General features: G+C 36.8%; 6 protein-coding genes across 13 annotated transcripts in view; 5 read left to right on the top strand and 1 right to left on the bottom strand.

Annotated features, from left to right (window-relative positions):
• Positions 1–2192: 2192 nt before the first annotated feature.
• psmd2 (proteasome 26S subunit ubiquitin receptor, non-ATPase 2) lies at positions 2193–15530 on the top strand. Its single transcript, XM_067364987.1, has 21 exons — positions 2193–2374; positions 2738–2794; positions 4417–4581; positions 4688–4809; positions 5032–5256; positions 5338–5496; positions 5643–5787; positions 7403–7463; positions 7539–7685; positions 7775–7881; positions 7981–8108; positions 8420–8507; positions 8593–8755; positions 9828–9929; positions 10014–10156; positions 10247–10330; positions 11477–11645; positions 11765–11859; positions 13534–13660; positions 13758–13876; positions 15119–15530. Exons 1-21 carry the CDS (start codon positions 2270–2272, stop codon positions 15299–15301), a joined length of 2694 nt encoding a protein of 897 aa, XP_067221088.1. The 5' UTR covers positions 2193–2269; the 3' UTR covers positions 15302–15530.
• A 464-nt stretch (positions 15531–15994) lies between these two features.
• Positions 15995–66138, top strand: LOC137005266 (eukaryotic translation initiation factor 4 gamma 1-like). 7 transcript variants are annotated; one of them, XM_067366088.1, is made up of 32 exons: positions 17216–17313; positions 19820–20111; positions 25031–25151; positions 25239–25316; positions 27731–27763; positions 28971–28991; positions 29550–29750; positions 31927–32011; positions 36765–36904; positions 40530–40622; positions 42779–43724; positions 44800–44882; positions 45332–45527; positions 46412–46545; positions 46629–46748; positions 49182–49574; positions 49711–49857; positions 50117–50353; positions 50437–50541; positions 52163–52498; positions 52792–52903; positions 52983–53091; positions 58085–58350; positions 59678–59799; positions 59886–60058; positions 60140–60265; positions 60406–60487; positions 61281–61379; positions 61488–61625; positions 64563–64644; positions 64788–64928; positions 65014–66138. In XM_067366088.1, exons 3-32 carry the CDS (start codon positions 25077–25079, stop codon positions 65193–65195), a joined length of 5055 nt encoding a protein of 1684 aa, XP_067222189.1. In that variant the 5' UTR covers positions 17216–17313; positions 19820–20111; positions 25031–25076; the 3' UTR covers positions 65196–66138. The 7 variants fall into 7 exon arrangements, with proteins under 7 accessions (XP_067222187.1, XP_067222186.1, XP_067222190.1 ...); XM_067366086.1 differs by lacking the exons at positions 17216–17313; positions 19820–20111 and adding an exon at positions 15995–16148; XM_067366085.1 differs by lacking the exon at positions 19820–20111 and having other exon boundaries at positions 17177–17313.
• Positions 66139–68102: 1964 nt separating this feature from the next.
• alp3 (alkaline phosphatase 3) lies at positions 68103–78462 on the top strand. Its single transcript, XM_067365390.1, has 11 exons — positions 68103–68169; positions 70181–70297; positions 71511–71626; positions 71796–71970; positions 74611–74783; positions 74866–75006; positions 75675–75744; positions 76232–76366; positions 77502–77693; positions 77865–77981; positions 78055–78462. Exons 1-11 carry the CDS (start codon positions 68103–68105, stop codon positions 78363–78365), a joined length of 1614 nt encoding a protein of 537 aa, XP_067221491.1. The 3' UTR covers positions 78366–78462.
• Positions 78463–103315: 24853 nt separating this feature from the next.
• fam131ab (family with sequence similarity 131 member Ab) lies at positions 103316–120001 on the top strand. The gene is made up of 4 exons (XM_067366224.1): positions 103316–103385; positions 104775–104957; positions 110084–110215; positions 119484–120001. Exons 1-4 carry the CDS (start codon positions 103316–103318, stop codon positions 119999–120001), a joined length of 903 nt encoding a protein of 300 aa, XP_067222325.1.
• Positions 120002–129392: 9391 nt separating this feature from the next.
• Positions 129393–133620, top strand: hspb12 (heat shock protein, alpha-crystallin-related, b12). 2 transcript variants are annotated; one of them, XM_067365480.1, is made up of 4 exons: positions 129393–129662; positions 129740–129847; positions 131250–131397; positions 132432–133620. In XM_067365480.1, the coding sequence occupies exons 1-4, from the start codon at positions 129428–129430 to the stop codon at positions 132508–132510; spliced, it is 570 nt and encodes a 189-aa protein (XP_067221581.1). In that variant the 5' UTR covers positions 129393–129427; the 3' UTR covers positions 132511–133620. The 2 variants fall into 2 exon arrangements, with proteins under 2 accessions (XP_067221581.1, XP_067221580.1); XM_067365479.1 differs by having other exon boundaries at positions 131264–131397; positions 132432–133613.
• Positions 133621–134005: 385 nt separating this feature from the next.
• Positions 134006–144179, bottom strand: part of clcn2b (chloride channel, voltage-sensitive 2b) — a 71595-nt gene continuing 61421 nt past the window's right edge. The window contains exons 21-23 of the mRNA XM_067365477.1: positions 144029–144133; positions 141957–142043; positions 134006–137816 (exon numbers count right to left, since the gene is read on the bottom strand). Of these exons, the coding sequence (XP_067221578.1) occupies positions 137610–137816; positions 141957–142043; positions 144029–144133 (399 nt within the window). The 3' untranslated portion in view covers positions 134006–137609. The remainder of the gene's footprint in view (positions 137817–141956; positions 142044–144028; positions 144134–144179) is intronic.

Genomic DNA, 144179 nt, shown 5'->3' on the forward strand with positions numbered 1-144179 from the left:
CTAAGTTACATCAAGGGTCAAATAAAATAAAAACGGCACATTAAAGTTAAATGTTACAGTTGCATGATGTGTGTGTTTACGTTCATTGTACAGGCCTGATATAAAGTATGTTTTTGCTCGGGTGGCCAAAATATGCGCTCAACAGAGAAAAGTTTTGCTCAACGAGAAAAAAAAATTAGAGGGAATATAGCATATTAATTTCTGCAAGAGCACGGAGAGATTCGTGAGCGCGCAGGACACGTTTGAGCACACAGGAAACAGTTTGAGCGTGCACATGCAATATTTGAGCGAGAGAAGAGGCAGTTCATAAGAGAGCACTGTATATTTGAGAGCGCGCGTCCAGGTTTGCGCGAGCGGACAGATTTGCGCTCGAGCATTACATTGATATGCTCTCGCGTCACAATAATGTGCTCTCGACATTTGACGACAAGGCAACATTGGTCCCTGGTTGATACAGAACATACAATACTGATGAATAAGCATGCAAACTGAATGCACTTTTTGTTTATATCATGTAACGTACACGTATTTATGGACGTAACCACAACAAAACAATACATTAATCAGGCATGCGGCAAAAAGACAAGTTAGCTGCCACCTGATTTGAATTTATGTTGTCAAATCAACGCGGGTTTCAATAAAATATAAAAAAAAAAATATGTTGTGGAACTATCATAAAGTAAAAAACATTAGCGAACTTTTTTCATAGCGATTTTAACAAATCTTTTTTCGGAGATCATAACCGTAAACATGAACACAAGATAAGGCAACATAAAACAAGTGATTATTTATTACTAAAATACTGTTTACCGTAAAAAAAAAAAAATACTTACATTTATGGGTCTCTCTGCTCGCTCGGTCGGCCATGTTAGAAATTTATCATACCCCTTCGTCTGAAGTGTGGTCCCGAAAAATCTTCGTTTGAAGGGCTATCTGGCCCTACCCCTTCCCCTCCAACCATCCCTACCCCTTCACGTGAACGCGCGAAACAAAGGGGAAGGGGAAAGGGGTAGAATTGGGATTGGGCCTTACTCAGCCTCAAGTTGTTCCAAACCTGTATACAACAGCAGAACTAAGAAATGTATACAGGTTTGGAACAACTTGAGGGTGAGTAAATGATGACAGAATTTAAATTTTTTGGATGAACTGTCCCTATACTCACTCTACGCAAGTACCACTTACAAGTACTCCATGTGACTCCAGTTGTTTAACCTGAATTTTATGAAGCAACACGAGTGCTGTGTTTGCACAAAAAAAATAAATAAAAAAAAATACCACTTTACCACTTTATTATCGCAAGAGCACCACAACGCCAGTCACTGGAAAACTCTTTTGAAAAGCTCTGCACAACACATGAGTATTGTGTTTAAGTCTAGACATTATTGCCTGAACACGTTCGATGTTGAATAAAGTGGTAGATACATCACTTCATAAAATAAAGGGTTTGAATGATTAAAATCGACTAACCTGACCAATAGATATGTATTCAATGTTATCAATTGTATTTCTTCTGCAACAACATTGTGAACTTAAACTGAACTGTAAAAATTAACTATTCATGAAATCATATTCATAGTATTTCAATCCAGCAAGTATACTTAAGTCAGGGTTATTATAGTTAACTAAAATATTAAACTTATTTTATTTTAGTTATAGTTTCCAAACTATAGTTTTTAACTTCATGTTCTAAAGTTCTAAAATAAAAAATAAAAAAACTGTAAAATAAAAGTTTATTTAAAAAGTATATAAACATAAACAAATATAAATCAAATAACAAAAACACAACAAAATTACTTTTAAATTTGAATTAAAGTAGAAATATACAATATAAAATAAAAACTCCTAAAAATTTTAATAAAAACTATGAAAGTATCTCAATAATAAAAGTTTATAATGCTGTTGTTTGGCTTTCTGACAAAATTTTGTCATACATTTCCTCAAAAAAATATATTTTTAATTATTATTGTTGACCATAACAATAATTTTAAATATTTTGTAAATTAAAAATTATAAAAATAAAAAATCCATTATATAAAATCAACCTAAAAGAAAATTGTGCGGTATACAGTGCAGTGCTCAGTGCGGCCGGAGGGTGGCGGTAATGTGCTGCAGTATTCAGTGCGGTCAGATGGTGGCGGTAATGTGCTGCAGTACTCAGTGCGGTCAACAGGCGACAGTAGAGCGCGCGGTGCCACACGTATCCGCCGCAGAAGAAGAAACAGCAGCAGCGTTAGTGAGTCGCATTCAGAGAAACAGTAGCAACAAAATCATGGAGGAAACCGCGAAAAAGGAGAAAAAGCAGGACGAAATCAAGGAGGAGAAGGACAAACAGCCGGCGGGGAAAGAGAAGGAGAAGAAAGAGGAGCAGGAGCTGGTGAGAGAGAGAGAGAAACAGCCGCGACTGAATTCCGCCTGAGTCACTCTGCAGGCCAGACTCTCAAAACACTCACACACTACACGAATGTTCATTAATATTCATGATTTATCAATTAATACACACTCCTGTCAGCGCAAAACACCCTAAAACATCATGAATATGATCATAAGACTGATATTTGATCTTTATATCTGTCATATTACTGTACAAACACACAGGGATGTGTGGATATAGTTCATAGATAAGCTTCCCTGAGGATAAATTCACTCGTCTGATTATTAAAATAATGATCTTTAATTGTTTGAAGAGTCCTGATGTTGTAAATGATCGTTTCTCTGATGTGTTTGTGTTGTTTTGCAGTCAGAAGAGGATAAACAGCTTCAGGAGGAGCTGGAGATGCTCGTGGAGAGACTCGCTGTAAGTGGAGTTTGTTTTTGTGGGATTTATTCATTAATCCTGCTGGAAATGTCAATTAAGACCTAAAAATATCCTGAATGCTTGTGATTCATTGTTATAGAGGAAATTGGGTAACAATATACAGTATTTGTTAACATCAGTTAAAATGATCCAATACTTCTACAGCATTTTAATGTTAATTTCAACACTCACTAATATGTTATTAAAATAAAAATATGTATTAACATCAGTGTTAACTTGCATGAACAAATAATGAACAATTGTTTTACTAGTGCTGTCAATCAATTAAAAATGAACTAATTAATCTCATTTTTCCATGATTAATATATTTTTATATTGTAATACGTTCACATTGAACTTCCAAAATAATGTAGAAACAACATAAAGACAGTATATTTTATTTGTTTTATGGCATTGTTTTGGTCAGTTTCACTGATACCAGTACTGGTGTCTCTATTACATGGGTTTTTCCTTAATTTTAGCCATTAATTATAGCCATTCAGTATTACAGTGTAATTGAAAGCTGTCATTTTTAACATTTAATAGGCTTTAAAATATAAAACATTGAACTTAGGAGAACACAAACCCATTATAATGTCACATTTAGCTGCGCCTTTAATATATCAGTGCTCAACACTAGGGCTTTTTTCTACTGGTCCACTCAGACTATTTCAGATTTTATCTGCCCTGCTAAAATGCACAAAAATATTGTTTTTGTTGTTTCTGACCCATGTAACCTTGTAAACCGTGCTTTAGGATTTTCAGGTTGGTCTAACAGATAAAAATATGGGAATTGATTAAAGTTATCAAACACTTTACGTCTTTACACGTTATTCAGTCAAGAGCAGTGATTGATTTGTCTTTTGTTCTTTGATTAACATTAATGACAGGCTTCAGCAGGTTTATTAGGCTGTTGTCACTTTAAGACCTGACGCACATGACGCGGATCTGACATGCATCCCATTTTCTCACAACTCTTTATGTTCATTTGTTTGATTCATTTAAGACTGCTTGCATGGATACTTGACAAAATGTCAATTTTGACACAATTTTGTGTGCTTTTGTCCGCTCAAGTGTGAAAACTCAACGCGGCGGCGGTGTGTTTGTTCACAGACGCACACCTGCACAGATTGTTTTTTCTTTTTGCAGTTTATTGCATCTGATTGGTTTAATAGCAGTTGAATGAATGAAAGCATTATATGAAAGATTATATACTGTAGCACAGCTAAAGGATGACGGAAAAAACATGTTAATTGCATTAAATATTTTTAACATGTTAAACTGAAAAAATGTGTTAACTCGTCCTAATATTTTACTATTATTAATAAAGATTAATCAATGCTTCACAAATATATTGTTCATGTTAGCTAATGCTATCAAATGAGACCTTGTTGTAAAGTGTTACTAGAATTAGTTTTCACAATAAAAGATCGAATTGTATTTCTTTATTTCTGAAATGACAAAAAAAAAATTATCAATAACAAATGCCCTTTTTTTCCCCCCACAATACAATCAAATCCTCATGGATGAAATCACATCCTGGCCTACATGATTTCCAACTGTTAATTTTGTTTCACTCAAAGTTAAATATGATTTGTTTTTGTTTTCTCTCTGTTGCGCAGGAGAAGGACACGTCTCTGTATCGTCCTGCTCTAGAAGAACTGCGTCGTCAGATTCGCTCCTCCACGACCTCGATGACATCGGTGCCCAAACCGCTCAAGTTCCTGCGACCCCATTATGCCAAACTCAAAGAGATCTACCAGAACATGGCGGCCGGAGAGAATAAGGTGTGTTTGCGGCATCAATTATGTGTCTCTTGTTATATAGGATAACTTTATTAGAGCAATCAGCCTGTGTTTGTGTAGAGTGTGACGATGTTTCTCTGTTTGACAGCATTTCTGTGCTGACGTGGTGTCCGTTCTCGCCATGACCATGAGCACCGAGCGGGAGTGTCTGAAGTATCGTCTGCTGGGCTCACAGGAGGAGCTCGCGTCATGGGGTCACGAATACGTCAGGTACGAAAACCAGCACCAGTGCAGCCAGACGACATGCACATTACACTAGTGCTGTTATTGTTAGCTGAAACAATTGAATCATTTTCAGAAGTTGAATTAAATCTTGAAGGTGCAGTAAGTGATTTCTGAGAAACGCTGTTAAAAGTCTGGGAACTTTCTAGCTCTTTCCGTGTAAAAATGCTTTCTGAAACCATCTGAATCAGATCTTGTGTCTGTTTCCAGGCATCTTGCCGGAGAGGTCGCTAAGGAATGGCAGGAGATCGAGGAAGGTGATAAAGCTCAACAGGAAGTTCTGCTAAAGCTGGTCAAAGAGATCGTCCCGTATAACATGGCCCATAATGCCGAGCACGAGGCCTGTGACCTCCTGATGGAAATCGAACGTCTCGACATGCTGGACACGTACATCGATGAAAACGCTTACGCTAAAGTCTGCCTTTACCTGACCAGGTGAGACACATTTACCCACAATGCATCTGAACACGTGTCTTTGAGTGTCTTCCTGTTTTTATCATGTGTTTGTGTCTCCAGCTGTGTGAGTTACGTCCCTGAGCCGGAGAACTCTGCTCTGTTGAAATGCGCTCTCAACATCTTCCGCAAGTTTAACCGTTACCCAGAAGCCCTCAGGCTCGCACTGATGCTTAATGACGTGGAGCTGGTGGAGAACATCTTCACTTCCTGCAAGGACATGTATGACACGCATGCACTTCATTTAGTCATTTACACTCACTCTCACACAGTTTTTCTCCTGAAAACTGAATCTCGAGTTGCATAACAATGATAGTAACGTGTGTGTGTGTGTGTGTGTGTGTGTGTGTGTGTGTGTGTGCGTGCAGTGTGATTCAGAAGCAGATGTCGTTCATGTTGGGTCGTCACGGCATGTTCCTGGAGCTCAATGAAGACGTGGAGGATTATGAAGATTTGACGGAGATCATGTCCAATGTGCAGCTCAACAGCAACTTCCTGGCTCTCGCTCGAGAGGTGCTAACACACACACACACACATGCAGAAAAATATCCAGGTCACGAAATATCTGTGTCATAAGAGAAAATACACAGATTAAACACTGAGTAAAGAAAATTGAGCCTGTTTTCTAAGCCTAAGATCATTTGACTTCATCTCCATGTCCATTTACATCCCTTGTTTATCATTATTACTGTGCAACAAAATATTTCATATTCTTTCAGTTGTAAAGTACAATTGTAAATATGCATCGTGGTTATTCAATTCATTTTATCTATCGATCTGTCTCTTTATCATTCTGTCTATCGTTCAATCTATCGTTCAATTGTTCAATCTATCGTTCAATTGTTCAATCTATCGTTCAATTGTTCAATCTATCGTTCAATTGTTCAATCTACCATTCGTTCAATCTATCTTGACGTTCAATCTGTCGTTCAATCTATCATTCAATTGTTTAATCTACCGTTCGTTCCATCTATTATTCAATCTATCTGTCGTTCAATCTGTCGTTCAATCTACCTTTCGTTCAATCTACCTTTCGTTCAATCTACCGTTCGTTCAATCTACCGTTCGTTCGATCTACCGTTCGTTCGATCTACCGTTCGTTCGATCTACCGTTCGTTCGATCTACCGTTCGTTCAATCTACCGTTCGTTCAATCTACCGTTCGTTCAATCTACCGTTCGTTCAATCTACCGTTCGTTCAATCTACCGTTCGTTCAATCTACCGTTCGTTCAATCGTTCAATCTACTGTTCGTTCAACCTATCGTTCAATCTATATCGTTCAATCTATCGTTCGTTCGTTCTGTTCAGTCGTTCAGTCTATCGTTCAATTGTTCTATCATTCTATCGTTTCTATCCTATCGTTCTCTCTATCATTCTCTATCGTTCAATCTATCAGTCGTTCAGTGGTTCAATTATTCTTTCATTCAATCATTTCTATCTATCCTTCTATCTGTTCTCTCTACCATTCAATCTATATCGTTTAATGGTTCAATCATTCTATCGTTCTATCTATCATTTTATTTAACTATCGTTCTATCGTCCTGTTGATCGTTCTGTCTATCCTTTTATCTATTGTTCTATCATTCTATCGTCCTATCTATTGTTTTCTCTATCGTTCTGTCTATCTAATGGTTCTGTCTATCGTTTTATTTTTATTACTATAATGAGAAATTGCAGTGTAATGTTTTATGAAAGTGTCTCAAGAATACACTTCAAAATATTTTTAAACTTTAAATTGAATTTAGTGAAAATATGATACATTATGATTATTAAATTTGCTATGAAATTTTATATTGGGCTAAATATTCAAATTAAAATAAAGGATGATTTAGATTTAAAAAAACATGAATTTTACATTAACGGAAATATTTGTCTTGTGATTTTTGTTATATATATATATATATAATTTTTTTTTTTTTTACCGAATTTGATTCATGCTAATCTAAATAAATTATATAAGATTTAATGTTACCGTGTCCTTAAAGGATCATTTTGAGGTGAAATGTGACTTATTGTCTTAATATAATATTTTTCTTGTGATTGTGACCTGGACATGTTCACATTTAGATTTACAGTTCTGTAAGGTGTTTCTACATATTTGTTGATGTTCTGTTTTTCTCCTCTGTAGCTCGACATCATGGAGCCTAAAGTTCCAGATGACATTTACAAAACCCACCTGGAGAACAACCGTAAGACCCTTCAGATCTCACGAGGAAGATGATGCTGTTTTGCGTCATGTGTTTTACTAACAGTGTTTCTCTCAGGGTTTGGCGGCAGCGGCTCACAGGTGGACTCGGCTCGCATGAACCTCGCCTCCTCGTTCGTGAATGGTTTCGTTAATGCTGCGTTCGGACAGGACAAACTGCTCACGGAGGACGGAAACAAGTGGCTCTACAAGAACAAGGACCATGGTGAGAACAATCCCATCTCCGGGCAGCATAAATGTGACGTTATTGTGATGATTTTTGTATTAAATGTGTGTTTTGTGTGTCCATTATAGGCATGCTCAGCGCTGCGGCCTCTCTGGGAATGATTCTGCTGTGGGACGTGGACGGCGGTCTGACACAGATTGATAAATATCTTTATTCATCCGAGGATTACATCAAGGTACAGATGCACACAGTAGCTTTGTTTCCATCTAAAGTTGCACGTTTTTTAATATAATTATATTTTAAATGGTTTATTTTACTCATTTATATCTTTCAGTCTGGGGCGCTGTTGGCATGTGGTATCGTGAACTCTGGCGTTCGTAACGAGTGTGATCCCGCTCTGGCTCTGCTGTCCGATTACGTCTTACACAACAGCAACATCATGAGGATTGGAGCCATTTTTGGGTAATTGACAAATTACACTAACCTTTTCTTAAGTTATTTTTCCCCCAATATCAGTTTTAATAGTTTAATTTGAATTTTAATTAGCAATTGTATTGATAACTTTTAATAATCTAATAATTTATTAACATTTTAGCAATAATAGGACCCAATTTTCAGAAAATTCTGTGTTTTATGATTTAATTGACTCACTATTTAATCTTAGAGGTGAATTATAGAATATATCTGTTGAAATATGTTCTCTTAACCCAGTTTAATGTTACAATGAAGTACATTCTGCAGTTCAATAGTAACACAGCTTTGTGTTTGTGTAGGTTGGGTCTGGCGTACGCCGGCTCTAACAGAGAGGATGTTCTCTCTCTGCTGCTTCCTGTAATGGGAGACTCCAAATCCAGCATGGAGGTGCGTGTGTGTGTTTGCAGTGGATGAGCGTTATATCTATGTGTGTTTGTTTCTGTGTTTGATGAATCTGTGTGTGAACGTGCAGGTGGCTGGAGTGACCGCGCTGGCCTGCGGGATGATCGCCGTGGGCTCCTGTAACGGTGATGTCACTTCCACCATCCTCCAGACCATCATGGAGAAGAACGAACAGGAGCTCAAAGACACTTACGCCCGTTGGCTGCCGCTCGGCCTCGGACTCAACCACCTGGGTAAGAACGGCTTCCGTCTCGGCCATATACAGTCAAACCTGATGAGAATTACAAATTAATAATTAATTACTTTCTCAGAGGCATGATTTGAGGAAAAACATGAATTAATTTAAATTAAATTAATTATTTTTATTTTTTAATTAAGATTACGATTTTAAATTTGCTTTAAACAAAAGCTCCAGGTGTGTTGTGCTTTGCATTTTGCATTTTTTGCCCAAAATATTACTATAATATGATAATTATTATTGTTAATTATTATATTATTATTATTATTATTATTATTATTATTAAATAAAAATGGCAGTACATTATTAGTATTTAATATTAGTTATTAGTTATTAATATTAATGGCAGTTGATATTATTAGTATTATTAATAATAATAATAATAATAATAAATAGAAATTGCAGTCAATATAAGATTGTAATATTTCACAGTAAAATAAAAAATGTGCATTTAAGGAAAATATAACAATAATAATTTTATTTTACAGGACAGAACTGTAAAATTACAATACTAATATTTATGGCTGCATTAATTTCTTCATTTTCAAACATTAAAGTCACCATGAAATCAAAATTGACAATTATTAATATTTTGTGGAATATTGCAGTATTTATTATGAATGATTTATCCATGCATATAATTATTTTTTTTTATTTTACATGCCCTTATAATATTAATCATTATTAATATAAAATAGTGATTATTAATATTGTTATTTTTATGATTATTATTATTATTATTAAATAAAAACAAAAACATTTAAATTGAAAGATTTTTAATATTTGCTGTACATAAAATTATTATTTTTCAGCATGATAATTATTACATAAACACTTTAACCAAGAAATCTTACTATTGTAATATCTCACTGTAAAATAAAAAATAGTAATTAAAACAATATAATATCAAATATAATAGTACAACTGTAAAATTACAATAATAATATTATACAGCTTTCTTAATTTCTTCATTTTTAATTTTGATTTATCATGCAGGCCTAATCCTCAGTATAAACAGTTCTGATTGGATTAAGAAAGCATGTTTACATTATTGTGTGTGTGCGCAGGTAAAGGTGAGGCGATCGAAACCACTCTAGCAGCTCTTCAAGTCGTACCCGAACCCTTCCGTAGCTTCGCCAACACGCTGGTGGACGTCTGCGCATACGCAGGTGAGTCAGATCCTCCCTCACACAGGCTGCAGGTCACATGCTTCATGTGAAACACACGTGTGTAACCGTCCGTCTGTCTCTCAGGGTCAGGGAACGTTCTGAAGGTGCAGCAGTTGCTACACATCTGCAGCGAGCACTATGACAACAAGGACAAAGATGATGATAAAGACAAGAAAGACAAAAAAGACAAAGATAAGAAGGAGACGGCAGATATGGGCTCCCATCAGGTGTGTGTGTGTGTGTGTGTGTGTGTGTGTGTGTTTCTCGTCTCGTTTCTGTTAGTCAGTGGTCAGTAAGACTGATTCTGCTCTCTGCAGGGTGTGGCGGTGTTGGGTATCGCTCTCATCGCGATGGGTGAGGAGATCGGCTCAGAAATGGCCCTGCGCACATTTGGTCACCTGGTGAGTCGATGTCAAACACATCAGCTGCTTCACAGAGAAATCACATGTGAAATGACTTTTTGGTGCCAAATAAATAAAATTAATGCATTTATTTTATTTAGTACATAAATTGTAATCATTTCTTAAATTTGATTTAATGTATTTATATACAGATTTAATAATAATTTATATAAATATTATTGTACAATTTTGTACATTTATAATGATTTATTAAATTTAAGGTAAATTTAATATTTGATATATAAAATTATGTAATAAATGTATGTATTCATAATTTATATACATTTATTGAATAAACTACATCATTTATTATAATTCATTAAATTTATTTATGCAATACATGTATTTAATTATAAATATAAATATTTAATCATTTGTATAAAATATTGTATAATTTTGTATATTAAATATAAAATATTGAACACCACATTTAATATTTAAAATATAAAATTATATAATGTATGTTATAAATAAATGCATCTATTATAGTAATTCATTACATTTATTTTATATTTTAATTAACATTTATTTACTTTATATATGAATATAACTATTATATAATTTTTTGTATAATTTATTAAATTCATATTAAGTAATACTACAAATATGAAAATTAATATTATATATAAATGTTATAATTTATTAAATGCTCTTATTTATTAGAAATATGAATATAGATATGTATTATTTATATTGAATGTAATATTTATTATAATCATTTACTAAATTTATATTGCATTTAATTATATTATAATAATTCATTATTTTTTAATATTTTAATTAAACATTTACTTCATATATTAATAAATATACAATTTTATAATATAATTTATTAAATTCATTTTAAATAATATTATGAATATGAAATATGAAAATTATAATATTGTATATAAATAAATGTTGTTGTGTTTATATGTATTAGAAATATGAATATAAATGTATTATAATTTTATATTGAATGTAATATTATAATTTACTAAATGTATATAATATTTAATATATAAATTGCATAAATATTTATATAAATTACTAAATAAAAATTTATATTAAAAAATAAATAAGCATGAAATATTGAACTCTTTACAATAGTTATTTTCCAGAGCTGTCTTGCTAATGCTCTATTTCCTGCTGTCTTCTTCTGTGAAGCTGCGTTACGGTGAGCCCACGTTAAGGAGGGCGGTACCGTTAGCACTCGCTCTGATCTCCGTCTCAAATCCCAGGTTGAACATTCTGGACACGCTCAGCAAGTTCTCACATGACGCCGACCCGGAAGTGTCCCACAACTCCATCTTTGCCATGGGAATGGTGGGCAGCGGTCAGTGTTAATGCTTACACAGCCTCTAGAGGCGCTGCAACATATCAATGACTTCATGAAGTGCCTCTACCAATCAGAGGGTGTGGTTTTCATGGTTACTGTGTTGGTCTCTTCTGCAGGCACCAATAACGCACGTTTGGCAGCCATGCTCAGACAGCTGGCGCAGTATCACGCCAAAGACCCCAACAACCTCTTCATGGTCCGACTCGCTCAGGTGAGCAGCACAGCAGGGTTTGGGAGCTGAAAATATGAGGCTGATAATGTCTGAAGCCAGTTTCCCACTGTCACCTCTCACTGCTTAACAGTCCCATTCTGGACCGAGAACGGGTTGTAATCAAGCTTAAAGGTGCTCTAAGTGATGTCACGCGTTTTTAGGCCAAAACATTTTTTGTCACATACAGCAAACATCTCCTCACTATCCGCTAGCTGCCTGTCTCCACAAGCTCCGAAAACGGCAATAAAAACAAACTGGTGCAGCCTGGACCACGAATCATAATAAACACGCTCCAGCCAATAACCGACAAGAATGATTTTAAATGCGCGTTCATGGCTGTTTCAGGAAGCACAGAGAGGAGGAGGAGGAGGGAGGCTCTAGCTAGCCTCTGTTTTGCTTGACAACACTTCGAACATCAACAGGCAGTTACTCTGCCCAGGATCACTTAGAACACCTTTAAGTGGAATTATAACTGGAAATATTCGTGTAACCATTCGACCCGACAGTGGAAAAGCAGATTCTGATTAACACATTGACATGTGACATGCATTTGTTTTGTTTTACTAACTATATGTATACATTCCTCTTTAGTTCTTGTGTACTTTTTTTGCTCTCATCAGAAACATTCATGCGTTTTATAACACATCAGCTGCTGTTGTTTTGACTGTTAATGAGCTGTTAATGAGCTGTGATCCAGGCCAAAGTTAACACACATCAACTCTAAACGCTAAAAACAAATATAGCGACTTTAGTGAGTGAATGGAGCAGTGGCTTTTTAGGAGTAAAAAACTGTAGCCTGACCCTTGGTCAGTTTTTCCTTTAGTCTTAAAAAAACAAACATGAACAGATTGTATTTTAACTCCAAAATCAAAAGGAAAAAATAAGATAGTATTTTGTGTAAAAAAAAAAAAAAAAAAAAAAAAAAAATCTATATTAAATCATTATTAAGACACATACCGCCATTTTGTATGAATCATATATACATATTTTTGTATTATTTATAAACAATTTTATAGTATTTATTAATATTCTGATTTAATTTGTTTCAGTTTTAGTATGTTTACTTCAGTTGCCCAGGCAACATTTTTCATTTTTTAAAGTTAATATTTATTTTATTTCAGCTTTTCTGTTTAAAAAAAAATATTTTAATAGATAGTTTGTTTTATCAGATAACTCTGATACATGTTAATGAAAATATATTAATTATAAAATAGTGCTGTCAAACGATTAATTGCGATTAATCACATCCAAAATAAAAGTTTGTTTACATAATGTGTGTGTACTGTGTATAATTATGTATATATAAATATACACACATGCATGTATTTAAGAAATTTTTACATGCATACATATTTATATTTAAATATAATTTATATTATGCATAAATATAATATATTTTAGTTAAATATATGCATGCATATATATATATATATATAATATATATATATATAATATACACAGTACACAATTATGTAAACATTTATTTTGGATACAATTAATCGCGATTTATCATTTAACAGCACTATAAAAAAATATACATTATGTAATTGCAGTATTGAAAATGTTTTTCTAGGTTTTTTTGTGGTGAAATATGAGTCGGGCGTGTTTTGTGAGATGGTGATTTTTCAGTTGTCCGGTCACTGAAGTGTGCTGAAGTGTGTGTTTGTGTTTCAGGGTCTCACTCATCTGGGTAAAGGCACACTGACGCTCTGCCCGTACCACAGCGACCGGCAGCTCATGAGTCAGGTGGCCGTCGCTGGACTCCTCACGGTCCTCGTGTCCTTCCTGGACGTCAAGAACAGTAAGAACATCATTTTCATCATCCAGTACCACAGCAAAACTATACCTGTAAGATCTGTCTTGAATTAATCTGTAATTTCTTGTCTCTCTCGCTGCAGTAATCCTGGGAAAGTCTCATTACGTTCTCTATGGGTTGGTGGCGGCGATGCAGCCTCGCATGTTGGTCACATTCGACGAGGAGCTCAGACCTCTGCCGGTGTCTGTCCGAGTGGGACAGGTGTGTGTTTGTGTGACGTTTCATGATTTTGGACCAATGAGATTAAGCTACCTTTCAAAAATCTTCTGCTCAGCAAGACTGCATTTTTTTCTTTTTTATCAAAAATACAGTAAAAATTGTGAAATATTATTACAATTCAAAATATCTGTTTTCTATGTGAATATAAGTTAAAATGTAATTTATTCCAGTGATCAAAGCTGAATTTTCAGCATCATTACTCCAGTCTTCAGTGTCACATGATCCTTCAGAAATCATTCTGATATGATGATTTGCTGCTCAAAATCATCAATGTTCATATTTTTGTGAAAATCATGATGCATTATTTTTTTCAGGACTCTTTAAAGAAAAAATTGTTTAAAAGAATTTGAAATTGAAATCGTTTGTGACATTTATAGATGTCACTTTTAATCAATTTAGTGCATCCCTACTGAATGAAAACTTGAAAATTAAATCAGATTAACATAAACAATCATTTTTAATCACTTTACAGTCTAATTTGCACCTTGTGTGAACACAGTGATAAATTATTCTTCCTCTTTCTGTCTCTCATTGTTCAGTTTTATTTTTAGTGTGTGACAAGAACTGTAGCTTTGTGTTTCCAGAGAGTACAATGAGAAATTGTTCTAAAAAAAAAAAAAAAATAGTGCAAGTCATTTTAACCACGTCACGTACTGCATTTTCTTTTTATTTTGTTTCCTGATGCGCACTTACAATGTTGGCATGATTTTACATCAAAAATGGTCATAATTTAGAAATAAAAGGCCATTTTCTGATTTTTTTTTTTTTTTTTTTTCAAATTTAAAAAAAAAAACTAGATTAATTTTCATTCCTCACTGACAGATATTTTATTGTTTTAAGCATAACCTTGCTTAATTTTGATATAGTTAGTGTTAATATAAGTGAATCTTGCCTTATAATCCAAAATCACATCTATAGTCACCTTCATCATCATCATGTACATGAGTCAGACTCGCTGTTTGATTGACAGCTCCAGCGATTGTAAAGGGAGCATTCTTGCATTTATAATTTAATCACAATTGATATTTTCATGCTACTAAGAGAAACATAATCATGTCATAATGTGACACAATTCTGAGTCATACAATGTTTCAATTAAATCTGTTTTTGGACTTGAGCTCCGAAACTCACAGGATGTTTTTACAGTACAATGACCTCTTAAGGAAATCAAGGAGAATTATACCAGTATCATAATGAAATGATGTGATATCTGTGTGTTTCCAGGCTGTGGATGTGGTCGGTCAGGCCGGTAAACCCAAAGCCATCACGGGCTTCCAGACTCACACCACACCGGTGCTGCTGGCCCACGGCGAGCGCGCCGAACTCGCCACAGAGGAGTTCATCCCCGTCACGCCCATCCTGGAGGGCTTCGTCATCCTGCGCAAAAACCCCAACTACGACGCTTAGACGCGCTGACAGAAGCGCACACTAACTGGGACCTCTGAGCATATTTAAAGGCACCTCGTCCTCCGCTTCTGCTCCTCGGACTGAGGCGTTTCCTTCCTTCTCCTCGCCGTTTTCTCCTCATTTTGTAATTAGAGCAAGAAATGAGTGTGAATTCATCATCCTGCTAAACTTGTTTTGTTGTTTTTGTTACTTGTTCTGTAAAAGGTTGAGATACAAAAATAAAATTGTGATCAAATGTTGCTGTTTCACTGAATATTTTAACACAAAAGCTGATATATATTCATTTTTATTCAACTACACCATAGCTAATTAATATTCATAAGCCAGAGAATGTGCGGTATACTAAAACAATATTTTCAGATGTTATTATCCATAAACCCTCTTTATTAATAACACTGCAGTGTTAGTAAATTTTTAAATGGTCACCAGAGGGCGCTGAAATGAAAGACCACGCCTCTGTGAGCCTCAACCAATCAGCATTTACGAATCCTACTATGGCAAATACTCATGAATATTAATGAATCCGTGCTGACGTTGCAAACTGACCCTTCTACTGGAATTCTCTGGAGTTCATGAATAATAACGAGCTTAACTTATTTGCTTCAGTCCAGTCACGACGCCGAATTAATATTCATGAATTAATACTCGCGACTGCTGTCACGTGGTCGGGATTCCCTATTGTCACCGATCCGGAAGTTCCCGAGTCGCCGGTTTCCGCCGGAAAAGGTTCCGTCCGGTCCAGACGGGTCTGTCTCTCTTTCTGTCTTTTTTTTTCGGTTCGGTACCGCTCAACTGATCCGATACAGAACCGGACCGACACTGACGCTACACGATAAACTCCTGTCAGGTAAGAAACAGCCGTTACCGGCGTTGACGCGTGCGCGTGCGTGTGTGATCCATTGAAAATACCGGACCAAAATGCAAATAACCGTTATTATTATTATTCTAATCACTTAAATCAACATGTTATGTTTTTAACATCAGCTTTAGTCGATATAACAACCCTGTTTCTGTAATTCTGTGTATGATATCAATTACATGGCGGTTTTACACCATATTATGAATGTTTTCTGGCAGTTCTTTTGATTTATTCAGATGATCAGAGATGATAAACCATCAAAACAGGATTTAAACTGATTTTAAATATGATTTTAGGTATTTATTTGTCTTTATACATGAGGTGTGTCTGATAAAACACTTGTATCTGCATAACAATCACCCAAAACAGCTTATAAAACACATTTCAAAATACAAACAGGCCTCATGTTTCCATTAAGATGAGTCTAACAGGTGCTTTGGCTTGTTTGTAGTGTGGTTTGATTTCTTATGTCTCGGTTTATCATCTCTGCTCCTGGTTGGGAACACAGATTAATATTTCACTGACCTACATTTGACAGATTAGACTGTCCTAATGTCTTAGTCATGGATTCACAGCCTGTGTTCATTTGTCAGAAACATAAACACTGCAGTAATGACATCTGTCAGTGTGTCATGAGATGCACATGATGTCTGAAATGCAATTTGGTGTAAATATGGAAAACATTTGGGGTGTCTGACCCCCACAACAGCCAAAGAAACACCTGTATGTTTAATTTTATTATATATAAAACCTGTATATTTAATTATTATTAGCTCTATTTTCATCTGGCTTTGATTGATGGTTTGTGAAAGCGCGTTTTTGAGCCCCGCCCATAGATATTCATAATTACGCGTAATTATTCATGAGATTACGCAACAACGTTCATTAATGTACTTATATAAAGTGTTTAGTTGTGTCGTCTCCTTGTCATTACTACTAATTGAACAGAATCTACTGTAATTAAGTTGAAGTGTTGAATCATGATGAGACACCGGTGCATGCGTGCCTGGAGCGCGTGACTGCGCCTGCGCTTGCGCGCGCGACCCACGTGCTTTGTCCCGGCAGGCGCACGCGCGAGCGAACATGGCGACGCGCTGCATGTCTCGCGTTACCGGACAGTGAGACACAACCGAGAGAGAGAAAAAGAGAAACGGTAAAGAGTCGTGTGCTGTTTGTGTGTCAAATGAGCGATTTTATATGAATGCGCGCTCGCGTGTGTGTGCTTAGTTTATGTGTTCGTGCGTTACGCGCGCGACTACGCAGTAAGTTACTCAATCTGGCCCTGAGAAGTGATCAATAGTGCTGATATATGTGTGTATGTGTGGTGACAGGTGTCTTGTGAGCTGCTTGGGTTTCGTTGAAGCGCGTTCACACCATGTTTTAGAATAAGCAGTGCGTTTTGGATCATCGCAGTTATTTGACATTCATTGGAGATGCCATGATACACGTCATGAATATGGTTATCCAACAACACCATGATATGTTTGGGTATTTGGTTGAGGCATTATAATATAAAGATGTTTTTTTTTTTTTTTACATGTACCATGGTAAATGAATTCCAGTACCATTACTTTACCATGGTAATTTCATGTAATCCTTTCATTTATCTTGGTACATGAATATGTCAATCATTGCATGGTGTATATTAAAGGAACATGGTATTTTCTTGTATTTTGGACATGTAACATGGTAAAACAGTGGGATGCATGTACAGTGCCAGTACCATGGTAATGAAATTTGCATATCATTGGATTTATAAGATGTTAGTACAATGCCATAAGCACCACAAATCATGATTTTACCATGATAAATGTCTGAAAAATATGGTAAAACTGTAGTACTAAGTGCTTAAAATCATGTATTGTTTTAAAAACACCATGATAATATGAAGTTACATGGTTTGTAATCAAAATACCATGGTATTGTAATGTTTGCATGCATGTACTACTAGGGCTGGGTATTGACACAATTTTCATGATTCGATTCGATTATGATTTCGATTCGATATCAGTTATTTTGGATATAGTATATCAGTTGCCATATGGAAAGTTGTACTGTATATTGTAACATACCTTCAGATGTTCATGTTTATTTTGCTGTAACTGATATTAAAGCGGAGGAGAGGATGATCACATGCTTCTCTTTAACTGAGGCGCTAAAGTGATCTGTCACACCACATTAAACAGCGCCAAAACGGTATTTATTTTTGAATCTCATAATAAGATGGACGTCATTTGAAATCTGAGACTTTGCTTCATATCAAAAGTAACAGCACAAAGATTATTGCGATTTATTGGATGGGAGGCGCTGCATATTCTGCTCATTCATCAACTGAAAACAGACTAGACTAATCGATTCTTGGGATTTAAGGATCGATATTGGTTCGTAAAAATGAGAATTGAATATTTTTTACCCAGCCCTATGTACTACTATAGTAGTACACAGCAAAATCTCCAGAGTTAAATAAACTCTGCTCAGAGTACATATGATCCCTCTCTAAATAGTGTTAAAATAACACTGAAGCAGAGTTAAAGTTAATGAGATAATGAAGTGATGATTGTGCATTAGTGATGAACACCTGCTGTTAACAAGCAGAATCACTGAAGAAAAGAGAAACACAAGAACTACAACTGACTTCAGTCACAGCCTTATTAATTGTTTAATTATCTCATTAACTTTAACTCTGCTTCAGTGTTATTTTAACACTATTTAGAGAGGGACCATATGTACTCTGAGCAGAGTAGTTGATTTAACTCTAGGGATTTTACTGTGTATTCTCACTCAATTAATCATTTGTGTTTCTTGTAATTAGTGTAAGAATGATATTTTAATGAAGCCAAGTGTATTTGAAAGACGTTGAGACCGATACCAATTCATTTGTGCTCTTATTATCTGCTTTTAACAGCTTGAGTGTGTAGTTTCTCTTTTAAAAATGAGCTCATATGTCTTTTGAATTATATGACGTGATGGTGGATTTCTCTCGCACTGGCTGGTGTCAAGCTTTTGGGTCAAAGTTCATGGTGAAAGAGCCACGGATCGAGTGTGTGAAGCGTTAGTCACTCGTGCATGACTGTCGCATTACTGAAGCCGTCTCACACTGCAGCTCTGTATCCAATAGCAACACGTTTCAAAGGTCTGGTATGAGTGTGTCATCTTGAAACTCAGAGGAAAGACGGGTTGAGAGTGCGTTTGTGGGAGTTTCTGCACATGTGAATGTTTGTTTCATTAATGCTTCAGTCTGAGCTGATGATGTTCTGAGGTCTGCGGTTTGATGATGTTTGTTGTGGTTAAGTGGAGGATTGCTTGTGAGCGACATTATAGTTGTATAAATAATGCTTGTGCGCACTCAGATCTGATGCTCGGTTGTTTCAAAACATGAATGCCACGTCATCCTGAGCTGTGACGTCACGACAGCAGACAGTGGAAAATCAGGAAAAACATCTGTGTGTAATATAATGAAATGTTTTGGGGGTTTCTTGCATTGCTTTCTAAAAAATACATTTGAATGAACTTCAGTGGAGAAAGATGCTTTTTGCCCCTTTAAAGTCACCATGAAATCAAAATGGACTGTTCTTATTTTTTATGGAATATTGCAGTGTTTATTCATCTGTTCACATCTTTATTGTTTTAAATTCATGTTCTTCATAATCTTGAATCAGAATATCTTCCCCTCCCTCTTGAGCGACATCTCTTCTCTGATGATGAGGGCGGGGCAGCCTGTCACTCACATGAGATCCACCAATAGCAAACCACAACCATCCAATTAGGGTTGCAACAACTCTTCGATAAAATCGATAATAATCGATAAGGAAAATCATCAACAACGATTCTCATTATCGATTAGCTGGCTCCGCCCACCGTGCACAGAAGACAGCACTGAATAACGCATTTCTATGGACCAAAATGCATCTAAAAATAGTGGAGGAAACCGAGTGAGCAGCTGCGGGAAAGGTACGAGATCAAATCTGATCAAAACGTGAGAATTATTTATTTTAAGCTTCAAGCTAATGCATTAGCGTAATGGCTTGCCCTGTCAGGCGCTTTGACAGATGCATGTGCGTCCTAATCGCAAAACGTTCATTCTACGGCTATATCCTTATCTGTAAATGTTACAAATTAGGGGTTTGCACAAATAGATTGAATATTCGACCTGTAATTAATATTTGAAAAATAAAAATACTATTCGAATTTTACTAAGTTGCTTTGCTGGCAGTAAATACAGTGAATCCATGATAAATCCTAAGCACTAAAACTCACAGTTATAACTAAATGCACTGGGTGGCGCTGTGGAGCGTGTTTAACAAGTTTATTGAATTTGATCGTCACATAATATTGTCGTCTGCCTCGCAAAGTTTGGAATTACGTGGGTGAAAATGATCTTACACAATGGAATTACTTTTGATCAAATTAATTAATGAAACCGAGTTATCATATCATAATAATACCGATAATACCGTTATGTATTATCGTTATCTTGTTTCTGCAACGTCTGTCAGCGCGGCTTGTTTTCTCACCCGAGCATGTGGATAATATTATTGTCTTTCTCAACATGGACATGTGAAACAATATGAAAACGATAACCATATACTGACTCGAGAGTATTATGTACGTTTTGTATGATAACTGGCGCTGCTTATTAGCGGTTTTCTAGTTTGCGCTGCTTGAGCTTAAATGCTTTTGTTCTTTATATTCTTTTTTTGTTTGCACAAATTGTTTAATGCTTTCAACTAAAATAAAACCTTAAGATATAATGTAAGCTTGTTGTGTATATTGACTAATCGTATGCTTGTTTAGGTTACAAACTCTTGATGAATTAAAAAAAAATAAAGTCCTTTTTGTTTAAGGTCATTTGAATAAACAAATATTCGAATATTCGTTTTTTACGAGCCCAAATATTCGAATACAATATTTTGGAAAAATGCCCATCCCTATTACAAATTCACACAAGCATTTACATTTTGCATAAAGGCTCATCCTGTCAGTCTGCGTAAACTTAAATCTTTACTGAAGGAGCGCAGGCGCGTGCACCTGCGTCAGCAGAGAGAGAGAGACAATTAATATTCAGTGCAAGAATATTAATTTTGCTGGGATATGTTGTTTAAAGTTAAATTTAGATTTAAAAGTCAACATGTCATTCAAGTATTTTATGATAGTAGTAACTGTAAAGGCATAACATGTAATTGAATATAAATATAAGACGTTTCTTATAGCCTATTTACAGGATAAAGAAATGACAGTAAGAGGTGATTGTCCAGAGTGAAAGTGTGTGTTCCTGCAAAACTTTTATCTTGCCTGTTGGTTAACACTGATTTTGTGTTTTTCTTCATTATCTTTATTGCTATCTTCATTTTTAATGTAAAGTAGAGATTTAAACTATATTCACTATACAGTGCTAAAGTTATTAGACATCTGATACCCAATGCAAGGTTTGTGCCACAGGTCAGGGCAGCCTAAACTATCAGTATTGGTGATTACTAAAATTATTTTTCATGTTTCTGTAATGGTTAATCCACCAGTATGTGTAAGCTCTTTAGTTACAGCAGTATTTCTAAAGCTACAATATATTATAGTTTTACAAGAAAGGCAGGAAAAAGTAAAACACTTCATATATTTTTTTTTCTGATATTATGTGTGAATATCATTTAGAAACTGTTTAGTTGTTTGTTTGTTATTTTCCTAATAAATGGTAATACCATTTTTAGTTTCAAACAAGTTTTTGACAGATTCCTAAAATATGTGTTCTCTCTTTATTATGACAGGTAGTGTAATAAATTACTATGTTTTCATAGCATTCAGCCGGCACATTTGTTTGGAGTACATTGGGCAGAATGTACGATAGTGGTGTGGTGTTTTTTGTGTTTTTTTTGTTTTTTTTTGTGTGTTTTTTTTGACAATAAAATAAAAATAAATAAAATTAGGATTTTTATCCAATTAATTAAAAAAATAGTAGGCCAGATAATCGATTATCAAAATAATTGTTAGTTGCATCCCCAAAATAATTACTACAAGCAACAGCACAAATAAATAGAGCAAAGATACAAGTAAAATAAACAGTGCTTTTCAAGTTTTTCAGGTAGAGATATTAAAGTAATCAAATGCAAAATAGCACTGCATATAATCTTCACTGTATAAATTAAAGACGAATCCTTATTAGACTTAAAAAAATGTATGCAATCAAGAGCAGTGAGTGATTTTCTTTGTCTTTTGCTGTTTGATCTAACATTAAAACACAGACAGCAACAGGAATATTAGGCTGACCGAATGCACGGTCTTGAAGTACACTGATAGATTACACATGCATTGTCTTTCTCAACTGTTCATGTTCACCTATAATGTTTGCTAGGATACGTGGCAAGACAGACATGTTGACAAAAACTTCTCACACCGTGTGCGCAAGTTCTCTTTTGTATCTTGCACTTGGCAAGGCTAAATAACGAGCAAATTATAAACTCTTGTGATGATCATCAGGCGGTATATTTTATGCATTCCCTTTTTTTCCCCCAACAAGCCATATTATAGATGCGTTGTCAGATTAACCGCAGTGCAAGTGCGTGCCGAACCATGTGTGGAGAACGGTACAGTTTGTTGTTTTTTTTTTCTTTTTACCAAGAACCGTTAAACCCCTACTGAGTTTAATACAGAAAGGGATTTTATTTATAAAGAAATACACTGAATCATCTTAAATGTCAGAACTTTAGCCCAGTCATTTTAATTCTTCGACTTGTGGCCTCAAAACCTTTTGAACTTGGCTTTTACACAAGGGGTATTTAAATGTTATATAATGTCACTGCTGAACTCCTTATCTCTCTGTGTGTGTGAGAAGCGTCAGGTCTACTGTATCCTCATGTCCAGTACAGTATGTCTGTGTGTGTGTGTGCCTCTATATTTGGCTCTTGTAAAGATAGCCGTGCGCCTGTAACCCCTCCATATAAACTAGTTTGAGTCTTCAGCTCGTCTCTTGCCGCAGTCCTGATTCATTCACAAAAGCAGCCACACGTCAAATGCACAAAGCCAAGTAATAAATGTGTGCTGCAGTAATTGAAGGTGCAGCTGGAAGTTCAGCCATCATAAAGCATGACTCTTCATTCACGGGTCACCAAGACCTGAACAAGCTACAGATGAGATTCACAAGTATTTTACCAATTCTAGAGCTCCAATTGTAGTACTTTTGAAGAAGCACCAAACAGTTAATTCTTATTATATTTTACTATATATTAGTTTTCTGTTAAAATTAGTGCTGTCAAACGATTAATTGCATGCAAAATAAAAGTTTGTGTTTACATTATATGTGTGTGTACTGTGTATTTTTATTATGTGTACACACACATGCATGTACATATTAAACTAAAATATTTTAACCTTATAAAATATTTATATCTATATTATTTCGGATGTGATTAATCATTTGACAGCACTAGTTTAAATAAAAGCTTGATGGTTTAACATTTGAAAATGAGAAAATTAATACTGCACTCATACTGTGTGAGAAGTAAATACTGTTTAATTTAGGGCTGTCGAAGTTAATAAGACAATAGCTGTGTTACCATTACCATTCAAATTGTGCACATTCAAGTTGCAAATTGAAAATACGGCCAATGGAAACGTGTCAGTTTCACAAAAACTCTCATTTGTTGCAACTCAAACACCTCATACGTGGCCGTCCCCAAGTATAAGGGGCTTTCCTTGCCTTTAATACCTGGATAACATGTCTCTTTCGATGGCCAGTGCAGTGGCTGCAATATACTTAAACCCACTAACATCTGTAGTCATGATTTTTGGAATGACTTATCGCGAGAGGAAAAAAAATTGCATAACACCAGTTAATGGAAACGCCATCATTTCGCAATAATTTTTTATCGACATTTAGAAAATATCGCTAAAGTTTGGAGCAAATCTGTAATGAAACCCGGCTAATAATGTATTATATTAGCGACGTTAAAGCAGGCTCTATTTGATTCTATGACTCGCTCACGGTTCAAGCCAGGGTTGCTAGCTCTGGGTTTTTTCCCTACACCAAACATTATTTGTAGCGCGCCTCCCATCCAATAATCGCAAAAGAGCTTTGTGCAGTCTTTCTTCTGATTAGAAACAAAGTCTCTGCTTTCAAATAGTTTTTATCAGGAAATTCAAACAATAAATGGCGCAACAGACCACTCTTCCACTTTAATACAAGTTATAGCTTGAACAAAAAAAAAGCATGAACATCAGAAGGTATTTTGAAAGATACAGTACATCTTATTGCAGATTTTTCTTCCTATATTGTTCAGCCTAGTGCCAATTTTTTTACGACAAAACTTTTGAAGGTGAAGTGTGTGATTTCTCTGCAATTTCAAGGGTTTTATAGTCAAGGGGCCTGTTTAAAGGGACTTTTGATGCGAGGTTGTCTTCGAGCAGGAGTGTGTTTGTCTCCTGAGAGACCCTGTGGTGAAAACGTGACCCGTGCTGCAGTGTTTGAAGATGCACAGCTGTTATTTTTATTCTTTACTGCGGAGTTCAGGTCTGGATCTCCTGTGTGTTAAAGGTGAAGCGTGTTATTACTGCGCCACTGGCATCACAGAACAGAACTGCAACATTAATGACAGGTTCCAATCCGGCATTCCGAACACTCTTCCCATCAGCCTTTGAGCGGATAATCCCGCACCGCACCAAACTCACCATATTGGAAGAGCCAGTGTAGGGTTGATAGGGGAAATCGCATGTGAAAATCAGACACTTCAGCTTTAACATGTCTGCTGAATCAGTGTGACTCATTTATAGTCAGACATTATAGTCGCTAATTGAATTGAAGCCCTAATTAATGCCTGCATAATAACTTGATTTTGAAGTGACTGTGGCTCAGTCGAATCTCTCTCTCTCTCTCTGTCATTCAGGTTTTGTCAGTAGGTGCTGCGTCTCCATGCAGATGCTCCGGGTGAAATGAATAAGGCACCTCAGCCTCTGTCAGGACCCCCCTCCGCCCCTCTTCCTGCTCCCTCACCGGGCCTGTCCCAGGTAAAACACATCACTCTTTATATTTATTGTGATCTAGTACACAAGTAAGCGTCAAGTCCTGCTCATGTTTTGCATGTGTCTCTTTAGCCCAGTTATCCTGGTCCTCCCCCGGTTGTGTTCGGCACCCCTCCGCCACAGATGAACCCGGCAGCCCAACCCCGACAGGTACGGCACCCCATATACTCCCCACTGTGGGTCTGGTCAGATGAGCTACTGGGTTCTTGATTCAGGAAGTAATTTTTCTCTATTGGCATTTCATTAAGGATGCCCCCTATTACACTGCGTTCCAAATTATTATGCAATTGACATATCAGTAAGATTTCAGTACAATAAACATTCAGATTTAGTTTTTCTAAGAAAGTGTTTGTTTGTTTGTTTATTTATCCATGTCTTTTTAGATAACTGGTATCAATCTCAGACAAAATAATTTGCCAGATCTATGGAAACCCTACTTAGAGACTGTTCCAAATTATTAAGCAAGTCACAGTTCTCATGCAATATGGGAAGAAAGATCTTTCTGAAGATGAAAAGCATGAAATGGTGCAATGATGTGCAAAAGGCATGAAAACAACTAATATTGTGTGAAACTGAATGGAGATTATCAAATTATCATAAGATTTGTGAGTGATTTAGAGCACAGCAGAATTCGGTCAGATAAAGGCTTATTAATGAAAGTTACTATCAAAAAAAATAATTATATTAAAAGGGCAGTTATATAAAAAAGCCAGTGTTGAGCAGCAAACAGGTATATGAAGCTGCTGGTGTCTCTGGAGTCTTGAGAGCCTCACCATGCAGGCTGGCAGTTGTGCGTAAAGATGCATTTTAGACACCACAAACCAAACCTCACAAAGAGAAACATTTACAGTGGGTGTAGAAATACATTTTCAAACAGTTTTATTGCTGTGGTGTTTTTTGCAGCATGGGATAGTGCATAGTGCATTGTACTATGCACTATCCTCCTTTTTATACCATAGCTGAAAATGGCCAGTTATGAACTCCACATATCTTGCAAAAGTCATTTAAATACCCTCCATCTCACTTCCCAGTATTCCAGCCCAAATCATCACCCGCCAGCTCCTTGCTGACATCGCAGTCTTGTTAGAAAGTGGTGGCCATTCACCAACCATCCAGAAATCCATCCATTTAGACCATCCATTGTAGTACGGCATTAGTCAGTGAATAAAACTATTTAAAAATGAGTCTTCATGTATTTCTAAACCCACTGTAAATGTTTCTCTTTGTGAGGTTTGGTTTGGAGTGGCTGAAATGCATCTTTACGCACAACTGCCAGCCTGAATGGAGAGCAAAAAAGTACTAAAACTTACACTAAATGCTCATTATGGTTTAGTATTCTCCTCAGTGTATATTTAAATAATTACATTAATATAACTGTGCGATTAGTTGACTAATGGCTTAAATGAATGACTACCAGTCGTAATAGACTAGAAAAATCTTTAGTCAGGGCAGCCCGACATTTCAGAGAGTTTTTCAATAAAGAGTCAAACCTGCCCACTCTGAGATGAATCACAACATTTTAAGGATTTGTTAATCACATGACAAGCAGGTCAACAAATACCTTATCTCATGTTTTTAGTAAACTATTATTTTCATTATTTTTATGACCAGTGGGGAAAAACAAACTTTGGGAAGCCCTGTCAAAATGCATTGCGAATGATAGAATCAAATCGATCTTGAGTTTTATAAAAACCCTACTGTTCAGTGTTTGTTCAATGTCAATATTTTGAATTAGTTTTCTTTTTTTTTTTTCTTAGTAATTTTGTTGTATTTTTGCATTTTTATTAGTTTTTGTTCTTTATAAAAATAAATATTTCGTTTTTATTGTGTTATTGATTTTTAGAGTTTTAAGTTTTATTGAGTTATAGTACTTAGACTTAAACTAAATGAAAATTAGAACTGAAATAACAAAAGTTTACGTTTTGTATATATATATATATATATATATATATATATATATATATTAATCTGTCTTCAGTATTGTGAATCTTGGAGATTTTGAAAGGGATTTTTGCTCAATGGAGGATCCGTACAGAAACTTTTTGAGATTGATGGGAGTTTTGTCTAAACAATTCATCACCTTGGAATCATAAGGTTCAATCTGAAATTTTTGTCAAAATTGAATTATTCACATAGTCTTATTCTAGAGTTTACATTATGTGATGTTTTCTTAAGTTTTTATGCCTTTTTTGGAAAACAAAAAGGTTCTATTCACAAAAGAGTATGAAATGTAAAAACTTTGAAGCTCAATATCTCAAAATATCTGCTTAGAACGCAGATAGAACCTTATAATTCCAAGGTGGTGAATTGTTGATGTAACTTGTTGAATAACTAGCCTGACATGTTCGGACAAACCAGAAGAATTAGCAGCGAGTTAATATCACACAAACATTTGCAGTTGAGCTCAGAGGTAGCCCTGCATCCTCCTGACCTCTCGTTGTGTGTGAGATTTGTGCGACTGAGGTGCTTCTGGGAAAATGAGGTCTCTTCTCTGCTTTTGTGGCTGGTGTTGCTTCAGTTTCTTGACCTTTGACCTGTGTGTGTGTGTGGCTTTCTCTTTCTAGTTTGCCTCAGGTCCTAGAGCTTTACCACAACAGGTACTAACACAAACACACACACATACATTGAAAAAGACCTGAAACATCAGTGTCACATGGAATGAATTCTGCATGGTATTCTCAAGTGTGTCATAGCATTTATTAATTTTTTATTTTATTTTTTATTATTAGTTTAGGTTTTGTATTCATTTTAAGTTTTAGCATTTATTAATATTTTGAATTAGTTTTAATTTTTATATTCTGTTTTTTTTTTTTTTTATTTTAGTGTAAGTTTTAGTACTTTTGTTGTGTATTTTTGTCATTTTTATTAGTTTAGGATTTTATTCATTTTTAAGTTTTAGTATTTATAAATATTGAGTTTGTTTTAATTTTTAGACTTTCTGTTTTAATTTGAATTGTTAGTGTAAGTAAGTTTTAATAATTTTGTCATGTTTTTTTGTTTTTTATATGACTAGTTTTAATTTAATTTTAGGTTTTAGTATTAATGTTTGGGGTTGTTTTGTCATTTTATTACTTTTTAGGTTTAATGATTAGTTTATTCACTTTTTTAATTTAGGTTTTAGTATTTATTAATGTTTTGAATTTGTTTTTATAGTTTCTGTTTTAAGTTTAATTTTAGTTTAAGTTTTAGTAATTTTGTTTGTCATTTTTGTTAGTTTTGTGGTTTTAAAATATGACCATTTTTTATTAAATTTTAAGTTTTATTACTTTTAGTACCTCAACTTAAACTAAATAAAAATTAGAAATGTTGCACTGACAACAAGAATCTTGGCAGAAGAAAATTTTGCTTAGAAAGTTAGTTAAACTGCAATCATGTTTATATCTAGCTACCTGATTAACAACATATCTGGTTTAATGACAGACATTTGAAGGAAACTCTGTCAGCCGTTCGAGTACTGTGGTTATTACCACGACTGTAACTGAAGAGCGCATCGCTGGCAAGCGTCTCCGTTTGTGCCGCTTGTGTACTTGTTTAGAGTAGGTTTTTGGCCTTTGTTGTGTCATCTCAACACTGCTAAAATGCTTAGTTTATTTGCATGCTGCTCTGTTCCTTTAACTCTCTGTGCCGGTGGGTAACACACACTCTCCATCTCTCTCTCTCTCGCTCTTCTGCTGTGTGTGTGTGTGTGTGTGTGTGTGTGTGTGTGTGTGTGTGTGTGTGTGTGTGTGTGTGTGTGTGTGTGTGTGTGTGTGTGTGTGTGTGTGTGTGTGTGTGTGTGTGTGTGTGTGTTTGGTGCTGCTGAAGGGAGGATTCAGGTCACTGCAGGTAATGCTTACATGTTTTTATTCCCCTTTGCAAAAATTATTCTTTAAAGTCAGTGTGAAACTTTCATAATATGACGTTTCCAAATTAAACTGCTTATTCAACTATATTATCATCAATGAAATGAAAAAATGAAAACTCATTCAGGTTAGATAGGGCTGGAAGACCATTTTTTGCAATATCTATATATTAGTAAATTAGTGATTGCATTACCTGAATTGTCCAGGGGTGTGTTTCCCGAAAGCATCGTTAGCCAACTATGGTCATAAGTCCCATTGAACTCTATTGGTAACAACGGAACTTGTGACCATAGTTCGCTTTGGGAAACGCACCCCAGATTTGCAACCTGACTGTATCAACTAGTTTTTATCATTGCGAACAAAAATTTAAGGACATCAAAATTATTTTATTTACTGCAACACATACTTATTTTTAGTGTCCTAATTTGAATTGTGTGTCCACAAGTAGTGTTATGTGTGACTGGTAGATTTTGATTTGGATTACAATATAATTATGATGAAGTGTTTATTTCTTAATTAGTCAACTTTTCTCTCATTTCAGCCGTATTTTACCAGTCGGCCCACTTTACCGGCCAGTTCTGGGCGTGTTCAGCCAAGCTCCGCCCCTCGGCCCATCCCTCCACCGCACGGAGCCCGCCCCCCTCATGTGTTCCAGACCGGCCCCTCCCAGATGATGATGATTCCCCAGCAACCAATCAGCTTCCCGAATTCACAAGGCACGGCCTACTATATACCTGGCCAGGTAAATCACATGTAAATCCATAACGTAACATCACTGAATAGAGAAAAACAGAGAAAAACGCAATAAAAGCATATATATATATATAAAATGAATAAATGCGTGAAATATATTTCACTTAAATAATTAACAGATTAACAAAACGTAATAAAAAAACTGTGTGACAAGTAGTATATGCTGATTTTCGGTTCATTTTTGTGACATGCTCCACAAACAAGTTCACAGAAAGTAAACCAAGATGGCAGAAAGAGTCATGCTGTTTGTTTTCTTTATTTTACAATAACACATTTTGTTTTTATATAGACACACATTTAGAAATAAATAACAACCCCAAACATTAATTCTAAAAATACTAAAACCTAAAATTAAATTAAAACTAGTCATATAAAAAACAAACAAACATGACAAAATTACCAAAACTTACACTAACAATTCAAATGAAAACAGAAAGTCTAAAAACTAAAACAAAATCAAAATATTCATAAATACTAAAACTTAAAAATGAATTAAATCCTAAACTAATAAAAATTACAAAAATACACAAGTACTAAAACTTACACTAAAATAAAAAAACTGAAAATATAAAAATTAAAACTAATTCAAAATTAATAAATAATAAAACTTGAAAATGAATGAAAACCTAAACTATTAAAAATGACAAAAATACAGAAAAAAAGTACTAAAACTTACACTGAAATTAGGCATAAAATGAAAACAACAAATATAAAAATTAAAACTAATTCAAAAAATTAACACATTTTTTTTTATTGTGAGTTTACACAAATAAAAATGTACCCTTTACAGTTTCGAATGATGTTTTATGACCATAAATGGAGTATTTTAAGTTGTTTCCGCTGTTATAAGGAAACTGTTCAAGTGATTGCACAGGTCGCGCGCAAACACAACATATCAGTTCTAGCATTGCTAACTTGACATGATCGCAGCCTGTTCATTATCAAAATAAATTGCAGTCAATCAAACATGTAACAAGTTACGCTGCTTAATTTTAATAGTCCGTAGTACAATCTGTGCTGTGAACTGGTGTTATGCTGCGCATGTGAAGGATGATGTTTTTTTGTGGTTATTGGAATGCAAGTGAAGTACAAACCCAATAGTTTGTAGGGCTGCACGATATATCGCATGCGACTGTCAAGCGCATTTCGTCAGTAAAGCCGTAGATCACTGATAAGCCACGCAACATCGCGTTCATTATCGAAGGCGATACATCTGCGATATGAACGCGATATTGCGTGGCTTATCAGTGATCTACGGCTCTGTCTATTAAATGCCGCTCCATTTGAAAGCAGGTGATGGTGATTTAGCGGTAATCAGGGAACCGGCTTTACTGACGAAATGCGCGTGACAATCGCATGCGATATATCGTGCAGCCCTAATAGTTTGCATAATAAATAATAGTTATCGCAAACATCACAAATACGGGAACATTTGGATTCGTACCACGTTTCACTTTACATGACTTAGTTTTGGCTTGATGTTTATAGCTTTTATTTTTCATTCTTGTATTCAGAATAATGTTACATTTTTAAAGGATTTGTGTGGAGAATTAAAATAGTCTATAGCTATGTTTATAGTGTTTTTAATGTTTATAAACATTTCACTTTATTTACAGATATTTTACAATAATATAATAATAAAATGCGACTTGTATGCATATGTTTTTTTTCTCTCTCAAAAACCCAATTTTATATGTGTAGCGCATTTTTTTAACCATAACCATATCACTTTTAATATAAACCATTTTAACTATATTATTTTATAGTAACCAAATTACTTTTTTAAACCATTTAACTGATAGTATTACTCAAAATTCTTACTGTCATTTAACGGTTAACCAGTTAATTATGAGCATCCCTATTTTTAGTTGCACAGGACATTCTGCTCAAATGTGTAACACACACACACACACACACACACACACACACTCTTCAGTGTATTGATTCTGCTGACAACTCCTCCCCTTTTTAAACTCTGTCCCAGTCAGCTGACCGTCTGTACCGTTCCTAATTGTGCAACACTAAAAAGGGGGGGATGGTTGTTGGGCAGATAGAAAAATGGTCTGAAATGGGGATTGTCTCACTCTGACCTCAAATGGTGACTGTGTGTGTTTTTGATGAGTCAGTGCAGTAAAACACAAACCCTCTCTCTGTTTCTCTGTCAGTACCGTCCCTCATACGTGACCCCTCAGCAGTATCAGGTGGCCGGTTCTCCTGGTTTCTACCCCGGCACAAGCCCGGCTGATTACGGTATGTACGGAGAGAGGAAGCAGTAAATCCATGTATCACTCCAGGTGTGTGTGTGTGTGTGTGTGTGTGTGTGTGTGTTTGTGACATATCAGGCCACAAATTTGTATAATGACATGGGTATGACATTACTCCATGTCCCCATTTTTCAAAAGGCTTATAAATCATACAGAATGAGTTTTTGTGAGAAAGTAAAAGTGTGCACAGTTTCCTGTGATGGGTAGGTTTAGGTGTAGGGATTGGTGTAGGGCGATAGAAAATACGGTTTGTACAGTATAAAAACCATTATGCATATGGAATGTCCCCACAGTTCACAAAAACAAACGTGTGTTTGTGCTCCTGCTAGTGGGAAAGAATTTTTCAGCATCTTGTGGTTTGAGTCATCACTTTGTGATTATATATTGACTTCATTCATTTTGGTGAGATTCAAAAGGGGCATTTTCCCCATTAAATATTGAACTTATTTTGTTGTTGACTGAAAACAATCTGGTTGTAGTCGTGGTAACTGGCAAATTAGATCCAGAATAGTCATAGTTATGATGTCACAACCCTGAGCACATTAACAAATGGCCGCCCATTTATGCACTAACACTTATTCAGTAGTCAGAGGTCATTTATGTATAGAAGTCTTAAAGGTACAGTTACAAAAATGGCCTGTTTAACCCCTTAGCACTACTGTAAAATTGGCCTAAAACAAATTTTAAAAAAAGAAAGAAAAGGCACACCCAAATGAACTGGTATTCTGTTCTTGAGTATATGCATGGTTTTGGTATGTGTGCCGCAGGCGGTACAGTGAAACGCTAACAGGTTAATTGTAAAGATCTGAGCGAAGCTGACAGTGGTAGATTTTCAGTAGTTGTTTCTCCCTCTCTTCTTTATTTCTTTTTTTGTTTGTCATTCTTCCTCTCATTCTGTTGTTCACATTTCTTTCTTTGTTTTTCTTTCTTTCATGTTCTTTATTTACTGTTCTTTATTCATTTTATTTAGTTTTATTAATGAATTTATTAGTTGTTCTTTCTATTATGTATTTGTTTCTTTCCATTTTTTTATGTTCTTATTCTCTTAGTTTATTTACTTATTTTTTTATTTTAATAATGAATTATTATTTGTTTTTTCTTTATGTATGTATTTAAGTTTCTTTCCACTTCTTTTATTTCATTTGTCATTTCTTTCATGTTCTTTATTTACTGTTTACTGTTTTTGTTTATTTATTTGCTTTTATTTAATTTTATTAATTTATTATTTTTTCTTTATTTACTGTTCTTTTTGTTTTCTTTTTAAATTTTTATCTTTCTTGTTCATTATTTTTATTGTTTATTTTATTTTATTTTATTAATGAATTATTTGATCTTTATTTACTTTTTCATCTCTTTTATTTATTATTTATTTGCTTTTATTTAATTTCTTTAAAAAAACAAGAGAAATGTAATAAAATTCTCATAACAAAATTTTCATGTTCTGTATTTATTTATTTTAATTTCCTTTTATTTAATTATATTAATTAAATTAATATTTGTTCTTTAATGAATTTAAATTTCTTTCCTTTATTCTTTTCCTTTATCTTTCTTTTACAATTTTTCTTTTATTTAAAGCTGCAGTCCGTAACTTTTTTTGGTTATCCAAAATAAATTTTTGAACAAGTACAAAACCAGCCAGTGTTCAAAACTCTCATTATCTTGTCTCGATTCAGAACAGTGAGCTTGTAATAATGTTTTATAATAAGAGTGACATGGTGGATTTCCGCGGGAAATTCAAGCATGCAGCAGTTCCTCTGTGCGTCATTACGTCACGCCCGTAAACAAAGGAAGGAGTCCCGTCCAGGCTAGTCGTTTTATCACGTGAGGATGCTGCTTTTAGCGGATCATTTATAGCCTGTTCTCACAGCAGCTGAAATAATTATACTTATCGTTTTGATGGTGGATTAATCCAGAAAGATCCAAATGACAATAATCAGTGACAACTGAGATTCACCTGTAGTCAAAAAGCAAAAGACTTTGGACTGTGGGGTGGCTACAGAAATTTACATCTACAGGTAACGCTAATATACACATAGTCATAGCGATGCTGATGTTGTTAACATTAACAATTTGAGAACAATATATCAGTAATAATAATTTGCACGGTTTGGCATGATCCGAGCTAAGCGATCGTTAGATTTAATCATCATTGGCAGCGTGATTTATTGTAGGCCTAATGCTTTTTTCCTCAGTTGGTCAGAACAAAAGTGGCAAACATGTTACTTACTTGTTCAGATGATATTTTCCAGGGAAAATTCTTATATTGGTCACACTTTCAAGACGTAGAATCTGTGATTCTGAAGTTCAGTATCCAACGGTGTGGTGACTGACAGCAAAGATTAGATTCATCCGCGCTGACGAGCCGTGCCGACGCACAACACACGTACAGATAACTGTTCCGCATATGACTGCAATTGCAGGTTTCAAACAAGAGATGGCGACAAAGAGGAAAAATCACGGACTGCAGCTTTAATTTTATTTGTTCTTTCATTCCTGTATTTACTTTCTGTTATCTATATTTTATTTCTTTGTTGTTTGTTTATTTATTTATTTATTTATCTCTCCCACCCTCTCTTATCTTTGGTTATAGAGTTATTCTCACATCATCACTCATGTATATCAGACGCTTCCCGTCCTGTGGTTGGCGCTGTCAGAAATGTCAAAAGTGACCTTTTAAATGTATGTCTAGTGTGGTTTTAACAGTGTTTTAAAGTGCGTGGAGCAGCAGTCTATCAGTGCTCGCTCACTCTCTGGTTGTGGAAGTGATGTCTAGTAGGAGCTGGTTGTTATTTTAGTCAAACCCCCACCAGCAGCAGAAGCACGTTCACCGGATCAAATCTCTTTCACGTACACACTCGCCCTCCGTCCATCTTCAGTGTGTCTCTCACGACACCCAGAGGACTCACTGACCTGTGGCGCCACATGCAGACAGGGAACGCAGGTTAGACAAGGGAGGAGTTGAGTTCAGTGTAGACGCACAGAGAGGGGAAAGCATCGAGGCGGACATTCAGAGAGGGGAACATGGGCAACAGAGCGTCCAGCAGCAGCTCTGAGGGTACGTGACTGTGATTTCTCTTGTTCACCCGTCTCAGACTCTCGGTTACAGCCTTGCTGTCTGTCTTTCTGTGGGTTTTGACTATATTTAGTCTCAGCTGGCTCCGGTCAACAATGCTCCCTCAGTAATGCGAGTTGTGCTGGATTTGACATATAGATTGACTGAAGAAAGAAACAACCAATCGGAACACTTTAAAGTGATCTTATGATTAGGTAAGAGGAGTTTGAGGGAGTTTTTCCTCTCTCTTAATTTAATTTAAATAGTAAATTACTACACTTGGCATTTGTTTTTCATAGACAGATTTATATGAAGTTAAAATGTTAATACAAATAATAATAGCCTATAATATACACTAGATTAAAATGGATTTGCATATCACATCAACAAATAGTTATACATCATTGTACCATAAGCCCTGCCTATTGGCGTTCATACGCTTAATGGCTGACATTTGCCTACACTGGATGTGACTCATGTGAGTGTTGCGTCAAAAGCAAATAGAAGTTATTATAATCACTGACGCTGTCTACGCTGATACAGTATACAGATGTGCGTTCGGTTTCTGACATACTCCACACGCTTGAGTCTGTCGACAACAGGACAAATGGAAGAGTGAAAGAACCTTCGCTTTGATGCGTCCACTTTAAACAGCTGGTTTGAGTCTCTGTACAGACTTCAGAAGGATCCCAGCATCGGAAACAAGTGGATGATTTATTTTAATGGCATTCCAGAAGATTATATGTTTGTTCGGAGCATTTTGTTTTGTAAATGAGGCACAGTGTAATAGAGAGTTCACAAAGAAACATTTGATTACTGATGCAGACTGAATTGGATCTTACAGCAGCTGTATCACAAACCGTAAATAAATGACTTCATAATGCTTTGTAAATGATGGTTTATATGGATAGTTTTCGATAGCGAGTGGGTGCTTATACGGTTTCCTATGCAATGATGTTAGCCAATCATAACAATGGCCGTTTACTGACAAGCCTTAAAGGAGCTGCGCCTTAAAAATGAATCATTTCAGACAGAGGCTCAGAATGGGGGTTGAAAATGAACCTCAAGTAACATATTAAAATAATAAAATCCATGTCATGACCCCTTTAATCCTGTAACACCATGTCACCATAGTGTAACACCATGTCTCGATCACTCTGAACTGTTGTGGTGTAGAAAAGAGCTGGTGTATTTAATATCACACAGGGTTGGAATGACAAGAAAGTATGTATATAATGCCAGAATTTTCATTTTTGGCTGGACTGTGCTTTTAAGGACATTAAAATAACTATACAGGCCACCAGCGTTTATGTAGATGAGAGCTGTGGTTGTTTTCTGAGGGTGTGCAGTTCAAATATAAATTTGGCTGTGACAGATTTTGTTTGCTAAAGGAGGGTTGTGTGTGTGTGTGTGTGTGTGTGTGTGTGTGCGTGCATTTACCTGGCTACGAATCGCTGATAATTCAGTGTTTTGTGCTGTTAACTCCTTTCACTTCAACTGACCTAAGAGACTTTTAAAGTGTGCTTCACTTTGCCAGCCACAGTTTTTCTCTTCTACGTGACGTTTAGGATGAGTAAATCTGAATTGGGTGATATTGCAATAACACTGATCTGATATAAACCCATGCACAGGCATTTCGACAAAGTCTGAGACATTTGTAACTTTTCCTCTTGTGTGTTTCTTCCAGCCGGGGCGTATTACCCTGCTCAGCCCCAGTTCACGCCCCCTGTTGCCCCTGCGCCTGTTATCATGAACCCCGCCCCCCAGCCGCAACAGGCCCCTCCCCCTCAACAGCAGCAAGCTCCGCCCAGACGGGAACGTAAGCAGGTAAGACATGAATCGACAGCTACAGCTTCTGTGAATGTTTTTTGGGATTTCTTTATATATTTTTTTTTACTTGCATCTCTTACAGTACCAGATAATATTGCTGTTAAGGTTGTTAATTTGACATTTTTATCAGCAATTTATTTGCAAATTAACAATCATTTTGGTCAGCAATCATTTTATTGAGCCGTATGTCATCTATCCAGATTAATTTGTTAATTTCATGCCTCTTTAATTGCCACAAAGTGATTAAATCAGGTCTGACTGAAATGACTGGCTCTCTGGGTCGATGTGATTTGCGAAGACATTTATGTGCATTAATCAAAGTTTGATAAGATCTTTTCTGTTTGAAATTGTTTGCAAAGATTCACCTGAATTTTGGAGGAAGTTTTCATCATTAACACACAAGCCTGCTGTGCTTGATGCTTGTTTTGAATAAATTTTTAAAAGCTTCTGGTTTGGTTTGTCCCTCTCAGACCTGATGATGCTCGTGTCCTAAATGAAAGCATTGGGATTTTACAAAGCAGCTAAGATAATGTTTTCAAACACAGTGATAGAATTACACGTCAAGGACAGAACCTCCGAATTAGAACTTCTGTTGCTGCGATACCAGATTCATCTCATGGCAACAGTCGGGTTCCATAAATTCCCATTCATTTTCTCCATGGGGAAATCAATGTTGAATACTAACAGACTGTAAAGACAGATCTGCCATAAGCTCTGCTTTATTTAAACTTCTGTCGAAGTCATCAGTCAACGTTATTTCGTCTTCAGTTTTAAAAAAAAATCATGTTTAACAGTGCCATTGCTGGTAAAGAACTGCATTACCCATGAACCTATGTAAAATATATTATTGGATATATATTATATCCAACTTTATCCACATAAATACAGTACACTCAGCGCTCTGATTGCTTATATCACTGCAAAGTGTAAACAATATTTATCACCCAGTACTAATATGATAAATGTGACTTAGGCATGAAGATATTATAAACATTTTTGAAACAATGTGTAATTGTGAAAGTACTATAGAAATAAATTTAACTTGACTTGGTACACAACACATCTGGTTATTTTGCACTAAATTTAAGAAACATTGTTTCTATACTTTAAATCGGCTATTTTATGTTTTTTTGAGCACTTTTTTTATTGCATTGCTCACAGTGCTTTTTGTCATTACAGTTTATTTGGTTATTAAGTTATGTTATGATTCACCTCGTGGTGGGTTAGTTTGGTTTATGGCTAATAACTCTTTAACAGACAGAGGGAAAAAATACTTCTTTAACCAAGACTGCTGAAAAAGTGGACAGATATTAGCATATTTTCTTCCCTATTGTGCTGTATATACGAGTGAAATAGAAGAAGAACAAATGTAGGACAGGGCTTGATTTTGTCTGTGGGGAATTGATTGGATGGTTGTGATTTGCTATTGGTGGATCTCATGTGAGTGACAGGTTGCCCCGCCCTCGTCATCAGAGAAGAGATGCTGCAAGAGGGAGAGGAAGATATTCTGATGCAAGATTACGAGGCACATGAATTTACAAAAAATGTGCACAGATGAATTGAATAAAAAAAAAAAAAAATTGTTTTGATTTCATGGGGACTCTAAGTAGAAGCATCACCACAAAAAAGGCAGCATTGAGCATTCAGCTTGAAATGCATTGTCCCGTTGTTTTGTGTCAAACTGATACACTGCTAAATTTCACAGCCGGTTAAAGGTCATTTCCATCAAAAGACACTGGTGAAGCATCAGCGGTTTAGTATGGGACGTGTTGAGCATGTTTTTGCTGCTGTTATCAGGGTCTCTGTGAGCTCACAGCTGGGAAACTGCAGTGGACTTTGAGTTCTCGGGTCTCGCATTCAGTCCGCCAGTGAGATTACATTTCAGAGGAATAGAAACTGAGCGAAAGTTGTGGAAGGAAGAAAAGAGGCGGAGAAAAGAGAGAGACACTGTTGGCATGACAGAGCGAGAGAGCTGCAACAAACCGTTGTATTATATAATATATGAATGAATGTACTATATAATATAGTTGCAGAAACATTTGCCGTCAATACTGCTGTGAAGGACATGGGAATTTTGTCTTCATGAAATTACAGGTTGGGATATAATTTTGTCATCATGACATGCTTTGAGCCAAAAAATAAATAAAATTATGATTTTTGTGAGATGGTCTGTCCACGTATTTTCCATTAAACTAATTTTGGATTGAGCTTTATTTGCAGTAAATGCTCTTTTATAAGTCACTGAGAATTGTTTTCATTTCTGTTTTATTTTTTGGTATCCTCATAAAGATGAACAGCATTCAGTGATCAAGAATCAGATTTAATAATAAACACACTTAAATCTGAGCTTTGTCATTGATTATCTCTATTTTATTTCTGATATTTTTATATCATTTTTAAATGAAGTTCTAAATGCCCTGCAACTTTCAAATTTAGTAGCCAAATTGGCATTTTAATTTCAAACCCTGCATTCAAAAGTTTTAAAATGTTTTTGAAAGAGTCTCTTCTGTTCACCAAAGCTGCATTTATTTTGATTAAAAATACAGTAAAAAAATGAAATATTATTACAATTCAAAATAGCTGTTTTCTATGTGAATATATCATAAACTGTAATTTATTTCTGTGATCAAAGCTGAATTTTCAGCATCATTACTCCAGGCTTCAGTGTCACATGATCCTTCAGAAATCATTCTAATATGATGATTTGCTGCTCAAGAAACATTTATTATTATCATCAATGTTGAAAACAGTTGTGCTGCTTCATATTTTCGAGTGTATATATATTTTATTTTCATGATTCTTTGAGTAGAAAGTTCAAAAGAACAGCAATTATTTGAAATAGAAATCTTTTGTGGCATTTCTCATGTCAGTTTTGAACTATTTAAAATGGCAAAGTCAGTGAGTTCAGTTCTGGAGCTCCACGTGGCTCTCAGTCTCCACCCCCGTCTCTCTCTCTCCCTCTGTTCAGTGTGGTGGGCGTTCCACATTCCTGTGCACTCGTTTCACAAGGCCAAATTCTCTCTCTCTCTCACTCTGTTTTTCCTTCCCTCCTCTCCTGTACGTGAGAGAGAGTTTGAGGCCCACGTCGGCCCAGGCTGTGTGTGAATGTGCTGCCCCGTTTAGTGTGTCCGAGTTAGGCTCAGTTTAAACTTCAGCCCCAGGATGAGCCGGGCCTAGCAGAGCTCAACCTCTCCGTCCGAGGGGAGGAAGGTAGGGAATGTGCTGTCTCATGCGTGTGTGTGCATGTCTGTTTGTCTGTGTGGGTGTTTGTCTCGTTGACCTGGTGAGCCAATATATAATTCATTGCGATAGTTAAGTTGGGCAAACGTACTGCTTTGAGTTTGTGTGAGTTTTAAGAGACCGTGTGAAAGTTTTCCAGGCTCTTGTGCATTCTCTTCTTTATAAGGTGCTCCACGTTGTGCGTGTGTGTCTGTGTGTTTGCCAGAGACATTCGCAGCATATTTTGTCTCTTACAGCACTGATAAATGCTTCTTGGATTAAATCACTCGCTGTTGTTGTTGTTTTCTTGTTGTTCATAACGTCTTTTCCATGTGGTGCATGTCAACTTGTGTCTGTCTCATGTTCTCATTCTTTGTTACGTGTTTTAAATGCTTCTCTCTAGATCAGGATCAGAGACCCTAATCAGGGAGGTCGTGACATCACAGAAGAGATCATGTCAGGAGGTCGCAGTGGCTTGACACCTACGCCTCCACAGGTAACTCGCACACACCTGAACACCCAAACGTTTTGTCCTTTACACACCCTCATGCCGGTCCAGATGACTTGCCATCAATACTGATGCAAATTTCATTTAACTTCATGAAATTATATATTGGGATATAATTTTGTCATCATGACATGTTTTGGGTCATGATTTACATTATAAATATGCTGACTTCTGTGAAAACACAGCTCATTATTTTATGAATTGACAGCCTGTCCGATAATCTACAACATTAAACATTTATTTTGAAGTGATCTATATTTGGAGTTAACCCTCTAGTGCTGCTCACGTACCAGGAAAAAAATTATTAATGAAATAACTACTATATTTTAGTTTGATAATGATTTTTATTTAATATTTTTGTATTTTTAGAGTATTTTATGGTACTACGTTATATTTATGGAATAGTTGTGATCCATTTATTACCTGTTAACCACTTTTTGTGCATATACCGGAAAATGAAATTTCCATATTTAAACTGTCACAGACTTAAGTTTGTCTCTTTTTAAAGATGACACTTGGCACATTATTGCTTAAGTAAAAAAAAGTTCTAGACGTTTAAGTTTATTATTATTATTATGAAAAATGCATAAATATACTACCAAAGCCATAGATCTGAACAAGTTGTGCTCCAAATTTGAGGTTGATATCTCAAAAACGAGCTTGTAGTAAGATTTTTTTTGGCCGCAATACCAAATATTTTTTCAAACGTTTTTGACTAGTGTGAATCATGTACTTTTTTGTGTGTGTTTGTGTGTGTGTGTTCACATAGCAAGTGCCAAAACCAAGTACACAAACTAAATAACAACAAAACAAAATAAATGCGTGTTTCATATGAGAAGTCACTGAGAATTGTTTTTCTATTTTGTTTTATTTAATGGTATCCTCAAACAATGATTAGCTGTCGTAAAAGCTCAATGTCATTTAAAGGATTAGTTCACCCAAAAATGAAAATGTCATTTATTACTCACCCTCATGCCGTTTCACGATGGCTCAGTGAGGCCTGCATATCCAGCAATGACATTTCCTCTTTCAAGATCCATTAATATACTAAAAACATATTTAAATCAGTTCATGTGAGTACAGTGGTTCAATATTAATATTATAAAGCCACGAGAATATTTTTGGTGCGGCAAAAAAACAAAATAACGACTTATATAGTGATGGCCGATTTCAAAACACTGCTTAATGAAGCTCTGGACCGTTATGAATCAGCGTGTCGAATCATGATTCGGATCGCGTGTCAAACCGCTGAATTCACGTGACTTTGGCGCTTCGAACCATTGATTCGACACACTGATTCATAACGCTCCAAAGCTTCCTGAAGCAGTGTTTTGAAATCAGCCATCACTAAATAAGTCGTTATTTTGTTTTTTGGCGCACCAAAACAGCATGAGGGTGAGTAATAAACGACATTATTTTCATTTTTGGGTGAAATAACCGTTTAATGATTCAGAATCATATTTAATCATAAATATATTTAAAGGCACAATATGTAAGATTTTTGTATTAAATTATCCAAAAACCACTAGAACAGTGTTATATATTTTGTTGACTTGTGTACTTACATTATCCCAAATGTTTCCAGGAATGTTTAAATCCAGAGAAATAAGCAATTTTATGCAGGAATCGGACCATCCATACATCGCCTATCAATGACTTCATACCCGTATTACCCTCGATTTCTGGTTTTATTTTGTAAAAACCATGGAAACACCAAAGACGTTACCCTACATACAGTTGACCAGAAGAAGCAGAAGCGGCGACTTTGGCATAATAAAAGCTCTGTTGCTCTCGAGACATGTCGCGCTCGCCTCTTATTAGCAATCGCTCCAGCGCCCTCGTTCAGCTCCCACAGCACTCGCCCTGCTTTGCTTCATAATACAGTAGCATTAATAATCTCATCCATGAACATGATTTTTGCCCGAGTCCCGTCGGATTGCCGCAAAGACGACATCTCCCATGATTCCATGCTCAATCTTGGCATCATCGAGCTATGCTTTTGTTTTGAATAAGCGACCTCTAGTGGTGTAAAATTAAATATTGTGCCTTTAAATCAAAGCTGTGACTTTAATAATCTGGTTTCTGATATTTCGCACAAATAATGTATAATGAACTTTAATTTTTGCATAAACTATTCCTTAAAGCCCAACGGTGACAACGCCACACCTGCAGTCATCATGACAACAAGGGCGGAGTTTCCCATCCCTCCAGGTGAAAGCCCGATACCCGATGCCCCGCCGACTCCGCCCCCTGTCAGTCCGATAAGTGATACAGTAGATGCTCCACCCCCAGCACCTGTAGACGAAGCCCATGTGACGCCCACTGTGGTGGAACCGCCCCCCTCTAATGGTGCAGAAGCCACACCCACTAAAATCAAAGAGGATGGGCCTGTGACTGTAACACTGCCTGTCCCCGCCCCCCAGGCGGAGACTGCACTGGAATCTCCAATAGTGCAGCCGGAAGAGCTCCAGCTGTTCAATGGAGTCCCAGCAAGAGACATCAGCCCTATTGCTGAGCCGGACATCACTAAAGAAGCACCACCAGTTACCACGGAAATCCCTGATAGGACTGTTCCTCCTCCGGTTGTCAAGGAGACTCCCATTGCGGTTGTTAAGGAAGTGCCAGCTCCTGTTGTTAAGGAGCCTACTCCTCCAGTTGTCAAGGAGCCTATTCCTCCAGTTGTCAAGGAGCCTATTCCTCCGGTTGTCAGGGAGATCTCTGTTCCTGTCGTCAAGGAGACTGCCGCTCCTGTTGTAAAGGAGACCCCCGCTCCTGTTGTCAAGGCAACCATCCCTGTAGTTGCCAAGGAAGCACTTACAGCGGTTGATGTGGAAGCCCTCACGCAGGAAACTGTTGTCAAGGAAATGCCTGATGTCAAGGAGACGCCTACTAAACAAGTCCTGGAAACTCCACCTGTCGTCAAGGAGATACCTTCCCTCGCTGCCAAGGAAATCCCCGAACCACTTTTGAGGGAAGCCACTGCCCCTTCAGAGGTTGTTGCGCATGTTTCTAAAGCCACGCCCCCTCCAACAGAAGAGCGAGAGGACACGCCCACTACACAGACCACGCCCTCTGAGAGTACTTCGCAAGGTGCGTGTCGTAAGGCAGTTCATAACTCATTGGCAGTGTTATCTTAGTATTTGTTTCAATTTTCAATAGTTTTAGTTTAGTTCACAACAATGTGTCGCAAGGCGAGATATAGTAGGCATTAGCATAAACTTCTGCCGTCAGTCATACTGAGCAAGTTTTAAGAGAATGTAGCTGAGCAAGATAATGTCAACATGTTTATATCTAGCTACCTAAAGAATAACACGCCTGGTTTAATATTTGAAGGAAACTCTAGCGCCCCCTTGAGTTCTGAGGTTTGATACCTTCTAGAGATGCACGATTATGGATAAACTGAGAATCACAATTTTTTGTTTCAAATGGAGATCACGATTCTGAACAGACAACTAAATAAAATAACATGTAAATTACTGGAGTTTCTGACAAAATATTAATTGCTGTAGTCTATTCAAAAATGTTTAATTAGAATGATTATTTAAAAAAAAGTTTTGAATGAATGATTCAATGACACTTATAAAGACTTGACTTGTTTCATTACTGGATGAATCTGCATTTTTGAACAAATCCCTTGAGTTAATGATTCAATTACTCACTCATGAAGACTTGTTTCATTACTGCATTAATATGCATTTTTGAACGAATCTTTAGATTGAATGATTCAATGACTCACTCATAAAAACTTCACTTGTTTCATTACTGAAAGAATCATCGTTTTTTTTTTTTTTTTTACAAATCTCCTGAATGAATGATTTAATGACAAATAGATTTTTAATAGTCACTTGTCGCCACCTAGTGGCGCAACAGTGTTATCAGTATAATCGATATTTGAGGTGCCATGTTACTTCCAAAAGAGGATTTGCTATATTTTAATCACTACTGTAGTCATCACTGTTTATATCTGAACTATAAACTTTTAACTCAGTACTTTTGTGATCATTTTAATTATTGTAAGACAGAAACATTACCATTTGTGTACTTGCATAGAGAATGTTTCTGGCCTAAAGCTCTTTCCACTGTCCTCTGTTGGAATTTGATGCAGCCACACTGTTTAGTCAATAGTGCATGTCTTCATACTCAGTGTGTGTTTGTGTATTTGCAGTGGTTTCTGTGCCAAAGAAGAAGAGAAAAATGAAAGACCTGAACAAGAAGGAGGCGGGAGATCTTCTTGATGCCTTCAAAGAGGTGTGTAGAAGAGCGCCAACTGTTTTATGCCCAGAAACTGCTTCTTTGTATTCATTCAACAACAATAGCATAGTTCAAGGCCTGTTCGTTATGTACATTTGGCTGATGCTTTTATGCAACAACTTTCATTTCAGTGAGTAATGTGAATCCCAGACTAAATATTTTTTTAAACATTTACGGGCTTTAATGCAAAAAAAAGTTTTGAAAATACAGATTTCACTCACAGTGCAAAATTCAACCCATCAGAAAAATGTTATAGATTTGTCTTCTAGCATGGAATGATCAATTCTGAATGATAAAGTGATGGAGAAAATGATAATAACAATTGTTTATTATTATTAATATTATTTTGAGCTTGTAACTTATTGGTCGGTATGCATATGGTGCATTTGTGTTTGGTGTGAATAGGCCTTTTTAAGTTAAACTTAACCTGCTGTCTTATTTTAAAGCCCACACCACCTGAGCCAGAGGTCGCACCTGCAGTGAAGGCAGAGCCAGAGAACATTGCTCCAGTGGCTCCGCCCCCTGCTGAAGATGTGGATGAGACGTGGGAGGAGAAAGAAGATAAACTTGATGCTGAAAACATCAAACCGCAGAGTCCGACACCAACCTCACCCACAGAACAGAAATACCAGTATAAAGCAGGTAACGTGGGATAAATAATATGCATCAGATAATTTTATAGTTGATGTACTTATGTAATATAATCATTCAGACATTAGTTGCAAATTAACGCTTAGTGACAAATATATTGACCAAGCCGATTATTATGTGGCTATTCTGTTGCAACTTCACGAAACCAAAAAAGTGCATGGAAAAGACAAAAATGCTTGATGAAAACAAAGAAAAAACCTGCAGCACATGTGGAGGGCAGAAATTAATTAATCAAAACATGAAGCAGGAAGAAATCGTCTTTATTTTGATAAAGATTTTGGTAAATTGAAACGCTGTCATTTCGCAATAATTTTTTATCGACATTTAGAAAATATCACAAAGGTTTTGCGCAAATCTGTAACGGAAATGCGGCTAGACTCCAGTTTGAACAATGTAAAGCTGAACACCGTTACTGACAATCCTCATTTTGGCTGCGTGAGATTCTCCAGCTTTGTTGTTGAGAAACCGAAGCACAAACTTCTAAAGGCCCTCCCTCTTCTGGAAAGGGGGCGGGAGCAGCAGCTCATTTGCATTTAAAGGGACACACACAAAAACTGTGTATTTTTGCCCAAATAGGGGCAGATTTGACAAGCTATAATAAATGATCTGTGGGGTATTTTGAGCTGAAACTTCACAGGCACATTCTGGAGACACTAAAGACTTATATTACATCTTGTGAAAAGAGGCATAATAGGTCCCCTTTAACAAAATGTAACAAAAGTGTGTCAGTTCCAAAATCTACAGGAGTTTTAGCACACTGGGAATGACAAACTTTTTAAAATTGCATTATAGGCATCACCAAGAAATCGACATTGTATGTTGAGAAAAAAGGATCACTGGACTGCTGTTGAAATTGTGTTCATTGTTTCCCACAGAACAATGGAAACCCCTGAACCCAGAGGAGAAGAAGAAATACGACCGAGAGTTTCTGCTCGGCTTTCAGTTCATCAGTGCCAGCATGCACAAACCTGAGGGTCTGCCGCAAATCTCAGACGTAGTGCTGGATAAGGTAACTAAAGCCAGCACACACACTCACACACACAAACTCAGATAAAGTACCTGATGTGTTTACAGTGTGTTCTCTCTCGGCAGGCCAATAAAACTCCCCTAAGGCAGCTGGATCCGAGTCGCTTACCTGGAATGAACTGTGGTCCGGATTTCACGCCTTCGTTTGCCAATCTTGGCCGTCCGTCAGCTGGTGGGCGTGGCCCGGTCAGTTACCATGGCAATGTCACATGAAATGCAAGCTTTTCTGAACGATATTTTACTGGTCTGCACTATTTTTACTGTGAATAGTCTATCGTTCTATCTATACATCTATCATTCTGTCGTTTTATCGCTTTATCTGTTGTTGTATCGTTTTTGTCTGTCGTTCCATCGTTTTGTTTGTTGTTGTAGTGTTATTGTCTGTCGTTCCATCGTTTTGTCATTCTGTCGTTTTGTCTGTCATTCTATCGCTGTTTCGTTTCGTTTTGTCTGTCGTTCTATCTTTTGTCTGTCCTATCTTTTGTCTTGTTCTGTCATTTTGTCTGTTCTTTCATTTTCTATGTCGTTCTATTGTTCTGTCTGTCATTCTATCGTTTTGTCTGTCGTTCTATTGTTCTGTCTGTCGTTCTTTCGTTTTGTCTGTCGTTCTATTGTTCTGTCTGTTGTTCTATCGTTTTGTCTTGTTCTATCATTTTGTCTGTTTCATTTTGTCTGTCGTCGTTTCGTTCTGTCTGTCGTTGTTTAATTTTGTCAATTCTATCATGTTGTCTTGTCATTCTGTCTGTTGTTGTTTCGTTGTCTGTCGTTTTGTTCTGTCTGTCGTTCTATAATTTTGTCTGTGTTTCTATCACTCTGTCTGTCGCTCTATCGTTTCTATCATTTTGTCTGTTCTAACGTTGTTTCGTTCTGTCTGTTGTTTCATTTTGTCTGTTCTTTCATTTTGTCTGTCGTTCTATTGTTCTGTCTGTCGTTCTATTGTTCTGTCTGTCATTCTATCGTTTTGTCTGTCGTTCTATTGTTCTGTCTGTCGTTCTATTGTTCTGTCTGTCGTTCTATTGTTCTGTCTGTCATTCTATCGTTTTGTCTGTCGTTCTATTGTTCTGTCTGTCGTTCTATTGTTCTGTCTGTCATTCTATCGTTTTGTCTGTCGTTCTATTGTTCTGTCTGTTGTTCTTTCGTTTTGTCTGTCGTTCTATTGTTCTGTCTGTCGTTCTATCGTTTTGTCTTGTTCTATCATTTTGTCTGTCGTCGTTTCGTTCTGTCTGTCGTTGTTTCATTTTGTCAGTTCTATCATGTTGTCTGTCATTCTGTCTGTTGTTGTTTCGTTGTCTGTCGTTTTGTTCTGTCTGTCGTTCTATAATTTTGTCTGTGGTTCTATCACTCTGTCTGTCGCTCTATCGTTTCTACCGTTTCTATCATTTTGTCTGTTCTAACGTTGTTGTTTCGTTCTGTCTGTTGTTTCATTTTGTCTGTTCTTTCATTTTGTCTGTCGTTCTATTGTTCTGTCTGTCGTTCTATTGTTCTGTCTGTCGTTCTATTGTTCTGTCTGTCGTTCTATTGTTCTGTCTGTCGTTCTATCGTTTTGTCTTGTTCTGTCATTTTGTCTGATGTATCGTTCTGTCATTTCTTTTTAGTCTGTTCTTTTGTTCTGTCTGTCGCTCTATTGTTTTGTCTGTCGTTCTATTGTTCTACCGTTCTGTCTGTCGTTTCGTTCTGTCTGTCTTTGTTTGGATCTGTCTGTCATTCTATCATTTTGTCTGACGTTTTATTGTTCCATCGTTTCGTTTTGTCTCTTTCATTTTGCCTGTCGTTCTATCGTTGTGTCTGTTTGTTATATCATTATTGTCTGTCGTTCTATCGTTTTGTCATTCTGTTGTTTTGTCTGTTGTATCATTCTGTTGTTTTGTTTTGTCCGACATTCTGTCTGTCGTTGTTTCGTTCAGTCAATCGTTCTATAAGTCCTTCTATTAGTCTGTCTGCCATTGTTTAATTTTGTCTTTCTTCGTTTGTTTGTTTGTCATTCTATCATTTTGTCTGTCATTTTATCGTTATGTCTGTCATTGTTTCGTTGTGTCTGTAGTTTCATTTTGTCAGTTCTATCATTTTGTCTGTCTTTGTTTCGTTCTGCCGGTCGTTCTATCGTTTTGTCTGCCGGTCGTTCTATCGTTTTGTCTGTCATTCTATTTTTTCTGCCGTTCTATCATTTAGTCTGTCGTCGTTTCGTTCTGTCTGTCGTTTTTTCATTTTGTTTGTTCTATCATGTTCTCTGTCATTCTGTCTGTTGTTGTTTCGTTGTCTGTCGTTTTGTTCTGTCTGTCATTCTATAATTTTGTCTGTGGTTCTATCACTCTGTCTGTCGCTCTATCGTTTCTACCGTTTCTATCATTTTGTCTGTTCTAACGTTGTTGTTTCGTTCTGTCTGTTGTTTCATTTTGTCAGTTCTATCATTTTGTCTGTTCTATCGTTTTGTCATTCTATCATTTTGTCTATCATTCTATCTGTCTATCGTTCTGTCTTTATCTTAATCTTCTCATATATCTTTTTATTAATTGCATGACTTTTATTATTGACTTTGTTCTCACCATGAAGAAGCCTTTCTGCTGACATGAAAAATAAAAAGTAGTAAATGAATAAATAATTTTTTCTCTGTCTCATTAGCCGTCCGGTCTGAGCGGCCCTCGACGTTCTGGTCAAGGTCAGCGCGGGAAGGAGCCACGGAAGATCATCGCGAGCGTTTCCCTGACGGAAGACGTCCAGCTGAATAAAGCGGCGAAGGCCTGGAAACCATCAGTGAAGCGCAGCAGCGTGTCAGGTCGCGTCGACGAGGATGACCCCGACTTCATAAAGACGCAGGAGCTGTTCAAGCGCGTCCGCAGTGTGTTGAACAAACTGACGCCGCAGATGTTCCAGCCGCTCATGAAGCAGGTGACTGAACTGACCATTGACACGGAAGAGCGCTTGAAAGGAGTTATCGACCTCATCTTTGAGAAGGCCATCTCAGAGCCCAACTTCTCTGTCGCCTACGCCAACATGTGCCGTTGCCTTATGGGGGTGAGTGTGTGATCAAAATGGTTGTGTTTGAGCTCCAGTGAAGGTCGCAATACTGTGACGTGTGTCTGACCAGTGCAGTGATCGCAAAAGCCAATTCTTCAACTCTAATTGGTGTGTTTTGTCTCTCTTGTTACAGCTGAAAGTTCCCACCACAGATAAACCTGGAGTGTCTGTGAATTTCAGGAAGTTGCTACTGAATCGTTGTCAGAAAGAGTTCGAGAAGGATAAAGATGATGATGAAACATTTGAGAAGAAGCAGAAAGAGTTGGATGCTGCCGCAGGGGTATGAACAAAGAAAAAAACGAATCCCAATTTTGACTGCTTTTTGAAACATATGATTTGGTCCACAATCGTCATGATTTATAGCAGGAAGACAGTATGTGTTCTAAGTAGCATACTAGCATGCCAATCTGACTATTTCTGCAGTATATAGTATGCATACTGCATGGTATGGTACGTTTCTATACAATGTTAGAATTAAAAAATGTTATTTATCATTACAAATAGCATGGTTACTTCACTTCCTGTCTCTGCCCCTTCAGGAAGAGGAGAAGCAAAGGTTGAAGGAGGAGCTTGAAGACGCCAAAGACAAAGCCCGGCGACGATCACTAGGCAACATCAAGTTCATTGGTGAGTTGTTCAAGTTGAAGATGCTGACGGAAACCATCATGCACGACTGCATCGTGAAACTGCTGAAGAACCACGACGAAGAGAGTTTAGAGTGTCTGTGCCGGCTGCTGTCGACCATTGGGAAGGATCTGGATTTTGAGAAGGCGAAGGTGATGCATGCACATTACATCTAGGACCGGCCAAAAGACTCATGTGAATGTTAATATTGAGCTGTGTCTCTTTGTTTTTTCAGCCCCGAATGGATCAATATTTCAACCAGATGGAGAAAATTATTAAGGAGCGGAAAACTTCTTCCAGAATTCGCTTCATGCTACAGGACGTTATTGATTTACGACGGGTAAGAAGCTGTGAGAGTGAGAGTGTGTGAGTAGGGGTGTGCGATATCACGATAAAAATGTCTCCACAATCCTGCTTTTAAAGAAATATCGTAGTATCTTGCTACTATGCACATATCAGTTGAAGTCTTGGCGCCTCCATCCCAACATAGTGAACGACACGATACACATTCACATCACATAACGCATAGGTAGGTTTATTATTAAAAGTTTATTATTTGCATGCGTTTTAAAGCCTTGCGCCTTGTGACACGCGCCTTTCTGAGCGCATACAGCCGAAGCGCGCGCGCACTAAAAGCCTATTAAACAGCGCATGAGTACTGAATGATGTTATCTATCACGTCCTATTGCGCTTAAACTGTCAAATACACACAAGGTTTACATAAACATAGTCAATTATGTCTTAAGTCAACGTAAACAGTTTGGAGAAACCCAGATGTGTGTCTGTATTTCAGATCTGTGCATGAGGTCTTAAAGTGACAGCAGCCTAATAAACCTACCGCCACTTGTTATTAAAGGATTAGTTCACCCAAAAATAAAAATGTCATTTATTACTCACCCTCATTTCGTTCCTCACCTGTAAGACCTTCGTTCATCTTCAGAACACAAATTAAGATATTTTTGACAAAATTCGATGGCTCAGTGAGGCCTGAATTGGCAGCAATAACACTCCCTTTTTCAGTGCACATAAAGCTACTAAAAACATATTTAAAACGGATCATGTGACTACAGTGGTTCAACATTAATATTATAAAGCGTCGAGAATACTTTTTGTGCCTCAAAAATTACAAAATAGCGACTTTATTAAACAATATCTAGTGATGGATGATTTCAAAACACTGCTTCATGAAGCTTTACGAATCTTTTGTTTTGAACGCATTCAAGAATTTTTAAAGTTGTCTTGTAATCAGAATCCAATATTTACTTCATTAATTAATAGTCCTGGTCTGTGGTGAACGGTTCACATTTTCCTGGTGCAGGATAAAACCTTGTGCACAATAAAACCAGGAGCATGAATTAAAGTAAATATTTTTCTGTACAGATATTTCCAGTGTATATTAGAGTGCTGTGGCAGTCGTATCTCTTTCTCTCAGTGTGTGTTCTTAGGAAACTCGCTCCATGTGTGTCTCACACACACACCCTTCCAGATGGTTAACTTGAAGACCGTTTTAAGTTTCATTTCAGTTGAAGCACAACTGAAGTTCAGAAAAGAGGGAGGGAGTAAAAGAGTTACACATTGGGAAGACACATTTGCAGTCTTTTCTTCCCTATTGTGACACATATATCCAAGTGAAACTGCTTCGAGAGCAAAAAAGTGGGGCGGGGCTTGATTTAGTCTGAGAGGAATTGATTGGATGGTTGTGGTTTGCTATTAGTGGATCTCATGTGAGTGACAGGTTGCCCCGCCCTCGTCATCAGAGAAGAGATGCTGCTGCAAGAGGGAGGGGAAGATATTCTGATTCAAGATTACGAGGAACATGAATTTAAAACAATAATGATGAGGATGTTTATAATAAATTCTGCAATTATTCCATAAAAAACTAAACAAGAATTGTCAAATTTTTAAAGCATTTCTGTTTTTGTAGTTCTTCTTTTTGAGTTAATTTTCCCACCGTCTCTCAGAATAACTGGGTTCCGCGTAGAGGAGATCTGGGTCCGAAGACCATCGAGCAGATCCACAAGGAGGCGGAGCTGGAGGAGCACAGAGAGCAGGTCAAAGTTCAACAGCAGCTCATGTCTAAGAAGGAAGGCCGAGGTGGAGGAGGAGGAGGAGGAGGAGGCGGCGGCGGCGGTGGCGGTGGCGGCGGAGGAGGAGGCATGGGTGGCATGGGGCCACGCGGTGGGCCGCACACACCCGGTTCCCGTGGCAACCAGGCACCTGATGATGGTTGGAACACGGTGCCGATTTCCACCAAGAACAGACCCATCGATCCCACCAGACTCAGCAAGATCACCAAGGTCTGATCCACCATCAGTCAAACTTATTATTATTATGATGATGATGGTGAAGCCAACCAAGGTCTGATCCATAATCAATAAATAATCAAATTCTGATTACACTTTAAATACACATTCACGGTTAATAGTCCCATGATGTGCAAATAAAATAAATTTTTATCTTAACTGTTGTATTTTTATTATGATGAAACCATTTTAAATATTATTTGAATTTTACATTTTTATTATTTTAGTTAGTTAAGCTTTTCATCGACTCGTACACTGAACACTAATGATGTTTGTCTGTGATGCAGCCGGGCGCTTTGGACTTCAATAATCAGCTGCTGGCCCCTGGAGGTAAAGGAACGTGGGGTAGTTGGGGCAAAGGCAGCAGCGGAGGCTCTGGAGCCAAACCCAGCGAAAGCAGTGAGTGTGTTTAAATGCACTGGATTTTATTATGCACACGTTTCCGGCCATGATGTAACTCTTATCTGTTCGCTTACAGCCCAAGATTCTGGTCGTACGAGCACTTTGAATCGCTTTTCAGCACTTCAACAACCTTCCTCCTCTTCCTCATCCGCTAGCATGGACTCTGACAGGAGGGTTCCTCACAGGTCAGATTATTACCATTTCATGCAATTCAACAGGTCTTGCGCGCACACACAATATCTCTTCTCTTTGTGCTTTAAAAGTAATGCTTTAAGAACATTGACACTCTTGTAATGCAAATAGTAATTTGTATACAATTACAAATTACTATTTGACACTAAATGACACCTCTTAATGCTACATCTAGTAAAAACTACAATGTTTTTACTAGATGTAGCATTAAGAGGTGTCATTTTTATTTAACGAGTATTGTTGGATATAAGACTTTATGCTCGTTTTAATGCACGTTGCTTATTTTAATATATTTGAGAAAAATCAGATACAGCTTTAGGGTTTATTTCAACTTTTGAAACTCACATTAATATAGGAACACATTTCCACCTTAGGGTAAAAAAGGTGTCCTTGTCAGTGGTGGACAAAGTAAGAGTACAGATACAGTTTTAAAATATTACTCCAGTAAAAATAAAAAGTACAAATTTTCCATTTCACTTTAGTAAAAGTTCAGAAGTACTTGACTTTTAGTGTACTTGAGTATTAAAAGTAAAAAGTACCAATCGATGAACCATGTTTATTATTTAGCCAGCTCTAGTCAGACTCGTTAGTCAGAGATAAGATTAGTGCAGACTATATGATATGTATTGATTTTTTTATTGATTTTATTTTTTTATTTTTTACCATAACTTACACACTATAAAAACATTAAACTTCAGTAAACTACAATATCAGTTTAACTTGCTGATAATACAAGTAAAATAATGTACCATATAATATTTTAAAAATAAGAAAAAACAAAATTTGGGTACATATGTGGCTACAAATAGCCTAGTATGAAAATACAATGTACAGACATCACATGGGTCAAAACATAATAGTTTTATATCATTTGTAACTACTACAACAACAGCGGAGATGCTTGCATTAGTTGGCAGTTTTAGGTAAAATAACGTCTACCCTGTACGGATGTGACGCACAGATGCAGACATGTCCACTTGGGGTTATAACTTTGACTGTTTTTCAAATAGAAGATTTCCTATATCATAAATCAATGAACTTTTGCTTAAAAAACAATGAAAAAGACCATAATTCCTAGTTTTAAAAAAAGGTCATCCTTCCTAGATAAAAAAAAAAACAAAAAATTCGAACAACCATATAACAAATATTACTGCTTATAATTATCACTTTCAGGAACTTTTTAGAACTGTTTTTCTAGAATAATCCAAACCTTTGTATGCATATATAGAAGAGAGGAACTGAGAGAGAGCTTTATGAGCTTTTTTATATTTGTTTCACTGGCAATATATAATGTTGCACAAGATAAGTGATACTACCTTACAGAAGAACAAGGCTATCTGGAGCCATAATCTAGTGACATTTCAGCAATCACATACAAGAAGAGGAAGTTTGCCTTTAGAAGAATCGTCACTAGAAGAAAAGTGCAGAATGCCACTCCAGATGCAAAATATTGGACGGTACCAGTTAATTGGAGCAGAAATCAAAGGAAGAAAGGAGCGAATAATGGAAATTTCCAAAGAAGTCACAAAATTATAGAAGAATTTCCCTTGAAATCCGCTTTCAAACGTTTGCATTTTCAGGCCCCCAAAATGCCATTGTCTTGTAAATGAACGGCCAAAATGCATAACTCATTTCCAGTTTGAGTTGAATGTTTTCTGGTGTAAACCCCCACAGAGGCGGATGTCGATATCTTTAGCTCGAAAGAAAGAGGAATGACATGTTTTTATATCATAAATATATGATATTATGCTTTGGAATGTAGTGAAGTAAAAGTTTCCCAAAATAGAAATACTCTGAAGTACAGATACTTGAAATATGTACTAAAGTACCAAATACTTTCTTACTGTCCACCACTGGTCCTTGATACTTGTTCATTATACATTTAAGGACAAAGTGATATTAATTAACATGTGCTTACTATAGGGTTAGGGTTTGGTTTGCATGTAATTATGCATGATTTACTGACATTACTATAGCAAGTACATGTAATGTGTGACTGTAAAATAAGATGTTATCAAGAAATGTTTCTTGAGCAGCAAATCAGCATATTAGAATGATTTCTGAAGGATCATGTGACACTGAATTCTGCAGTAATGGGATGAAAAGTGGTATCAAGCTACTCTAAGTCAAGTCACCTTTATATAGCGATTTATACAACACAGATTGTTTCTAAGCAGCTTTACAGTGATAACAGGAAAATGATTCAATGATGCAAACAGTTCATTTTGGCTGTACAGCAGCTCTGAAAGAAAATATTGTCTGTTGTAAAGATCATCGGTTATTAAATTAGTTCATTTCATCTATAAAGCTGTTCTGAAGAAAACAGTGATGTCATCATCCAGCTTCAACTTCATTTCTCATGCAATAGTGTCAGTGCTGTCAAATCAATAGTATTGTTGAATATTAAGTGTCCCCATCTATGCAAGCCAGAGGCCACAGTGGCAAGGAACCCAAATTCCTTCAGGTGACAGAATGGAGTCAGTCAGGGGGTCAGTTCTCCTCTGGCCAACGAACGAACACGGTGTTATCATGATTCTGGCTGCATCACAAGTCAGAATCAGGTTATGGATCTGTAGCATTCAAATATTTCATCCAGTTCCTTTTGCTTGAAGATCGAATTCATCACGCCAGTATGAAGACGAGGCTGGTCATAGGTCTGTGCGGAGGACCTGTCTGGTTCTTGTGGTGTTTGCTGAGGATCTGTGCCGAAGGCTGTCGTGTCGATGAGGTCTCCACAGGGGATTGTCTAGTTGACAGGATCTCTGCTGACATTCAGGGCTGCGTTGTGGTCGTGTCTAGATGCAGGTCCACCATCTGATCTGGATACAGACCGGATGCGGCGGACTACGGTAACCTCGGGATAAACAGAGAGACTAATATTAGCGTATATGCCATTCCTCTTATGATGCAACAAATACTTGGGTGTTATGGGAAGTGATCCTGGTTCTGGTTGGCCTAATTTATGCAGCCTAACAATACTTTAATGGATGTGAATTACAGAAATGTGATCGTGTTATGTGTATGCTAGGTTAAAAAGATGTGTTTTTAGTCTGACAGAGTGTGTCTGCTTCCCGAACAATGCTAGGAAGATTGTTCCAGAGTTAAGGTGCTAAATAAAAGAATCTACCACTTGCAGTTTATTTTGATATTCTAGGTTTTATCAGCTGGCCAGAATTTTGAGATTGCAATAGATGTGAAGGACTATAATGCATTAAGAGCTCGCTCAAATTTTGGGGAGCTAAACCATTTAGTGCTTTGTAAGTAATTAGCAAGATTGTAAAATGTATGCAATGTTTAATAGGGAGCCAATGCAGTGTTCGCAGAGCCAGACTAATATGGTCATACTGCATTTGTCATTGAGAGCTTAATTTAGATATATTTTTGAGATGTAAAAATGCGTTTTTACAGATGCTAGAAAATGTGGCTTTCAAATGAAATATTGGTATCAAAGGGCACAACCAGGTTCCTAGCTGATGACGAAGACTTAATAGAGCAGCCATCCAGTATTCTAGGTTATTACGTGAAGAAGTTTTCGGTCCAAAAATGAAAACCTCTGTTTTTTCAGAAGTAGTAGGAAATTATCCAATTTTTTTAAATCAACTATGCATTCTGATAATTTTGTGAATTGGTAAGATTCTTCAGGGTGTGAAGAAATATAGAGCTAAGTATCTTCAGCGTATGTACAGAGTGAAAAGCAACGGTCCTAGTACTAAGCCTTGCAGTACTCCATATTGAACTTGTGATCGATATGACATCTCTTTATTTACTGCTACAAACTGATAACGGTCAGATAAGTATGATTTGAACCATGCCAATGCAGTTCCACTAATGCCAACAGAATTTTCTAAATCCTGACTGGAAATCCTCACAGATACCATTTCTTTCTAAAAAGGAACATAGTTGTGATGAAACTGCCTTTTCTAGTATTTTTGACAGAAAAGGGAGATTTGAAATCGGTCTGTAACTAACTAGTTCTCTAGGATCAAGTTGAGTTTCTTAAATAAGAGGTTTAATACCCATCTTAAAGGTTTTTGCTGTGTATCCTAATGACATTGATGAATTAATATTAAGAAAAGGATCCATGATTTCTGGACGCATCTCATTCAGTAGCTTAGTCTGTCTAGCATACATGTTTTTTTTATTTTGTTGATTTAACAAGTTTAGACAATTCGTCCTCTCCTATAACAAAGAACGAGTGGAATTGTTCCTCAGGGGGTCTATAGCACGATGTCTGATGCAATACTGTAGTATATGGTTGCATGGTTTCTCTCTAATATCAATCTTGCAAGTAAAGAAATTCGTAAAGTCATTACTGCCATGCTGTTTGGAAACATCTGAAGTTGAAGCTTTATTTCTTGTTAATTTAGCAACTGTATCAAATAAACATCTAGGGTTGTATTTGTTAACTTCTAAGAGTCGAAAAATAAGCAGATCTAGCCGTTTTTAAGGCCTTTGTGTATGCAATAACACTTTCTTTCCACAAAATATGAAAAACCTATAGTTTTGTTTTCTTCCAGCTTCACTCCCTTTTTTTGGGATGCTTTCTTGAGGGAGCGAATGTGCTCATTATATCGCGGCATCAGACTATTTTCCTTAATCTTCTTTAAGTGCAAAAGAGCAACTGTGTCTAAAGTGCTGGAAAAGAAAGAGTCAGTAGTTTCTGTTGCAACATCGAGTTCTTCTAAGCTGTCTGGTATGCCGAGGAGTAGAAACTGATCAGGAAGATTACTTATAAAGCAATCATTAGTGGTAGAAGTGATATTTCTACCATATTTGTAGCAGGGAGTTTGGTTTGCGACCTTGGCTAAATGGAGTGTACACGAGACTAGAGTAATGCTGAAAATATTACTTTAAATTACAGCAACATCTCCCCCTTTGCCTTTAAGACGAGGCTCATGTTTATAACCGTAATGGGGGGTAGACTCATTTAAAGTATCTTAATTATATACTTCCATTTATGAGTTTGTCCCCTTGTTTATGTCTCAGGAGTAGTTCCAGTCGGGAACGCAGCGATCGTTTCGACCGGCGCGATGAACGCATGGACCGGGGCGGCGACCGCTACGACCGCCGTGATGACCGCGGATCAGACCGGCTGGACCGGAATCGCCCCGCGGTTGGCAAGCGGAGTTTTAGCCGTGAAAAAGAAGAGAGGAGTCGAGAACGAGAACAGCGCCCCGCCGAAATGGTCCGGCGCGTTTCCAGCATGACGGACGAGCGCGAGAGAGAAAGAGAACGCGGCAGCCGCGAGAATGGTAAGATGAACTGAACATAATAGTTCTGCAAGTTAATATTATATATTATTATTAATATTAATATTGTAATATTATTACTAGTGATGCTGAAATGAAATTTCATTTCAGCATATTCTATTATTTTAACTTGTCTTAATTAATATATGAAGAGTTTGGTTCCAAAACGCGATAAACGCCATTTTCAAAAAAATTGAGTTTCTGCCAAAATCAGTATTGTATCTGGTTGGTATTGAAAAGTCATTTATCAATTTTGCGCAAAATGTGATATCCGTCATGTTATTCTGTCATGTTTTCTCCCGTTCTTTCCAAAACGCGACAAACGCCAGTCTCCTTTTTCTGCAGAACGTGATATATCCGCTCAACCAATCACAGCGCACCATTCCACCCACTGTAAACATTGAAGGCTTTTTTAAAAAGACGTTTTAATACCAATGTACTCGGCAAATGTGTTTATTTAACCGTGCGGTGGCGCCAGATACTCGTTAATCGGTGATGACAAATAATTTATAACATTAACAAGATGACCCATTGAATTCATTTTGGGAACAACGGCTGAATGTATTTTTAGTAAAATGCCTGTATATAAAATAAATATTGGCAAAGTTTAGACTCTGTCATATATGTGAATTAACTTGCTTTGTTGTGTATTTTCAATTTGAAAAATAACTTTTATATTGATGGATTAATTGTATTTTGGAAAAAAAAAAAATGTCATGGATTTATTGCATTTTGGTGAAAAAATAATAAGTTTTTATAATAAACTTTTTAAAATCAAAATGTAGATTTGAATTTTTAATGTTTTTATAACCAAAAGATGCTATGTGAAAGTTTGAAACAGAAAATATTGGTTTTCATCTTGCCACTTTCTTGGTAAAGAAAACACCTTTTTACTCAAATTAATCAAAATGGAGTTATTTCGTTTTGGAACCAAACTCTTCATATGTTTGAATAAATTAGCTTTTTTTTCACAGCCACCATTTCAATTTTTACATTTCAACTTTAAATTGAGGTATCATTTAAAAGTTGATAGAAATGTTAAAATGTTTTTATTTGAGTGTTGATTATCAAATAAATTTGCTTAACTGATTATTAAAAACTTATTTTCAGTTTTGGTTTCCATCTAAATGAAATCATTAATTTGCAAAATTACAGTATTATCAGTTTCTGTTATTGCAGTACAATTGACTTCAGAATTGCATGTTTTATGTAAAGTAAAACGTCACATAAAAATGGATTTCTTTTAATGCAGATGGAACAAAACGCATACTGGTATGGATGAGATTTTTTTATAGGATTTGTTGAATGTGTTTGTTTATTTTTTTTACAGTAAAGAGAGAATCTGTTCCCACTCCTCCACCTGCTTCCTCCAAACCGGCTCTGACGGAGGAGGAACTGGAGAAGAAATCGACTGCCATCATAGAGGAGTACCTGCACATCAATGACCTAAAGGTACATACACTTAAACACTCATGCCAATGTGTTTTGCTTTGTGTTGTTTTTAACCTCACGCTGTTGTTCATCCTGCTGTCCTGAAGGAGGCACTGCAGTGCGTCAGTGAGCTGAACTGCTCGTCCCTGCTCTCCGTGTTCGTCCGGACAGGAATCGAGTCAACGCTGGAGCGCAGCGCCCTTGCTAGAGAGCACTTGGGTTTACTGTTTCACCAGCTGGTCAAAACACAAACACTATCTACACAACAATACTACAAAGGGTGAGAGATGTGTGCATAATATAATCTTTATAGCCAAATGAATTTAAATATATTCTAATATATTCCTAATAATCGTGTCAGGCTGTTGGAGGTGTTGGAGGTTGCAGAAGATATGGCCATTGATATTCCTCATATCTGGCTGTACCTGGCTGAATTGATCTGCCCTATGCTGCTTGAGGGAGGAATTCCCATGGGGCCTCTCTTCAGGTGAGCCTGCAAACTGCTTTACACGATTTCCCTGATGAAGCCACACAACAATCAATAAACAAAGAAAATTGTTAATAAGATACAAGGTTTTAATCTGTTGGAGCTTGGAACGACCTCTGACCCCTGTGCTGTATTTGTAGGGAGGTGTCTAAACCACTGGTGCCTCTTGGGATAGCTGGAGTTTTGCTGGTGGAAATCCTCAACCTGCTCTGTAAAGGAATGGTAGGATGTTTGTGTGAACTGATTAATTCACGTCCTGACACTTGGGCTGCATGATTCATTAAAATAAAATCGATATTGCTTAGCGATGGCTGCGATTGATTTAAATGATGATGATCCGCCGGTGTTTTCAGCGTCAGTAAATGCTGCTCAACACAATCTGATCTGAGCTTTGGTTGCTTATAATGTGCATTTGAAAACACTGTATGCTCAAAACAATCTTCTCAAACTTATAACTTCATGAGAAGCACTTATAAACAAGAATAATTCAAGACAGCCATAAATATAAGTTTTGTAATAATCTTATTTTTTATTTAAAAATGTAAATTACATTATCAATTTTATATTTTGTTTACTAAATTTGTTTAATAATAATCATGATAAAAAATAATAAATATTGTTGTCAACAAAAGAGAAGCTTCTCTGCATTTCTCTAACAAAATTAAAGTGTGATGGATTAACAATTGAAAATGAAATTAAGAGTAATTTTATTGTAATTTCACAGTTGTACTGTAAAATATTATTATTATTATTATATTATTAATTTTCTTTAAAACTCATTTTATTTGAAAGTTAAATATTGAATTAGCAATATTGTTTTGTTTACTATTTCTGTTTAGTACTAATCATAATAAAAAAAATGTATTATATTATTTTTTACATGTTATTCATACATTTATTATTATATTATTATTAGTATGGTTATTTTATAGTCCTCCTCATATATAATCGCACACAGTGCTGTGCCTCGAATCAAGTTCTGAAAGTGTCTGTTCTGAACTGTTTCCTGTCTCAGAGTCATAAGAAGGTGGGAGCGATGTGGAGAGATGCAGGTCTTAGCTGGAAAGACTTCCTGCCTGAAGATGAGGACGTCAATAAGTTTGTCACCGAAAAGGTCAGTGAATTGACTGCAACTGCAGTGCTCTGGAATTATAGTTATGATTCTTGTATAATGTTGCTAAAGCATATGTTTAATAATTTGCTATATAATCTGTGTGTGTAGGGAGTGGAGTTCACTCTGGGTGAGGAGTGTGTCAGGAAGAGCAGTAAATCATCTCTGAGTCCAGAAGACATCACCAGAGAGCTGGAGCGACTCCTGCAGGAGAAAGCCGACAACCAGAGGATGTTTGACTGGGTGGAGGTGTGTGTGGTTTAAAGGATGTTCTGGATTCAGTACTACTGAATCTGCATCTTTATCTTCCAACCACTTAAAAGGGTGAAATAAGGAACTTTACAACAGAGCCCCTAAGGGCACATGTGGTGGGAAATAATATGAGATGATAGGAAAAATTATATTTCATTGATATTTGCATTCACTTGAGAATTGTTTTTTTTTTGTTTTTGTTTTTTTTTTTGCAAGTGAACTCAAAGTTCCTAAGAGGAAAGCAAAAGTTCTGGTGATGGGGAAAAAAATATGAGCTGGAAGGAAAAGTCATATTTCAATGCTTTTGCATTGTCCTGAGGAACTTTTAGTTCTTCCGAGAAACGTTTGCGCTCTCCCGAGAAACGTTTGCGCTCTCCCGAGAAACGTTTGCGCTCTTCCGAGAAACGTTTGCGCTCTTCCGAGAAACGTTTGAGCTCTGCCAAAAAACGTTTGCGCTCTTCCGAGAAACGTTTGCGCTCTTCCGAGAAACATTTGCGCTCTCCCGAGAAACGTTTGAGCTCTTCCGAGAAACGTTTGCGCTTATCTGAGAAATGTTTGCTCTTATCTGAAAAACTTTTGTGTTCCTTCGAGAAACGTTTCCGCGCTCTTCCAGGAAGCTTTTCGTTCTTCCAAGAAATGTTTGTGTTCTTCTGAGAAACGTTTGCGCTCTTCCGAGAAACGTTTGCGCTCTTCCGAGAAATGTTTGCGCTCTCCCGAGAAACGTTTGCGCTCTTCCGAGAAACGTTTGCGCTCTTCCGAGAAATGTTTGCGCTCTCCCGAGAAACGTTTGCGCTCTTCCGAGAAACGTTTGCGCTCTCCCAAAAAACGTTTGCGCTCTTCCGAGAAACATTTAAGCTCTTCCGAGAAACATTTGCGCTCTTCCGAGAAACGTTTAAGCTCTTCCGAGAAACGTTTGCGCTCTTCAGAGAAATGTTTGCGCTCTTCCGAGAAACGTTTGCGCTCTTCCGAGAAACGTTTGCGCTCTTCCGAGAAATGTTTGCGCTCTTCCGAGAAATGTTTGCGCTCTTCCAAAAAACGTTTGCGCTCTTCCGAGAAACGTTTGCGCTCTTCCGAGAAATGTTTGCGCTCTTCCAAAAAACGTTTGCGCTCTTCCGAGAAACGTTTGCGCTCTCCCAAAAAACGTTTGCGCTCTTCCGAGAAACGTTTGCGCTCTCCCAAAAAACGTTTGCGCTCTTCCGAGAAACATTTAAGCTCTTCCGAGAAACATTTGCGCTCTTCCGAGAAACGTTTAAGCTCTTCCGAGAAACGTTTGCGCTCTTCAGAGAAATGTTTGCGCTCTTCCGAGAAACGTTTGCGCTCTTCCGAGAAACGTTTGCGCTCTTCCGAGAAATGTTTGCGCTCTTCCGAGAAATGTTTGCGCTCTTCCGAGAAATGTTTGCGCTCTTCCGAGAAACGTTTGCGCTCTCCCGAGAAACGTTTGCGCTCTCCCAAAAAACGTTTGCGCTCTTCCGAGAAACATTTAAGCTCTTCCGAGAAACATTTGCGCTCTTCCGAGAAACGTTTGCGCTCTTCCGAGAAACGTTTGCGCTCTTCCGAGAAATGTTTGCGCTCTTCCGAGAAATGTTTGCGCTCTTCCGAGAAACGTTTGCGCTCTTCAGAGAAATGTTTGCGCTCTCCCGAGAAACGTTTGCGCTCTCCCGAGAAACGTTTGCGCTCTTCCGAGAAATGTTTGCGCTCTCCCGAGAAACGTTTGCGCTCTTCCGAGAAACGTTTGCGCTCTTCCGAGAAACGTTTGCGCTCTTCAGAGAAATGTTTGCGCTCTCCCGAGAAACGTTTGCGCTCTTCCGAGAAACGTTTGCGCTCTTCCGAGAAACGTTTGCGCTCTTCCGAGAAACGTTTGCGCTCTTCCGAGAAATGTTTGCGCTCTTCCGAGAAACGTTTGCGCTCTTCAGAGAAATGTTTGCGCTCTTCCGAGAAACGTTTGCGCTCTTCAGAGAAATGTTTGCGCTCTTCCGAGAAATGTTTGCGCTCTTCCGAGAAATGTTTGCGCTCTTCCGAGAAACGTTTGCGCTCTTCCGAGAAACGTTTGCGCTCTTCCGAGAAACGTTTGCGCTCTTCAGAGAAACGTTTGCGCTCTTCAGAGAAACGTTTGCGCTCTTCAGAGAAACGTTTGCGCTCTTCAGAGAAACGTTTGTGCTTATCTGAGAAATGTTTGCTCTTATTCGAGAAACTTTTGTGTTCTTCCAAGAAACATTGGCACTCTTCCAAGAAACGTTTGCGCTCTTCCAAGAAACATTGGCACTCTTCCAAGAAACGTTTGCGCTCTTCCAAGAAACATTGGCACTCTTCCAAGAAACGTTTGCGCTCTTCCAGGAAGCTTTTCGTTCTTCCAAGAAATGTTTGCGGTCTTCCGCAAAATGTTGGCATTCTTCCAAGAAGCTTTTCATTCTTCCAAGAAACATTTGTGCTTATCTGAGAAACTTTTGCGTTCTTCCAAGAAATGTTTGCGCTGTCCTGAGAAACTTTTGTGCTTTTCCAATAAACTTTTGCGTTTTTCTGTGAAACTTTTTTGAGAAAACACAGACCTTTTTATAAGCAAAAGTTTCTCAATGGAACGCAAAAGTTCTGTTAATGGGGAAAATATGAGCTGGGAGGAAGAATCGTATTTCAGCACTTCCATTTGCTAGTAAATTTTTGCGCTCCAAAAATAAACTTTGCATTCGCTCACAAACGTTTGTGTTCTGCCAAGAAACTGCGTTCGCTCGCAAAAGTTTCTCAAGAGAACACAAACTACACAAAAGCTTTGAAATTTTTCCTCCCAACTAATATTCTTTCTGTCTCCATGTACCTTTAGGACTTTACAGCTACAAATATGATGGCACAACTCAGTTAGAGATGAATTATAGCTGTTCTGTTCAGCTTTTGCAGCTGTGTTTGTCACCTCAGTGACCTTTGACCTGTCCCTCTGTGCAGGCCAATCTGGACGAGCAGCAAACAACATCTAACATGTTTGTCCGAGCGCTGATGACCGCAGTCTGTCAGGCTGCCATTATCTGTGAGTCACTTTTCTTCTCCTTTCAAAATAACACTGGGAAATAATGTAGGGCGGAGCTTGATTTTAAACATCAGGATTTAATCCAGCACTGGTGAATCATGTCATGTCGGCTTTAATTTTGTTTTCATCCTGTCATTGTCAAGGTGAGAATCCATATAAAGTAGACACTAAAGAAATTACCCAGAGGGCCAAGCTGCTGCAGCGCTACATTAAAGACGAAGAGAAAGAGCTGCAGGCGCTGTACGCGTTACAGGGTCTGATGGTACAAATGGAGCAGCCGCCAAGTAAGTGTGTTCGTATGCGTGTATGCAGCCAGATATCTGTCACTTCTCCTCTTCATCAATGATATCGGCCTCTTTCTCTCTGCAGATTTGCTGCGGATGTTCTTCGACGTCTTTTATGATGAGGATGTCATAAAAGAGGAGGGTTTTTACAGGTGGGAGTCCAGCAAAGACCCCGCCGAGCAGCAAGGCAAAGGCGTCGCCCTCAAATCCGTCACCGCCTTCTTTACCTGGCTGCGTGAAGCTGAGGACGAATCAGACAACAGCTAGGTCTTTGGCCACACCCACTACCGAGATGGATTCATGTGGAGAGCAAGAAAAAAAAAACATTAAATATATTTGGAGATTGAAAAAAACACTTGGGAGATTTTCAACATTTTTTGTTTTTTGTCTTTTTGTTTGCGCAAGAAAAATGCCGTTGAACTGAAACGAAATAAAGTGGTATTGAAAAGTATTAGAGGATGACAAGCCTTATCTGCTCGCCGCAGTTTTAGCCGTTAGAATTGCTACTTCCTGTTTCTTGCTCCTGCTGCCATGGAGACGGACGTTGATGACATCACTTCATTGAATCGTTTGTTTATGATGTCACTCCCTGGTGACAGAAAGCTGCTCAGAGTTCTATTTTCCGTTTTGAATCCCTTTATATTTGTGATCTAGTTTCGCGTGGACCGGCTGACCGTGTGCGTGTTGCTGTAACGGAGGAGGATTGATTGGATTTTGGGATTTTGTTTAGTTCTAGTGGAGTGATTTGAGCTCTTTTTTCTATGTTTTTTATGACAGAAAATCTAATTAAAAATGCAAATTGCATCACCCTGTTTCGGAGCTGCGGTTTTTCAGTTGTTTCGTTGCAGCTCTGGGCGATGAACTTGATAGAAACATTCAACTTTGACCTTTTTGCTGCTGCTGCTGCTGCTGGCCGCCGAGACGCTTCTGCCGGCCCGACCTGACCTGACGTGACATGCGGTTCATCACATCATACTTAATGGAGAAATCATTCAAACTTAAACAAAAAAATATAAAAATTTAAAAAATATGAGGTGGGCAGAGACTTCAGGGTGTCGAGGAGCTCTTGTGGATGTGCTCTTTGCACCTGTAGTGGACTTTACAAAATAAATCACTATTACGACTTGAAAATATATATAGAAATAAAAGTGTTTAAGAGGAGAAAACTACAAAAAAAAAAAAAAAAAAAGCTGGAGAATGAGAGTACGAATACTACATGCCTTTCAGCTCCTTGGAGTGGAGATGCATTTCAGGAGCGCCCTGTAAATACATGTTTTCTTTTTGTTTGTTTTTTTGTTTTGTTTTTTCAATAATAAAAATGCTAACTTTAATGCCATGTATTAATTTGTGGCTTTTGTTTTCATGTATTTAATTTTTTTTCTTTGCGGTTTAACCACACGGCTTGTACAATTATCCTCCTCTAGTTATTGATTATAGTTTAATGAAATTATGTAAATATTTCTTTTCTCTTTTTTTTTTTTGCGCTTTTTTCTTTTTCTTTTTTTGCTTTAAATATTTAATTGAGAGAAATTAATGCCTCTTTTCACATTTGAAACTGGAAAAGATAATAAAGAACATTGCAATGAAAAAAAGGACAAAAGTGTGTCGATGTTCCTTTTCTTGAGGTTTATCTTGCTTGAAGTACGTTTATCATATGCTGAATGCGTTTGGAAAAATATCTGCATTGCGTGCCGTTACAGTCAAGAGTTTTATGGATGAATCTCATGGGTTATTTCATACAGATTAGTTTCATATTGTGCCTCATTTGTGTCTCAATGCAAATGATCATTAATAACGTTTCATTAATAATCAGCCCCGTTTCTGTCTGTAAATGACTGATTTACAACATTTAAATGCGAGTTTATCAGTGTTTTAGAAGTTTTGTGCTCTTTCAGTTGGATTCTATATAGAGCTCTAGGGTTCTTCAGAATCAGAAAGAGCTTTAATGTGTTTGCACACACAAGGAATTTGCTTTAGTGACAGAGGAAGCTCCCAGTACACAGACAACAACAGTACAAACAGTATAAAGATGTGAAAAGACACACATATGTACATAAATAACAAAATAGAGCATTTCAGGTTCTGAGATACGGTGTCTAGGAACCTGAATGACTCCACTGCTGCCACAGTGATGTTCATGATGGTGACTGCGAATAATATGACTTGTCAACTAATTCTGGATTTGCACAAAAGATGAACATGACGACACATGCTAGTGGATGAGTTGAATCAACTCCACAGCAACTACATAAATTTATCCACTAACCATTCAGAAACGTCTAAAAGTTGTAACTTCTTCCTGAGTCTCTCCATCAGTGTCGACTCCGGTTTGAACAATGTAAGGCTGAACAATCCTCATTTTGCCTGCGTGAGATTCTCCAGCTTTGTTGTTGTTGAGCCGTTAAAGCTCCGCCCTCTTCTGGAGCAGCAGCTCATTTGCATTTAAAGGGACACACACAAAAACAGTGTGTTTTTGCTCAAATTTGACAAGCTATAATAAATGATCCGTGGGGGATTTTGAGCTGAAACTTCACATTCTGGAGACACCAGAGACTTATTACAACTTGTAAATGGGGCATAATATGTCCTCTTTAAAGTTCTATATAGAGCCTGTTCTTCTAAGAGTGTTGTTTAGGGCAGTGAAAATAATCATGTAAATATTTTTTATTCAGTCTTTTAAAAGGCTTTCTTTGAGGAAGTGCAGCACTATTTCTTGTTTTATAAAGGCTGAGGCTTTTACACAAGATTGTGTTGTGATTCGATACACATCAGTTTATACTTTGTTCTTTGTCGTCTGTGAGATATGGTCAGTTATTTGTGTGTGTGTGTTATCTGCGTTATATAAGTGAACCTCATCTGTCTGATGTTAATCTGTTGGTTTTTATCTTCGTTTATGGCTCGTTTCATAAATGCTCATAAATATCTTCATATCAGTCACTAATAATCGCTAATAAATCTGGCACTGTTGAGTTACTCATGCACTTCACATTTACAGTCCCTCATGAGAGCGTCTGTCAGTTGTTACAGGTTCTCTGTGTCCATGAACTCTTGACTCGTTTGTGATCTGATTGGTGGAGATGGTGTTTGCATCACAGAAGGGTCAGAGGTCGCACGTCTGAACTAATTAATGCAGTTTCTGTAAGTGTTTCCTGACTGTCCAGCTGCGGTCTCGTCATGTTTGGTGTCCGTGTGTCCGTCCTCTGTTATCTGCTGGCTTTGGCGTCCATAACCTCTGGGACAGGTACGATCACTAGTATTTGTTTTTTCATCTGGGGTTTTTGGACATGTTTTTGTACAGACCATGGTAGTGCCTTCATATGTTTGAATACCAAATTCTTTCATTCATCAAGGATGCATTAAATTGATCAAAAGTGACAGCAAAGACATTTATAATGTTACAAAAGATTTCTATTTCAAATAAATCCTGCTCTTTTGAACTTTCTATTCATCAAAGAATCCTGAAAAATAAAATGTGTATCAGTTTCCACAAAAATATGAAGCATACGAACAACTGTTTTTGGTCATACTGTAGCTGTAGTGTGTCATAATATTCAGACAGACCGCTAGAGAGATAGACGAGTAGTTGTGTAACCATCTCCAGTTTGAGCTGCGGGGTGTGTGAGCGCTTTTCATCTGAAGGGTGTGTGTAGGTTTGAGTTTTGAGCTGTTTTTCTAATCAATGCCCGCGGCTCACTGCCTACAAAGTGAATTAGATCCACTCCAGTCCACATTCAAGAGGATCCACTCCACATCAAAGTCATTTAGAGTCGTTCTGAAGGGTTCCTGCGCTTCTGTCTTCAGACAGCTGCTGTCTTTGATTCTCTGGGCTCGTTTTCCCACAAGAAACATCTGAGAAGCAGTAAGTTTTTGTCCATTTGATCTCACACTGCTGTCTTGGAGAAATTATCGAGAAAATTATCTTTCCTTTTGCATATGAGCACAAACCGCAGAACAAAACAACAAAGTCAATGTGTAAAAACACGTATGTGATGTGCTGTACGTATGGATTAGTCTGTGGTCCTCATAACCCTACGTTATGAGGACAAAATGTCCTAACAAAGATGCCAGTATCCAAAATCCTTGACATTTTTTGGTCCCTGTGAGGAAAACAGCTTGAAAAGCATACTGAATTATGTTTTTTTGAAAGCGTAAAAATGCTGAAAGTTTTCTGTGATGGGTGTGTTTAGGGGTTAGGATTAGGGGATAGTATATACAGTGTGTACAACATAAAAATTATTGTCTATGGAAAATCTCCATAAAACATTGCAACCCAATGTGTGTTTGTTAGTTTTTCCCCCTGTAATTGCAGTAGATGCTGTAGATTATATAATGATGACACTATCTGAAGCTCTACAGGTGATATTCATGCATTAATTTGTTCATTCATTCATGCATGAAATAAAACATATTCCATCTTTTCATCTTAAAAATAAACATTCCAGGTAGAACCGGAAAGGGTTTTATATGCCGATGATATCACTGGAGTTAAAGTCAACCTGAAATTGCATTTGCGAACTATTTTACCTCTATAATAAGCTAAGCTAAATTTGTTTCAGATCAGTGTTATTTCAGTGTTATTAATATACTATTGTAGTAATTATTTAAATTTTGGATCCGCTTTTATTTTTATTTTCTTTTTGGTTTAAGTATTAGTCATTTTGACAAGTGCTTTTGTCATTTTTTTTTTTTTAAATAAGATATATTTTAAACATAAAATGGTTGATAAATTTGTGTTCCCGTGGGTGAATAAATACACCAGGTCGTTTTAGATAAAATCATCTGCTAAATGCATAAGCGTAACATATTTCTATATAGCTATAATTTATTTCTATTTTAGTAATTTTAGTACTTCAACATATTTCAGATAGTTGCCAAAGCAACATTTCTTCTTTTTGTATTTTTTTTTTTTTTTACATTTTATTATATTTTACTTTAAGTTCCACAAATAATTTTCATCCTTTATTTCTTAAAAAAAAAAAAAAAAAAAAAGTTTCTTCTATGACATCACTGTGGAAACCCCTTTTGGTTCTTCCTGGCACCTGAAGAACCCAGAATGAAACATCAAGAACTTCTTTTAATCTTCCAAAATCCATAAAGCAACTAAATGAGGAAAAAACAGTTCTTGATGAGAACCTGACAACTGCTGAAGAATCTTTATCTGTAAAAGTAATGCAAAAGAGAGGTTTATTTTGGTAGTTTTTATGTTTATGTTTTGCACAAAACTGTATAACGTTTGTATGTCCTTCTCTCAGCTGAAGAGGAGAACCCGGAGTTCTGGAGGAGTTCGGCTCAGAACACGCTGCGTTTGGCTCTGGGCAGGACACTCAACACTAATGTGGCCAAAAACATTGTGCTGTTTCTGGGAGACGGTAAGAGGGATTTATGACATTCAACAAAGTGATGCAACTTTTTATTAAAACAAGACACATACACATGAATAATGTAATATCTCATCATACTTCCCCAGTTTATTCATCACAGTACATTAAGACAATTGTGTCGTATTACAAGTTTTCTGAAATGTTATTTAAATATGCAAATGATGCATTTTTTAATAAATATGCACTAATGTACATACATTTCCAGAACAGAAATCTGATCATTCGATAAAGCCAAATTCTTTCAGTTCAGTTTTTTTTTTTTTTTTTTTTTAAGTTAAAAGTTTTTACAGAGGGGGATTTTGGATATTTTTATCACTCCATAAATAAAAAAAAATTTAAAAAGAAGTTTTAATAGTTTTATTTTAACAATTATTTTAGCATTATTTGCATATTTTATCATATTGTATTATTTATAAAAACCTTTTCACAATTATTTAGGAATAAAATGTTAAATATAAACCCTCTGTAAAAACATCAGAGAATAGATAGGGATTTGTAGTAATTATGTGCTTTTTTTAATAAAAAGTTTCAGTTTTAGCACAGTTTTAGTTTATTTCCAGTTAGAAATTTTAGTGCTTCAACTTCACTAACTTTCAGTTAGTTGAAAAAGCAACATTTCTCATTTTTGTTTAGTTTAAGTTTTTCATCCCATATTTATTTTTATTTGACTTCAGCTTTATTTCTAATAAAACATATTTTAATAGTATTAGTTGATTATTTTGGTATTGTTTATTTACTATTATAGTTTGTAGTCATATTTCTCAACAGGAAGAAGAAAAAATAAATGTTCACCATGTTTTTAGAAATGAAATGTTAAATATATATCAGGTGAATGTTATATGAACAAATCCCTCAGTAAAAACCTTCAGTATATAGATAGGAATAAAACTGTAAGTTTTGGTGTATGTAAGTGCTGCTGAAGTGGAGAAAAAACTTTTTAAAGATGTGTATTGAAATTAAAATTTACAGACGCAAATAGATAAAGTGCAATAAAAAACTTAAACGTGTATTTTGGATGTTTTCTTCCCACTAGTCTAAATGTTATACAGACAGAAAATAGACCAAAATCTCCAAATTGACCAATGCATGAAAAAACAGTACACTGTCCTGACCAATCAAAATCAGCCAATCAGATCAGGTGTTGGTGTGCAACATGCAGCTGAGTGTCCTGTGGATCTGATAGTGTGTGTGTTTTGGACAGGTATGGGTGTGACCACCATCACGGCCGCCCGCATCCTAAAGGGTCAGTTACAGAAGCGCTCGGGAGAGGAGACCGTCATGAATATGGACACTTTCCCGTATGTGGGTCTTGCTAAGGTAACACTGTCTTCACACAGGTTTCCTTAAGCCTGTCACTGGCCAGTCAAACAGATAATCCCGTGTTATTTCAATTAAGAACATTTTTTAATAGTTTGTCTTAATGATAATAACTCTGCGTCAATCTGCCAATTGCTCAAAGTGTGTGTTTGTGCTTGTTTGCTTGTAGGTTTACTCAGTGGATTTTCAGATTCCTGACAGTGCAGCGACGGCTACAGCGTATCTGTGTGGAGTCAAAACCAACCTGAACACTGTTGGCGTGAGCGCAGCCGCTCGTAACGGTGTGTGTCGCTCGCAGAAGGGCAACGAGGTCACGTCCATTCTCAAATGGGCTAAAGACGCAGGTACAGAAACACAGGATTTCACTCTTAAAAAAAGCTAATTGTCACTCAAACCCAAAGGTTCCTGTTTCCCAGAAAGATTACGCAGCCAGCATTCTCACTTTATTCCTTCTGCACACAACGACTTATCTGAGTGTGTTTCAGGTGTGAGTTTATCTTCTCTCTTTCCAAATATTATCTTCTATCTTTGTTATTCAAGCCATAAACAGAGCAGTGCTGACACAAACTATCTGTGTGCGTGTTTTCAAACAGTAAATGTTGATGTAAAGCTAACAATTAATTAAAACACAAAATTTACAATTATAAATGTTTTAATTTTATAACATTTATAGAATGTTCATATAGCATTATTAATAACTGAATTGAGCTGAACAAGGATATTATTATGACTTATTTAAATTAGCATCATAACTCCTCCTTTCCTGTTTATTTTTGTGAAGCTGCTTAGAAAGAATTTCTATTTTATAAAGCACTATAAAAATAAAGGTGACTTGACTTTGATATGCATTCTCATAATGTTGAGATAAGCACAGAACGTACTTAATGAACGTTATCATAACATTGAGAGAAAATGTTTTTAGAACATTCCTTATGAAGTTATTGCTATTTGCTGAATGTTAACATTAATATTATCAGAACCTTTTAAATGACATTTTATAAAACAGGACATTTTAACATTTTAAAAACATTTCCACAACGTTTTTAGAACATAATTGTAATAGCTGGGGAGAACCGTGAACATGCAAATGTGCTGTTAAATTATTGACATATTAACTTAAAATCCTCAATTAAATATTTTAGCTCAAATTGGTTCGGCTGGCAAAACAGTTTGAGAATCCCTGCTTGATATCATTATCAGCAGAGAGAGTGTTTTTGCTCATATTTCATGTGTCTTTCCTCCTGTAAGTGTGTCTTTTTGCAGCTGAAGCATCTCTTTCCATCTGAAAATGCTTCAAAAATGAAGCTCATCAATCATCCATTAAATCTAGCCTGCTAAATTAATTCATTTATCTTCTTTCTCATTTCATTCATGATCACACTGAATAATTCAAGATTTTAAAAATAAATTTCATTCATCGTTGGCTGGTTTTCATCATGGAGGTTGTGTTACAAAATGCTCTAATAATCTGCATATCAGATAATTACTAGCAGTCAGTTGCAACAAAGAAAAAACTGATTGATTATTCGGTTTTAATTTTAGTCTAATAATTTAGACAATATTTAATATTTAATTTTAATTTAATCTAACGCTTTGGGTATGAGAAAATTATAATTTATTCTTATTATTAGACTAATTTCAGCCTTTTTTAAAATTCTGTACTTATTGTATCCGTTAGTATTTTTATTATTCTTCATTCTTCAATGTCTACTTCCACTCCAGTCAATTGCAGCCCATAGAACCGCTTGCGGGAAAATGGTGAAAATTGGCACACAGATGGAGGACTGTCTGAACATTAACCACAGCAAATTTGGAGTCTCTAACTCAATCCCTCTAGCACCACCGACTGTCCAAATGTGCACCTAGTTTTATGCTAATAACTTTTGATCCCTAAAGGCTAAACAAATTCTTTTTTCCTCAAAACAACTCATTTCACATTAATTTCCAAACATATTTGACAAAGAGCACTTCCAAATGGATGCGAGGCTATATCTCCACAAAGCTTTAGTGTATTGTGACACATCTTGGTACATGTTATCACAAGCAATGTTATCAACAAGACCTGTGGCTACATGCAGCGTTTTGGCACAGCACCATCAACTGCTCAGAAGATATGAAAAAATACTATTTTTGCTCATAACTTCTGAACAATTTACCCAAAAATCATAAAACTTTTGATTTAGTGCTGCATACCAAGTCGATTGATACCCAATTTTCCAGTGTCGGCCATTTTGAATGTTATTAATAAAAAATGCTGTTTTTACAAATGCAGTGTATTGTTACGAGAAACTCAGTGATGGCCATCAGCACCATGTCCTAAAGTTACTCAGATTTGAAACAGTGCGACCTTTAGGGTCAAAATGTATAATGATATTTTAAAAGTTGCTAATATTCTAATGAAATTTGATAGATTTCTTGAGTCTAGAACAATGTTACCAATTATGCCATATTTGGTCAAATTTGCTGTCTGCCATTTTGAATTTCTTTGAAAACCTACTTTTTCAAACTCCTAGATCATTTGTCCGATTTTCACCAAAATTGGCTCAGATTATCTTCAAACCATTCTAAATAAAAGTTATTAAAAGCTTTTTGATTGTCCAAACTGTTCTTGAATAATGCATCAACAAACTTGATGGCATGATACCAAGCTTATTCTGAGGCTGTGACTCTGCAACACTTTGACACTTGGTAAAAAGTAAGCCATTAAATTGTATTACTAGTGATTGTATTCATGATTTCTCAGCCTTTTTGCCTAAAAAAAAAAAAATAAAATCTAAAACTCTCTCTAAGTACTCCCGGCCATGCTTGCATGACTCATCATGCCTTTTTTTTCATGTTTGGCCCCTTGATTGCTGCCTGCAGCTATATTTATCATTATAGTTATCATCCTTGGTGTGAACGGGCCTTAAATCCAAGCGCTGCTGAGCTCAGGGCAGCTCAATATGTGTTTGTGTCTAAGTAGTGTTTTTTGGGTGTCTCTTAAGGGAAGTCTGTGGGCATAGTGACAACAACACGCGTTCAACACGCCACGCCTGCTGCTACATACGCTCACAGCGCCAGCCGCACGTGGTACGGCGACGCCGACCTGCCGGCTTCTGCCGTCGCCGAAGGCTGCATGGATATCGCCTCACAGCTGCTCCGAAACACAGACATAGACGTGAGTGTGTGAGAGAGATGTCTGACCCTTGGTGCATTCAAATGATAAAATCTCCCGAGCAAACAGATGCCTCTGTGTGCAGGTGATCATCGGAGGAGGTCGGAAGTACATGACACCTAAAGGGTTTCCCGATCCGGAGTATCCTGAAGACCTGAGCGCACAGGGACAGAGAAAAGACAACAGAAACCTCATCGATGAGTGGCTGAGCATGAAGGAGGGAAAGGTAAAGAGAGAGAGAGAAGCATGTGAAGTATTTCCAGGAGAAACATGAAATTTAGCAAGAGAGAAACACAGAAGGCAGGACTTGATTGGATGGATTTCAGAAGTGGAGAAAAATGCTGCATTCTGATAAAGGATTTTCGGAATCATCCATGACACAACCTGAAACATGAATTAAGAAAGTACATTATTTGATTTCATGTCAACTTTATAGAATACAGAAAACATATTCCAGCATCATCTTCACACACAATATATCTTGTGGCCAAATACTTTAGATAAGATTCATATTACTTTGGATGGGAGAAAGTGCAATGTGCAAAATGGTGGAATAATTCCCGCCTTCTAAATAAAAGAACCAGTCACCAATTGGTGAAGGCATCACATGTTCTGAGACGCACGCTTATGACTGCACTGGTCCAGACTGAAAAAAAGGCCGTTTTATTGTCATGATTTGAGCATTTAGACACAATTCATGGGGCAGTTATTGTCAGACAATAGTCAATTTAATCATAAACTTGGTGAAAAGCTTTGGAGAATTTGATGTTTCCCCATTCAGAGAGAGAGGAGCTGTTCTTGCATGACAGAAATAGTTCCCCGAGAGGCGTTTCAAAAATGCTGGCGAGTGAAATTACTTGCCTTAAAGGGATTTGCTTTGACGTGTTTGTGCAGGTTGCGAGATACGTGTGGAATAAGGTGGACTTTGACGCAGTGGATCCTGAAAAGACTGATTATCTGATGGGTACGAGACCTTCATTCACACCAGAGATGCATGATCTCCAAGGGTTTGAGTTTCTGAACCAGAGGAACTGAGCTCATGAGATTTATACCAGACTTATTATATGCTATTATAGATTCTAATATTTAGGATTTTTTTTTTTTTTTTTATGTGCTTTTTTTCATTTTGATTAGCTTTTTAATCTTTTAGATTGTTTTCCATCTAATGTTTATTTTTATTTTTAATGCAGCAAACTTTTGAACAGTAGTGTATTTCCAGGAGATATTTAGCAAGAAAGATTTGATCTGTAACTGACTGAAAACTTTTACATTTTCATAAGGAATTATAACATTCCTTTAGTTCCTTAGTTTTCATCTAATATTTATTTATATTTTTAATATTTAATACATTTATTTATTTTATTTCAGCTTTATTTCAATTAAAATAACCCTAATTATAAAGAAATATTATAATAATAAGTCTATGTAAAGTTCCCTCTCTCTCTCTCTAGCCCTCTTTGAGCCCGGTGATCTGAGGTTTGATGCGGAGAGAGACCACAGCATGGATCCATCTATCTCAGAGACCACAGAGAAAGCTATTCAAATCCTGAGAAGAAATCCCAAAGGATTCTTCCTGCTGGTAGAAGGTAATCAACTGACAACCAACCAATCCATCAAACGATTAACCAATCAATCAACCAAAAAACAACCCAATCATCCATCCATATCATATCATCCACCCATCCATCTATATCCATTCATCGATCTATCCATCCATATTCATCCTTCCATTCATATTCATCCATCCATCCCTCCATATCCAACATCCATATCCATATCCATAAATATTCATCCATCCATATTCATCCATCCATCTGCATTCATCCATCCATATCCATCCATCCATCCATCATCCTTCGATATTCATTCATCCATCATACGTATTCATCCATCCACCCATATCCATCCATCCATCCATCCATCCATCGATATTCATTCATCCATCATCCATATTCATCCATTCACCCATATCCATCCATCCATCTATCCTTCGATGTTCATCCATCCATCCATCCATCCATCCATCCATCCATCCGTATTCATCCATCCACCCATATCCATCCATCAATCCATCATCTATCCATCTGCCCCTCCATCCATATTCATCCATTCATCCATATTCATTCATACATCTGTATACATCCATCCATCCATATTCATCCACCCATATCCATCCATCATCCATATTCATTCATCCATCTGTATTATCCATCCATCCATATTCATCCACCCATATCCATCTATCCATCCATCCATCCATCCACCCATATCCATCCATCAATCCATCATCTATCCATCCACCCATCCATCATCTATCCATCTGCCCATCCATCCATCCATCCATATTCATTCATCCATCTGTATTCATCCATCCATCCATATTCATCCACCCATCCATGCCTCCATCTATCCATCTGCCCATCCATCCATCCATCCATCCATATTCATCCACCCATATCCATCCATCCATCCATCCATCCATCCATCCATCCATCCACCCATCCACCCATATCCATCCATCAATCCATCATCTATCCATCCACCCATCCATCCCTCCATCCATTATTCTATCCATCGATATATATCACCCATATTCATCCATCTATCATCAATCCATATTCATCCATCCATCCGTATTCTTCCACCCATATATTCACCCATCCAACCAATCTGTCCATCCATCCATATTCATCAATCCATGGTGTTCATGTTCTTCCACAGGTGGCCGTATTGATCAGGGACACCACGACAGTCGCGCTTCCATGGCGCTGCATGAGGCGGTTGCTCTTGATGAAGCTGTAGCCCGTGGACTGGAGCTGACCAATGAGGAAGAGACTTTGACAGTCGTCACGGCTGACCACTCCCACGCATTTACCTTTAACGGCTACCCGTTCAGAGGGAACAGCATTCTGGGTATGTTTCTGTTCATGTGTGCATCTGAGATTGATCATTATTACAGCAGTTTTCAAACAGAAAATATTTGTTGTGAGCATAAACTATTTATAAAAACTACAACAGTATCTCAGTGACTGAACTAATCATTCGAATAATCCTCACTTGTCTATCCTCTCTGTTGTTTCTCAGGTAAATCTCCAATCTTTGCCTCAGACTTTTTACCTTACACAACTCTGATGTATGGAAACGGACCGGGACACAAAATCATCAACAACAAGCGTCCAGACATCCGCAACGTCGACACCGGTAAGAAAATCAGCACTTGGCTCACAGAAAACACCAATGTTCTGTGAGTATTTATTCTGGTTCTCTGTCTCAGCCGATAAGGATTATGTTCAGCAGTCGGCCGTCCCGCTGGGGTCTGAGACCCACGGAGGGGAGGATGTGGCGCTGTTGGCCCGCGGCCCCATGGCTCATCTCTTCCAGGGTGTTTATGAGCAGAACTACATCGCACATGCCATGGCTTACGCGGCCTGCGTCGGTGCCAATCAGGAACACTGCGGTGTGACTGCTGAGCCTCCTATTATGGGCTACACAACCAGTGACCCGAGGAGCTCCGCCCCCGACACGCCCCTCTGCGCCATGATGATGGTGATGCTGAGTGCATTGATGAGTGTTTTACTGCACTGAGAGAGACAGCAGCAGATATTCACCAATCAATCACAATTTGAGATTTTGAAATAAACCCTTAAAGGGGCCATGAACTGCATTGTTTTAATTTTTATAATGTTTCCTGGGGTGCACTTATAATGTTAGTATGTATTTTGCAAACAAAAATTGTCATCATTTAGAAATAAAATTTTAGCCTCTGATTTGACGCTCTGTTTTAAGGGGCGTGTCTGCTGTGAGACCTCAGTGTAATCGCCCACTGCTGTGATTGGCTGACATCTTTACAATAATAAATAGCCAAGTATTACTCTCTTGAAAACTTTTAGCACATTTTTACTATAATAGCTTTCAAGGTTTACTAATCGTGAAATGTGTTTATTATAGCATTACATTTAGATCTATGGCATTATATTTAGATTGTGGCATGAAATGTTGCAGTGATGAACATTGTAGCCGATGTTGTTGAGCTCATGAAAGCAGTGATCTCGTCATCGCAACTCAATTTCTGCAAACTAACCAATGCTTTCATTGTAACTTACAGTGCAAACTCAATGTAACTAAGGGATTCATTGAATAAAACCGAAGTTTTGCCGTGAGTCCAGAACTCATTCACTGATAAACTTGCGCTGTTTGATTGACAGCTCCAGCGATTGCAAAGGGAGCGTTTTTTTGATTGTGTTCTATATATAATTTAATCACTGTTTAAATAGTTTATTTTCATCCTACCTAGAGAAACAATGTGAAGTTGAGCGTTTAGTCACTGGTTTGATTTACTGACACACAGACAAAGATCATCTGACTGTACATGAATCAGGCATTAGAATGAACACAGTTACTGACATGTTGCATTACTGTCGAGTTCATATCGTAAAGCCTGCGCCGAAATGCGCTTGATTTACCAAATAATCCACAGTGAAATGTACCGAATACAAATAAATGAAGCTCAACTGAGACATTCACATTGTTGAAAATAAATAACCATATTCCTAGCATTAGCATTGTTACTTTAGTCCTATATCGCTCTTCACTCCTCCTCATCCTCATTAACACGCCAGTGGGTGGAGCTAATGTTGCATTTATGAAGTAGGCGGAGTTTCTTCAGTGGAGGCGGGGTTTCACTTATCTATCATAGATAGGCACATTCCAGGATCAGTCGTTCGATGGGTCTGGTGTCAATAAAAGCTTTTATTGGACTAACAAGGAAGATTTCAGTTCTGAAACGTACAGGATATTCTTATAGTACGATGATCTCTTATATATATCAAAAGCACAAGGAAAAGATAATTTCTCAATTCACAACCCTTTTAAGGTAAGACATTACAGGCAAAAACGTATTTTCTTATGCACTGGTCAGTTTTGAGCTCTATTTTGTTTCAATACCATGTCAGACTAGTGGAAAGAAAACATTTAAAATACAATTTTAAGTGTGTATTTTATCAGCTACACTTGGGTCTGTAAAGTTCTTTCACTCTGATGTCAGTAGAGTAGAAAAGATGATCACAAGTTTTATTCTATACTATAAAAATGTTAATACCGCATCCTAACAGGGAAAGTTTTCTGAACGTTCCGGCAAACATTCTTCCAGTAACGTTTATAGATAATTCGTTCAAAGTTATTCAGTCGTTAAAATGTTCTCAAAACATTAGAACAAAAATGTTTATTTAAACGTCATTCATAGTTGGATGTTCTTCTAACATTTTTAAATGTTACATGTTTTAGAACGTTTAGAGAACATTCAGATGTAACATTCACATAATGTTTTCAAAATTCTAAAATGGAATGTTCCCTTAACATTCACATAACCAAGAGAAAATGTTTCCAAAACATAATAACTGGACAATTTGAATGTTCAAAGAACGTTCAGAAAAAATAAAGTTTTAATGGGAACATTAGAACGTGTTTTTGTTAGTTGGGATGTATGTATTATTAAAAGTTATGTATTTCTGAATGAAACAGAATATATTAGAAATAAATAGAATGGGACTTGACTGTATCAAAATATGATTGGATCATTTGTTTGCTGTGCACTGATTAATCATGAAATGAATTATGAAATGAAACAGAGCATTTTGATTTCATGTTGATTCTTAACTTTAAACTGAATCTGACTGTTATTGATGAAAACATTTCATGAATATCCTATTGACGTCATCTCAGGCAGAGTCTGTAAACGACATGCGTATTTGAGGTGTATTTATTACGTTTGTCACTGTTTGATCTCTCTGATCGGTGTGGCTAATTAAAGACAGGTGGGGGGCGGGGCAGATTTGATGTCATCACACACACGCTCATAAATAATAAATCACAGCCAAAGACTGGTTATTTTTAGCAGCGCGTGAGTCATTAATGTAACAGTTAGAACATCTGCTGTGCTTCTCATCAAACCTGAGAGAGTGTGGCGGTCTTGGTTAAGCGTGTTACGGTGCATTTGCATGGATTTATTACACCTGTCGACAGGTAGACAGGAACAGGCAGATGAAGTTTGCTTTCCACAGGGGAAAAACACAAATCCTCATGGCTCTCAGAACACTTTCTCTCAATGTCATATCAAACATTAATAATGTTTCATCTGTGAATGTTATTTTGAGGACGTTTTATCTTAACATTTACATAATTTTACGTGTTAGCTGGCTAGGGAGCTAGTGTGCCTCAGTATTTCAGTACATCAAACAGGTTTTGTACACTCCTGCTGTTCTAGTAATTATGCTGCTTTAAAATGCCTGAAACCTCTAACAAGAAGTGCGAATAGCAATAAATTATAAATATATATGCATATGTAAGAGCATTAAATAATTAATGGTGCATTTAAGATGCAGATGGTTGACCAGTCACTGCAAATAAGTAACATACTGAAGATGCTGTGAAATGGTTGCTTTTTGTTGATGAAAAAGAAGATATAGAGTGCAAACAGATACAGCACTGAGCAAATTAGTTAAAGTTATACATGCTACCTATATAATGGCACACATGAAAAAAAGCTTTATTGCCTTGGATTGAGATTTGTTACCTCTTTACAGTAAGGTAACACATGTTACTATATTCAGGCTACAGCAAGGCTGTGCGCTTGTACTTGTGCATGTGTTTGTGAACTTGCATAATGTAATTCTGACATTAAAGCTGCAGTCCGTAACTTTTTTTGGTTAAAAATGATCCAAAATCAATTTTTAAGCAAGTACATAACCAGCCAGTGTTCAAAATCACCTCTTTGTCTGATTCACAACGGTAAGCTTGTAATAATGTTTTATAATTCGAGCGGTACTGGTGGGTTTCCACGGGAAATTCGAACGTCCCGCCGTTTGTCTTTGCATCATTACGTCACGTCTGTTTACATCAACAAGGAGTCCCAGCTAGGCTATATCACATGTGATGGATCATTTTTTCACATTTTTAGCCTTTTTTCACAGCAGCTGGAACAATTCAACTCATCATTTTGATGGCGGATTGTATGGTATGACAAATTAACGTTAGAGATTAGACTGTACAGAAATTGAAATCTGCAGGTAACACTAATACACACTAAACACACAGTCACGCAATGCTGATGTTGTTAACATTAACAATTTGAGAACAAAGTATAACAGTAATAATAATTTTCAAGGTTTGATGTGACATGAGTTACGCGATCATTAGATTTAATCACCATAGTGTGATTTATTATAATGCTTTTTTCTCCTCAGAACAAAAGTGGCAGATTTGTTACTTACTTGTTACCTATTTTGGTCACACTTCCAAGATTATTTATCTGTGTTTCTGAAGTATCCACACCAATGCGGTGACTGACAGCAAACATTAGATTAATCCGTGCTGAGGAGTCGTGCCGATGCACAACCCACGTAAAGATGATAATTCCTCAAATAACTGCTATTGCAGGTTTAGAACAGAGATGGCGACAAAGAGGAAAATCTTACAGACTGCAGCTTTAAATCCCTTATGTTCTTTATAGAGAATCTGATGAGCTCAGTGAAAATATTACTCTTCTACACAATATCTGTGTGTGCTGTATATTTTTATGCTTACTAGTCTAGTGTTTCAAATGGATCTCCATTTCAGTTAATATGATAAACAACAAGGCAACATCTTTTCCCCTCTCTCTCTCTCTCTCTGTGGCATTGATGTGCAATCAGGTAGATGAAGAGACTACGCTGACCTACAGGTGGCGCTGTAACACAGCACACTCTTACACTGCAGAGCTGAGAGAGAGAACATGCAGAAAGCATCAAAGAGAATAAAATCGTGTAATCATTAAAAAGTTGAGTGAAAATGTTGCTGCAGATGTATATGTGTACTTCATACAGTACATCCCTCACACTATGTTGATTTAGATCTTCAGAAAAGCTTCTCGTTGTGGTTTTTGAGCAAAAACATATTTTATTCCAAAATCAAATGGATGTATGTGAGATTTATATTTTGTTAATGCATTAAAGAGGAATAGTTCACCCAAAAATGAAAATTCTGTCATCATTTACTCACCCTCAAGTTGTTCCAAACTTGCATAAATGTATTTTTTCTGCTGAACACAAAGGAAGATATTTAGAAGATTTTTTGTAAAAAAAACAGATCTTGCCCCCCATTGACTGCCATTGTATTTTTTTCCTACTATGGTAGTCAATGGGGGCGAGATCTGCTTGATTGCTACATTTTCTGTTCAGCTGTGCACAAAGGAAGATATTTGGAAGAATGTTTGTAACCAAGCAGATCTCGCCCCCCATTGGCTACCATAGTAGGAAAAAAAATACTATGGCAGTCAATGGGGGGCGAGATCTGCTTGGTTACAAACATTCTTCCAAATATCTTCCTTTGTAAGAGCGGAACGGATTGAAATTTCTTGGATTCGCATCGGAAACTGGTTGGATTTATATATTTTTAGTTTTTTGCACGCACTGCACTTCGAACTGAGTGGACCCCAACGTTTAATTGTTGTTTACTGACCGAACTGAGCGTCAGAAAAAAACAGTTCAAAAGAGACGTTGTTTATTGGTTTCTTACGGTTACATAAAGACTGGAGTTCACTGACATCATATGGACATTTATAATTGTATTTACAGTTCATATGACATGCTTTGACGATGTTTGAGATTTGAGTGAATTTATTTTATTTGCTTTTTGAGTGTGGTATTTACCTGGTAACATTAGTGCCACAGAAAAAAACGTTTGTTCAAAAGTTAATTTGATGTAACCTGTAAGAAAAAAAACGTACAAATTAGAAATATTCAAATAACAATTAAGTAATTGTGTGGGAAGACACAAACATAAAATTCTGGTGAAATAAGAAAGAAAACCGGTCTCCTAGAAGGAAATTTCTAAACATTTATTTCAATATATTTTGTATTTTCTGAGATTTATACATTTTCTTTTTCTTTTTTTTCTGCTGTTGAAGGATTTAATTGTTAGGGATTTGAATATTGATATAAAGTATTGTTTAGTTGCATTTGGTACATTTTATCTCTATTTCCCTCAACGTAAATCTATAAATTAATTCTTTCCAAAGTGCTAGTGTGTGTGTTTCTGCCTCCTGCAAAACCTAAATCTTCTGAGGGCCCAGTGAGGTAAACTTATTACTGTATCACACAAGTGTTACACACAGCTGAACAAAGAAATATATACAGGTTTGGAACAACTAGATGGGGAGTAAATGATGACAAAACTATTCCTTTAACCTTATTTTAAAGTGTTGAGCATTTCTCATTTGGTAGCTGTAAAAGCATCAGTGGCTGATGTGATCTGATACGACACAGATGACAAAAAATCTAAGCGTTCACTACAGGAGAAAGTTAATTCTGTAAGCGTCCTCACTCAGACACACGAGTGTGTGTTTGTAACTGAGAATCCGTCCTGAGAACTTTCCCTCTGTCACTGACCTCGTCTTCAGCTCTCAGATTTCTGGATTGGTTTCTTGAAGCCAAACTTCACCTGATGCACGTCCTGATGACGTCAAACCACCTGGTTTTTCCATCAGGATACAAGCAAACCAGTGTTCCTTGTATCATCTACATTACAAATCTAAAAGATGATAAACATGGTTTTAATCAGAGCTATAGGCCTGCGATGAAAGATATTTCCTCCTACGGCATCAATATGTTTGAGGGAAATCTGCGCTCCTGTACGGCCTGCAGTAACTGCAGAGATGAGGTTCAATCCCAGAGAGGCCAAACACGACAGTATCAAAAGAAGAGATGAACACGCGCTTTTATCCCGCTGTAAACAAGCCGTGCATCTGTGATCACCCCAGAGACCCGAGATGAAGATGTTGCACAAGTAAGAGAATTATTGCACTCTCCTCGTGTGTGTGTGTGTGTGTGTGTGTGTGATGGATTGAGGTTAAACTTGCTGACTTGAGAGCAAAATATGACTCTCACAACAGATTTATACAGTATAAATATCTAAATAGAGACTTTTTCCAGCTTTTTGTGCATTTGATAAGATAATTATGGTTAAAAATAATTCTATATATCCTAATTAATATCATTGTTAATATGTAATTCATTTTTCCAGGAGCTCATTGTTTCTACCTTCATTTAAACTGCTAGCAAATAAAGTAGGCAATTAATTTACAATCACTGCTAACTGCATTCTTTAAATTGTAATTTAATGCATGCATTCTCTGTAAAGCTGCTTTGAAACGATACGTATCGTGAAAAGTGCTATACAAATAAATGTGAATTGAAATGAATGTGGAAAATGTATTTTATTTATTAAATAAGCACTATTTAATGTATTAGCATGTATTATTTTAATTTGTCAGCTGAAGGAGTTTTTGGTTTGACAGATTTAATTTCTGGAGACATTTTCAGTTAAAAAAGTATTTTTTTATTATTATTTTTTTATTATATATTTTTACATTTAGTTGCATTTAGCTCACTTAGGAAGAACATTTTTTCCACACATACACACACACACACACACACACACACACACACACACACGCTTGTTTCTCTCTCGTACAGCCACACGGTCCATCATAATCGTTGTGGGCGGGGTCAGAACTGGATCTGTCCAATCAGAGCTCGTTGCGCACCCGGTGGCTCGTTTATAAAGCTTGTTTCTGCATGTGCTTTTCATCCTTTAATGCCTCCAGCTCGAGCGCAGCAGAACGGAGCTGTTCTCTCACGGAGGGCTCTTACCGGTGTGTGTTTGGACTTGACGGGGGTGTGAACGGAACCGAGCCGCGGGAGACGCAAATGCGTGAGAGCTCGAGGAGAGAAGCGCTGTCCATCCGCCCCGCGTCATATAGAGGTGAGATTCACTATACAACACTACAGCAAACCATATACTGTATATGCATGTACACACACACATTATATATATCTCAAATTCTTTGAAAGAGGTGATATCAATAAGCAAAACAGCTGCTTAGTTTCTGTCAAGGGCAATCTATGAAGAACAGCAGAATAGTCTGTACATGTTTGAAGAACAGGGATTTAATTTATATGTATTTATACAGTTTAGTCTGTTTTAAGGAGAACAAGTATGTTTGTGTTTGAAGAACTGCAGTTTTTTTCTGGGTTTTTTTTTTTTTGGAGAAAGGTATAGTTTATGTTGCAATCATCAGTTTAGTCTGGGTTTGAAGAACAACAGTTTGCATTTGAGAGAAAACAACAGTTTTGTTCTTTGGTCTGTATGTGTTTGGGAGATTTCAGGCATATTAGTGTGTGTATGTGTGGAGAAGAGCAGTTTTTAGTGTGTTTTGTGCTAGAGTAGAGTTCATATGTGTGTGGAGAAGGTGTTTGGATTTGAGAGAAACGGTAGTCTGTATGTGTTTGAAGAACAGCAGTTTTGTTTCTAAGTATCCACACATGTGTTGCAAACATTAATTTAGTATGTCTGTGTTTGAAAAACTGCAGTTCAGTCTCTATACATGTGGCAAACAACCGTTTAGTCTTTGCATTTGTGAGAAAAGCTGGTTTTGTTCATGTGTGTGTTGGAGAACAACAGTTTAGTCTGTTTTTGTTCTGAGAAGAGCTTGTTAAGTCTGTATATTTGATGAACAAGTTTGTAGTGTTTGTGATTAAAGAAATGCAGCACTTAAAAATGATAGAATCTTTAACATCCATGGAACCTTTAAATTCCACAAAAGGTTCTCAAGATTTTTAGAATGTCATTCAAAATGGTTCTTTTAAGAACTGATCACTGAAAGGTTCTCTGGGGAACCAAAAACGCCATTGCATTTGTTGCATTGTTTTTAGTCTTTGCATTTGGCAGAAATCCAGGTTTAGTCCGTGTGTGTTTGGGAGAACAGCGACTGACCGGTTTTCCTTCATCCTCCAGCAGCGCAGGACTCGAGTTGAGAAACTAGTGCAGACAGGATGTTTGTGAGAAAGGCAGGAGGAGAGAGAGATGGAGGGAAGGCTACGCGAGCGCTTCTTGGCATTTAAATCAGTTCATGCTTTACATTTTGCCACGTAATAACCTGGAGCATGGGCTGCGTCGCCTCCAGAACACCAGTAGGTGAGAATCGCACCCTCCGTTTTCCTCTGAGCATGAAAAGCAGGCGTGAACGGCTCACATCAGAGCGCGTTTCTGAAACCTGAGCTCGACTGCAGCCCACACACACTTCTGATGGAGAGCGAGAGAGATGTGCACAAACTGCAGGCTTTTTTCTGCCCTCGAGCGCTCGCGAGTGCATGGATGCAGCGTGTACGAGCTGATCGCAGTGTTTGGATGATCGGGCCGGGTTACGGAGGGTTTGCACGCTTCTGCATGCATCTGCATTAAACCTGCATCAGTGCTCGTTCATCACATGGTGGATTCTCGGGTCAGGTTACATTAGAGAAGCTTGTGCTTCATTGTACGTGCGGCAGGAGTGAGGCAGTCATGCTGCATGTACAGTACGCAGTAAACCAGCAGCGTTTGCCCTTGTGCCCTGTCTCTGTTTACAGCATTTCGACGACAATTACAGCCGTTTCATCCGTCAGCTACAGCTCTTATATGTCCTGGAGGTTGATTTGTAATAAAAAATAACAGGCTTCAGGTTTTTGTTTAATTTATGAAGGTCACATTAAAAGTGCATTGGAAACTTTTTACAATCCATTTATGTATTTTTCTTACTTTTCAAATGATTAGGCAATATGTAGCTATAGATTTTACATTTTGACCCAGATTCAAACATAAAAAAATCCATCTTAAAAAATGCATTATTAAAACTTTTGGAGCTATGAGTGTGAATAATCCATTTCAGGATTTCAGTGTCTATTTTTTATATGTCATTGCAATTAAGCACTATATAAAATTCTGTGACATTTTTTTTGCATGACGTTACTGAAAAAAGTTTGACAGAATATAAATCTATATTTGAATATGAATACATGCAACTAGTGCTTGTTCGTTTAATTCTGTCAATCATGATTAATGTCCAGGTCTTTCCCCACATTCCCTACAAGAACTGAGCATGGAAAAAACTAAATCCAACGCCTTTCCACTCTGGGAGTCCCGAACAAATGACCTCAGATTTATTTTCACCATGCAAATCGTTTTTTAATCTTGTGTTGTAATTATTAATGACATATCAGGATACCGGGGCCATTCAAAACCTGCACGCGCCATTACCTCTGTAGCGTGAGAGTTGTCCCGTTAATTGCTGATAAACGTGCCGGTTAAGGTTCGGCATCCTCGCTGTGACAGGAGAGATAACTGATCATGTTACCTGTGAAGAATTATACTACACTTACAGTAAAGGTTCTTTATTGGCATTTTTGGTTCCATCCATTCCACAAAAGGCTCTTTATAATGGAAAAACGTTCTTTAGATTGTAAAATGGTTCTTTTAAAAGGGTTAGTTCACCCAAAAATGAAAATTTTGTCATCACTTACTGACCCTCATGTCGTTTCAAACCCGTAAGATTTTAGTTAATCTTCAAAGACAAATAAAGATATTTTTGGGTCTCATATAGTAGTATTAATTGTGTGAATTATTCATATTTTACACACAGGAGAACTAATTCACAACACGAGCAAACACACTTGAATTTGTTCTTAACCTTGTTCTAATGTTAATATATTTTACACAAGTATTTTACACGTAATTTGCATAAAACACGCCCAAACATGTCCATATAAGGGCTTTCCACAGTTTTTTCCTCCCTTCACTCTTATAAGAATAGGAGGTTACACTTTATTTTAGTGCTGTAGTTACATTGTAATTACTCAAATAGGTACTCAGTACTATTAATTAACTACATTTACTTATTATAGAGTTACAATTAGGGTTAGAGTTTGGTTTAGTATTAGTTACTTGTAATTATGCATAATTTACTGTTATTACTATGGTAAGTACATGTATTAACGTGTAACTACGGCACTAAAATAAAGTGTTAGCGAATAGGATTCTCATGTCTCATTTTATTCCAAAATGTTTGAAATTTTATTAAATTTAAATGCTCTATGAAATTTGATGACATTTAGTCAAGTTCACTTGAATGAATTAGCATGTTTTAGTGCATTGCTAGCATGATTTAACATGTTGTTAACATGAATTAGCGCATTGCTAGCATGATTTAACATGTTGTTAGCATGAATTAGCGCATTGTTAGCATGATTTAACATGTTGTTAGCATGAATTAGCGCATTGTTAGCATGATTTAGCATGTTGCGAGATTGTTTTAAAATTGCTAGCATGAAGTAGTACATTGTTAGCATGATTTAGCATGTTGCTAGCTTGTTTTAAAATTGCTAGCATGAAGTAGTACATTGTTAGCATGATTTAGCATGTTGCGAGATTGTTTTAACATTGCTAGCATGAAGTGGTACATTGTTAGCATAATTCAGCATGTTGTTAGCATGTTTGAGAACCATAGGTGCGTCACAATTCGCATACTTACACTCTATTCTATGACGTTTTTAAGTACAAATAGTGCGAGTTGTGAGTTCACACAGAAAATTCCAAAGAGAAAAAGTGCACTTTAAATACCCGGATGATGCACTAAATTAACGGAAAAAATGTTGGACACTTCATGCACTCAACTGTCACAGCTTTAATTACGTTTAATTGGAGGGCGAGGGGGATTCAGACGCCGTTGTTTAATAAGTACATTATAAGTGCGTCATTTGGGACGCAACTATTGTTAGCATGCATTATCATATTATAAACAAGTTTTAACATGTTGGTAGCATGAAATAGCATGTTGCTAGCATGTTTTAACACATTACTTGCATGAATTAACATGTTACTAACACGTTTAATTAGGGGTGTAACGGTACACAAAACTCACGGTACCTCGGTTTTGAAGTCACAGTTTGGTATGGTTTTCGGTACAGCAGGTAGGGAGAAAACTAAACATAAAATAGTTAAAAACAGGTTTACTGAACAAATTGTGTTTTGTTTTTAATTATATTAAATTAAATTATAACTAAAAGTTTCTTAAGGATACAAAAATGACCTCTGCTAATGCTATAAACTCTGTAGGGAGCCCTTACTTGAACATTATGCTGCTATAATATTAAAGGTTAACAACTGAGCCCAAACTATTAGCCTAAATTCAACTGCTTTTTATTTTTAGATTAAAGGTGCCCTAGAATTAAAAATTGAATTGATCTTGGCATAGTTAAATAACAAGAGTTCAGTACATGGAAAAGACATACAGTGAGTCTCAAACACCATTGTTTCCTCCTCCTAATATAAATCTCATTTGTTTAAAAGACCTCTGAAGAACAGGCGAATCTCAACATAACACTGACTGTTACGCAACAGTTGGGATCATTAATATGCACGCCCCCAATATTTGCATATGCCAGCCCATGTTCAAGCATTAGACAAGGGCAGCCAGTATTAACGTCTGGATCTGTGCACAGCTGAATCATCAGACTAGGTAAGCAAGCAAGAACAATAGCGAAAAATGGCAGATGGAGCAATAATAACTGACATGATCCATGATATCATGATATTTTTAGTGATATTTGTAAATTGTTTTTCTAAATGTTTCGTTAGCATGTTGCTAATGTACTGTTAAAAGTGGTTAAAGTTACCATCATTTCTTACTGTATTCATGGAGACAAGAGCCGTCTTTATTTTCATTTTTAAACACTTGCAGTCTTTATAATTCATAAACACAACTTCATTCTTTATAAATCTCTCCAACAGTGTAGCATTAGCCGTTAGCCACAGAGCATTGCCTCAAACTCATTCAGAATCAAATGTAAACATCCAAATAAAAACAATACTCACATAATCCCATGTATGCATACATGACGAACACTTTGTAAAGATCCATTTGAGGGTTAAATTAGCTGTGTAAACTGTGTTTATGCTGTTCAAGGCAAGCGCGAGCTCCGAGGGAGGGGGAGCGGAGATTTAAAGGGGCCGCAGCCTAAATCGGCTCATATTTAATGATGCCCCAAAATAGGCAGTTAAAAAAATTAATAAAAAAAAAATCTATGGGGTATTTTGAGCTGAAACTTCACAGACACATTCAGGGGACACCTTAGACTTATATTACATCTTTTAAAAAGACGTTCTACGGCACCTTTAAATAATCAACACTCAAATAACCAATTGTATGCAAACATGTAAGCTGCACCTATAAGGCAGTTATTGCATTACCTTCTAAATGTTTTTACTCCAATTCGTTGTTAAAATATAATCATTTCTACACAGTGGCTGTCATTTTCACAACAGATTTATTTAAACATACATTAAATAGCCTAATCAGGACATCACTAAAAGTTTAAGTAAAATATAATGATTATATAGACTAATACAGTGCATATATTAAGCGAAAAAGTTCATTTCTCTAGCAAACTTTGGACACTGAATGGCTTTTCTGAGGTAAATGCTACATGACATATTGTTTACAAGCTTTCATTGAAGCCTTTCCGCCGTTGAAACACTGAGCAATTCACTGAGAGATATGACTGTTTCAGTAAGTTGTACTGTATCTTTCAACATACCTTCAGATGTTCATTCATTTTTATTCAGTAGCTAGTATTAAAGAGGAAGAGATGATCGCGTTCACTCCTGTACAGTGATCTGTCACGCCGCATCAAAGCTCGTCATTTTCTGTTTGAATTTTGTGATTTCATTGACAGAATTTGAAGGATGACACTTTGTTTCTTATTGAAAGTAACAAAACGCAGAGCTTATTGCGATTAGTGGTGGTTAATGGTGGTTAGGCTACAATATTGCAATGTAAAGCTTTGGTACACACGTGCACCGAACCGACAACCCTGTACCGAAACGGTTCGAATACGTGTACCGCTACACCACTAAATTTAACACATTGCTAACACAAATTAGCACATTGCTAGCATGATTTAGCATACTGCTAGCATGTTTAGCACACTGCTAACATGAATTAGCATGTTTACAAGTTTTAATATTGTTACTATAAAATACTGTTGCGAGCATGTTTTAGTATATTGATAACATAAATTAGCATGTTTTTAGCATGTTTTAACACATTGCTAGCATGATTTAGCATTTTGCTAGCATGTTTTAAAATATTGTTACCATGATTTGACATACTGCTAGCATGTTCTAGCAAATTGTTAACATGAATTAGTATGTTAGCAAGTTTTAACATTGCTACCATGAAATAATAGCTGCGTCCAAAATCGCGTATTGTTGAGCAGGTACTAGATTCAGTTCAATTCACATTTATTTGTATAGCGCTTTTCACAATACATATTGTTTCAAAGCAGCTTAACAGAGAATGCATGTCAACATTGCAATATGCAATAAATGCAATAATTTAGGCAATTTAATTTACAATCACTGTTAGCACTGTTACATTTGAATTTGAATTTAAATTTAAATTTATTTCACGACCATTGAAAAAATACGTTCCATATAATTCGGACATACTATATCTGCTATGTTGTTACTGTCCCATGACCTACCAGCATCAGTTACGTCCCTTCAACTCCATTCATATTAGCATATTGATAACATGATTTAGCATGTTTCTAGCATGTTTTAACATATTGTTACCATGATTTAGCATACTGCTAGCATGTTCTAGCACACTGTTGCCATGAATTAGTATGTTAGCAAGTTTTAGCATTGAAATAGCCGTGAAATACTAGCTGCGTCCAAAATCGCGTATTGTTGAGCAGGTACGACATTTAAATTTAAATTTACTTCACGAATGCATGTAGTATGAAAGAATTCGGGCATACTACATCCGATATGTTACTGTCACATAACTTACCAGCATCAGTTACATTGTACATCGTATGCGCACTTTAGAGTCTCACCGGAAGTAGTAAGTCATCTGGGTACAAACTACTCTTTTCGCCTACTGTTTTTCGAATACTATGAATTTGGACATACTACTCTTTTCGCATACTGTTTTTCGAATACTATGAATTTGGACATACTACTCTTTTCGCATACTGTTTTTCGCATACTATATAGTAGAGAAGTATTCGATTTCGGATAGAGCGACTATGTTGCTAGCATGTTTAACACATTGCTAGCATGTCTAGCTAGTTTCTAGGCTTTGCTAGTAATAGATAGTTGGTGAATGAAACTTAAATACTCTGTTAGAGTTATTGTATAAAAGTTTTGACCCCCTCACTGAAAGTTTATGGGATTTTTCATAGTTTTGATCATCCATTTGAAAACCGTGAGTCTGATCAGTTATAAAAGATAGAAAGATAAAAAAGATAAAAGATAGCAACCCGAGTCAGACCGCTCTGAAGCTCTTGGAGGAGATGCTGACTAAATCTAGTCTCAGAAGAAAAAGCAGCTTTTAGTATGTTGGTTTTGTCAAGTTTGATGTAAACTTCATCAAATATGAGTCAAATTCAAATTCTTCTCAATTACAAAATCACTTAGATTCAGATATAAAGCAGTTTTGTCTCAAAAATGAATTGCAGGAATAATGACTTTCAAAGAGGCTTGCTTTGCCTTCCAAAAAGTGTCAAAAGTAGCAGCGGAGTGAGATTACATCAGCTTTGACCTGAGATCGGCCACGCATTATAAGTTCTGCTGTCATTCCGGAGAGGACAAGGACGGAAGACTCGTTTCGGTACTGTTATCAGGACAAGGACGGAGAGTACGCTCATTAAAGCGCTTCACTGTGAAATGTATATATCGAGACTGAGTGAGGTCATCTCTTTCGCCCCAGATGGCTCGGCCGCCGGTGGCCTGGAGTCTGTCCGCGGCCTGGTGTGGGGCGGCAACCAGATGGATTTGATACGGTTTGCTAGAGAGGATCGTGTGTTCGAGGACCAGGGATTTGGAGAATGTTTAGCACTGAAGTGCTCTGAATACTGTACGCAAGAAGGCTGTAGCTTTATTTTTCAGCTCTCAGTCTGGCTCTCATCAGGTGGTGCTTCTGTTTGATTTGTTTGTGGGTCACTCCGCTAGAACTAAGCGTCTGTAAAATCGTGTCGGTGAGTCAGCGAAGCACCCTATCGATTTCATGCAGAGACGCTAAAGTTGGAGTCCTGCTGGTGTTTTTGTAGATAATATTGGCCTCTCTGTTTTCAGCAACAGGTCTGGCAATCAATCTGCCATTAGTTTATCCAGAGAGAGTAACATCTCACGAAAATATCTCTAGGTTAAGTTTCACTTCAAGATCAAAACAAAATAAGAAATTATATATAATTTGCATAATGAAATGTCAGACCGGAGGCCATTTTTTGAATGGATGTCAATGGAGGAAAGGCTTCACTACGTAATCCCATAAACTGCCTTTGAGGGAAAATGGTTTATTTAATGAATCAACAGCCTATTGGCTGATCTTCAACATGTTTGCTCTTAAACACTAGTTTTGGATTGATCTATTTTTATAGTTTATACTGGGGAAAAAATGCAGTTTAATAATGTCACGGACAATTGCGCAACAGGTATGATTCAGTTTACGGCACTTCTCATTTATTTCTATGGCATCCGCAAACAGTGATTGACTGTCACACAACTCTAAGTGAAATTCAGTGACGTCAAGGCTGTAATGGGATTGGTTATCAAGGCACACGTGATCCAAGTTGCCCGTTACTCCCAATATTCCCTCGTATCTCCTAATAATACGACCATATACACACTCACCGGCCATTTTATTAGGTACATCTGTTCAACTACCCATTAATGCAAATATCTAAACAGCCAATCACATGGCAGCAACTCAATGCATTTAGGCATGAGCATCAGAATGGGGAAGAAAGTTGATTTAGGTGACTTTGATTTGGATTTCAGAAACTGCTGATCTACTGGGATTTTCACACACAACCTTCTCTAGGGTTTACAGAAAATGGTCCGAAAAATAGATCCAGTGAGCGGCATTCTGTGGGTGAAAATACCTTAATCCAAGTGTGCCGCACACATCCTGAAAAGTGAAGCCAAAACATTTTGATTGCCCCCTGGTGGCTGGCTGCAGTATAGGTCATAAACCACGCCCTCTCCATGTAATCGAATGGGACACGAGCCAAACTAAAAAATTCAATTACACTTCAAATTATTTTTTTTTTCTGAAGATGGTTTGTGTCATTTTAGGAAGTTATTATTTTTCATAACATCTTTCAGATGTTAGAGTCAGAATTTGGTGTAAACATCATGAAAGCATGGATCAGTCCAGCCTTGTATCAACAGTTCAGGCTGCTGGTGGTGTAATTTTGTGAGGGAGATTTTTTCTTGGCACACTCTGGGCCTCTTAGTACCAATTGAGGATTGTTTAAATGCCACAGCCTTCCTGAGTATTGTTGCTGACCATGTCCATCCCTTTATGACCACAGTGGACCATCTTCTGATGGATACTTCAAGCAGGATAACGCACATGTCACAAAGCTCAAATCATGTCAAACTGACCATGACAATGAGTTCACTAAACTCAAACGGTCTCCACAGTCACCAGATCTCAATCCAGTAGAGCAGCTTTGGGATGTGCTGGAACGGATGTAGAATAAAGTGGCCGGTGAGTGTCTGACCTGGATGTGTTCTTGGCATATTTCATGAGGTTCGGCCATTAAGTTAAATGGTGTTATTGAGAGAAACTAACACCACTGCTGGAGTCCAGGCTGACTGACGGACCGCCACGGTCGCTGACATCCGTCACTGTTATTGTCTGCATGTATTGGGTTTTATTGAAACTCATTAGGGAAGAGGTTTGAAACCAGGTGAAACCCAACCTGATTCGAGGCCGTGGTGTTAACGGGACCGTAGGGGACATGGAAAACCTCAGGGCTTTAACCTCTGACCTTTCCCATTTATCTCTATCGGTCAAATGTGTGTAATGTCTAGTATCAAAGGATCCTCTGGAGTGCATATGTCTGGTTCATATTTCACCCTGAAATCAAAAGAAAGAACTGAGAAATTATATGTTGCAATAAGGAATTACATTTGTTTGCATTGTGACATTGTTTTCATGACAATTAAGGATATTTAATATCTAAATTATCATTATTATAATGTGTCTGGATATTTTACTTGTCAATTTTGTCATTTTAATTATTGTCCAGGCTGATATTTATAGTGTTTTCATACTCTGCATAATTGTTACAAACATTTTTTTTTTGTCATTACTGTAATGCAAATTGTTTTTTGTTGTTGTTTGCATTAAAATAATGTAAATTGGTGAGGGCAGTGGTTCATTTTCATTTTATATTGATAAATGATAAATATAGATTTTAAATATTGTTACAGTGCTTAATGGTCCTACATTTACTCTTCATTATCTTTATGCAAAATGTAATTTCTTTTGTTTTTGGGGGATGATTTTATGATGAAATATGGCCTGTTCAGACACTTAGAATGAAAACTAAAACGACAATATCGTTCCATCGACATGTTTCTTCTGTAGTCAACATGCGCTCTGGCTGGTCTAAGTGTTAATGATTTGGGCCATGTAAATATTCCCACACATGCACACAGGAAAGGACGTCATCTTGCTCCATTAAGCCTCACCTAAGGGAGTGTAGCGTTTGACATTTGATGTGAGGCCGCCTGCGGTGTTGATCCGTTCGGATCCGCGTGTCTGTGACGTGTGAGTCAGTCGATCAGGGACAGAGATGCTTGAGCTGGTGCGTGGAATTAAAAGATAAAAATCTGTCATGTATGAATGGTAGTCTTTCTTAAACGTCACTAACCTGATGAAATTTATTCCTGTAAAACTCTGTAAAAACTATTTGCATCACGCAAATCCAGCCAGTCAGTTTAGATTTCCAGATGAAGAAGGTGCATGTTTGTGTGCATCAGTGGCAAATACTAAAGCAAAAGTTTGTGTTTTGGCCATATAGGTTGTAAATGATCTTGCATCTTGATTGCATGTTCATGCATGAGTGCATTAGACAGAGAAACACGTCTGCTGCTCTGCTATGGTAACCAGTCAAATGAAGTGATCAGTAAGGGTCACTGAAACTATCTATCATTTTTCTTTTAAATTAACATTTTAGTTTTTAATTTTAATAGTGACATTTTTGAAAACAAGTAACAACCTTTTTATTGCCATTAAAGTGGTATTACTGAACCTAAACATAGAAGCCTGATAAAAATGCTCATTAATTAATTAATTAATATTTATTTTATATCTATCCATATTTAAATGTATAATTTATTATATGTAAATACTACTACTACTACTACTACTACTACTACTACTATTATTATTACTATTATTTTTGTTATTGTTGTTATTATTATATTTTAATATAAAATAATCAATATAATAATATTTAATATTATTTATTTATATAATATCCCAATATCTATCAGATATTTTAGGTAGCTATTTATGTAGATGTATATATAAATCCACACACATACATGTATATATTTAAGAAATATGTATGTGTACACACAATGTAAATAGAAATATTATTTTATTATTTTATTTTAATATTATTAATATTTAAGAAATATTTACGTGTGTGTGTGTGTGTGTGTGTATATATATATAATAAATATATATACAAATATATATATATATATATATATATAGGATATCATTAATATTATATATAAATATTATATATTTTTGTTAAATATATACATGTATGTATATATATATATATATATATATATATATATATAAATATATATATATATATATATATAAATATTAATTCATATTAATTATATTAAATGGCACAATTTATAATATCAATTAATGCAAATATAATTAATATGATTATTTATTTATTAATATCCCAGTATTAATGAGATATTTAAGGAAGCTGTATGTAGTTTTATATATAACTATAATATTATGATATGTGAATAATAATAATTGTAATATATTATTTAAATTATTTTTATTTGTATAATATTAATATAATTGAATTGCTTTTATAATATTATAAGACCCCAGCAGCAGTCAGATATTGATGGTTTGGTTGCCATGGCAGTGTGTGTTGGGTCGTTGGGTCAGTAGTGAGTGGCTCAGCATCCTCTCCTGCTTCCCCACAGTGGCGGGCGACAGGTTGCGTGTGGACTGGAGCCCGAGGAGTTCCTACTCCGACCTCGCACTGCTGGGCAACACACGGACCAGTTTGGCGCGCGGCCTGGGCACGGCATTTGGGTACTCGGACCGTTACCTCAAGGTGCCAAAGTTCCTCTCAATCTGTTCAATATCCATTTATATTTCACAGCGACTCCGGAAACGGCACTCGCCCTTTTTCCTTCCTCTGTTATTCGCCCACCGTCGAGCGTCGCGGGTTAGAAAGTGAAAAGTGGGCCACAGATTCTGCTTCTGCCATCTCGCTCCAAGGCCTGCCGTTCACGAGCTATTTCTGTCATCATTATATGGTTAGCGGTCGCGCTGCACCCTACATTCACATAACGTCTTCCAAACGCCCTCACTTGTGGCTGCGCGCGCGTCATGAGAGCAGCGCGAGGACGCAAAATGCTGCTGTCAGATCTGAGCTGATTAAGACTCGAGACGAGTTTCTGAGCGATTCAGCGTTCGGAGCAGCAAATTGTTTTCTCAGCTTTTCTCGGATTGATAATGACCTAATTAACCGGGGCCAATTGCGCTGCACTCGGTTCCTCGCTCTGACTTTCATTAAATGTTCACTAGTTAGTTGTCTAATCATTCACGAGTCATTCTGAGTAATTAGCAATTAATTCTTAATGTGTTTTTTTAAACCGAATTCACAGCGTCGTGCACTAATGTGTTTTGCCTTTAAACAGACCCGCTACAGTGGATACATCTACAGGACGTCTTTAGTGTTTCAGTGTGTAAAAACACTGCTTTTTCTGTTTATACCAGTATGCATACATTTATAGTTATTTTATATTTAAATTTATATATAATACTATATTTCTCTAATTAAAAGTATAAAAAATGATTTATTTTAAATATTAATACATATAATATCACATTTTTAGTTAGGGAAATGGTTATTTTATATAGTATATAAATATAAAATAAGTATAAATGTATCTAATTATATATAAAGTATATGTTATGTCTATACATTTTGTGTAGAATAGAATAGATGAAGATAGAATAGAATAAGATAAAATACAATAGAATAGACGAAGATAGAATAGAATAGATGAAGATAGAATGGAATAGAATAAATTATGATAGAATAGACGCAGGTAGAATAGAATACAATAGAATATATGAAGATAGAATAGAATTGATGAAGACAGAATAGACGAAGATAGAATAGAATTGACAAAGATAGGATAAAATAAAATAGACAGAATAGAATACAATAGAATATACGGAAATAGAATAGAATTGATGAAGATTGAATGGAATAGATGAAGATAGAGTAGAATAGATGATAGAATAGAATTGATGAAGATAGAATACACAAAGAATAGAATAGATGAAGATAGGATAAAAATAATTGATTTAGATAGAATAGAATACAATAGAATATACATAGATATAATATAATAGATGAAGATAGAATAGAATAAGACAAAATACAATAGAATAGACGAAGATAGAATGGAATAGAATAAATTATGATAGAATAGATGAAGGTAGAATAGAATACAATAGAATATATGAAGATAGAATAGAATTGATGAAGATAGAATGGACGAAGATAGAATATAATTGACAAAGATAGGATAAAATAAAATAGAATAGATAGAATAGAATACAATAGAATATACGGAAATAGAATAGAATTGATGAAGATTGAATGGAATAGATGAAGATAGAGTAGAATAGATGATAGAATAGAATTGATGAAGATAGAATACACAAAGATAGAATAGAATAGATGAAGATAGGATAAAAATAATTGATTTAGATAGAATAGAATACAATAGAATATACATAGATATAATATAATAGATGAAGATAGAATACACAAAGATAGGATAGAATTGACGACGATAGGATAAAATCAAATTGATGAAGATAGAATAGAATACAGTATAATATACGTAGATAGAATAGGTGAGGAGAATACAATTGATGAATACACAAAGTTAGAATAGAATAGATGAATATAGGATAAAATATAATTGATTTAGATAGAATAGAATACAATAGAATATACATAGATATAATGGAATAGATGAAGATTGAATAGAATTGATGAAGATAGAATACACAAAGATAGAATAGAATTGACAAAGATGGGATAAAATAAAATAGATGAAGATAGAATAGAATTGACAAAGATGGGATAAAATAAAATAGATGAAGATAGAATAGAATACAATAGAATACACAAAGATAGAATAGAATACAATAGAATATACATAGATAGAATAGATGATCATAGAATTGATGATGATAGAATAGACGAAGATAGAATAGATGAAGATAGAATAAAATATAATTGATTTATATAGAATAGAATACAATAGAATAGATATAAATATATATATATAATAGAATAGATGATGATAGAATAGAATTGATGAAGAGTGAATAGACTAAGATAGAATAGAATTCATGAAGATAGGATAAAATAAAATTGATGAAGATAGAATAGAATAGAATACAATACAATAGAATAGAATATACCAATATAGAATAGATGAAGATAGAATAGAATAGACTTCAGTGCATCAGAACACAAATAACAGTCTTGACTAGATGGAGAGGATAGAATAGAATAGAATAGACAAAGTCCAATAAAATATGAGTGTGTGTGTGTGTGTGTGTGTGTGTTTGTGTTTGTGTGTGTGTATAGTATAACTTTAACTAATAAAATATATCATATATCAGATAAATGTGTATTTTATACAGTAGGCAAGTATATTCAATATTTATATTAATATACATATTTTTTCTTATCAGTCCTATGACCCATTTTTGAGTTATGACCCACCAGTAGAGAACCATATTAACATAAATAAAATAATACAAAATAAGTAATATAAAAATATAAGCACTGTAAATTGAACAGTGGTGTGGTGCTGCAAAACAGGAGGATCTAATTGTGGATCTCATGAGAGAGGGAGAGAGACGGAGAGAGGGAGAGAGACGGAGAGACAGGTGTCATGACGGGGAATGCAGTTGGTGTGTGCGTGTGTGTGTGTGTTGCATGTGCGTAATGTGCTGTTTGCATGTGTGTTCATGAGAGAGAGCGCGAGGGAGAGACAGTAACCCTGATCAAATGTGCTGCATGTGACGTCATCCAGCATCCATTCCGCCGTATCCTTGGAGAAATCATTCCATGGTGACTGGTTGCTATAGAAATGCTCGTTTCCATCCAAGTTCCAGCGGAATAACGTGGTGTGCGCTCGACGTGGCATGTCAGTGAGGACGGACTCCATGGAGAAGCTTTTGTTCCTGTGTGGAGGGAGCGGAGAGCCGGTATCACTGCTCAGTATTCATCATTCCTGCCTGTCTCTGTGTGTGTGTGTGTGTGTGTGTGTGTGTGTTAGAGAGGCAGATGTTTGGGAATGTTCTGAATCGGGTCTTTGGTCGTTTGCCGTGTTCATGTGTCTGTGAAGCGCAGGACCCCTGGGGTTCGTGTCCCCGCTGATCACTGTCTGTTGCTCTGATGATGTGCATGTGTATTCCAGCCTCACAGACAGACGGATGAGACTCCTGATGTCGACCTGCTCGCTCATTACTGTGTGTTTGCCGTTAGAAAACCTGTGGATCTGTGTGTGTGTGTGTGTGTGTGTCTCCGTCTCTCTGCTCAGAGGGTTGGTTTGCATACAAATAGAGAAGTCAAGATTCAGTCCGACACTAGATTAGAATAGTCTGTTCTGTTTTGATGTTTTGCAGTCTACTCTACTCTAGTCTGCTGTTATCTGTTCAATTCTGTTCCATTTTATTCTAGTCTAGTCTAGTCTACAGTACTCCTATCCATCTAGTCTAGAACTAAGTCCTCTTTTATTCTATTCTATTCGGTTCTATTCTATTTTTATATTCTGTTATTTTCTATTCAGCTGTACTCATTCTCTTCATCTGTTCTATTCTGTTCTATTCTATTCTGTTCTGTTCTATTTTATTCTATTCCTATTCCCTCCATTTAGTCAAGACTGTTGTTTTCTGTTCTGCTGCAATTTTGTCTATTCTATTCTAGTTATTTCTATTATTTTATATTCTGTTCTTTTCTATCCAGCTGTACTCATTCTCTTCATATGTTCTGTTTCTGTTCTACTGCACTGAAGTTCTTCTATTCTGTTCTATTCTATTCCATTCTTCTATTTTATTTTCTATTCTAGTCAAGTCATCTAGTTTATTTTCTCTTCTATTCTATTCTATCTTCTACTCTATATTTATCTGTTCTATTATATTTTCTATTCTAGCTTCATTTGTTCTATTCTATTTTCATCTATTGTATTCTATTTTCATCTGTTCTATTCTAATTTCAACTGTTCTATTATATCTTCATCTGTTCTATTCTATTTTCTACTCTATCTTTATCTGTTCTATTATATATTCTATTCTATTCTATTCTATCTTCATCTGTTCTATTCTATTTTCACCTATTGTATTCTATTTTCATATATTCTATTGTATTCTAATTTCATCTGTTCTATTCTATTTTCATCTATTGTGTTCTATTTTCATCTATAGTATTCTATTTTCATATCACCTATTCTATTCTAATTTCGTCTGTTCTATTATACATTTGTCTGTTCTATTTTATTCTGTCTTCATCTATTCTATCTTCATCTGTTCTGTTCTATTCTATCTTCATCTATTCTATTCTACCTTCATCCATTCTATTCTATCTTCATCTGTTCCGTTCCATTCTATATTCATATTTTCTATTCTATTCTATTCTCCAGTAAGTATCTGGGCTGTGGTTGATGTCAATGTTTTACGGAGGTAACAGGTCACCAGCTGCAGTTTCAGTAAACAAGACAACTGTAAAATGGCAAAAGACCCTTTAAAAAGCTCCTGCTGAATGGAGTTCATTGAATTTGTGCTGTTTTCCTGGGCTTTGGCTCTTCAGGGACTGAATCTCAGCTCTGTGTTCAGTAGGGCAGTAGGCGACGGTCTGTACGTCTGCAGGAGTGTGTGTGTGTGTGTGTGAACGACTGTAATGGTGTTATTACCTCCAGCTCATGTAGGGAATTATCAGTGTGTATCTCGAGAGCTCTCGGGGACGGAGCTTGCGTGCTTTTTATTTCAATATGTATCCGTTGCTATTTTGCCGCCCGCTTCATTAATTTTGCCATGACGTGTTCGCTAATGTGTTTAACCTCATACCTGCTCAGGAGGGTTCAAACACGCCAGGTGCACGTGTCGACCGCGAGTCCCTGTGGATACTAAAGACACGAACGACTCGACACAGAAACACATGTGACCTTACACACACACACCATAACCTCTACAGTCTCATGGTAGGTGAAGAAAGGCAGCTTTGCTCTTGAGGGATTCTCACTTTGAGACAGATTATTGCAATATTTGGCTGCAAAGTCAGGTGAAAAAAAATCCCACAGATGCACATTGCAGGAAGAACCCGAGCCACATCTACAGATCAGAAGATCAGAGACTTGAGCATTGCCGTAGAAAAAATAAATATTAAGTCTTTATAGACAAAAAGATGAGAAATGCAGAGAAGAAATCTTTGTTTTGTTTTGCTGAGATGAAACTGTTCTTTTAAGCTTTAACTCAGTGTTTTGTTGTCTTCTCTCAGGTAAATGTTGAGGACAGAAGCGACATGTTACCTAAATCCAGACGAGCTCTCACCATTCAAGAGATCGCAGCGCTGGCTAGATCTTCACTTCACGGTAAAAACACACAGATCACGGCTCTCTCGATTACTTTCATTGGTTTCATTGACAATAACTGTGATCCTACACCCAAACCATATTTAAAGCATATTTAAATACATAAGTAGAGAATTATTTGTGATTAAAATTTTTGTCTTCGTAATCTGTCAATGAAATGTAATAATTAATTTGCTCTGTGATTGTCTCTTAAAACAACTTTCTGTTTCCTAAAGTCATAGATCGCACGGGATGCTGGTTAATGTTAAAGGATTAGTTTTAGAATTAAAATTTCCTGATAATTTCCTCACCCCATGTCATCTAAGATGTTCATGTCTTTCTTTCTTCAATCAAAAACAGAAATGAAGGTTTTTGATGAAAACATTCCAGGATTTTTCTCCATATAGTGGACTTCAATGGGGTTCAACGGGTTGAAGGTCCAAATTTCAGTGCAGCTTCAAAGAGCTCTACAGGTGGAAGTACCGCGGTAGGGTGAAAAACTCATTTTTTCCTCCAACTTCAAAATCGTCCAACATCGTTGTTTTACCTCTTTTTGTAAAGGTCATTTGACTTTGTCTTTGCACATTCGCTTTGTAAACACTGGATCGGTACTTCTGCCTACGTCACACGTGATCTTTCTAACATGATTACGTAATTCGTAGAGCATCGCAGAGCAGTGCAAGATGAGCTTTTCTGGTTCAAAAGTATATATTTTTTATTTTTTTAGAAAATGGCCGATGGTTTCTCTAGATAAGACTCTTATTCCGCATCTGGGATCATGTAGAGCTCTTTGAAGCTGCACTGAAACTGACATTTGGACCTTCAACCCGTTGAACCACATTGAACTCCAGGAGAAAAACCCTGGAATGTTTTCCTTCATTTCTTTTCAACTGAAGAAAGAAAGACATGAACATCTTGGATTACATGGAGATGAGTAAATTATCAGGAAATTTGAATTCTGAAATGAACAAATCCTTTAATGTTAACCAATAGTCAAATACCTGTTTAGTTTATTTTAAGCTGCTCTTGTAGATGTTGCACCTTATTAAAATCTTGTCAATAGTTAACAGTAATTCAATGATGATTAATGGTAGTGTAATAAAAGTTACAGCAACAATGGAAAAATAACAATAGATTTGATAATCAAGCATCTCCACTGGGACACATTGAGGTGCTGTATTGTTCTCATAATGTAGGTCATTTTGTCTCCACAAAGATCACAAAACCTGACCCTCACACACACACCTTACATAGAGATACAAGAGATCTTCACGGTAAACACACACGCGTGCTTTTCACTGCACGTGACGAGTCCTTTGTGTCGCACTGACTGACACCGTGACATTGGCCTGCATTAGTCCTCATGTATTATGCAGCTTTCTGGTCGCTGACCCCTGCGTTTGTGTGCAGGTATCTCACAGGTGGTCAAAGATCATGTGACGAAGCCCACGGCGATGGCGCAGGGGCGCGTGGCCCACCTGATCGAGTGGAAGGGCTGGTGTAAACCCACCGACACTCCCAGCGCTCTGGAGTCCCACCTCACCTCATACTCTCATCTGTCCGAGGGCGAGCAGGAGGCGCGCTTCGCTGCTGGTCAGTGACCTCCAGACAAACTGTCCTTATTTAATCACGTTACTATAGGGTTGTGATTAGAGTTTGTTTTGTTTCAGGGTTAGTTGCATGTAATTATGCATAATTTATAGTGTAACATTGACACTATAAAATAAAGTGTTACCAAATTTTCACATTACGATAATTGCTTATCATGGTATACAGTATTGAAATAAGCTAAAATTCTATCCAAAGTGCGTGACATGGAGGCGCCGGTGCGATCACTTGCATTTTTTGTAATCAACTTAAAATATGCCGTCATTTTTGGTCATACAGATAAGAGTAATACATAATTCTAAACTGTAAAGTTTCTTTTATTTGTGTAAACTCACAATAACAAAACTTTGACGATGAGCTTTCTGCTGTCTCAGTCTCTGTGAAGTTGAGCTCGTCAAAAAAATAAACCAAAACTCAGCATATACTTGCCTCACAGACATGAGAAATATATCTATAGAAAGCTTGAAATGTCAAGCGATTGTCAATCTGATAATATTGTTTTCTGCTTGAATTGGTTATGTAATCTGTAGGAAACGTACATATAAGCGTGTTCACTACTGCGGAGATGACGAGTCAGCATCATCAACTTCATCTCTGCAGCCTCAAAACACAGAAAACATGCTCAATAAATTATTAAAATGTTTAAACAGTTGTTTTTTCACGACGCGTTCATAATCATTACTTTTGCTGGTGCGCTTTGGCATGCTTTATGTGTGTAATTGAGCGCTGATTAGGCTATGTAATATGTAGGCAATTACAGACTCATTATTATGATTTATATGGCTAATTAATATACATGTGCGATTAGTCGACTAATCGCTTAAATGCGCTAGTGTTGTCAAAAGTACAAAGTCAAGTCGACAATGACATTTTAAACAGGTGACAATACCAATATTTCCCTTTATCATTTTGAGCGCTGTTAAACAGATTAGTAAACACCTCTGATTGGCCATTGTGTTCACGTGCTCAACAGATATGTCTGTGATTGGCTACAATGATCAACACTTCAAAAGACATCTTTGAGGGACGAAGGTCAGTCAGAGAGCCTATGATGACCCCTGTCCATCGGTGAAAGCACCTACAAGCACCTTTTGGACAGTTGTAGCCTAATGGTTAGAGAGTCGGAGTTGTAACCCGAAGGATGTTTCGAGTCTCTGTACTGGCAGGAAATGTACAAACCCCGATTCCAAAAAAGTTGTGACACTGTACAAATTGTAAATAAAAACAGAATGCAATGATGTGGAAGTTTCAAATTTCAATATTTTTTTTCAGAATACAACATAGATGACATATCAAATGTTTAAACTGAGAAAATTTATCATTTTAAGGGAAAAATAAGTTTTAAACTTCATTGCATCAACACATCTCAAAAAAGTTGGGACAAGGCCATGTTTACCACTGTGTGGCATCCCCTCTACTTTTTATAACAGTCTGCAAACGTCTGGGGACTGAGGAGACAAGTTGCTCAAGTTTAGGAATAGGAATGTTGTCCCATTCTTGTCTAATACAGGCTTCTAGTTGCTCAACTGTCTTAGGTCTTCTGTGTCGCATCTTCCTCTTTATGATGCACCACATGTTTTCTATGGGTGAAAGATCTGGACTGCAGGCTGGCCATTTCAGTACCCGGATCCTTCTTCTACGCAGCCATGATGTTGTAATTGATGCAGTATGTGGTCTGGCATTGTCATGTTGGAAAATGCAAGATCTTCCCTGAAAGAGACGATGTCTGGATGGGAGCATATGTTGGATATACCTTTCAGCATTGATGGTGCCTTTCCAGATGTGTAAGCTGCCCATGCCACACGCACTCATGCAACCCCATACCATCAGAGATGCAGGCTTCTGAACTGAGCGCTGATAACAACTTGGGTTGTCCTTGTCCTCTTTAGTCCGGATGACATGGCATCCCAGTTTTCCAAAAAGCACTTCAAATTTTGATTCATCTGACCATAGAACAATTTTCCACTTTGCCACAGTCCATTTTAAATGAGTCTTGGTCCAGAGAAAACGCTTGTGCTTCTGGATCATGTGTAGATATGGCTTCTTTTTTGACCTATAGAGTTTTAGAAGGCAACAGCGAATGGCACGGTGGATTGTGTTCACCGACAATGTTTTCTGGAAGTATTCCTGAGCCCATGTTGTGATTTCCATTAAAGTAGCATTCCTGTATGTGATGCAGTGCCGTTTAAGGGCCCGAAGATCACGGGCGTCCAGCATGTTTTTCCGGCCTTGACCCTTACACACAGAGATTGTTCCAGATTCTCTGAATCTTTGGATGATATTATGCACTGTAGATGATGATAACTTCAAACTCTTTGCAATTTTTCTCTGAGAAACTCCTTTCTGATATTGCTCCACTATTTTTCGCCGCAGCATTGGGGGAATTGGTGATCCTCTGCCCATCTTGACTTCTGAGAGACACTGCCACTCTGAGAGGCTCTTGTTATACCCAATCATGTTGCCAATTGACCTAATAATGCAAATTGGTCCTCCAGCTGTTCCTTATATGTACATTTAACTTTTCCAGCCTCTTATTGCTACCTTTCCCAACTTTTTTGGAATGTGTAGCTCTCATGAAATCCAAAATGAGCCAATATTTGGCATGACATTTCAGAATGTCTCACTTTCAACATTTGATATGTTATCTATATTCTATTGAGAATAAAATATAAAATTATGAGATTTGTAAATTATTGCATTACTTTTTTATTCACAATTTATACAGTGTCCCAACTTTTTTGGAATCGGGTTTTTAGGTGTGGGAATTAAAATCGGAACCAGAAAATTTCTCCCAACTCCCAACCTTACCTAAACATCGTTGCAGACCAGGTGGACACTGCAGAAGTCATATGATGCAATAAATAATCATTCTGTTGCATTAAAGCTGCCCAACCCAGTCTGATTAATGGAGAAATCACTCCTTTGGTCTCTTTTTTAAGAGGACACTCGGATTATTGCAGAAGTAAAAGCAGCTTTAAAAAAATGAAAGTGTAAAAGAGTTCTAGAAGTTTACTGTAAAGCAGATGTACTTAATTTAAGCTAACAAATAATACCTAATTAATGATGATTACTAAAAATGTGAAAGGGAAGATAGGCAATAAATAAAGTGAGCCAAGGAATAGTGAAAGTTAACAGGCTAGTGAAGTAATCAGACTTAACTCCACTTCCTTAAGAATTCACTCATTTCCTCACAATTCCCATCTGCACCTCTGAACTTTCCCAGCATGAGGAAGAGGTTAGACAGGAGCCCGTCTGCTTTCCTCAGCTCGTCTCTCTGAAGGTTACTTTCTGTTGCTCTCTGCTGTGACGAAGCGTTTTCTCTCAGCGACGGCATGATGAATTACGGGCAAACCTGAGAGGAATTCATTCATTGCTCACTCGCTCTCTCTCTGTCAGTCAATGTCATAGGATTTCCCTTTTCATAAAGTGACTAAATATTCATGTCATTTTGTTTGTCTGTGAGTTTTTTGTGTGTACAGTATATGTCCTTGTCAACGTGTGTGTTTGTCTGTTTACTGCAGAAACACACACACACACACACACACACACACACACACACACACACACACACACACACACACACACACACACACACACACACAGTGACGCGGTTGGTGGAATTGAATTCTAGGAAAACTGCCAAACCTCAACAAAACTTGCTGTGTGTGAGTGTTTGCTGACGAAGCCTTAGCAAAGGGTGAAAGATGAATGGAAGGATGAATCTCTGAATTAACTTGTGTTGAGAGAGAGAAAGAGAGAGAGAATATATTCATTAATCTGTTTGTTCTGTTTGTAAATTCTGACTCAACCGATCACATTAGGGGCGGGGCCATCTGTTTGACTGACCAATGATAGACAGGGGAAGGGTTTTAATACTCTGATTATTTTTGCAGCGGCATAGAAATTGAGTTTGTTTTTTGTGAAATTCATTAATTGCTAATTTCCTTACAGGTTCATGCTTGTTAGTGCTGGTTTAATGCTGGTCATCCGAGTTATTCAGATGCAGCTGGTTTACCAAAAAGTTTTTATTATTATTATTTTGCTTTTGCATTTTTGCTATTTTATTTATTTTTTTAATGTTATTTAATTTAATTTAATGTTATTTTATGTTGCACCTATTGAGATTTTAATTGTTACTTTGCTTTATTTTGTTTCACTTTTATTGAACTTTATTTATTTTGCGCCTATTGAAGATTTCAATTATTTTGCATCTATTGAAATTAATTTTGCTTTATTTTATTTTAATTGTCATTTTTATCTTATTCTATTTTGCACCTATTGAGTTTTATGTTATTTTGCTTTATTTTATTTTAGTTATTTTATTTTAATTGTTATTTTACTTTATTTTATTTTATTTTAGTTTTGCTTTTATTTTTTGTATTTTTTATATTATTATTTTGCTTTTGTGTTTTTGCTATTTTATTTTTTAATCTAATTTAATTTACTGTTATTTTATTTTGCACCTGTTGAGATTTTAATTGATATTTTGCTTTATTTTGTTTCACTTTTATATTTATCTTATTCTATTTTGTGCCAACTGAGATTTTAATTGTTATTTTGCTTTTATAATTGAAACTTTTGAAATTGTAATTATTTTGTTTTTTGATTCATTGCATATATATATATCTGCTTGCACTATTTTTATTTTACTTTATTGTACTTATTTTAAAATTTCACATTGTACGCAGATGTACACTTCTGTGGTACAAATATATTTTTTGTCCTGCAATTAAACCATAGAAACATCGAGAGCTTTAATTAGCTAATTGCCTCTATAACTCAATCACCACACATATGTGAGCATGTCTGGACAGAGCTGTGTGTGATATGAGCTGCTCAGCAGTGGTGAGGTCACTTCTTGCTCTCTGCGGACACTACTATGATGTCATAACAATTTCAGATGTAGGCAGTGTTCCATTTCGAATGACCTGTCAATCAAATGTGGGTTCTATGTGGCAGCCAATAAGAAGAGTCTATCATCCTGTCTCCACAGTGACACATCACACCCTCTGCTACATTTGTTTAAATTACTGCAGTGCCTAGCAACCAATATGTGTGATCTAGTTATAAATGATGCATGTAATTTCTTTAATTGTATGTGTATTTATCAGGGGTGGCAGAGCAGTTTGCCATTGCGGAGGCAAAGCTTCGTGCCTGGTCTTCAGTGGATGGTGACGAGTCTAACGATGATTCTTACGATGAAGATTTTCTACCTGCGAATGATCCCGTTACACAGAGCACAGGTACACAGACACAAACACACTCTAAAATCTGATCGGCTGATCAAAGTCAGTGTTCAAAAACACATGCACACCTCTTCATGGATTTGACGTCTATATGGATGCACCAAGTTGCTATTTATTTCAATATTGTTAATGGATGTAATGATTTATTGATTTGTTATAGTATCTAAGTAATATTCTTGAGTTGTTTTTTTTTTATTATTAAGGCTAATGGTGCGTTTTTCTTTTTCTCCCCCCCTCAAACTAAACGCAGAAATGCAGCACAGACATTATTGTCCTAGTGCCCTACTTTCATTCAGAAAACATCTCTTCCCCCCTCCCCGCCTTTAGTTTTGCTCTCCGCCGCTATTTGATATCTCAGCATTCATTTCTCCTGCAAGTTTAATGTGCTCTGCTGCGGCAGACCGTAGAGAGAGAGAGGGAGAAAGAGAGAGATTGAAGGGAATAAAGTTGCACCACATCCAGCTTGTTTCTTTGTACAGCTACAGTTTGCAAGTTTACACCATGTTTCATGATACAAAACATTTCCAGTGCCAATTAAAGGGATGAAAAAAAATTGTCATCAATTACTTGCGCTCATGATGTTCCAAACCCATAAGATTTTAATGAAATCTGAGAGATTCCTGTCCCTCCATTGACAGTCCATGCAACTATCACTTTGTCTCTTCAAAATCTTAAAACTAATCCATATAAATTAAGTGATTTAGTTCAAATTTTCTGAAGAGACTCGATTGCTTTATATGATGAACCAATTAAATTTAGGCTTTTATTCACATATAACCATTAATCAGCGAACATAAACAGATGCGTAACACGAGAATGAACCTCATTGGTTCTTGTTGAAGCTCAAACGTGCTGCGTAACATGAGAATGAACCTCATTGGTTCTTGTTGAAGCTCAAACGTGCTGCGTAACACGAGAATGAACCTCATTGGTTCTTGTTGAAGCTCAAACGTGCTGCGTAACACGAGAATGAACCTCATTGGTTCTTGAGAAGCTCGAATGTGCTCCGTAACACGAGAATGAACCTCATTGGTTCTTGAGGAAGCTCAAACGTGCTGCGTAACACGAGAATGAACCTCATTGGCTCTTGAGAAGCTCAAACGTGCTCCGTAACACGAGAATGAACCTCATTGGTTCTTGAGGAAGCTCAAACGTGCTGCGTAACACGAGAATGAACCTCATTGGTTCTTGAGGAAGCTCAAACGTGCTGCGTAACACGAGAATGAACCTCATTGGTTCTTGCTGAAGCTCAAACGTGCTGCGTAACACGAGAATGAACCTCATTGGTTCTTGCTGAAGCTCAAACGTGCTGCGTAACACGAGAATGAACCTCATTGGCTCTTGTTGAAGCTCAAACGTGCTGCGTAACACGAGAATGAACCTCATTGGTTCTTGCTGAAGCTCAAACGTGCTGCGTAACACGAGAATGAACCTCATTGGTTCTTGCTGAAGCTCAAACGTGCTGCGTAACACGAGAATGAACCTCATTGGTTCTTGCTGCAGCTCAAACGTGCTGTGTAACACGAGAATGAACCTCATTGGTTCTTGTTGAAGCTCAAACGTGCTGCGTAACACGAGAATGAACCTCATTGGCTCTTGTTGAAGCTCAAACGTGCTGCGTAACACAAGAATGAACCTCATTGGTTCTTGAGGAAGCTCAAACGTGCTGCGTAACACAAGAATGAACCTCACTGGTTCTTGAGGAAGCTCAAACGTGCTGCGTAACACGAGAATGAACCTCATTGGTTCTTGAGGAAGCTCAAACGTGCTGCGTAACACAAGAATGAACCTCATTGGTTCTTGAGGAAGCTCAAACGTGCTGCGTAACACGAGAATGAACCTCATTGGTTCTTGAGGAAGCTCAAACGTGCTGCGCAACACGAGAATGAACCTCATTGGTTCTTGCTGCAGCTCAAACGTGCTGCGTAACACGAGAATGAACCTCATTGGTTCTTGTGAAGCTCAAACGTGATGCGTAACACGAGAATGAACCTCATTGGTTCTTGTGAAGCTCAAACGTGCTGCGTAACACGAGAATGAACCTCATTGGTTCTTGCTGAAGCTCAAACGTGCTGCGTAACACGAGAATGAACCTCATTGGTTCTTGCTGAAGCTCAAACGTGCTGCGTAACACGAGAATGAACCTCATTGGTTCTTGAGGAAGCTCAAACGTGCTGCGTAACACGAGAATGAACCTCATTGGTTCTTGTTGAAGCTCAAACGTGCTGCGTAACACGAGAATGAACCTCATTGGCTCTTGTTGAAGCTCAAACGTGCTGCATAACACGAGAATGAACCTCATTGGTTCTTGCTGCAGCTCAAACGTGCTGCGTAACACGAGAATGAACCTCATTGGCTCTTGTTGAAGCTCAAACGTGCTGCATAACACGAGAATGAACCTCATTGGTTCTTGCTGAAGCTCAAACGTGCTGCGTAACACGAGAATGAACCTCATTGGTTCTTGCTGAAGCTCAAACGTGCTGCGTAACACGAGAATGAACCTCATTGGCTCTTGTTGAAGCTCAAACGTGCTGCGTAACACGAGAATGAACCTCATTGGCTCTTGTTGAAGCTCAAACGTGCTGCGTAACACAAGAATGAACCTCATTGGTTCTTGAGGAAGCTCAAACGTGCTGCGTAACACGAGAATGAACCTCATTGGTTCTTGTTGAAGCTCAAACGTGCTGCGTAACACGAGAATGAACCTCATTGGTTCTTGTGAAGCTCAAACGTGCTGCGTAACACAAGAATGAACCTCATTGGTTCTTGTTGAAGCTCAAACGTGCTGCGTAACACGAGAATGAACCTCATTGGTTCTTGCTGAAGCTCAAACGTGCTGCGTAACACAAGAATGAACCTCACTGGTTCTTGTTGAAGCTCAAACGTGCTGCGTAACACGAGAATGAACCTCATTGGTTCTTGAGGAAGCTCAAACGTGCTGCGTAACACGAGAATGAACCTCATTGGTTCTTGCTGAAGCTCAAACGTGCTGCGTAACACGAGAATGAACCTCATTGGTTCTTGAGGAAGCTCAAACGTGCTGTGTAACACGAGAATGAACCTCATTGGTTCTTGCTGCAGCTCAAACGTGCTGCGTAACATGAGAATGAACCTCATTGGTTCTTGTGAAGCTCAAACGTGCTGCGTAACACGAGAATGAACCTCATTGGTTCTTGTTGAAGCTCAAACGTGCTGCGTAACACGAGAATGAACCTCATTGGTTCTTGTGAAGCTCAAACGCGATGCGTAACACGAGAATGAACCTCATTGGTTCTTGCTGAAGCTCAAACGTGCTGCGTAACACGAGAATGAACCTCATTGGTTCTTGTGAAGCTCAAACGCGATGCGTAACATGAGAATGAACCTCATTGGTTCTTGTGAAGCTCAAACGTGATGCGTAACACGAGAATGAACCTCATTGGTTCTTGCTGCAGCTCAAACGTGCTGCGTAACACGAGAATGAACCTCATTGGTTCTTGCTGCAGCTCAAACGTGCTGTGTAACACGAGAATGAACCTCATTGGTTCTTGCTGCAGCTCAAACGTGCTGCGTAACATGAGAATGAACCTCATTGGTTCTTGTGAAGCTCAAACGTGATGCGTAGCACGAGAATGAACCTCATTGGTTCTTGTTGAAGCTCAAACGTGCTGCGTAACACGAGAATGAACCTCATTGGTTCTTGTGAAGCTCAAACGCGATGCGTAACACGAGAATGAACCTCATTGGTTCTTGCTGAAGCTCAAACGTGCTGCGTAACACGAGAATGAACCTCATTGGTTCTTGTGAAGCTCAAACGCGATGCGTAACATGAGAATGAACCTCATTGGTTCTTGTGAAGCTCAAACGTGCTGCGTAACACGAGAATGAACCTCATTGGTTCTTGCTGCAGCTCAAACGTGCTGCGTAACATGAGAATGAGCCTCATTGGTTCTTGTGAAGCTCAAACGCGATGCGTAACATGAGAATGAACCTCATTGGTTCTTGTGAAGCTCAAACGTGATGCGTAACAAGAGAATGAACCTCATTGGTTCTTGCTGCAGCTCAAACGTGCTGCGTAACACGAGAATGAACCTCATTGGTTCTTGTTGAAGCTCAAACCTGCTGCTTAACGCGAGAATGAACCTCATTGGTTCTTGCTGCAGCTCAAACGTGCTGCGTAACACGAGAATGAACCTCATTGGTTCTTGAGGAAGCTCAAACGTGCTCCGTAACACGAGAATGAACCTCATTGGTTCTTGAGGAAGCTCAAACGTGCTGCGTAACACGAGAATGAACCTCAATGGTTCTTGAGGAAGCTCAAACGTGCTGCGTAACACGAGAATGAACCTCATTGGTTCTTGTTGAAGCTCAAACGTGCTGCGTAACACAAGAATGAACCTCACTGGTTCTTGTTGAAGCTCAAACGTGCTGCGTAACACAAGAATGAACCTCATTGGTTCTTGAGGAAGCTCAAACGTGCTGCGTAACACAAGAATGAACCTCATTGGTTCTTGAGGAAGCTCAAACGTGCTGCGTAACACGAGAATGAACCTCATTGGTTCTTGAGGAAGCTCAAACGTGCTGCGTAACACAAGAATGAACCTCATTGGTTTTTGAGGAAGCTCAAACGTGCTGCGTAACACAAGAATGAACCTCATTGGTTCTTGAGGAAGCTCAAACGTGCTGCGTAACACGAGAATGAACCTCATTGGTTCTTGTGAAGCTCAAACGTGATGCGTAACACGAGAATGAACCTCATTGGTTCTTGTTGAAGCTCAAACGTGCTGCGTAACACGAGAATGAACCTCATTGGTTCTTGCTGAAGCTCAAACGTGCTGCGTAACACGAGAATGAACCTCATTGGTTCTTGCTGCAGCTCAAACGTGCTGCGTAACACGAGAATGAACCTCATTGGTTCTTGAGGAAGCTCAAACGTGCTGTGTAACACGAGAATGAACCTCATTGGTTCTTGTGAAGCTCAAACGTGATGCGTAACACTAGAATGAACCTCATTGGTTCTTGTTGAAGCTCAAACGTGCTGCGTAACACGAGAATGAACCTCATTGGTTCTTGCTGAAGCTCAAACGTGCTGCGTAACACGAGAATGAACCTCATTGGTTCTTGTGAAGCTCAAACGCGATGCGTAACACGAGAATGAACCTCATTGGTTCTTGCTGAAGCTCAAACGTGCTGCGTAACACGAGAATGAACCTCATTGGTTCTTGAGGAAGCTCAAACGTGCTCCGTAACACGAGAATGAACCTCATTGGTTCTTGCTGCAGCTCAAACGTGCTGCGTAACACGAGAATGAACCTCATTGGTTCTTGCTGCAGCTCAAACGTGCTGCGTAACACAAGAATGAACCTCATTGGTTCTTGAGGAAGCTCAAACGTGCTGCGTAACACAAGAATGAACCTCATTGGTTCTTGAGGAAGCTCAAACGTGCTGCGTAACACGAGAATGAACCTCATTGGTTCTTGTGAAGCTCAAACGTGATGCGTAACACGAGAATGAACCTCATTGGTTCTTGTTGAAGCTCAAACGTGCTGCGTAACACGAGAATGAACCTCATTGGTTCTTGCTGAAGCTCAAACGTGCTGCGTAACACGAGAATGAACCTCATTGGTTCTTGTGAAGCTCAAACGCGATGCGTAACACGAGAATGAACCTCATTGGTTCTTGCTGAAGCTCAAACGTGCTGCGTAACACGAGAATGAACCTCATTGGTTCTTGAGGAAGCTCAAACGTGCTCCGTAACACGAGAATGAACCTCATTGGTTCTTGCTGCAGCTCAAACGTGCTGCGTAACACGAGAATGAACCTCATTGGTTCTTGCTGCAGCTCAAACGTGCTGCGTAACACAAGAATGAACCTCATTGGTTCTTGAGGAAGCTCAAACGTGCTGCGTAACACAAGAATGAACCTCATTGGTTCTTGAGGAAGCTCAAACGTGCTGCGTAACACGAGAATGAACCTCATTGGTTCTTGTGAAGCTCAAACGTGATGCGTAACACGAGAATGAACCTCATTGGTTCTTGTTGAAGCTCAAACGTGCTGCGTAACACAAGAATGAACCTCACTGGTTCTTGTTGAAGCTCAAACGTGCTGCGTAACACAAGAATGAACCTCACTGGTTCTTGTTGAAGCTCAAACGTGCTGCGTAACACAAGAATGAACCTCACTGGTTCTTGTTGAAGCTCAAACGTGCTGCGTAACACGAGAATGAACCTCATTGGTTCTTGAGGAAGCTCAAACGTGCTGCGTAACACGAGAATGAACCTCATTGGTTCTTGAGGAAGCTCAAACGTGCTGCGTAACACGAGAATGAACCTCATTGGTTCTTGCTGCAGCTCAAACGTGCTGCGTAACACGAGAATGAACCTCATTGGTTCTTGTTGAAGCTCAAACCTGCTGCATAACGCGAGAATGAACCTCATTGGTTCTTGAGGAAGCTCAAACGTGCTGCGTAACACGAGAATGAACCTCAATGGTTCTTGAGGAAGCTCAAACGTGCTGCGTAACACGAGAATGAACCTCATTGGTTCTTGTTGAAGCTCAAACGTGCTGCGTAACACAAGAATGAACCTCACTGGTTCTTGTTGAAGCTCAAACGTGCTGCGTAACACAAGAATGAACCTCATTGGTTCTTGAGGAAGCTCAAACGTGCTGCGTAACACAAGAATGAACCTCATTGGTTCTTGAGGAAGCTCAAACGTGCTGCGTAACACGAGAATGAACCTCATTGGTTCTTGAGGAAGCTCAAACGTGCTGCGTAACACAAGAATGAACCTCATTGGTTTTTGAGGAAGCTCAAACGTGCTGCGTAACACAAGAATGAACCTCATTGGTTCTTGAGGAAGCTCAAACGTGCTGCGTAACACGAGAATGAACCTCATTGGTTCTTGTGAAGCTCAAACGTGATGCGTAACACGAGAATGAACCTCATTGGTTCTTGTTGAAGCTCAAACGTGCTGCGTAACACGAGAATGAACCTCATTGGTTCTTGCTGAAGCTCAAACGTGCTGCGTAACACGAGAATGAACCTCATTGGTTCTTGCTGCAGCTCAAACGTGCTGCGTAACACGAGAATGAACCTCATTGGTTCTTGAGGAAGCTCAAACGTGCTGTGTAACACGAGAATGAACCTCATTGGTTCTTGTGAAGCTCAAACGTGATGCGTAACACTAGAATGAACCTCATTGGTTCTTGTTGAAGCTCAAACGTGCTGCGTAACACGAGAATGAACCTCATTGGTTCTTGTGAAGCTCAAACGCGATGCGTAACACGAGAATGAACCTCATTGGTTCTTGCTGAAGCTCAAACGTGCTGCGTAACACGAGAATGAACCTCATTGGTTCTTGAGGAAGCTCAAACGTGCTCCGTAACACGAGAATGAACCTCATTGGTTCTTGCTGCAGCTCAAACGTGCTGCGTAACACGAGAATGAACCTCATTGGTTCTTGCTGCAGCTCAAACGTGCTGCGTAACACAAGAATGAACCTCATTGGTTCTTGAGGAAGCTCAAACGTGCTGCGTAACACAAGAATGAACCTCATTGGTTCTTGAGGAAGCTCAAACGTGCTGCGTAACACGAGAATGAACCTCATTGGTTCTTGTTGAAGCTCAAACGTGCTGCGTAACACGAGAATGAACCTCATTGGTTCTTGCTGAAGCTCAAACGTGCTGCGTAACACGAGAATGAACCTCATTGGTTCTTGCTGCAGCTCAAACGTGCTGCGTAACACGAGAATGAACCTCATTGGTTCTTGAGGAAGCTCAAACGTGCTGTGTAACACGAGAATGAACCTCATTGGTTCTTGTGAAGCTCAAACGTGATGCGTAACACTAGAATGAACCTCATTGGTTCTTGTTGAAGCTCAAACGTGCTGCGTAACACGAGAATGAACCTCATTGGTTCTTGCTGAAGCTCAAACGTGCTGCGTAACACGAGAATGAACCTCATTGGTTCTTGTGAAGCTCAAACGCGATGCGTAACACGAGAATGAACCTCATTGGTTCTTGCTGAAGCTCAAACGTGCTGCGTAACACGAGAATGAACCTCATTGGTTCTTGAGGAAGCTCAAACGTGCTCCGTAACACGAGAATGAACCTCATTGGTTCTTGCTGCAGCTCAAACGTGCTGCGTAACACGAGAATGAACCTCATTGGTTCTTGCTGCAGCTCAAACGTGCTGCGTAACACGAGAATGAACCTCATTGGTTCTTGCTGAAGCTCAAACGTGCTGCGTAACACGAGAATGAACCTCATTGGTTCTTGCTGAAGCTCAAACGTGCTCCGTAACACGAGAATGAACCTCATTGGTTCTTGCTGAAGCTCAAACGTGCTGCGTAACACGAGAATGAACCTCATTGGTTCTTGCTGAAGCTCAAACGTGCTGCGTAACACGAGAATGAACCTCATTGGTTCTTGTTGAAGCTCAAACGTGCTGCGTAACACGAGAATGAACCTCATTGGTTCTTGCTGAAGCTCAAACGTGCTGCGTAACACGAGAATGAACCTCATTGGTTCTTGAAGAAGCTCAAACGTGCTGCGTAACACGAGAATGAACCTCATTGGTTCTTGTTGAAGCTCAAACGTGCTGCGTAACACGAGAATGAACCTCATTGGTTCTTGTTGAAGCTCAAACGTGCTGCGTAACACGAGAATGAACCTCATTGGTTCTTGCTGAAGCTCAAACGTGCTGCGTAACACGAGAATGAACCTCATTGGTTCTTGCTGAAGCTCAAACGTGCTGCGTAACACGAGAATGAACCTCATTGGTTCTTGCTGAAGCTCAAACGTGCTGCGTAACACGAGAATGAACCTCATTGGTTCTCACACGTCATCATATAAAGCAATCAAGTCTCTTCAGAAAATTTGGACTAAACTGCTCAATTTATCTGGATTCGTTTTATGATCATTTTATGAACTTTTTGAAGCGTAAAAGTAGGAGTTGCGTAGCTGTCAATGGAGGGAAAGAAATCTCTCTCATTTCGATAAAATATCTTAATTTGTTTCGAAGATGAATGAAAGTCTTACAGGTTTGGAATGACATAAGAGTGAATAAATGATGACAGAATTTAAATTTTTGGGTGAACTAACCCTTTAAAACAATGATAAACTATTTGCCAGTCGGGTGAGGAAAAATAAACTTAATTCTTTCTCTGAAAGTCTTGCTATTTTACCACATTGCTTCCCAATACAAATATATAAACATTCTTAAAACAAACATATTGATTAAAATCTTTGCAGTGCTTTGATTCTAACACACCTGTTGTCTCCTCAGATCTGTCCTCGTACCCTCATTACCTGAGGGATCTCTTACACACTCAGGTGTGTCAGGCTCACCTGCGGGGTCGAGGTCTCTGTGAGGCTGAGAGCGGGGTGGGAGCTGACCTTTCACCTCCTGTGGGTTCACCGGGGTCGCCGTCGGAAACGCTCTGCTCCAGCATGTACAGCTTGGACGAGAGACACCCGTTGCTGCGGGACCTCGGCCGCCACGTGGACTCGCCCACCGCCGACCTCACCGCCAAGATTCTCGGTGCTCTTCAGGGAGGGGAGGAGCTACTGTTGGCCCGCCTACACAGGGCGGGGCACAGACGAGGCCACTCCCCCTGTTGCTTGGAAACATATTCCGAGACATTCGCAGACGAAGACACGCCTTGTAAGGACTGTGGAGGCGGAGTCTGCCTTCCGCCTGAATATTCCACACGTAGAAAGGTGTCGGACGTGGCCTCGTCTGGCATCGTCTCGCTCGACGAGGAAGACGTGGACGCGGAGGAAGAAGAGCAAGAGGAACAGTGACGTCTCTCAGCCTGACGTGACGTGCATGTTTATTTTGGACTCCGCCCACTAATTTGCATTTTGCTCCGGGCATCACTTGCTCTCGTGGTTTGAACTTTTAACTCTGTTTTTTCGTTATTGACTTTCAACGCGAGACTGAATTTTGGTTCTCAGGCTCTCAAAAAAAAAAAATGCATCTTGATGAACTAAAAAACAAAAACTTATGAGGTTTCGCAAAAAGGAGGAACATAAGACTGACGTCGACCTAATTATCGCTGCATGTATTGCAAGTGCCGAACTGAACTTAAAATCATAAATGTTTGGATCTGGACGTCCAGTTGTTTAGCACGGTTTGTGGATTTGGCTGTTGTATAATCCTGCTCCTTATGTGACATCAGGCCCCATTGCATTCTGGGTCTTGATCACATGACGCCTGTTCCCTGGTCCCCGGTTGCATCTTTTGGGCATGGCTTGCTGATTACGTCAAACTCACTATCTGATCTGTCACTGTCTCTTATGAAGCGACGCACGAATGCAGAATGTTTATACCGTGACAGAAAGATGTATTTAAAAACATAGAATGCGTAAGAATACTGACGATCAAGTTATGCTTTTATTATTATTATTATTATTATTATTATTAGGTAACACTTTATTTTACAGTATCCTTGTTACACGTGTTACATGTACTTATTATATTAATAACAGTAAATTATGCATGATTACATGCAACTAACCCTAAACCAAACCCTAAACCTATAGTAAGTACATGTCGTTAGTTATTATTAATTAGTACTTAATTTTATACTTAAACTGAAACAAGGACATCTCAAAATAAAGTGTTACCTATTATTATTATTATTATTATTATTTTTATTATTATATGAAATTTGATTCATAGACTTGAATGGAACTTTTTCATGTTTGGTTTTATTTCTAAAAGCATTATTGTCTTAAGACGAACACAATGAATGTTTAGGAGTTGATCCAGTGTTGTGGAATCGATGTGAGTTTCGCGCCGTTTGAAGGACTTATGGAGAGTTGCTCTATTTTTGTACTGTGTGGTTTTTGCGGTGAATTGCCTATTTGGACTAAGTGAGTAACGCTGTGGTTTGTTCACAAGATGCTTGTTGATTGCTTTCTTTCTTTCTTTATTTCTCTCTCTCTTTTTCCGTCTCTGAATTATCACTGTGTGATATTGTCTACATCAGGAAAAAAAAATAATACTAATGTGAAAAAGAAACAAATGGCCCTTTTTCTTTATTTGTCTCTGGAGAGGGAGTTTGTGTGCTGTATAATTTTGTTACTGTCGTACGTCCTTGTTTTGTTCTTTGCGTTCGGTAAATGTCAAGCACTCGCTCTTTTTCTATAAGGGCCACTTTTATTCTCAGACATTCCCTTGTTACCATGGAGATCCATGATTCACAAAGAAATTATGGCTATAGTCAATCAGACAATTCTGACAATCTAATTAGCCCACTAACACACACACACACACACACACACACAAACACACAAAATATCACAGCAAAGACACATGTTTCTTGCACTCCTGCCCTGAGTTGCCCTAAGCAGTTTTTTTTGTTGTTGTTGTTAGTTTGTGTAGAGTGTTTGTATAAGATTTCTCCCATTTACTCATTTTCTCATGTCATAAACTTTTCTTTTTTCTTTCTGTAGAACACAAAAGGCTGTTTAGCTGAATGTTCATGCTGCTCTTTTCCATGCAACAATCACATTACAGTGACCAGGGGCCGTCGAACTCCAATATTTAGTGCATTATATTCAAACAAATACAAGTCATTAATAACTGAACTGCAGCTCTCAAATCTCATTAGTGTTTACATATTCAAATATAGAGCATGTCTGCCGGGTAGGACATCAGTTAACACTCTAAAAATTGTCTGAGCGTAAAACAAAAAGTAAGACTTTATTATGTTTTATCTTAAGAAATATTTATAGTAAACATATTCAGTTCAATGCATCATAAAAGCACATTTTGTTCCCTGGCTAAACTGTGTTGTTAACTAAAACTAGATAAAATCAAAGAAAATATAAATATCAATTGAAGACTTTAAACTCAATTAACTAGCATACTGGTAACACTTTACAATGAGGTCTCCTTTGTTAACATGAGTTAATGCACATGAAGTTACTCTGATCAATATATTTTCATAGGATTTATTAAACTCTGGTAATGTTAGTTAATTAAAATACATTGTCATGTTAGTTCATGGTGCATTAACTTATGTTAACACTCTTTTCCTGAGATTGCCACTGAATTTTCCATTATTTATGACACGCTTCCCCACCATTTACAGGATTTTCTGACAATCTGTTTTTTCACTGTTATATGCTAGGGGGCGCTATTACGCATCTTCTGAAAGACAACAGAATCTCCAGATCAAAACACAGGAAAAGTAGAAGCACAAACAAGTGATAGAAGCATTGCTGACGCACATAAATGGGTGTGTAAAATATTTTTTTATTAAACTTACCCACAATCAAGTGGGTTTACTGGAAGCTAGTTATTATAGTTTATAAAGTTTAAATATGGATATTTTTCTTACAAAAACACATCGCTTCATTTCAGAAGGCCTTTATTAACCCCCTGGAGTCATATGGATTATTTTTATGATGGATGGATGGGCTTTTTTCGACTTCAAAATCTTGCCCCCCATTTCATTTTTGGGTGAGCTAACCCCTAAGATTTACATCTACATCTAAGATAGAGGCTGGAGAAGTGTTGTTGATTGTCAGTTCATGTCAACTAATGTTAACAAACTAAACCTTACTGTAAAGTGTTACTCTTAAATTAAACCTAAATAGAAATACTAAAAAAAGAGAAACTAAAACTCAAACTAAAATTATAATGAAAACTGAAAATATAAAAATAGAAGTGAATTCAAAATATAATTGTATAAGAAATACTAAAATATAGCCAACTGTAATAATGGAAGTTTGAAGGCTGCAGTGGGGGTAATAATGACTTAAATATTAATTAATCATATGAACTACTGTTACGGGACTGAAAGCTTCAGTACTCGTGGAAAAGAGCAGCCTGGACGTTCAGCAAAGTTTCACATTTTGTGTTCCACTGAAGAAAGAAGATCATACGAGTTTGCAACAACATAAGGTGAGAAAATGAGGGAATGATTTCTTTGACTCAAACCCATTCCTGAAAAGATGGGCTAGTGATAATCAAAGATCTGGCCACAGTCCTCTCACACTTAATGGATCTTTTGCAGTGGCTGTAAATGATGTTCAAATCCAAGACTGCACCATCTAAAACTCATTGCATCACTTCCCCCCTACGGCCCAGCCACTTCCTGTCTTATGCCACATAGGGTGTTTCCATAGCAACAGCAGAGGACACAGCTGCTCATTTTGAAGACAAGAATAGTACCAGGCAAGAATGTTGTGCACGTTTGTTTTAATGGTGATATTTACCACATTTTAGTGGCCTGGAATTATTGTAGCTGACAGTTCAGTCTTTGAACAATCAGCAGTTGAGTTTTTATTAACTTACATTAATAAAGATTAATAATTATTATGTTCACATTAATGCATTAATTAATGTTAACTAATGGGACCTTACTGTAAAGTGTTTCCATTATTAATATTTTGAATTCATTTTTATGTTATTTTATATTTTATCAATATATTGATATTGCAAGAAAACATCTAAGGTGTTCAAAATGTTTTTATCACGTTGCTATGCAGTTGCTAAGGGTGGTTAGAACACCATAGAGTGCAACATTCGGGTTCCAGAAGTAACTCCATTTTCTCCATAGAAAAATAGATTTTTAATGATAACTTATAAACCTTTGAAGACAGCTTAATTATGAGCTGCGAGGTTGTGTTTGCTTCTGAAGCCGTCAGCCTGGATTATTTCAACTTATTTTTTTAAATTATTGTGTTGAACAGCAAAATTTGTGGTGAAAAACTACATTACCCATGATGCTGTGCAGAAAATGACACCAATCAGAGTCAAAACAAGCAAAATGCGCCAAAATAGCTTTGCCCGCTCTAAGCGGGACGGCATGGGAGTCGGCACTCTAACAAGGAGGCTAAAGAAACGCAGTCTCTAATGCACCTCTTGAGATCTGGGAAGTGAGGTTTACATGCACAGCTCTTACTGGCCTACATCCGTTACACTCTCCCCCCTGAAGCTTACTCCCATCCGGGTCACGGCACCAACGTAACCCCTCCTGTTTGATCTACCTGCTCTATGGGAGTCAGGCGCTCTAACAAGGCAGCTAAAAGACCGCAGTCTCTAATGTCAGTCACCTCTTGAGATCAGGGAAGTGAGGTTTACATGCACAGCTCTTACTGGCCTACATCCAGTTCGGAGTAGTTTTATATTTCTCCATCTTTTTAACTCGATTATGCTGTTCGCAATGCTTCATGGGAATGTAGTTCTTTCCCTCACTAAAGCCGTTAAATTCACAGTCTTGTATGTTTGTATCAAATACTTTTTTGCTTTCAATCAAAGTTTGTAATGTCGTGATTAGTCTTGTAGCTGATTGGCTTGGTTCAAGGCTTATAACGCTTTAACAAAGACTTTTTTTTAAATCCCTATGGGAGAAATGAATGAAATAAATATCGTCAGAATCAACTCTGTTGAAAAAGTGGACGGCCGCTGTTGCGCTTTATAGCAGCTCCATCACAATGCACTCAAATGTATGACTGTAGTGGTGAGCTTTGTGCTTGTCTTTTATGGGATTTTGTGCCTGGCTTCCAAACTGATGTGATGATCAATATCTCCCTCTCACTGCAGGACTCGGTTATGTAACGCACTGGATGCTCCATTTGCCAACAGGCTCTTACAGTCTGATTATGAATCATCCCTTGGACTCCATTTCAAACACAACAAGTGTCTTGCTGTTTTTCTGTTTCATCCTCCATTTGGTCTTTTTTTCCCTCAGTGTTTCACCTTCAAACTCTTAAATCTCACTGTTTCTCCTTGTGTAGTCTACTGTACGTCCTTTACCCCAACGCCTTTCTCTCTCTCTCGGCAAAGATTAGCTCTTTTTTTAAGGTTAAATTTTATAAAAAGCGTCTTAAATTTCGGCCACACCATGCTCTGATTGGCCGGATGCTTCCTATTGTGACGTCCGTTTACCCGTCCAATCATGTCGATGGGCTCCTGTGGCCACTTTCCCGCGGCCAGAGACGACATTGAGATGTGTGTGAGTTTAAGCGTATATAAATAGACATTGACCTCCTGTCTAAAATCAGCAGTCAGGAAGTCATTATGCAAGAGCGAGCTGTTCTGTGTGTGTGTTCGTTTTGGGGTCGGAGTGTGTTAAACATGCATTTGTCTCTCTGCTGTTACACTCTTAATTAGAGCGGTTCATGGGCCTCCAAAGGTTTCGGTTCTGGAAATGACACTCGCTGGGGACGTGAAGTGTCAGTCAGCGTTTAATTAGACTGTTCATTCCCTTGATAATGAAATGTACGCGTGTGTGTGGGCGCTCAGACATATTACAGGTATAACCTTACGCTTTCTTTTTCTTTTGTATGTCTTTCTTATGAATATCGGACTGCTGCTTATTTTAATATCAAAGTGATTGTTTTTGCATCTTGCTTGGGTTCTAAATAAAATCGATTAAAGTTGCTGTGGATATTTACTGCTTTAAAATAATGTTATAAAACATCACCACTGAACCACTGAAACTGATATATTAAAACATATATTAAACTTTGTAGGTTTAAAGTTTGAAAGTTGAAAAGTATGTTCTATATAGTGTGACCTCCCAGATAGCAATATAGTGTCGGCCCACATATGGTCCGCAAACAATCCACATGTATCAGATGTGGGCCGGATCTGGCCACACTATGTTGCTGCCTGGGCTTCCAGCATCAATTGCGTCGCTTCAGTGGCATTCATAAATCCTTTCCCATGGCCTCATAGGATAGTAAAGTGTTACACTCTTCAGAATCTCGAGGTCACACTTTTCGCCTACTACTTTTTGAATTCGAACATACTACTCTTATGTTTTACTGATTTTCGCATGCTATATGGTCGGTTTATTATAAGCATGAGCTGCAGTTTTATCTTCTTCAAATACTCAAGCTCTTTAAAGCAGGATGCACTCTGATTGGCTGTCAATGTTTTTATTGTTCATTAACAAAAAAAAATCATCCTGAAAGTAATTCCACCTTTATCGTTATAGTTGTGTGGACTTTGCTATTCTTTTATATTTGCTTTACTCGTTACATCAAAAAGTAATCTGATTATTTAATGTATGTTACTTGTAATATTTTACTCGTTACATCAAAAAATAATCTGATTACATAATGCTTGTTTCTTGTAATGCATTACTTTACTTGAGTCGTTAGATCGAAAAAGTAACCTGATTATTTAATGTATGTTACTTAGATTACGTTTTGATGTAACGAGTAAAGTATTACAAGTAACATACATTAAATAATCAGGTTACTTTTTTGATCTAACGACTCAAGTAAAGTAATGCATTACAAGAAACAAGCATTATGTAATCAGATTATTTTTTGATGTAACGAGTAAAATATTACGATTATGTAATGCACATTACTTGTAATGCGTCACTGTAGTTGTTACATCAAAAAAGTAATCTGATTATGTAATGCATGTTACTTGTAATGCATTACTTTACTTGAGTCGTTAGATCAAAAAAGTAACCTGATTATTTAATGTGTTAATTGCAATACTTTACTTGTTACATCAAAAAGTAATCTGATTACATAATGCTTGTTTCTTGTAATGCGTAACTGTACTTGTTACATCAAAAAAGTTGTTATTTGTTATGCATTACTTTACTCGAGTCAGATCAAAAAGTAACCTGATTATATAATCTGTTACTTGTAATACTTTACTCATTACATCAAAATGTAATCTGATTATGTGATGCACATTACTTGTAATGCAAAAAAAGTAACCTGGTTATTTTAATGCTTTACTTGTAACATCGAAAAAGTAATCTGATTACGTAATACATGTTACTTATAATGGCTGTCAATGTTTTTATCGTTCATCTGCTGGAAAAAAACGTTCTGAAAGTGATTCCAACAATATCGCGTCTCTGTGCCGTTATCGTTATAATTGTATGGACTTTGCTATTCTTTTAAATTTATTTATCATAGTTATCTTTATTGTGATCAGGCCTTAATAGATAATAGTTCTATCAGATATTAGTTTTATTAACATGCTCAAAGAATGATAAAACATTTTCTTCAGTTCTATTTATTTATTTAGCTCTAACGTGACACTGACTGGATTGTAGTTGATTAAAAAAAAAAAGTAACTTATCCCTTTCACAAGGGGGGAATAATGTTGGCCACTTTTTACTTGTACCACAAGACATTTGACATTATCAGGACCCACAAATATTCCCCCACTGCATTACTATACATTATATTCAACATTATGTATAGTAGTTTAATGTAGTACTGACTCTAAAACTCTGTAAACTTGATTTTTTTTTCACACATTAATTTTCAGTTATACACAATACAGATTGTCACTTTCCACGATACATGTTGTTGCATTTTTGTATTGTGATATATTGATACACACCCCTACCTTTCATGTAAAGAGGTTACTACAGAGGACAGCTATTCAAAAAGCCATTATTTGCATATGCATGGGTTTTGAATGCACAGTTGCACATCACCCTCTACAGTGGACACTAGTACATCATCCTATACATTGCCACCAAGTGACAATACGTTGTATGTGGAATTGTTTTTCCTCCAAACCAAGATGGGAACAGACAGTTAGACATGGCAAATTATTCTGGAATATCTAATTTTCTATCCTAGGAAACTCTTGCAGGTAATTGTAACATCAAGTAACATCTAAGGTGTCACATAATTGTTACATTTTCCAAGTATTAATTTTAGATTGGGAGGAAATTCTGATCAAATATCTAAATTGGACATCATGCATCACTAACTATATTTCAGATACAATTAATACTATTACTGTGACTGTTGTTCTTGAAAATACTTCATCTGCAGTCACTTTTTTGCTTACTAAATGTATTAAATAAATGCATTTGTGTAATGCGTTACTTCACTCATAACATCAGAAAGTAATCTGATTACATAATGCATGTTTCTTGCATTGCGTTACTTGTTACATGAAAAAATAATACGATTACGTAATGCATGTTACTTGTGATGCGTTACTTTACTAGTAACATCAAAAAAGCAATCTGATTACGTAATGCTTGTTACATGTAATGTGTTACTTTACTGGTTACATCAAAAAAGTAACCTGATTATGTAATGTTATTAATTTTTTACTTGTAATGTGTAACTCCCAACACTGCTCATTTCAGATGAGATTGAAAACACCTGATCGCTAGTTTTTCCACAGACTGAAAACATCAATAGATCAATGTAGATTTCAGTCTGAGGTTTTCATAGAGAGAAGAGCTATGGTAGAAATCTGTTCATTTTGAACATAATCAGAAATATCAGCCAATACGGGTAAATCGATGTACTCTGTTAGACTGGATGGAGTGTGAGCGTTTTCTACATAGTCTGAGTTGAGTTTCCACAGAGTCGTATCTCCACCAGGGGCGCGTTTCCCGAAGCGAACTATGGTCGCAAGTTCGGTCGTTACCAATAGAGTTCAATGGGACTTACGACCATGGTTCACCAACGATGCTTTCGGGAAACTCACCCCGGATCTTTGATGGAATCACATCCTCATGTTCTGATATCAGACACGCAATGTTCAACTTGTATGAAGTTCTTCTCCTGTTAGTCGAACAGGGACAAACTCAATTGCGTTTGCAATAATTAAAACTGTATTATATATTTTTTGTATATATTTTATAGTTTTCACATGATTTTTAATAATTTTATTCATCGGTTTGTTAATTATACACAGTATTACTGTATAATGTTTAAACAACAACAAAAAAAAGTCTTGTTTTTCATGCCGTAACAACAATAAATACAATAACAATAAATCTTGATTGATGTTGTCATAATTAAACACAAGCATCTATTTATTCATTTATTGGTCTTGACACTGATTAGGTTTACTTGTAATTGATAAACAGACACTTAAGTTACACATTTATAAATGTTATTTATATATTTATTGTTCCTACTTGACCCTGACTGGGTTTACATGTAATTGATAAATACACTTTTAGTGTTTAGAAGTTACAAATTATTTGATTAATATTTATTTAATTATTTATTAAATTTTAGTATTAGTTTTTCGATCAGTGGGATTCTGCGGGTCTTTCTGATAACACTGTCTCCCGCTCATTTGGAGAAGTTTTCCATGTCTTATCTCGTTGACCGTTATTCCAGGAGTGGATTCCAGAGCCAAGGCCTTTTATGGAGTGGTAAGGGTGTCCAGCTGACCCATAATGCACTGCATCTGCTCTCTAAATGAGACCCGCTCACAGCAGAGACGGTCTTCTCTCCTCTGCCCGTGAGCCCATGGCTTCTCTGAGCACTTCTTCAGCCTCGTCGTTCCAGCGCTCGTCACGGTACAGCACGAGCACCGTCAGGTCCTTCAACACCGACTCCCTCCACCCCAGACTTCACAGTCAGTTTGGAGAAGAAACATCCATCAGCTCCATCACAAACGGGTTCGAACCCGAGTCCTTCAGCTGTTGCCATGGTGATGCACAGGATGAGTCATCCTGGGGTGAATCCTTTGGAGGGTATCAAGGTAATCAACTGTTTAATAAGTTACCACAGAGATCAAGAGTCTTTTATGGGTTACCAAGGTAAACAAGTGTTTTATAGGTTACCAAGGTGACCGAGAGTCTTTTGGAGGTTACCGTGGGGACCAACAGTACCAGAACACCCAAGGAGGAAACCAGGACAACTGGATCCTCGGAGATGACATACAGTGTAAGTGAGGAGAACCCATTTTTAATGCATAATGTAAAGTCCACCTGGCAATAGAAAAGCATTGGAATTAAAGAGCATGCAGGTACTGTAAACTGATCTCAGTTCATTTATTCTCTGAGAATCGTTTCTGAGTTTATTTCATTATGAGACTTGAGCCCTTGGAAACAACTGAGATATTAAAAAGTTTTGATTTGTTTCATTTCAATGTTCTTTCCAATGAGTTTGGAGTAGAGTGAGTAACAAAACACACTAGAGAGCATTAACCAGCACTCAGAGCCCGAACTAACCAGAAAAACACTGACGTACAGCTGCTGTGAGACCTCAGAAATGAGAAATCAAAATTATATTGTGCACTGCAAGAAAAGAAAAAAAAAAAAAAAAAAAACTGAAGAAAAACGGGAAAAGGTACAGGTAATTTTCTGCCAGGACATAATCTATGAAGTTTACAGATATTTCCTTTAACCATAAAACACAATACAATTCATAATCCACAATATGGGTAAAACACCTGTGAACACTTAAAAAACTTTTGTTAACTCCTTATGTACTTGAAAAGTATCATTTTCTAAATAAAAACTGTTCTTGCAAACAGTATTAAGTAAAAGTCCACTTAAGTGCACTTAAAGTGAGTGCACTTTTGTTGACTGTTAGCATGTTCAAGTGCACTTAAAGCTAGTACACTTTCACAACTTTTTCTTAACATACTTAAGTGCACTTACAGCAAGTACACTTAACACACTTAAGTGTACTTAAACCGAACACACTTTCATGATTGTTTCTTAGCACACTTAAGTGTACTTAAAGCAACTACACTTAATAACTGTTTATCACACTTAAGTGGACTTAAAGTGAGTACACTTTCATGATTGTTTCTTGGCACACTTAAGTGCACTTAAAGTGAGTACACTATTGGTGACTGTTTCTTAGCACACTTAAGTGCACTTAAAGTGAGCACACTTTCTTAGCACACTTAAGTGCACTTCAAATGAGCACATTCTCTTTTAAAAAGTGCTCTTTGTAATGTCAATTTAAGTTTTATTTTGAAGTACATTTTAAATCATTACATTTTAATAATCTTTTGTTGTGCATTAAAGAAATACACTTATTTTGATCTTGACTAACATATAAAGCACATGTGAAGTACTCTATTACAAATATACAGTACTTAAAAACATGACATCACAACCAAAATCAATATGCAAAATTTCTTCATATTAACACCAACATATTTTGTGGACTTTTGTGGGTTTTAAAACCACTGGATCGACCAATCAGCATCCACAACCACAACTATCTGTTTTATAGCCTGTTGAGTAAAGCTACACATTTGTATAATTTCCTAAGAGACTTCATTTAATGAGCCTCTGCATGTAGGCTACAGCGCATATTTATTTCTCACCAGTGTCTCTATTTCAGCTGGCGGCTCTGGCGTGGGCGTGGTCCGGGCGATGGGGAACAGCTACTTCCTGTCAGCAGACGTCAGCGGGTTCGAGCCTCATGAAGTGGTTGTGGTGGCGTATAATCAGAGTGTGGTTATTCATGCGGAGAAGGTGTGTGTAATATACAGCCCTTGTGTTAAAGAAGCGTGCTTAATGTGTACTTGTAGTGTACTTCAAATCTTAAAAGTATATTTTTATAGAACTGTAATTGCAGATAACATAATCTTTATGAAATAAAATGCCACTTAAGAGCACTTAAAGAGAGTATACTTTCATGACTGTTTCACTTAAATACACTTTTAAAAACTTAACTTTGTAATAATCTCAAGTTAAAAGTCTTTTAAAGTTATCAGTTTATAGAAGTTAACTTTTGTCATGTAAAAGTACACTTATTTTGATGTGTTACATACTAAAGCACATGTAAAGTACTTGATTGTAATTGTAACTGTAGTTCTGTATTAAATTGAAAGTTAATATATTTTAAATGTACTAAATTGCAACTTTATTACAATTTTTGTGATTACAAATTTATTTAAAAATTGACTTAAGCTTTTATGTAATTTCTATTGAAACTTTTATTTTAGTTGAACATAAATGCTTGTCAGTTCATTCAGCTGTAGTCTACACATTGACCATACTGTATTTCAAAGACAGCAGAATTATGAAATTAAAGAAGTCCTACTTAAGTGGGTCCGAGGCTTTTGCATTTAATATTAATTTAATCATTTTCTTTTAATTACAAATAACATTAATATCAAATAACAACTTGTTCTTTTCATCAAAGAATCCTGAAAAATAAAATCCATCACAGTTTTCACAAAATATGAACTGTTTTCAACATTGATAATAATCAGAAATGTTTCTTGAGCATCAAATCAGCATATCAGAATGATTTCTGAAGGATCATGTGACACTGAAGACTGGAGTAATGATGCTGAAAATTCAGATCTGATCACAGGAATAAATTACACTTTAACAGATATTCACATAGAAAACAGCTGATTTAAATTGTAATAATATTTCAGAATTTTTACTGTATTTCTGATCAGATAAATGCACACTTGGAGAGCAGAAGAGACTCTTTCAAAAACTTTTAAAAATCCCAAACATTTGAACCAGACTGTCTTTTCCATCCCTGGTTTCAGATGGGAGCAGATGGGAGTGTTGCAGGCAAGTTTACCCATAAGTCTGTGCTGCCAGCAGACATGGACCCTCTGTCTGTGAGCAGTAAGCTGACCGCAGAGAGGTTGTTGATCATCAGCATCGGCCGGATCCGTGACCCCTGTCTTCAGCTTTGAGCTTTGACCTCTGACCTTCTGTGATCTCAGACTGAGAGATGTTCCTCCTCTCTGAAGTGTCGTTCTACAGACTCAAAGTCCCCCAGAGTCAAAACACGAGGTCAGGGAGGATGTGTGCTAAATCTCAGTTTAGTACGATTTATTAAGTTAATCACTCTTAGAAGACCGTCAGGTGCTTCATATACATCATGGGATCATTTTATGTATTGTTTTAATTTTGGTATTTTAATTACATTTTATGAATTAAACAGCTCGTAAACATACTTTAATGGGTTACTTCAATTTTTTTAGTGATAAACATGAAAGTATTATGCAATCATTTATATAGAACCTGTTTGGTATAAGGAGTTCTTTAGAATAGAGTCAAGAACCCTAGAGTTCTATTTAGAACCTTTTTTCTAAGAGTGACACTCTTGATTTCTACTGTTTACACAAGGAATATTTCTAACAGTGTTTTTAGTAAGCAGTGAGAAATAAAGATGATCACAAACAGAAGATGATGTTCATCTGAGGACAACATAAACACTGTAGTTATTTGTGACTCTACTGTATATTCACATATCACTTGCATATTTCATGAAAAGGCTTTAGTTGACGCCAAAAAACATTTGGTTTTCACATAATGAACCTGAACTTGAATTTACAAACTCTTCCATGAGTGGATGAAACCACTAATTTGATCTTTCTTGAGAGTTTCTTCTCTGATGTTTTCACAGTTTTGTGTGACAGTAAGTTATAAAATACATCTAAACCTTGAGATACATGCACTGGAAAAAAATATTAAGATTATTGGAGTATGTTTTACAAGAAAACCCCATTTTGTTTTATTCTATTTTAATCTAATTTCATGTTTAATTCCATGTGTTACTTGCTGTTTCTTTGTCATTATGTGTGAAATTTACTAACAATTTCTGAGTAAAGATTGTAGAAAAGTATCAGGAAATTTTAATTCTGAAGTGAACTAATCCTTTAATCCTTGTTTTCTGAAAAATTCAAGTCATTTTGCTTCTCCATTAAATGTATCGTGATTTAAGAATGTTTAGATATTTGAAACAAGACAAAAATACTAAATCATTTTTTTGCAGTGTAACTTTAAGGGTTAAAGCTAGAGGGTTAATGACAGAGTCTCTCACACATTGCTAATCACTAAAGACGACATTTCTAATGATATTGAGATTTGTTGCTCATTTATGACAGATGGGATATTCCTCTGAGTGAACAAGCGTCCCGCACCTGAAACTCACTCGGGGGCTTCATAACCTACTTAACAGAGCGACAGCCAATCACACGATCGAAGAACAACACAACCAATCGGAACGCAGACGCACAAAACTACGAGAGAAAACAGCTCTGAGAGCCAGAGCACATGCTGTTTATCTGGAAACACACAAGACAGAGTGGAAAATGTGTCAAATTCACAGCAGTCTGAATGTTCTCATGTTAAAATCTCTTTATTTATCCCTGATGTACAAAAACTTTTTGTTCTATTGCAGAGCTTGATTTCTCTCTCTCGGAAAACAGCAGGAGTTTTGCTGTTGTAGTTATTTCAACGCTTGCTAAAAATTCAAGAAACTCTGAGAACGGGCCGGATCTGAAGAGTTACACTGTAAACTGAATGTGAATGTTAATATTTCTTACAAGTTTTTGAACTAACACTGTTTTTTTTTTGTGGCAATGGAATGTTTTTGGCCCTCGCAGAGTTTCTAGAGCTCTACACTGCGAAAAATGATTGGCTTGGTTTGTATTTTTGTCCCGTTCTTAAATCAAGATACATTTACTGAAGAAGCAAAATGATTTGAGATATTAAGTCTTGCTTATTAAAAAAATGGATCAAAATGAAATGAGTTTGTGCTTAAAACAAGGAAAATATCTGCCAACGGGCTCAGAACAATAACCTTGTTTTCCTTTTGAAGTTTATTTTTTATTTTTTTTCTCAGCACAAACTCTTTTTTTCAGTAAACAAGACTTAATATCTGAAGTCATTGTGCTTCTCCAGTAAATGATCTTGATTTAAGAATGTTTAGATGTTTGTACTGTAAACAAGACAAAAATACTGAGCAAGAACAACATTTTTCGCAGTGTAAAAACATCAGCAGACATTAGGAAACTATCAGACACACAGCTCAGCTCTTTTCTTTATAAAAATATGGTTATCTCCCCACAAAGTCATTAATTCTGGTTACTAATGAAAAAAAAAGGGAAAAAAATGTTATTGCACAAATACATTATCTTCCAATTACTGAAAATAATGACAATAATATCAAAAATAAAATCACTTGATCTACTTTGATGATCACATGTAAGATTGTTAATAAATATGATTCTCAGAACAACATATTCTAACACATGAAATGAAATGGACCACCACAACATGAAATAAAAACACAAGAGATCATGATTTGCTCTTTTGGTCCAGAAAAACAAGCCACTTACGGACATAAAGGAGTGTTTCTGACAGTACTAGATAAAAGTCATTTCAGAGATGATACTGGCACCATTTTGTAGACTCCATAAGTCCATCAACACAAAACAATCCCACGTTTCCACAGAGTTCTGTCCAACCAGTACATATTGTTGGAAAGAGTCTGAATTTTGCATCTTTATATCACACAACAGGAGCAGGAGGCAAAATGACAAAATAAAAGAACAAATAAATGGCAAAAAGAAGAAAATATTTAAGTTAACATGATATTATAAATATATTAAAATCTGTAAATCTACATGAATCAACACAAAAATAAGCCTCTCCTCCAGCGGCGAACAGATTAAAGCTTATTGGTCAGTTAAGAATCAGAATTAAATAAATTCAATTCAACGATCAGCTAACGAAATGTCATGAAACACTTAGAAATCACAACAAACATTTACAACAGTGAATAAAACTCTCTCAGATTCACTTCTTGTTCTATTCGGCTGTTGTTCGTAGAAACGCATGAATACATTTGCAGGTGAATCTGACAAAACCTGTCAAGAGCACGACTGTGTCTCATTAAAAGAGAAATATGAAATTATGCTAAAACTTTATGCATTATAAAAGGTATTTAGAATGTATGTTACAATGCATTATATCTTTTCATGAATCATTGTGATCAAAATTAAAATGCTTTATAATATTAGCAGATCCCATGTTACATCTGAAACGTTTGTTTTAATGCATTTTACTTTCTAAAGGTGCGTTCAATTAATGAATAAGCATTATAATGTTTTATACCCATGGTTACAATTATTCATGACATCATACAATGCATTATAAGGCATAAATAATGCATTCAAAATACTTTTATAATGCATTATATATAAAGGCTTTAAGTATATAATATTTAGCATGAATAAAATGTATCCTACTTTAAGGACCATTAAGATTTTTTTGCATTAAAAATAATTATACACCAAATTATTTGTATTTTTTTAATGCAGTTTTTGGTATTTTTTATTATTCTCATCTAAATTCTCATTACAGAAATTTGTATTTGTTATTTTTGATGCACTTTGTTACTTTTTTAAATTATGACTATTTTAACTTAAATTCTCATTACAAAAAGTGTGTAATTATTATTTTTTGATGTACTTTAATGTTTTTGCATCTTTTATTATTATCAGTGATGATTTTCATTTAAATTCTCATTAGAAAAAACAAAAAACAACGACAAAAAAGAAAGTACATTAAAAAAAAATTACGACTATAGTGCATAAATACTTATGTCTTGGTAATGAGAATATTTATGAAAATCATCATTGAGAATTACAAAAAACTCAAACATATCCAAACATATTGTAATACAAATTTAGAGGAAAAACATGAAATTTCTAAACCTCACAACACTAAAAAAATCTTAATGGTCAATTGCTGAAAACATTGATTTTTGTTGTTAAACATGAGCTGATCTTGAGAGGTTTTGTGAAATTCACCATCAGTCATCAGAGATTTTTTAAAAACAAAGTTTCTGCCAGAGAGAAAGATTGAGACGGAGAGAGATTTGACAGTCTGACGTGTGGAAGATATGACATGGTTTCTCATAAACAGATAAAATAGTGTTCTCATCTATCGCAACACGAATCACATGGGTTCCTGTGGCTTTAAGTGCTAAACCGTTTATGTTCTCCTGGATCAATGGAAAACAGTGGGAAAAATTAGTGGTTATTACAAAGCAAATATTGTTAAGTTCTCACACAATGAAAACTCTCACCGTTAGTTTGTATGAGTAATAATATTGTCAGTTCAAATGTTATGGTTGAGTTCTGACTGTGACTGATTTCATAGTGCAAACATGCTAAAGAGAAACGGTGCCAAATCCATCAGAAAGGCACGTTAGTGTCATTTTCAACACAGAAACCCATAAAAAGTGCGCATTCTTACATAAGAGTATCAAAGCGCAATGAGTCGGTTCTGCTGCGTTGGCGAGATTTGCTGCTTGTGACCAGATAACATACAAACACTTTGGCTTGAAACAGAAACTAAATCTCCTTTTGAGGAGGAACAGAGGCCACCAGCAAAAGAGAGTTTTCAAAAAGTGAAAAGAAATCACTCCCACTCCGTCTCGTTCTCTCCATCACTCTTTCTCTCTGCCCCCTCCTGCGCTCCGCCTACACCGCTCACATCCGCTCTTTATTTAGAGGAGCATTTAATGCCCACAGACATGAAAGACGACAGATGAAGCGTCCAAACTGATCTTGTGTATCACATCTTTTTGTAACACTTTACAATAAGCTTTCATTTGCTAACATTAGTTAGAACTCACATTAACAAATGTTAATAAATGCTGTGAAAATACACTGCTGTTGTTAACAACAGAAACCTTACTGTAAAGTGTTATCACATTTTTAAAAAAGTGACTGAAAGGTAACATCTGTCTCACAAACACGCATATAAACACACACTGTACAGGCACACACACAAGTCTATTTGGTCCCCAATTCTCCAAATCTAGTGTAGGAAGTAAAGACAGGAAGACCTGAAAGCGAGCGGAGAATCCGGCCAATAAAAAGACTGTTTTGGATGCTCATCTATAAATAGTTTCCGTGCGGTCACTGGGACTTGTCGTCGGAGTCAGAGGTGTTTGGTTGATGTTCTCTGGGCAGCGTGAGGCTGGTGTGACGGTCCCACAGTTTGTGGAGTTCGGTGGCTTCGCTTTCACTGCTCGTGCCGCTCGTCCCGCTGTCTCTGAAGCTGGCCAGAGGGGGGCGCACTTTCACGCCCTTCACCGTCATGGAGCCCTCGATGGCTTTACGCAGCTACAACACAAACGAGAGCTGGTTACCAACTGTTCAGAAGTGCCATACATTTATTCAGCAGTGTTATTTTACTATTATATATACACTTGCGGAGCACTGCGCATGACATGTGGACAAAAATACGTACACTGTGGCCACAAATGAACGATTCTTTCCATGACTTATCAATACATCAGCATGTTTTACAAATTCGTTCCATCGTTTTAATAAATCGTATGCATGATACAATTCCTTCCTTCGCTTTACGAAATCGTGCACACAATATCATTCGTTCCCTAGTTTTACTAAATCATTCTCACGATATAATAATTTTTCGTCCTTTTACTAAATTGTGCGCACTATATAATAATTTGTTCTCTTGTTTTACTAAATTGTGCACACTATATAAGAATTCATTCACTGTTTTTTACTAAATTGTGCGCACAATATAACAATTTGTTCTCGTTTTACTAAATCGTTCTCGAAATATAATAATTTGTTCCCTTGCTTTACTAAATTGCGTGCACTATATAATAATAATTCATTCACGTTTTTACTAAATTGTGCGCACAATAACAATTCGTTCTCGTTTTACTAAATTGTTCTCGCGATATAATTTGTTCCCTCATTTTACTAAATTGTTCTCACAATATAATAATTTGTTCCCTCATTTTACTAAATTGTTCTCGCGATATAATAATTTGTTCCCTTGCTTTACTAAATTGTCCTCGCGATATAATAATTTCTTCCCTTGCTTTACTAAATTGTTCTCGCGATATAATAATTTGTTCCCTTGCTTTACTAAATTGCGTGCACGTTATAATAATTCATTCACGTTTTTACTAAATTGTGCGCACAATAACAATTCGTTCTCGTTTTACTAAATTGTTCTCGCGATATAATAATTTGTTCCCTCATTTTACTAAATTGTTCTCACGATATAATAATTTGTTCCCTCATTTTACTAAATTGTTCTCGCGATATAATAATTTGTTCCCTCATTTTACTAAATTGTTCTCGCGATATAATAATTTGTTCCCTCATTTTACTAAATTGTTCTCGCGATATAATAATTTGTTCTCGTTTTACTAAATTGTCCTCGCAATATAATAATTAGTTCCCTCATTTTACTAAATTGTGCGCACTATATAATAATCTGTTGTCTTGTTTTACTAAATTGTGCGCACTATATAATAATCTGTTGTCTTGTTTTACTAAATTGTTCTCGCGATATAATAATTTGTTCCCTCATTTTACTAAATTGTTCTTGCGATATAATAATTTGTTCCCTCGTTTTACTAAATTGTTCTCGCGATATAATAATTAGTTCCCTCGTTTTACTAAATTGTGCGCACTATATAATAATCTGTTCTCTTGTTTTACTAAATTGTTCTCGCGATATAATAATTTGTTCCCTCATTTTACTAAATTGTTCTCGCGATATAATAATTTGTTCTCGTTTTACTAAATTGTCCTCGCAATATAATAATTAGTTCCCTCGTTTTACTAAATTGTGCGCACTATATAATAATCTGTTCTCTTGTTTTTACTAAATTGTTCTCGCGATATAATAATTTGTTCCCTCATTTTACTAAATTGTTCTTGCGATATAATAATTTGTTCCCTCGTTTTACTAAATTGTTCTCGCGATATAATAATTAGTTCCCTCGTTTTACTAAATTGTGCGCACTATATAATAATCTGTTCTCTTGTTTTACTAAATTGTTCTCGCGATATAATAATTTGTTCCCTCATTTTACTAAATTGTTCTTGCGATATAATAATTTGTTCCCTCGTTTTACTAAATTGTTCTCGCGATATAATAATTTGTTCCCTTGCTTTACTAAATTGCGTGCACGTTATAATAATTCATTCACGTTTTTACTAAATTGTGCGCACAATAACAATTCGTTCTCGTTTTACTAAATTGTTCTCGTGATATAATAATTTGTTCCCTCATTTTACTAAATTGTTCTCACGATATAATAATTTGTTCCCTCATTTTACTAAATTGTTCTCGCGATATAATAATTTGTTCCCTCATTTTACTAAATTGTTCTCGCGATATAATAATTTGTTCCCTCATTTTACTAAATTGTCCTCGCAATATAATAATTAGTTCCCTCGTTTTACTAAATTGTGCACACTATATAATAATCTGTTCTCTTGTTTCACCAAATTGTTCTCGCGATATAATAATTTGTTCCCTCATTTTACTAAATTGTTCTTGCGATATAATAATTTGTTCCCTCGTTTTACTAAATTGTTCTCGCGATATAATAATTTGTTCCCTCATTTTACTAAATTGTTCTTGCGATATAATAATTTGTTCCCTCGTTTTACTAAATTGTTCTCGCGATATAATAATTAGTTCCCTCGTTTTACTAAATTGTTCTTGCGATATAATAATTTGTTCCCTCGTTTTACTAAATTGTTCTCGCGATATAATAATTAGTTCCCTCGTTTTACTAAATTGTGCGCACTATATAATAATCTGTTCTCTTGTTTTACTAAATTGTTCTCGCGATATAATAATTTGTTCCCTCATTTTACTAAATTGTTCTTGCGATATAATAATTTGTTCTCGTTTTACTAAATTGTCCTCGCAATATAATAATTAGTTCCCTCGTTTTACTAAATTGTGCGCACTATATAATAATCTGTTCTCTTGTTTCACCAAATTGTTCTCGCGATATAATAATTTGTTCCCTCATTTTACTAAATTGTTCTTGCGATATAATAATTTGTTCCCTCGTTTTACTAAATTGTTCTCGCGATATAATAATTAGTTCCCTCGTTTTACTAAATTGTGCGCACTATATAATAATCTGTTCTCTTGTTTTACTAAATTGTTCTCGCGATATAATAATTTGTTCCCTCATTTTACTAAATTGTTCTTGCGATATAATAATTTGTTCCCTCGTTTTACTAAATTGTTCTCGCGATATAATAATTTGTTCCCTTGCTTTACTAAATTGCGTGCACGTTATAATAATTCATTCACGTTTTTACTAAATTGTGCGCACAATAACAATTCGTTCTCGTTTTACTAAATTGTTCTCGTGATATAATAATTTGTTCCCTCATTTTACTAAATTGTTCTCACGATATAATAATTTGTTCCCTCATTTTACTAAATTGTTCTCGCGATATAATAATTTGTTCCCTCATTTTACTAAATTGTTCTCGCGATATAATAATTTGTTCCCTCATTTTACTAAATTGTCCTCGCAATATAATAATTAGTTCCCTCGTTTTACTAAATTGTGCACACTATATAATAATCTGTTCTCTTGTTTCACCAAATTGTTCTCGCGATATAATAATTTGTTCCCTCATTTTACTAAATTGTTCTCACGATATAATAATTTGTTCCCTCGTTTTACTAAATTGTTCTCGCGATATAATAATTTGTTCCCTCATTTTACTAAATTGTTCTTGCGATATAATAATTTGTTCCCTCATTTTACTAAATTGTTCTTGCGATATAATAATTTGTTCCCTCGTTTTACTAAATTGTTCTCGCGATATAATAATTTGTTCCCTCGTTTTACTAAATTGTTCTCGCGATATAATAATTAGTTCCCTCGTTTTACTAAATTGTGCGCACTATATAATAATCTGTTCTCTTGTTTTACTAAATTGTTCTCGCGATATAATAATTTGTTCCCTCATTTTACTAAATTGTTCTTGCGATATAATAATTTGTTCCCTCGTTTTACTAAATTGTTCTCGCGATATAATAATTTGTTCCCTTGTTTTACCAAATCGTGGTCACAATATAACAATTCAAAAAATAAAAATAAAATCTGAAAAATAAAATGTATCACAGTTTCCACAAAAATATGAAAGAGCACAACTGTTTTCAACATTAATAATCATAAATGTTTCTTGAGCAGCAAATCATCACATTAGAATGATTTCTGGAGGATCATGTGACACTGAAGACTGGAGTAATGATGCTGAAAATTCAGCTTTGATCACAGGAATAAATTATATTTTACTGTATTCACATAGAAAACAGTTATTTTAAATTGCCATATTTTCACAATATTACTGTTTTTATTGTATTTTTGATCAAATAAATGCAACCTTTTATAAAAGAGATATATTTTCAGCTCAAACTCTCATGGTGTTTTTGTGTGACTGCTGAACTCTCACCTCTCTCAGCGAAACAACTCCAATAAGCCGCCCGATACTGGTGACGTAAGCGTGATCCAGACCCAACAGAGAGAAGATGGTGTGAGTCTGTCAGAGGCAAAGAGGTTCATTATGAAACATGATTTTTTTTTTTTTAATTTCTGTCTTTTAAAATAAATGAGTTTAATATCCTCTAAACCACAGGGATGCAACCCAAACACCTTTAGCTCTCAGAATTAAAGGCACATTTTTACTGTAGGAATCATTCACTATACCTGTAGCACCAGTACAAGCCACAATAAAACGCATCAAAAATATGCTTGTCTCGAATTAAGCAGAAAGAAAAATCAATCTCAAATATCACTAAGGAGATTGAACTTGCATTTCTGTAGAGAAATCAATATGCTATTAACAATATTAAATTATGAAATTATATTGTGCATTTTATACAGTATATAATCATAACAGGAAGTTAAATGGTTGATATTTCAGTTATGTTATCTGAAATGCATCACTTATTTATACTAAAAGCTTAAAAGTAAATCTGCATAGGACAAGAATTAATGATTACTACTCGGCTTGGTTCATGAATGAAGATATTAAAAATAATTCTTCTTTCCTGCATTTCACCACTGCTCTGGCTTGTTTCCTAATCTTGCTTTCTAATAAACCTGGCATCATATACTATGAATATCACTGGCACTGTAATAAACAGATTGCTGTGTTCCTCATTCGTAAGCTGCTTCAGATAAAAGAACGTGAATAAATGTAAATGAATATAAATTAGGTCATGTGACTGGACAGTATAGGAAGTATGTTACCTGGCAAACAAAATCAGCACCAAAAATAAATAAATAAACATAAATAAATAAAATTTTTGTTAACATATTTTGCAGCGCATAGCTAACTTGCATGTGAAATTAAGAACAAATTTCTGGCAACTGCAGCACATTTGCCACAAGGAACAAAACGTGAACAAGCAATAAATAAATAAATAAATAAAAGTTTACATGTACATAAATGCTAGTGTTTTCATGAAAAATGTTTTTGGTGCATAACATTGCAAGTGGAAAACATTACATTTATTGGAAAATGTACATTGATGATAAAATTCTGACCACAAATTTAATAAGTTTTCCACTTGAAATGTTCCCCAAAGTCTCATGCACCATGGACGCAAAATATGGAAAAAATTATTACATTTACTGGAAAACTAAATTAAATTGTGACCACAAAATTAAGTTTTTAAATGCAGTAAGTTTTCCACTTTGTTACCAAAAAAAAAAGTGTCGGGCACCATGCACACAAAACATGTTAACTCAAATATGAAGTGGCAAAATGCACAAAAAAAAAAACATGTCAATTCACTGGACAACTTACTACACTTAAAACAAAATTCTAACCAAAAATGTAGTAGTTTTTCCACTTGAAATGTTACCCAAAATATGAAGCACTGTGCACACAAAACGTGTAAACTCAAATATGAAGCAACAAAACGCACATAAAACATGTGAATTCACAGGAAAACTCACTAAACTTAAAACTTAATTCTGATCACACATTTCAAGTTTTCCACTAAGTAAGTTTAGTAAGTTTTCCACTTGAATTGTTACCCAAGTGTCATGCACCACGCACACAAAACGTGTAAATTCAAATATGAAGCGACACATTGCACACAAAACAGGTAAATGAGTAAATGAGTAAATGAGAGAAATAAAGGAGAGTGTGCATACAAGTATGGAAATGTGTAGGTGTATATGAGAATGAATGGACCACATTAAGTACATTCACCGCTGCCGGCAGGAGAGAATGATGCATGTGTGTGTGTGTGTGTGTGTGTGTGTGTACCACTGCAGAGTGAGTCTTAATAAACACTTCTCTGCTCTTGCCACAAGTGAGTTTGCAAAAGCAGAAGATAAATCCAGTGTCAGCATGTGTGTGTGTGTGTGTGTGTGTGCTGCACAAAACCCTTTATTAAAAATGTCAGCTCATATTCATATAGATGCTGAATGCGTGCGCACACACACACACACACACACACACACACACACACACTAGAGTGTGCAGCGTTTCGCTTTAACACCCATTCTGACCTTGTGCAGTGAAGTGCGTTCCACCAGCTGGAAGGGGGCGGGGTCAATCTTGCAGTTGTTGAAGTTCACCTGCTCGTCAAGCTGTTGCTCCTCCCACTCCTCAATCTGCATTCAGAAACATTTGCTTGTACTTACTTTTTTTTTGTATTCT

The sequence above is a fragment of the Chanodichthys erythropterus genome, chromosome 17 (genome assembly GCF_024489055.1).
Source record: "Chanodichthys erythropterus isolate Z2021 chromosome 17, ASM2448905v1, whole genome shotgun sequence".
Classification (NCBI taxonomy): domain Eukaryota; kingdom Metazoa; phylum Chordata; class Actinopteri; order Cypriniformes; family Xenocyprididae; genus Chanodichthys; species Chanodichthys erythropterus.

Coding starts and splice junctions, on each gene's coding strand:
- LOC137005266 (XM_067366086.1), top strand. CDS start 25,077: ATGAATAAGGCACCTCAGCCTCTGTCAGGACCCCCCTCCGCCCCTCTT. Junction 52,904..52,982: donor AGCCAAACCCAGCGAAAGCA/GTGAGTGTGTTT, acceptor GTTCGCTTACAG/CCCAAGATTCTGGTCGTACG. Junction 61,626..64,562: donor GGATGTTTGACTGGGTGGAG/GTGTGTGTGGTT, acceptor CCCTCTGTGCAG/GCCAATCTGGACGAGCAGCA.
- fam131ab (XM_067366224.1), top strand. CDS start 103,316: ATGTTACCTAAATCCAGACGAGCTCTCACCATTCAAGAGATCGCAGCG. Junction 103,386..104,774: donor GGCTAGATCTTCACTTCACG/GTAAAAACACAC, acceptor GTTTGTGTGCAG/GTATCTCACAGGTGGTCAAA. Junction 104,958..110,083: donor GGAGGCGCGCTTCGCTGCTG/GTCAGTGACCTC, acceptor TGTATTTATCAG/GGGTGGCAGAGCAGTTTGCC.
- psmd2 (XM_067364987.1), top strand. CDS start 2,270: ATGGAGGAAACCGCGAAAAAGGAGAAAAAGCAGGACGAAATCAAGGAG. Junction 4,582..4,687: donor TGGCGGCCGGAGAGAATAAG/GTGTGTTTGCGG, acceptor TCTGTTTGACAG/CATTTCTGTGCTGACGTGGT. Junction 13,877..15,118: donor TGTCTGTCCGAGTGGGACAG/GTGTGTGTTTGT, acceptor GTGTGTTTCCAG/GCTGTGGATGTGGTCGGTCA.
- alp3 (XM_067365390.1), top strand. CDS start 68,103: ATGTTTGGTGTCCGTGTGTCCGTCCTCTGTTATCTGCTGGCTTTGGCG. Junction 68,170..70,180: donor GTCCATAACCTCTGGGACAG/GTACGATCACTA, acceptor TCCTTCTCTCAG/CTGAAGAGGAGAACCCGGAG. Junction 77,982..78,054: donor CATCCGCAACGTCGACACCG/GTAAGAAAATCA, acceptor TCTCTGTCTCAG/CCGATAAGGATTATGTTCAG.
- hspb12 (XM_067365479.1), top strand. CDS start 129,428: ATGGCTTCTCTGAGCACTTCTTCAGCCTCGTCGTTCCAGCGCTCGTCA. Junction 129,848..131,263: donor CCTCGGAGATGACATACAGT/GTAAGTGAGGAG, acceptor TCTCTATTTCAG/CTGGCGGCTCTGGCGTGGGC. Junction 131,398..132,431: donor TGGTTATTCATGCGGAGAAG/GTGTGTGTAATA, acceptor CCCTGGTTTCAG/ATGGGAGCAGATGGGAGTGT.